The sequence below is a fragment of the Pleurodeles waltl genome, chromosome 8, assembly GCF_031143425.1.
Source record: "Pleurodeles waltl isolate 20211129_DDA chromosome 8, aPleWal1.hap1.20221129, whole genome shotgun sequence".
NCBI classification, from domain to species: domain Eukaryota; kingdom Metazoa; phylum Chordata; class Amphibia; order Caudata; family Salamandridae; genus Pleurodeles; species Pleurodeles waltl.
Genome location: NC_090447.1, coordinates 596,307,612 through 596,451,790, shown reverse-complemented (window position 1 = coordinate 596,451,790; position 144,179 = coordinate 596,307,612).

Below are 144,179 nucleotides of genomic sequence, written 5' to 3'. Positions count from 1 at the left end.
GAAGCAGCAACTGCAGGATAGCCCAACAAAGCACAGTCACAGGCCAGGGCAACACTTCTCCAGGTAGAGGCTCCTCTTGGTTCCGGATGTGATCTTGAAGAAATCTTAAGTCTGAGGTTTTGGGTCCAATACTTATACCCCTTTCTGCCTTTGAAGTAGGCAAACTTCAAAGGAAAGTCTCTGTTGTTCACAAGATCCTGCCTTGCCTAGGCCAGGCCCCAGACACACACCAGGGGGTTGGAGGCTGAATTGTGTGAGGGCAGGCATGGCCCATTCAGTTGTAAGTGACCACTCCTCCCTCCACTCGAGCTCAGATGGCTCATCAGGATATGGAGGGTACACCCCAGCTCCCTTTGTGTCACTGTCTAGAGGGGATTCACAAACAGCCCAACTGCCAGTCTGACCCAGACAGCGAGTCCACAAACAGGCAGAGTCATAGAATGCTCAAAGCAAGAAAATGCCTACTTTCTAAAAGTGGCATTTTCAAACTAACAATCTAAAAAACAGTTTCACTAACAGATGTAATTTTAAATTGTGAGTTCAGAGACCCCGAACACCATATTTCTATCTGCTCTCAAAGAGAATCTGAAGTTTAAGAATACTTAAAGGCAGCCCCATGTTAACCTATGAGAGAGATAGGCCTTTCAACAGTGAAAGCCGAATTTGGAAGCATTTCACTATTAGGACATGTAAACCACACCAGTACATGTCCCACCTTTAACATACACTTCACCCTGCCCATTGGGTTACCTATGGCCTACCTTAGGGGTGCGTTACATGTATAAAAAGGGAAGGTTTAGGCCTGGCAAGTGGGCACACTTGCCAAGTCGAATTGGCAGTTTAAAGCTGACACACAGACACTGCAGTGGCAGGTTTGAGCCATGTTTACAGGGCTACTAATGTGGGTGTCACAATCAGTGCTGCAGGCCCACTAAAAGCATTTGATTTACAGGCCCTGGAACCTCTAGTGCACTCTACTGGGGACTTACTAGCAAATCAAATATGCCAATCATGGAAAAGCCAATTACACATATAACTTACACAGGAACACTTGCACTTTAGCACTGGTCAGCAGTGGTAAAGTGCCCAGAGTAACAAAAACAGCAAAAACAGAGTCCAGCACACAGAAACAACCTGGGAAGTAGAGGCAAAAAGTTAGGGGAGACCACACTTAGGATGCCAGGTCTAACAATGAGGATGGCACATATTAAAGCTATCTCTAGGCCAGACTTATAAATCGATGTTTGCAAGCCTTAAGGTACCTGTTTCAAGCTACAAATATGAGAAAAGAAGTTCAAGTACCTGATAAAATAACATGGCTGGGAAAGGTGGGTAAGGGGCAAAGCTATGGCCTGTAATGAAGTGCGCATAAGGAGGTTTGTAAGGATTGGAGCCTTTAATATACTTTTAAAGATGTTATGGTAATGCTAAGTAGGAATTTATAATTGTCTTTACATGTACGTTTTAAGCACAGTCCCAGAGTCTGTTGTGCCCTGGTTTACAGGCCCTCGTTACCTCAAACGGTCCCCTGTCCAGCATTCCCAATCCCAGGGCCTGCCACCCATCGGTAATACGAAAGTAGCCGAGTCCTGTTGAATTGTCTCATTTCAGGATTTAACACTTCAGATACAGCTCATTTTTTTGTTATTCTCTTGTATCTAATTTTTCAGCAACCAAAAAGGCAAGTACCAGATTTCATAGTCGAATGCAAGATTGGATAATGCAGTTGTGTCCAACATGGAGCACCTTGTACAGTGACATTTCTTCGAGGATCCACCGTCTCTCTTGACATTGCTACCCACACGAGAACCAAGGCTCACCTGCCGATATATATTTTTTCCCATGACAAGAATGATGAATTACTGGCACAGGCATGAGTAACTCAAAACTAAGAGTATCAGAATGCAAAAGAGAATCCACGACCACACTGACTCTCCCTCCCCATCCACCAGTACTAAGACTGCTACAGAGTCCCCAGAGCACCTGCAGGGCCTCCAAGTGATGAGAAATTTAAAGTTCTTACAAAGTACTTCAGTCTGTGTCCTTTCCCACAGTAGGAGTCCACACAAGAGTGCTGATAAATTTGCACTACTCTAAAAGGGCATCACTTTCTCTGTTTGCAGTGCACCCTGATTTATCAGACCCGAAGCATGAGCTGCGCTCTTACAATGCACCTGTATTCAGACTTGCAACCTACACCAATATATCAGCAATAGCGAACCTGCAGTTCGTCAGATAATTCATGCGATGCCAAATAGGGTTTGTCATATACGCACCAAAAGCACTCATATAAAGCACTGTCTAGAATGGTATAAATATTAGGTTATTTGAAGCCTTGTAAACATAAACATACTTAGATCCTGCTTTCTGTGTTGTGTAAAATAGATTAATATAAACTGGCAGTAAATAAATGAGTTGAACACATGCCACACAAACTGTGTAACGTAGAGGTTACAGGTTCCAACCACAAACATCTGGAGGTTGAGCCTCCACTGTTAAGATCTGTGTGTAACCTGCAGGTCACAAACTCCAAATCAATAGGACCGTTCTGTGATTTACCTTGCTGAAAGGATCGGTTTATAAGCCGAAGAACATAGATCTGAATCACTGAAAAACCTAAAAGAGTTTCTTGTAATAGGGGAACGTAAACTTAGCCTCAGAGGCAGTAATTGTTCTCCTTAGATAATTACAACCTCCTTTTAATTATGCTGTTCGGACACAAGCTAATCTTTTTCTGGGGCATCAATGTCTGATAAAGTAAGAAGTGCTGGACAGTTGTCATTTTCCTAAATCATACGAATACGGATATTTGACATTTTATTACGTTCTCATCTATTCTTTTAGATACATTTTAGATCGACAAAGGCGTGGCTCCTCTGCTAGGGTGGAAGAGCATCGCCCCCCCCCCCCCTCCCGGAAGCAGCAGCAGCTGCAAACCTTTTACTATAAAACGATAATAAACTATGCTTATTATCGTTTTAAAGTAAAAGGGATGGGGCCACAGGCTATGACGGGGACGGAGAGGGAGTGCACAGCACTCCCCCTCAGTGCGCATGTATGTTTGCCCAACCGTCTTGTGCCGGTTAAACATACATGTGCACTGGGCTCTCTCCAACCCAACTTTATGTTGCCGGGTTGGAGAGAGCAGGCAGAGACTTTCACTCTGCCTCGGAGTGTCCTGGTTGGGAGCTCCGGCCAATCCGAATGCTGCTGTTATGCTGCCAGCAGGATGACAGCAGCTTTTGGATTGGACACAGGGCAGGCTGGGAGCCTGTGCCTGCAGCAGAGGAGCTGTGCGGTGGTGGAGGCGGTGGGGAGAAAGGTAATTGTTTTTTATTTTTAATTACCCCCCCCCAACGCGCCATTCTGCCTCTTCAAAGCACCGCGAGCCGCTCCTGGATTGACAGTCAACACGTTTCATGGTTTGTTGCATACTACTTTCTCAGGGCATATTTCACCTATTTATAGGCTCCAATACTTAGAATTCTTATCAGTTAGGATCAAACAAACCTTATTTGACTGAAAACCCTTGATACTGTCTATTGTTATATGGACTGATGATGTTTCAAAAGTTTGGCACAATGATTTAACTCCAGTTTAACATGCAGCTCCCATGATAGACTTAAACGTGAATGTCTGTCTTGTGCAAAATGTAACGCATAACAGGTCCTCAACTTCCTTTAATTGCAACTATTAAGTAGGAGTATTTCAATCCTTTTGGAAAAGATGGTGCATTGCAATTTTAGGAATGAACACAAGATAAAAGTGATGTCTTATAGAGGGAATGATTTGTTGAATTTTCTGATATATCACAGGCATAAGTGCCACAATTAGAAGTGTGACAGACCCCTGTGCTTCCTACTGTTGGGTCCATTGGTGACAGTGATCAATAGGACCCACATTTTGTTTAATGAACAAGAGGGTGTCCATAGAGAATGTGTGGGAAAGGCTAGACTTCCGGTGGCCCCTGGGGAATCTGTGACTTACTAGGTGGGAGGAGACGTTGCCTGATGGTTGCCTGGTTTGTGAATGTATTGTCTTTGTACACAGTGACATAAAGGTTGAAAAATGATGGACTCGATTGTGCACACAAGCAAACCTAGGTGACTGAGATTTATTCCATCCCCTTTTATTTGTTCCAGTAGACTCACTAGGTGCAACAGGTATGACCAGATATAGGTCATGTGCTCAACACTCCACAGGAATCTAGCTACACCACAATGATGATGCCTAAATAGGCTAACACCCTTCCAGGGATGCTAGTGTTCCAATGTTGGGTGACTTGGTCTGGTATTTTGGGCTGGAATATTCCTATTGGAACAGGACCCAAACTGATGTGCATATAGTTAGTCTCTGTCTGAGTGGCAAAGTGGGCAAAAAAGACGAGAGACTGGAAAGTAATTACTAGTGACTGAGATTAATTCAAACTATCCACCTATCACCTCTTGCTTGGCAAATCTATCTAAATGTGCCTTTATTGGAGGACAAGAGTAACCATGAGGGGCACTTTCAGTAAATGGTGTGGTAGTTGGAAGGCTTGGTTGTAGGGTGTTTAAAATGAGAAACCACAAAGGAGAATGTCACAGTGTTAGGCCTGCAGTCTTCCCCCAAACCTTTTGCCCACTAACCTCCAATTGTCGCTATGTTTTTGCTTTTTGTTGGGCTTAGGACTCTGTGCACTTTACCACTGCTAACCAGTGCTAAAGTGCTTGTGCTCAATCCCCTGCACATGGTTTGATTGGCATATATCCAACTGGCATATTTAATTTACACATAAGTCCCTTGTATAGTGGTATACCATATATTTAGGTCCTATAAATTAAATGCTACCAGGGGCCTGCAACATACATTGTGCCACCCATTTAAGCAGCACCTTTGGGGCATGGCCTGAGTCGGCGACCAAGATGGCCATGCGGCGTTAAAGCCCCGCCCAGCAATACCCACCGTATCAGCACCATCGGGCATTTAACAGCCCAAACATGCCATCCGCACACTTGTCTGGATGACGTGGATACCCTGAGTGTGTTATTTTATGCCAGTTCAATGCCAGATGTAATGTGGACCGAGTCCTGCGGCCTGACACATGTGGCCCTCAGAGGCCCTGCAGTGATAGGGCCTGTGGTGAGCCTGAAAGGGGGTCACGATGCAGACCACTGATAGGAGTGCTCGTCATACTTGTTTTCCTCCCCATGCCTGGGGCTCATCTGTTTGTGTGCAGCCTGTGGCCTCCAGATACAATCAGAAGTAACTCAATCTTGCTGCCAGCCACTAAATCGACAACTGCAGAACTGAAGCTGCACTCCTGAGTTGGAATATCGAGTTGACCGCCCATGCCTCTGCCACCATCTGGGGTGAGTCACTGGTGATACCGCCCGTTACTACTGGGGCTGCTGGCACCAGGGACCACAGGAGAGACGAGCTTGTACCAACCCAGGCCACTACTGTGCATGTTGATGAGGCGACCAGGTGGGTTAAATGCACACTACAGGACTATACTACATGGACGCTTAAGGCTCTTTAGGCAGTGCGCACCACTATTCTACACAAGCACACGAGCAACGCTGCCCTTCCAGCGAGATGGAACTACACAACACAACAAATACAACTTGCTGTGGCCTAAGACACACAACTAAAACACACATACTTGAACACTGCTTATCTGCACAGTTACGCATCACTAAACTCCATCCATCTTTTTAGACTTGACTCCTCCCTTATTTCAGGGGACTCGAGTTCTGGTCACCTTTTATTATTCCCCTAGACGTGGGATCACTGCAACTACTGATCCGGTGACCTTATTTACACCGCCAAGATGGGCCATGGTGATCCCAAGCAGAAACAACTTACCTTCAAGGCCACAATGACTTTACGTCATCAACACTCATCTCCTAGCTTGAGACACTTGCAGGAAATAGCACCGCTGACCCCCCCATTCAATGGTGCTGCCACCATTATGACCGAGATCAGTGCCAGTTTCAAGGCGATCTTCTCTAGATTTGATGCCCTGTCCCAGCGCCTGGACTGTATATCTGATTGCCTTGACTAACATGCTGTCAGGCTTGACGGCGTTGAACGTAGGATATCTGAGGCCGAGGATGGGAGCACAGACATCCTGAAATGTCTTGAACGTGTTGAGTGCATTCTGAAGACTACAGCTGCCAAGAATGAAGACTTAGAGGTGCGGTCTCGCCGCAACAATATTTACATAGATGGGATAGCAGAGACCAGACACTGGACGTATGGATACCTTCGTAGAGAATCTCCTAACTGAACTACTTGGCAGAACCTCCTTCACTGATACCTTTGTAGTTGAGAAGGCGCACAGGTTGCTTGGTCTGTGGCCCACTCCAGGGGCACCTCAGCACCCGACTATCGCTAGGCTATTAAACTTTAGAGACTGTGACACAGCCTTGTGCCTAGCCTGAGAAAGGGGTCCCTTACAATATCAGGTCAATGTGGTGTCCCTTTTTCCAGACTTCACCCCACTGGTACAGGAGGCTGGCACACATTTGCAGATGTTAAGTGCACTCCACAAAAACGAGGTCTCAAGTATGGGATGCTTTACCCAGCGCGACTGTGGGTAGAAATGGACGGTCGGAGCTCTGTATTCACACTCCTGCGGATGCTGTGCAGTTCTGCAAATAGCATGAAATAGATGGCACCTCCCCAAGGGAGTCTGTGTTGTCCAGCTCCACTGATGCTGCCATGCCCACTTCCCTGCCTTCTCACACTCTTTGAATGCCCTATGACATCCAAATATGACATCTTATGACGTCATGAGAAAAGCTATGGCACTTCGATGCACCCAGCTTGCAGAGGCCTTCAGCAACCCAGCTACACCTGAGCTCTCCCCTTTCAGACAAATTTAGGCTGATGGATTTATATTGTACTGACTCTTTACTGTTCATGAGGGCCATGCTCCCTGGTGCATTGTCACCCCCCAAGATGTACACCACTACAGTCATGTTGTTAATTACTTTCTGTTATTTGGGATTTCCTTGGCCTTTGATACTGCCAGGATGGATGGGTGGATGTAATCTTTGCTCTATTGTTGGTTTGTTACTTGAAGCTACAACCTCACTGCATTCTTTGGTACACTGGGGCCCTGCTCTTCTGCGCACACTCCATTGTATCGCTATGATTATATCGCTGTTTGATTAGAGACTCTGGCGGTCACATGCGGTCACCGCCAAATGCCCGCTCCGCGGTCAGGAGACTGCGGATGCCATTCTGGCTTTCCCGCTGGGCCGGCGGGCGACCGCCAAAAGGGCGCCCGCCGGCCCAGCGGGAAAGCCCCTGCAACATAGAAGCCGGCTCCGAATGGAGCCGGCGGTGTTGCAGGGGTGCGACGGGTGCAGTAGCACCCGTCGCGATTTTCACTGTCTGCAAAGCAGACAGTGAAAATCTTCATACGGCCCTGTTAGGGGGCCCCTCCACTGCCCATGCCAGTGGCATGGGCAGTGCAGGGGCCCCCAGGGGCCCCACAACACCCGTTCCTGCCATCCTGTTCCTGGCGGTAAGAACCGCCAGAAACAGGGTGGCGGGAAGGGGGTCGGAATCCCCATGGCGGTGCTGCAAGCAGCGCCGCCATGGAGGATTCCCTGGGCCAGGGGAAAACCGGCGGGAAACCGCCGGTTCCCCTTTTCTGACCGCGGCTTTACCGCCGCGGTCAGAATGGCCCTGGAAGCACCGCCAGCCTGTTGGCGGTGCTTCCGTGGTCCCCGGGGAATGACCCCCTCTGTATTGACACTCTCCTTCATAATGTAGAATATCAGCGGTCTCAACAATTCGAGGAAAGGAAAGGAGATCCTTGCATATCTTAATCGCCGTGTGTCAAAGTGACATTCCTCCAAGATACCCTCCCGTCTCTATGCACTGAGTGTAGGTATGCAGTCACATGAGGCTCCCAGTGCTACTTTCCCTATTACAGCTCTTATTCTCAAGGAGTCTGTATCTTAATACCTAAGAGTGTCCTCTTCATGCTCATTGAGAGTTTCACAGACCCAGAGGGGAGATATTTGCTGGTGTCGGGTAAACGAGCAAGCCAGACTATATTGCTTATAAATGTCTATGCACCAAACACTGTGTTCCCTGAGTTTTATACTGACCTCTCAGAGCAGACTGACCACCACCAAGTGGACTGCATTGCAATTGGTAGTGATCTTAATATTACATGACAACCTACTCTCAATTCAACAGGCTCAACTGTAGTTGCCAAACTACGCTCCCTGCAAGCCCTTAGGAACCTCCTGGACAATTTCCACCTTACTGACGCCTGGTGATATAAGCACCCACACAAAAAGGACTATATTTTTTATTCGGCCTCACACAATAACTGGTCCCCACATTGACGACTGGTACCTATCTCAGAGCACACTGTTGTGGTTAACTGTCAATTCCGACCTGCCATGCACACTCTCTGATCACGCTACTGTCCTGGTAACAATACCCAAACCTAGTTCAAACCCCTTACTTAGGCACCGGCGTTTGCCAGTGAATACACTCCATGATATGGCTCTTAGAACAGAAATTGGAAATTCCATAATTGAATATTTTACCATTAACGAAGGGATCTTACAGATGCATTAAACTTTATGGGAGGCTCTTAAGGCCTACATACGTTGTGTATGCATCGCCGCACATACCAGGGTTCTTCAGAGCATTCAAAACGACATTGTCAAGAACAAGGAGAAGCTCCGTGAAGTAGATAGGATCAATGCATTAATCTTGGACTCTATGCCTTTACATGTTGGATGGACGCTTTTAAAGGAGTTTCGGGACCTAGCTGCCCGGGAAGTCTTTTATTTGGGGAAATATACCAGAGCATGCACATATGGCAAGGGCGAGAGACAGGGCTGCGCTCTGGCAAACCTTCTGCAGCCTCCATACCATGCTTACTCTGTGACTAGTCTACAGCGTTCAGATGGCACAGTCTCTACAGATGGTGCTAGCATCATGGCAGATTTTACAGTGTACTACTGGTTACTCTACACTTCTTGTCCCAGAGCCAACGAGGCTGCACTTGCTGACTACTTATCTGAGATACCCATGCTGTGGTTTGAGCCTGGGCATCAGCACTTCCGTGCTGCACCCATTATTTGTGAAGACATTTTGCAAGCCTTTGATGCATTGAGTGGCTCTAAGACTCCCAGACTGGATGGGTTTACAGGAGACTTTAATAAAGCACATAAGATTATTTTTTACCCCCAATTTACTGGAAGTTTTATGCTGAGTCCCTTGAGCTTGGCACGCTCCCGCCCACGTTTTGCAAAGCAATGATTACTCTACTGTTCATGCCCAACACCACCCCCTAACTATGCAACTACTACAGAATTCTGCCCCTATTAAACCACAACAATAACATTTTGGCTAAAGTATTGGCCACTCACCTTTCTTTATTAATGAATTGAATAGTTAGTCTCATGCAGTCTGGCTTTATCCCTCACCCCTCTACTTCTATTCACCCTAGAACACTTTTTGCAGTTCTTAATCGCATTTCACCTACCACTCCTGCAGTGTTGGCCCTATTTGATGCAGAAAAGGCATTCGATTTACTTGAATGGTCCTTCCTCCAAGCAACATCCTGAAGCTGGGTATCCCCAAAGGCTTCCGGCACCTCATTATGCTGTTATACAAAGAGCCTGTGTCTCGTTTGCCGTTAAGTAACCATTTAATTTAACTCCAGGCACTCAGCAGGCCTGTCGACTTTCCCCCTGCTATTCATCATAGCCATGGAACCCCTAGTCTGACACCTGCAGGAGTGGCACCTTCCATGGGGCCTCCACATTACCCATGGAACATCACTGGCATCCCTCTATCAGGATGACATCTTGTTGTTTGTATGCAACCCTGCCATTAACCTTCCCCCTCTCATATGTGAGATGCAGCACTTTTGGGTATTTTCCAGCCTGCAAATAAACTGGAGCAAATCCGACTTATTCCCACTTATAGACGCCACTACACCCTGTGATTTAGAGTTTCACTTGCAGTGGTGTCCATTAAATACCTGGGCATTTAGATCCACAGGGACTGCTTGGAGGTGATCCAACGTACCTATGGTCCCGCTGTGGTCAAACTCAAGTTACAGATTAACCAATGGATCAATATGCCATTAGGTATGGTGGAGCATATAACTATTATTGAAATGGTGATACTACCACGTTTTCTGTACTTGTTTCTCAATATTCCTATTGCACAAACCGCCAATTTCTTTACCCCGCTCTAGGGATTAATCATACATTTAGTGTGGTCCGGCTGTCATCCTCGTGTTCGCTGGGATGTACTCAGACTCCCATTTGAGCATGGGGGCATTGGAGTTCCTGATCTTCAACTATATTTTCTAGTAGCCCAAGCCAACTATGCCTATCACTGGTTTCCGATGCCAGGCTTCCGTTCCTTAAACCTTAAAGAGCACAAGTAGCACTCATCTTCCTTTCCACCATCCTACTGCAAGGTCTGCCTCGTAACCCCTTGGAAATACAAACCCTGGATACCACCAACTGGGCCTGGATCAAGCTGCTACAGTACTTAGGTACACACATATTCCTCTCCAAAATAATCCATAGCTTCTGCTTACTCAAGAGCGACTGGTGCAGTGCCCCCTTCGCGCCCATGACCTGCAGACCACTGGTGATTTATTTGTTAACAGTATACTTAAACCAAGCTCCGTCATGATCAAAGGGGGAGGTTCAACACCCATGGATAGCTTTATTTCATTGTCTACAGTTTATGCTCTGTGAGATTCTGCCAACCAATCCAGAGGAACCCCAGGGCTTCCTGTCTTTTACACTGGTGATTTCCTCTTCAGATCCTTGTCACATTATTTCCAGACTATACCACACATCATTGCAAAAGAGACACACTATCATGAGGCGAGCTAAAGCCACCTGGGAACGCACCCTGGACATCTCCATCCCCAATAAGACCTGGTATTATTGCTGTACACAAACCAAGCTTATTTCTGGCAACCACCACCACAAATTGCTACATTACAAATATCTCCGCCAATCATATAAGACCCCTAATGCCTTAGCTAAACTTGAACCCAGTAGGTCCCATTGCCTCCATAAATACCAGGTGGAACAGGCTGATTTCCTCCATCTCTCTTGGGCTTGTGTGGTGGTTGGCTCCTACTGGGAGCAAATCCATGTTATATTGTCTTTTATGCTTTACCAGCCACTTACTCCAGAACCCTTCATGGCCCCATTGGGGTATGTTAAACCACTGCATCGAGGTTTACGATGCTACGCTTATATTTCACTGCTTCTGACCAGGCGGCAAATCTCAATACATTGGGGCAGTGGTAATCCCCCTATGGTGTCAGCTTGGCTGAAAGACTTGACATACTGCGATACCACCTCCGAACGACATGCTTCTCTGCAACTAACTAGTTCGAGACCTAAAGATATTTGGCATCTACTGCAAGACTCTTTATTGAAACTCGATCATACTGCAGAATGAGGGGGGGTGGAATGATTACTGGAATACTCAGATTACCTCAGAATGACTGCCCTTGGGCTCATAGTGTATAGCTCCTTCATGATGTACTGTCTTATTGTTGTTGTATACCCTTATTGAACTGATTTCTGTAATGCTGCTCTCTTTCATGCTCTCTACCCCTCCTTGTTTATTTGCTTCTCTCATCCCCCCTTTTTTCATGTTACCCCTAGCAGGGCGCCCCTCCTCTCCTATTTCAATGTTTTCGTAGCTTTATGTTCTTGTACTTTGTTAAAAACTGATAATGTTTTTAAAAACTTAAAACATGTACCAGGCCTGCCGTTGCCTCTTTAATGCAGTGCCACACTGTCATGTCAACTTGCCATTTAAACCCCATTGCCAAGCCTTAAACTCCCCCTTTCATTACATATAGGTCACCCCTAAGATAGACCCTAGGTACCCCATAGGGCTGGGTGCTGTGTAATTGAAAGGTTGGAGATGTACTTTTAAGTTTTACATCTCCTGGTAGTGAAAAACTCCCAAATTTGTTTTTCAATACTGCAACGTCTACCCCTCCCATAGAGTAACATTGGGAATTCCATATTGCAATTAATATGTTGTAATTCCTAATTGAGAGGTGGTGTTTAAATCTTGTTTGGTATCTATGAAATTGTAATGATACATTCTCTTTAATGGTAAAGTTGGATTTTTCATTACCATTTAAAAAATGCCTCTTTTAGAAAATGGGCGTTTCCTGCCTTTTTGTGCATGCATCCTGTCTTGGGTCACAAAACTGGGTATAGCTGACAGGCTTTGTGAAATCCTCCCAGACAGTCACACAATTTACTTACAAATTAGGTGTGTCTCAATGGGTCATCTGCTGGCAGGATGGGTGGCTGTGCTCAGCACAGCCTCATTTACATCTGAATGTAACACAAAAAGCCTTCCAAGCCTGTATTGTCACTCCAGCCAGCTTGGAGCCAGGGGAGTCAGGAAATTCCATGCACAAAGAACCTTTCCAGAAGCTTCTCCCAGCTTCCAGAAGAATGGCACCAGGGTATAAAAATAGGACCTTCAGACCCACTCTTCACTACTGGACCTGTGTAAGGACCCTCAGAGGACTGCCTGTTACTGTGACCTACTGTGCACTCTGCTAGACTGCTGCTGTACCTGGAAGGTCTGTTGTGCTGCCTGGAGACTACCTTGAACTCTCAGTAGCCAGCCCTGCTGCTGAGTCCTGCATATACACATGCACCCAGGACTACCAAAAGTGTCTCCAAGAGCTAGTTTGCTGGCCTCCTGTTAAAAGCCACAAAGACATAACTGACTCCCACCATCTTAAACCCACAACTGGACCCAGCCTCAGTGAGTCTTGAACCCCCAAGAGGTGTCCCACCAGTCCTAGACCTTTGGTTGTGGTGCTAAAGGTGCCCAGATAGCCATTCTCCAAAACTGAGGACAAAATTTGGCCAAAAAGTGTTCTGAGAACCAGGAGTGTACCGGGACCAAACTGCTTGCCTGTTCGCCTGAGGTACATGGCCAGTCGGATTGGCTTTGCGGCTTCTCCTACTATGTTCTGCTCCACAGTAGCAAACCAGGTTCAGCAGTCCTTCTCCAAAGGGGTATCTGACGTCATGGAATTGTCTTAGGCTACAGCCCTATGCCTTGCCCCACTGGAGAGTTTCGACTTCCAATTCAGTGGCTAAGTCAGAACATAGAAATCTTCACTGTGGCTTTGACCCACGGCAATCTGATGACGATGCTTCATCCTTGAACACCTCCTGCAGCCTTGCCCCGCTGAATTTTACCTTCTTAGACATTTTTCTTCAATATTTTTTTCTAAGCCTGTAGGTAAGCGCTGACCAGGCCCAATCCAGTTCCTGTATCTAAACCACACTCCATTGCTTTCGGCCTTAACTTTAGACTTTGACCCAGTCTCATGTGATTAGTGTCCACAGTTGGCACTTTGATCTTTTAGGCTCTATGTTGAACCTTGAACTTTAAAAATTCATGACCCTGGTTCTACCAATTGGGCTTTTGTCATTTTGGTGTCAAATAATTTATTAGAATGTACTGTATATTTCTAAATTGGTTTGGGATTTGTCTTGGGTTATGTTTTCACTTTATTACTGTTTGTGTACTGCATAAATACATGACACATTACTTGTAAGTTAGGCCTGACTGCCTTTTGTGCCAAGCTATCCAGGGTTGTTACAGGTTAATTTAGTGACTCTCTGTGGCTCACCGTGTAAGGGATTGTGCCTGTTGCTTGACCAGGACTCACACTCCAGTCAACCAACAGCCCAATTACCCACATTGATGTTCAGTGTTGTGGATCAGGACCTGTGTTTGTGCAGTACCATACATTGTTTTGTGTAACACAAAATCCCAGGTAAATAATTTGATACCAGCTCAAGCCTTTTTAAATTCTCCCTAGTCTTTATTGGCTATTTTTATTTTTCTAAATGTAAGTAATCCACCATTCTTCTACTACTATGGAACTAGAGCTGATGGATATTGACAACCTCACTAGGGATGAACTATAAAGGCTCTGCAAGCAGAGGAGGCTGAATGTGGGCAGGAAAGCTTACAAAGTGGATCCACAGATATTCCTCTGAGCCTACGAGGAAGCCAAGAGACTGTAAGCAATAACAGTGGGGGATGATGCTGAGGGAAACCTGAGTCTGAATGAGGATGAGTACCAGGACCCAGAGGAGAACCCTGAGCTGCTTGAAGAACCCCCAGCCCCAGGAGGAGAATCAGAATGCCCAATATGGGGCAGGGAGCAGTGTGTCTTCCAAGGGCCTGTCACAAGTGGAGTTGGAGGACAGGAGGAAGGAGAGGAAGCTCCAAGTGGAGCTAGCCAAACTAAAATTGTGATCTGATGAGCAGATGGCAAGAGAGAGACTGGCCTTGGAGGAGAAGAGGATGGCCCATGAGCTCAGTCTCAAGGACCTGGACTTAAGAACAAAGCCAATGGAATCGAGCAGTAATAGTGGTAGCATATCAGAAGTGTCCAATAGAGAGGTGAGGGTCTGCATACCCAAGGACCTGGTGCCCTGTTATGTGGTGGAAGATGATGTAGATAAACGGTTCTCACCTTTTGAGGTAGCTCTGAGGGTACACAAGGTCTCGGAGAAGTATGGGGGGGCTAGCTTGTAAAGGTACATGCCCGCTGCGGGGAGGGAAACACTCCTGACACTAGACGTAGAGGACCAGACCAAGTATTCCCCCACGAAGGCTATTCTACTTACCAAATTAGGGCTGACTCCTGAGAAACACAGAAAGAGGTTCAGGGACAGCCACAGACTCCCAAACCAGTCCTAGCTGGACTTTGTAGACTATTCCAGCATGGCACTGAAGGGCTGTGTGAGGGCCAGCAAGGTAGGTGATTTCAGTGGGTTGTACAACATGATTTTAAGGGAGCACATGCTTAAAACCTGTTTTACAGACCTGCTTCAACACCCGGTAGACAGCAAGCTGACTGATCCCAGGAAGCTTGTGGGGAGGGGGGTAGGCCTTTGGGTCAGCACTAGCATGACTAAGAAGGCATCGGAGGGGACACCCAAAAGGATGGCCAGGGTTTCCACCAGAGGAAGGATGGGTAGATAAAAAGGGAGTTCTCTCAAGGGCCCCAAAATAGTTCTCCAGAGAAATGATCCCAATCTGGCCACCAGAAGAAAGGCTTCTCTGACAAGAATCATAACAAGTCTGCCCCCAAGTGCTATGAGTGTTACTAGTATGGGCATTACAAAGGTTGATTCCAAGTACCCAAAGAGGGCACAGCCTCCCACTGGAGAAAAATCCCTGGGGGTATCTAGTGTAGTGCTTGGGGAGGAGATGACCCCAGTTAGTGGGGGACAGTCAATGAGGTTACCCTAGTCTCCCTGGGTAATGGGGCGATGGTGCCCAAAGCCCACATGCTTTCCAATACTGCAAAGAATAGGCAGTGTGTCACCATCAATGGGCAAGGGTGGAGGCTCTTAGAGATACAGGAGCCAGTACGACTACTGTAAGGTGCCATCTGGTGACCTCAGAGAAAGTGATTCCCAAAACATTCTACGAGGTTGCAGTAGCAGACAACCAGGAGAGTCACTACCCTGTGGCTCTAGTACTCTTTGAGCAGGGGGGCTCAGGTCTTCTGAATGTTGCTGTGAGACCTGCCATGTCTGTGGACTGTCTGCTAGTGTCTGATCTTGAGTCCAATGCCTGGAAGGAAGTGGAGCTCAAATCACACTTGGAAATGATGGGGTTGCCCAAGTGTTTTTTGTGACCGCCAGGCCCATGGCCTCTTTAAAAGGAGTCAAGGAGGTATGGATGCTGGAAAAATGGCCCAGACAGCTGCCAAGAGAAGGAAGGGCAGGGGCCATGGGAAACAAACCCCTGAATGTCTCACAGAGGAGGTAGATGTGGCACAGGGGTAGGCAGCCCCAGAGCCTGCTGGGAAGGACATTGGCTCCCTTGGTGATCTGCATGAGCTTGCCGGATGGAAGGCAGAAGGGGGACCCACCAGGAAGGAGCTCTGTAAAGCATAGAGAGAGTGCCCAACCCTGGAAAGCATGAGGCAGCAGCCAGAAGCCTAGAGATCTGGTGATACCTCTGCATCTCACCACATCTAATGAGAGAATAACCTCCTGTATAGTGAGCCTAAGACACCTGTAGACGGGGCACCACATGCTTCAGTAGTTCTCCAGTGCGACATGACCTTCTTACTGGGGCTGGCTCATGAGATACACTTAGCAGGACATCAGGGACAGAGAAAGCCCTTTGCCAGGCTTGTCCCCAACCTTTACTGGCCCTGGATGAAGATTTCCTCAGATAAATTCTGTAGGACTTGCTTACCCTGCCAGGCCAGTGGGAAGGCATGGAAAAAGCTGAAAGCTCCCCTGAATCGCTTACCTGTCATTGGCACCCCCTTTGAACGGATGGGCATTAACATTGTAGGGTACTTGGACCCCAAAACTGCCTCAGGAAACTGGTTTATGCTGGCCTTGGTGGACCACACCACTAGGTACCCAGAAGACATACCTCTGAGGACTGCTACTGCACCTGCAGTGGCTAGAGCCCTGATGGGGATTTTCACCGGAGTGGATTTCCCGAAGGAAGTGATGTCTGACAGGGGCACCAACTTTATTTCTGCATACATGCATTCAATGTGGAAGGATTGTGGGTTAACTTGCAAGTTATTCACACCCTACCATCCACAAACAAATTGACTTATTGAGAGATTCAATAAGATCATGAAGGGCATTATTATGGGCCCACCCCAGCCCATGAGACAGAGGTGGGATGTCCTCTTACCGTGCCTGCTCTTTGCCCAGAGGGAGGTACCACAGAAGGGGTTTGGATTTAGCCCCTTTGAGCTTCTGAATGGTCACCCTGTTAGGGGACATCTCAGCCAGGTTATTGAGGGGTGGGAGCAAGCTCCCAAGAAACCTCCCCGGGATGTGGTTAGCTACATGCTAGCCCTCTGGAACCAAATGGCCAAGTTCTGGAAGAAGACTTCTGAGAACTAGACATGTCTAGCGTCAAAATTTAAATCTGGAGTTAAATTTGTGCCAGATTTGCAAATCTGTCGCAAACAGAGTATAAATATGTCCCTAAGTGCCAGATAGGACAGAGGTTTGTGGTGTACTTGGGATATCTTGTTTGCAGGGATGAAGTGCTGTCCCTCCAAGCCATCATTGAGAACATTCTGGCCTGGAAGCTAAAAAAACTCAAACTGAGGCGACGGCCTTCCTCTGTCTCACAGGATATTACAAGAGGTTATTCAAGGGGTATGGAACCATTGTTGCCTCCTTGACTGTGATAGCTTCCAAGAAGTAGCCAAGAAAGGTGATCTGGACAAAGGCTTGCCAGAAACCCTTTGATGCCCTCAAGAGGCCATGTCCACAGCCAGTGTGCTCCAGGCCCCTGACTTTTCCAAGGAATATATAGTACAAATAAAAGTCTCAGAGCATGGCATGCAGCAGTCCTTTCACAGCTCAATGAAGAGGGCCTAGACCGACCTGTAGTTTTCAACTCTAGGCGGTTAGTTCCCAGAGAACAGAGATAGAGTGCCATTGAGAGAGAAGCCTTTGCTGTGGTCTGGGCGCTGAAGAAGCTGAGACCATACCTGTTTGGGACTCACTTCCAAGTTCAGACAGTCCACAGGACATCAGGTGGCTAATGCAAATGAAAGGTGAGAATCCAAAATTGTTGAGGTGGTCCATCTCCCTACAGGGAATGAACTTTACGGTGGAACACATACCTCGGTCAGACCACTCCTGTGCTGATGGTCTCTCTAGGTTCTTCCACCTTAGTAATGAGAACTCCAGGAAGTTGGGTAGTTCGCCCCACTTTCAGCTGCAGCTGAAGGGGACATGTGTTAGACCTGTCAGCCATAGGGTAGTCTTCCCACAACCTTTTTGCCTACTTGCCTCCAATTTTTACTAGGTTTTTGCTTTTGTTGGCCTTAGGACTTTGTGTACGTTACCACTGCTAACCAGTGCTAAAGTGCTTGTGCTCACTCCCCAAAACATGGTTTGATTGGCATATACCGAATTGGTGTATTTAATTTACTTATAAGACCATTGTAGAGTGGTATTCCATATTCCCAGGCCCTGTAAATTAAATGCTACTACTGGGCCTACAGCACTTATTGTACCACCCACTTAGGTAGCACCTTAAAACATGTCCCAGGCCTGCCATTGCAGCCTGAATGCAGTGTCACACTGACATGTTGACTTGACATTTAAACCCCTTTGTGAAACTTAAACTCCCATTTTATTACATAGAAGTTATTCGTAAGGTAGGCCGTTGGTGGCCCATAGGGCAGGGTGCTGTGTAACTGAAAGGTCGGACATGCACTTTTAAGTTTTACATATACTGGTTGTGAAAAACTTCAAAATGCATTTTTCACTACTGTTAGACCTATCTCTACCATAGGGTAACATTGGGGATTCCTTATTACATTTAGTAAGCTGGAATTCCTAATTGAGAGGAGGTAATTTTTTCATGTTTTAGAAAGTTGCTATTTTTCTGCCCTTAGTTATTTTGTACTTGCAATCTTTCTTTTTGTAACATAAGTTGGTGTAGCTGACAGTTAGGCTTTGTGAATTCCTCTCAGACAGTCACACAATAGAGGGATTAGGTGTGCCTCAATGGATCATCTGCTAGTGGAGGGACCTAAGTTTAGCATAGCTCCACTTACATCTGAGTGGCCTGTGTTCTTGCTTCACACAAAGGGCCTACCGGCCCTGTACTGTCGGTGCAGCCAGCTTAGAGCAAGGACAGGGGAACCAGGAAATTCCATGCACTTCAAAGAACCTTTCCAGAAGCTTCTCCCACCTTCCAGAAGAAGGGCACTATGGTATAAAAATAGGACCTTCAGAATCACTCTTCAGTTCATTACTGGACCTGCAGAAGGACTCTCCGAGGACTGCCTGCTGCTGTGAACTTCTGTGCACTTTGTAATACTGCGGCTTTATCTGGAATGAATGCTGTGCTACCTGGAGCCTGTCTTGAACCCATTGTGTACAAAAAGAATTCCTGAGGCCTCAAGCAACATCCCTAGATTGATGCAGCAGCAGAAACATTGACACAGCTCTGTGCACATGATGACTCCAGTCACATATACAACAAAGTCCTCGGTCTGTCTGAATCCTACTCAACAAGGCCTCCAAATGGTCAAAGCCATATCTTGCCTTTCCACTGTGTTGGCTCTACTTTTGGTAAAATGTCATTTTCAGGCCATCCTCCAAAGTTTAACTGATCTGCATATCTCATTAGCTGCTTGAGTCAAATTGGTTTGGCATGCTTCACACATGTCATGTCAAATCACCCAATACCATGGTTACTTGGCACAATCAACTTACCTACAACGTAACTTTGTCCAAGGTCTCTCTTTACTGTAACTCTAAACCTTTGGAGGTAGATGTCATAATTCAACTAGTAACAATGTACATTTGACATCAACTGGTGGATCTGACACTGGGCACATGGAGGCCACGGAACAGACTACCACCCCCCCGGAAGAAGCCCTCAGTAACGACAACACTCCTGGACATCTAGATGTGGAGGACGGTTCTGGCCCATCTGGCAACCTGGTCAGATGGCAACATTGAGTCTCACTGTTGCCACCATGTCACCTCCCAGCCCTGTTCCTTGGACATCACAGGAAACTATTCACCACCCCCAGCCTGTCCCTAACACAGTGTCGACCATCTTGTACCCCCCCAGTCCTGGATCATGGGTTGCAGCACAGCAGTTCGGACAGTGAGGGTACAGGAACAAGTTTGGAGAGGGCACCCTGTGGCAATGGCACAGGCCCATGGGTGTATGGTGCATGGAAGGGATGCCGTGAGCCAGCGGGGTAAGGCCACTGAGGGTGACCTCGGCCAGGACACCATCAGTCACATCTTGGGGTTCTATCAGGAGTCCGGGGGTGATTGGCCAGGTTTTGATCGAACTCAGGGAAATCAAGCAGCTACAGAGGGACATGCATAGGGCCATGTGTGAACAGATGGAGGCCAACAATTCAAACATAGCCTCCCTGACAAAGGTTTTGAGGGGCATACACACCACCCTACACTGTTTTAAAAAAAAAACAGTTTACCTCTTCCTTTGGGTTATCAACAGCAGGCCCGTCAACATCGGCGGCACCCACAGGAAGGGAGGTCCTGCCAGAGGAACGGCCAGCCACAGACACCCCTGCCTCTGCAGCAGCTGATCTCCCCCCGCAAGTGGACACGTCCAGCAAAGAAACCATGAGGTGGAGAATGCAAGACACCCACCACAGCCCTCTTCCTTAAGGACCTCCTTTGTGTGTTAGACATTCAATTTGTGGACTGATCCTGAACCACCTCTGCCAAGGAGAAGCGCTGAAGAGCTGGAGTAGGAGTACTTCTTCTTTGCCTGTGACTGTGCCCAGGAAAAAGAAATGCTGGGAGCTCATGAACTGAGCTGTGAAGAGCTGAAGCTGGAAGTCATGATGGCTGTGTACAGTTCAGATGGTGGCAGCAAAAGTCTTATGTCCAGTACTGAAGAAGTGCACATACCCAGAGACTTAGACCCATATTCATACTTATTTAACGCCTCATTTGCGCAGCTTTTTGATGCAAAAGCGGCGCAAACTTGTAAAATACAATAGCATTTTGCAAATTTGCACCGCTTTTGCATCAAAAAATGACGCAAATGTAGTGCTAAAAAAGTATAAATGTGGGCCTTAGTGCCCAACTTGAAGGAAGGGGATGACATACACCAGGAGGTTGAGGGGGAATGAGGTAGCTCCGGTGGTGCACAGTGTCCCTGAGGTAGATTGAGGGACTGGTATAGGGAGTCATATTCCTAGTGGTGGGAGAGATACTCTACTGGCTCTAGGTGAGAGTGACAGGGAGAGGGGTTTCCCCAGGTAGAAAATCTGGTTGTGACGTATGGAGACTCCACAGAAGAATGTGGGTTGAAAGTCAGGGACAGTCAGATACTGTCTCACCAGTCTCAGGAGGATGATGTGGGGTACTTTGTCAAGGCACTGGATGGTGAGGTGGAGGGTAGTTTAGTTAACATATACTGTGTGATGTGATTGCTGGAGAGCATATGTTCAGTCCTTGTTTTCCAGAGCTATGCCAACACCAGGTGGAGTGTGAGTTCTCTGACCCCAGAGAACTTGCACTGGGGGCAGACCTCTGGGTGAGTACCAGAGGGTCTGAAGAGGCATTTGGGAGTGCTCCTGAAGGGGGTGGCTTAGGTATTTCCCAACCAGGAGAGGTCGGGAAGCCTTGTAGTGTCCCAGGTAGGTCCCAGTGTAGTGGGATGGGTGAGTGATCCCATGTCCAGTCTCAGAGGAGAGGGAATGGTGGTGGGCTGAGTCCCAGGATGCCCGAGATCCAGACCGAGAGCATGGAAGGTTCCGTGAGGGAACACCAGGAGGGGAGACTAGCCTGTACCATAGGGCCATCTGCTGAGGGGGACCCCATAGTGTCAGGAGAACTTGGGAGGCAGCTGTCGCCAACGTCCCACCAGTTCTGGTGTCTGGCAATACCACTCCTAGTGGGGAGCTGCAAAAGTCCAGAGAAAGGGGTGAGCGGGAGAGGTAGTCCCCAGTGGAGAACCTGGAGGGTCAGTGGTCAGCTCTGGGGTCAGAACTGCTTCCCATGAATGTCCCCGGTGATACCACTTCTGGTCTGGGGGCTCCTTGCCCTAACAGGTGAGAAGGGGTTGAGAGACCAGCGCCAGAAAGACCCTTCTGTATTCCCTGAAGAAGGTTTTCCCCTGGTGGGGGGTAGGAATCCTCCCCATTGAAGTCCAGGGTTGTCAGGCAGTGGTCCAGTCTGAGGGTACAGACCCTAGGCTGAATGGTCAGGTGCAGGGGATAAATTCTGACCTGATGGGGGTGGCAGTTTTCCCAATCGACCCCCGGTGTGATTTCTAGGGGTACTTTCCATGGTGGGGGGGTGCAGAACCCTGTGAGTAGGGGCAGGGGAGGAAGAGACTCACCTCTGACCCCGGTTCAAACCAAGGGTACGGACCCTGGATTGAAGGGCAAGGTTCAGGGTGTTAACAGTACCCCTACCATGTTGTCTTTTGGGGCTACTGCTCCGGGCAGAAGGGTGCAGAGCCACAGGAGGAGGGGCAGGGGGAGGGCTGCCTTGCCCCTGACCCCTGCCCAGCCTAAGAGCTCAGACCCTGGGCAGGGAGACCAGTGCGAGGGAGCCATCCCTGAACTGCCCGGAGAATTATACAGGACTGCTTCCTCAAGTACCCTGACAATTCTAGATTCAGGGGGCACTCCTAGTGGGGTGAACAGGACCCCAGAAGGAGGGATAGGGGGGAGGGAAGCCTCCCCCCTAACCCCGATCCAACCTGAGGATACAGACCCTAGGTTGGAAGACCAGTTGCAGGTTAACATAAGTGCACTGGTGGGTGAATTGTGCAGGTCTGCTTCTCCAAGTGCCCTGACAATTCTGGACTATAGGGGTACCGCTCCTAAAAGGAGGGTATAGAGCCCTGTAGGGGAGGATCAGTGTCAGACGGCCATCCTTGACCTGGTGTAAGGGAGAGTGGACAAAGACTACCAGGCACCTGGGGCTACTGCACCCCACTCTCCCAAGTCACAGTGCTTGGAAAGCCCTGGAAGGCCTGGCTCTCATCCCTGACAGCTGTCAGTGGCCACTGTGGCTTACTGTCATGGTGGATAGAGTTGTCCCGTGGGGAACAGGAGTCACACCCCGGGTGGAGTGGGCCTCACCACTGTGATGGCCATGGTGGTACTGTCTACCCACTGGGATACATCTGTGAGCAATGTAAGGTTAGGTGCTACACAGATGGTATCGGCAGGTGAGGGGAGGGGTCCCCCATGAGTTAGCTTAGTGGGCCCTGAGAGTATGGACAGAGGAATCCAACTGGAATCAAGAAGGCATAGACCTGGGACATGCCCCTGCTGTTGTGGGCCAGGGTCCATGTTCTACCACCCCAATCAGGGAAGTCCATCAAGGTATTGACTGGTCTCCCCAGGCTTTAGGCTGGTGGGAGGATGTGTTGGACCTAAACCTTTTTGCGGGGTCATCCTAAACTTTGTGCCTTCTTCCTTTTATTTTATCTGACCTGTTTGTGTTGGCTTTAGGACTCTGGACACTTTACCACTGCTAACCTGTGCTAAAGTGTATATGCTCTCTGTATAAAGTATATTGGTGATGGGATTATCCATGACTGGAATATTTGATTTACTAGTAAGTCCCTAGTAACGTGCACTGGAGGTGCCCAGGGCCTGTAAATCAAATGCTACTAGTGGGCCTGCAGCAGTGATTGTGCTACCCACATGAGTAGCCCTGCAAACATGGCTCAGACCTGCCACTGCAGTGTCTTTGTGTGTCCAATTCGACCTGGTAAGGGTACCCACTTGCCAGGCCCAAACCTTCCCTTTTTGTACATGTAAGGCACCCCTAAGGTAGGCCCTCGGTAGCCCCAAGGGCAGGGTCCAGTGTATGCTAAAGGTAAGACATGTACTGATGTGTTTTACATGTCCTGACAGTGAAATACTGCCAAAATTCATTTTTCACTGTTGCAAGGCCTATCTCTCTCATAGGTCAACATGGGGGCTGCTTTTACATACCTTTTAAGTGCAGGTTCCCTTTGGAAGCAGATGGAGATCTGGAGTTTGGGGTCTTTAAACTCGCCAATTTAAAAATACATCTTTTGGTAAAGTTATTTTTTAGATTATCAGTTTGAAAATGCCACTTTTAGAAAGTAGACACTTTTTTGTTTAAACCATTCTGTAACTCTGCCTGCTTGTGTATTCCCGGTCTGGGTCAGAATGACAGTAGAACTGTTTATGAATCTCCACTAGACAGTGACGCAAATGGAGCTGGGGTGTAGCTTGCATATACCAATGAGCCATCTGGGCTAGAGTGGCGGGAGGAGCTGACACTTACACATGAATGTCTGCCCTCACACAATGCAGTCTCCAACCCCTTGGTGTTTGTCTGGAGCCAGTCTTGGGCCAGACAGGATCTCATGAACAACTGAGACTTTCCTTTGAAGTTTGCCAACTTCAAATGCAGAAAGGGGTATAAGTAATGGACCCAAACCCCCTGATTTTCAGATTACTTCTGTAACAAAGAGGAACGTCTGCCAAGGGGAAGAGCTGAAGAGCTGGAGGAGGAGTACTGCCCCTTTGCCTGTGACTGTGATTTGCTGGGTTGGCCTGCAATTGCTGCTTCCATCTAAAAGAGGACAAAGACTAGGCTTTGTGGTATATTTCTGCTTGTGAAGTGTCTCCAAGGGCTTAAACTGAGCTTGCCTCCTGTTTTGAAGTCTCAGGGCCATCAAAGACTTCCTCTGCCAGCACCTGGACTCTCTGCTGAGACTCCTACCCTGCCAAGTAGTGCCCTATCCAGTCACTGGGTCCTTGAAAGGTGAAGCTGGTGAAACCAAGGTGGAAATCCACGCACAGCACCTGTGTGTGGAAAATTTCGACACACCACCTGCAACGCAGCAGTAAAAGCAACGCACCACCTGCATCGAGGCGGAAAGTGTTGCACCTTCTGCACTGCGGCTGAGAGATCGACACATCACCCGAGGTGCGGCTGGGTAAACGACGCTACACCCGCTTGCGGCTGCTGAAATCGAAGCAAACCCCACACAGCACAGTTTTTCATCCTCATGTGGCCACATTTCGCACACAACTTCGCTGGGCATCAAAATCAACGTGAACCTGCCTTGACCTGAGATGCCCTGTCCGGAAACCAATGCATCGCTCTCTTGGGGGAGAGAAAAATTACGCATTGCCTACCTGACTGTAGAAGAAACAACGCACGGCCTCATTTGCGAGTAAGGAATCGACGCATCGCTGACTTTTCCAACGCACGCTAGCCCATGCACCTTTATTTTTAACGCAAACCAGGTACTTTGTGTAACATCAACACATCCATTGTTTTCTATGGAGTAAGACTCTTTTTAACTTAAAAATTAATAACTTTAATTGTGTATGTTGGAATTTTGTTGTTTTGATCTTGTTTGATTTAGATAAATATTGGCTATTTTTCTAAGCAGGTGTGGTGTCCATTTTCACTGTCTTACTGTATGTGTTGGTACAAATACTTCACACGTTGCTTTTGAGATAAGCCTGACTGCTTGTGCCAAGCTACCAAGGGGGTGAGCAGGGGTTGTCTTAGGAGTGTAACTCCCTTACCCTGACTAGAGTGAGGGACCCTGCTTGAACAGAATGCAAACTGACTGCCAACCAGAGACCCCATTTCTAACAACCTCCTATTTCCAATGGGAGGCGTACTCTGGACTGTGGACTTCCAATGGTGTGGCACCAACTCCAATAATTTGATCCCTCCTCACATATTTTTTGGTTGATTCATGTCACGTATATTTTCTGTTAGTCGTCACTTCACAATAAAATCACTCATCACTGATTCATAGTCTGCTGATTTTTCTTTCATATTTCGCCATGTAGATATCTCAGACCATGTGAACCATATAATAATGATCCAAGGTACTTGTTCAAGATGGGATTTGTCCAATGTACACAGTTTCCAGCTCAGGAGTACAACCATCTCACACAAACATGTGCATACAAGTGTGTGGTCAAAGTAAAAAATGTATTACAGTGTTCTGCACATTGCTGTCAATATGTTGGAACTATTGGAAATCGTAAATGATTGGCTCATACTGAGTAAATTAACATACTTACAGGAACAGACCTCCTGATCACAGAAGGAAGGGATTTGTCAGACATTGGCCCTCATTCTGACCTTGGCGGGCGGCGGAGGCCGCCCGCCAAAGTCCCGCCGTCAGGTTACCGTTCCGCGGTCGAAAGACCGCGGCGGTAATTCTGACTTTCCCGCTGGGCTGGCGGGCGGTCTCCTTCAGACCGCCAGCCAGCCCAGCGGGAAAGAGGCTTCCACGATGAAGCCGGCTCGGAATCGAGCCGGCGGAGTGGAAGCTGTGCGACGGGTGCAGTTGCACCCGTCGCGTATTTCACTGTCTGCACAGCAGACAGTGAAATACATTTAGGGGCCCTCTTACGGGGGCCCCTGCAATGCCCATGCCAGTGGCATGGGCACTGCAGGGGCCCCCAGGGGCCCCGCGACCCCCCCCTACCGCCATCCGGATCTCGGCGGTCCGACCGCCGGGATCTGGATGGCGGTAGGGGGGGTCAGAATCCCCGCGGCGGTGCAGCAAGCTGCGCCGCCGCGGAGGATTCAATGGGGCCGCGGTACACTGGCGGGACCCCGCCAGTGGTGCCGGTCCGACCGCGGCTTTACCGCCGCGGTCGGAATCCCCATTGGAGCACCGCCGGCTTGTCGGCGGTGCTCCCGCGGTCCTCCGCCCTGGCGGTCAAAGACCGCCAGGGTCAGAATGAGGGCCATTGTCTTGTAGAATATGCAAACATTGAAGTGGTTGATGTCATCCACTTGATCCTTATCACATACCACACCAAAGTAATTCAACATCACATTATCCAAGATTCAGACAGATGGCAGTACAACAATCCCTGATCAAAGGGCCATTATAATCCAATGCTCATGCATCATGGTATGACACAAACACATGTCAGTGTTGTGGCACAGGCACTGTGGCCTACAATGATAAAACACATATACAGCTACATAAAGGTCCAACAAAAATGGTGTTTAGCTAATGTGAAGGGAAAATGACTCAGACGTAAGTCAGGACTACATATTTTACGACCTCATAATGTCACACATGATGCAACTGGCCCACCACAGGACATAAAACAAATCCAATGGGCACGTCTGACCTTACATCCAAACACTGTGTGGACAGCTGTACAATCTGTCTTGGCACATGTCTCATACACCTAAACTATGTGACCTAAATTACTTGGACCAATCCATATCAACTTCGTATGTCAGAACAGCATCACAAACCAGCCAATGTCACAATTCTGAAATGCCCACATTAAGATGTCATGGAGAAGGTACCTGTACAAAGAACAGAACAAGGAGTATAGGCTTGGAACCATACATATGACACGTCACATAGCAAGCATCTGGAAAACAAAGTACATTGGAAGGAATCTGACACAAACAAAGCAATCTCAGGAACGTGGGGTGTGTCAAAATCTATCTTATCAATCAGACTATGGCTGATTTTTGCAGCGTATCAGCTCCCTAGCTGTTTCAAAAACACTAAACTCCACACATTCTCACAACTACTGTTCATTGTACAGTCACTGTCATAACATCACATGACATACACTCATGAGAAGTAGCTGTGGATGAGATCTTCTTGCAAGTCTGCTCCTTCCTCTTCACCGCTGTCATCTCAGTTGACATTCCAGGATTCTCACCCAGTGGCACATCAGGCTTCCCCTCCTCTGTGATGTGAGGGATATTCCTCCGCAGGGCGCTGTTGTGGAGCATGTTACAGTGATCTGACACGCTTTCCTTGGCGAGTAGGGGAGGGCTCCACCAGTCCTGTCCAGACAGCAAAATCTGGGCTTCAGGAGCCCAAAAGCTTGCGCCACTGCCCGCCATGCTCTTCCATTGGCCTCATTGAAGCGGACTTCCCCTGGCGCAGTTTGATTCCTCAACGGCGTCAATAACCATGGACGGTTTGGATGTGCTGAGTCTCCTGTTAAGAAATGAGACATAAGTGTAAGAATGAGTCACTCACTTCATGATTGTAGCACCAGACATTGCCCACACAGAATCAGGACAAACATGACTTACCAACCAGCCAGGCCCTCTCTGGTTGCAAATGTAACATCAGCTAGGGTATGGTGCTCTTCCGCATTATAAAGGAATAATGGGCTGAGCTAGGAAAACGGGTACACCCATTTGCACGTTGATGGAATAGAAGTTTTTTTCTGTTGCGATAGACTTGTTCGGTGGCCCAGGGTGGCACCAAGCCAACATGTGTGCCACCAATGACCCCCACGACATGTGGGAGGCAGGCAAAACCATAGAAGTCAGCCTTCACATTGGCTACATCTTTACTTTGGGGGAACTTGATATAGTTGTCAATGTGTTTCAACATTGCTGATAGGAAATCTTTCAACAGCAAACTGAACATAGATTGGTACATACCAGCAGCTAGTGCTACTGTATGTTGGAAGGACCATATGGCCAGGAAGTGCAATACTGACATGACTTGTACAACAGGTTGTATGCAGTATGGATTACTGTTAGCTGACATCAGTAATGGTTCCAACTGATGGCATGAATCCACTACTGTTTGCCTATTCAGATGGTATAGCTGGATGACGTGGTGTTCCTCCATGGTGTGAAAGTCTAGCATTGGACGGTAAATAGGAGGTTGTTGCATCCTCCCTCTCCCAGGGTATCTATGTGTGAAAAGACATGATTTGGAACATTAATCACTGTGTCCACAGCAACATACATGATTGTTGATGTATGTCAACAATATCATGTGACAAAGCATTTCTGACTGGCTTGACATGATGCACAGTACACATCACAGCTGGAAACTACAGAAGAGTCAAATGTGACCCTGTGGTTGTCCACACGTGTCCACAACATGGATTCGGCACTCAGCTATCTGATACACAATTGCTCCTCAAAATGTGACTGTATTTTCCAACCGCCAACAGTACCATCAGAGGTGATGGCCTGTGCCAGAATTTCAAGCCGCCAAAATGGCAGATGCCTGACTTACTCTACTGAACATCAGGAACTGCCCCTGGCCACTGGCGGAAGTCGTACACATAATAGGTAGTTCCAATTGCAGCTGACACAGCCATAGGCTAACGCTGTTGCCTGTGGTGATCACGGCCCTATGGCTGTGTCTGTCGGCAGTGATGATCGCGTATGTAGCGTACATGTACGCTGCATTGTTCAAAAGCATTCACTTGACTCCTAACACTGCTGCTGGCAACACCACCACCACTTCACCTGCTGTGTGCGGCCTCTGGGAGCAATCACGCCACATCCAGCAAGTGAAAGGGCCCCTGCCTTCTCTCAAGAGGAGCTGGAGAGGCTTGTATGTGAGGTCCTTCCCCTATATGGACAGCTCTATAGCTCCTCAGAAGAGCAGGAAAGTACCTCATAAGCACCACTGACTCTGTTCAACGTCCCCTTTCCCTCCTCATGGGCTACAATGTGCCCCTGAGTGCCAGTTATTCTTGCGTGCCTGTTACAGTCTGTGTGGTATCAATGGGATGTAAATGGTACAGGTATTGGTGAGCAGTGCTATATGATGTGTTCGTTCACATTGCGTTGTGTGATTTCTTTTGGGGGGTCCTACATTCTCCTTGTGTTGGATGCACATAACTAGGCAAGGAGACTTTAGTATCATCCAGTAACATTTCTTTGTTTATGGTGGTTGTAAATGTTAGACAGCTTGAGCTATGTGTGCATGTTGTCTGAGTCATTTGGGGATCTTTTAAGCAATTTGTATGGTACCACAGACTTTCACCCCACATTGACCTTGCCAAACTGTTGTCTGGAAGGCATATCATGACTCACTGTGCCCTTCAGGTTGCCAACCAACACCACAAGCCACATTGCTGATGGCCACCTGATGTACTGTTGTGCATGGAAGTGATGGAAGCGTGAGTGTCATATATTTTATGTACTCAAATGTACCTCCCAGTATGGCACATAGTCCAGGGTGTGGCTATGAAACAGTGGCACAGTTCCCACTCCATATAGACATGCAGATCCTGGCAAGTGGTCAATATGTGGCTATAGTGGCATGCCTTGGCCTGTATGCCTTAGTCCATTTACTAGATTAGGAATAGGTACTGAGGTAAATCCCAGAACTAGTTCATGGGTGCATTTTGCATCATTGTCAATGTGTGTTTTTGACTCATGACAGGTCCCTTACTCCCACAGCTCTGTTATTACCTTCACATAAGTCATATTTGTCCTGTACAGGCTTATTGCACTGACAGACCCACAATGCAGACAGTGTATAGATTCCTGGGAGGCCATTTCATGACTCAGTAGCTTGGTTACATATTAGAAATTGTACAACACACCTTTGTATGTTGGATGCCATCTCTGTGGGTTAGAAACATATGTTCAAAGGAGTGTTCTGTAGTACAGGTACATACCACAGAAACCCATCCTGAAGTGACATGAGTCTGCATTTTGTAGGGCACATGTCTACACATGCACAGGAAGGACACTTTCCTTACCCACCATGCCGGCCCTTTCATTGCCACTCAAGTGTAAGGGTGAAGTCTGGTGAAATGTACTATGGTAGTTGCCTGTAGGGACTGTATGCAGTGAGTCAATCTTTCAGAGTGTAAATGTGTTGGTCCAGTCAGGCCAAAGGAGTTTACTTTTTAGAAGCCACGTTGGTGTGTAGTTTTACATTGTGGCTCACATCACGGTACATGTTGCTGGATCCTGGCCTACCTGATGTCAGTAGGCTTGCTTAATCATTGTAGGTCATGATCAGGGTAGTGGGTTAGTGTGTAGTCATGTCCCTGTACTTACTGGCATGTGTGCTTTACACTTGTGGTATGTTGGCAAATTGCCAATTGTGTGCTTGGTGTTGCTGACGTGTGTGACACAACCGTTTGGGCAAAAACATGTGTTTGTAATTGCTTGATTTGTCTCTTGCATCCATACAGGTAAACACCCATCCAGAAGAAGGAGATTTGGAGAGCCATCACCCAAAAGGTGCGGACCCTAGGGGTCCAAGGCCGGCGGAGCACCCACTGTCAGAAGGGGTGGAAGGACCTGAGATGTTGTGCCTGGAAGATTGCCACGAGGGGCTGTCCTCCCAAGATGGGCAGGATGCACGTTGGACCATGACCCCCACTAATGTCCCGCATTCTGGCAGTACCAAACCCGGATCTTGATGGGCATTTGAGGGGAACACAGGAGCCACAATAGGGTCACTACAGAGCATGCTCCTGCCTGCCACATAGTCAAGTTGATGTGTTAGGTTCTGACATCTCCCCCTGACGATTGGGGATGGGCCCTGTGTGACACACTAGATGAGTAATTGTTTGTGTAGATATGTAATGTGGCGCATAAAGATGTGCCTTGCCTATTAGCCCAGGGACCTAGGACACAACTGGGTACAATTCACAAATAATCTGTTATCCAGGGATAACACATGGCTGTGTACATTGAACAATCAAGTATTGTTTGTTGTAGTGGGTGTAAATTATACACTACAGACCACTATTCGTCAGTGTTACAGGGCAAAGAAAAATAAGTGATGAATCACTGCCCTCAGCCATGTACATGTATGGCTTACAGAGATCTTTTCAGGCTCTGGCCTCCTCACTGACGGCAGCCAGCCACACCCCACATTTCTCCCCACTGCCACCTCCCTCTTCCCTATCCAAATTCCCTTTTTCCCTACCTACCCAAGCATACAGACACATTTGCATGCACCCACCTCAACACATGCAAGCAGCACACCTCAACACAAATACCACAAGACACACCTGCATGCAGGCACTCAACATTCACCCGCAGACACCACATCAGCCTCCACTTCTACAGACACCCCCACCACCCCCACTGAGCCACACACCACATTCAGCATAGCCACAGACTCCACCACAACACCCAGTGACACATCCACCACACCCACCATACACCCAGACATCAGCTCACAACCGATGGACCGATATACCTCAGACATCATACCCCCCAGACACCAGCAAAACACTCACAGAAACATCCACCACATCTGCCATACCCACATACACCACCACAACACACAAAAGATAAATTCAAAACAGAAAAAGAACCCCCTCCTAAACCCAAACCCACTCGTCCCAATTCCAAAACCACCACACCCAAGGAGGATCCCGGAGGTGACAGCCTGCCCACTTGATGCCCCTTCTTCTAGAGATTCCCTGGCAGTGATTGTAGCCAAGTTTGGACACAGTAATGTTCATGAACTCATGTGGACTGGCAATGGCCTTTGATCTCAAGCATTTGACTTCCATAAACCCAAGCTGTTGTTTTGTTGGGTACACATTTGTCCTGCAATTACTTTTCTACCTTTCTGTTGTTCCTGAGTAACTTGGGTTGTATGCCTATGGTCGTGTGTATCACCCTGATTGCTGATCCATTTGCTGTTGCTTGCAATATCTGACTTTGTGGGCAGTGCTGGTGTCACCCAAGACAAAGGAAGATGTACACCATATGGATATTTGGTTGTTAACCCAATTGAGATGTCATTGCATTGTGTTGTGTTTGCTATGGTATTTCATCTGGTGTTAGTCAATGTCAGCATGTATAGTGTTAGACTTGTCCTCCTGATATGGATTGTACATTTGTCTCATGTGTGGAAGCCTAAGTTTTGTTTGTACACACATATAGGGTGTTCAGTTGTGCTAGCTTCCTTTGCAGGTGTGCCCATGTGTCCATTTTGATGTGTGTACCTTGCAGCTACTTCATCTAGATGGATGGCCATGCCGTTGATGTTGTATGTGCTTCCTTGACTTGCCCGTAAACATTATGCAGATAGAAATGTCACATGGCTCTACTATTGTTTGTCAATAAGATACATGAAGGACTAGTTCCTGTGCATATGCTGTTTAGAGGCATGTACAAAGTGTAATGTGTCCCAGGGAAGCATCTTTCCATGAGTGTTCCTCATACCACCCTCCCTATTGTGCAGGTATTGTTTGCATTGTGAGCGTTGGATATTTGTCTCTCAAAATATTGTACATCCCATTGACCTTTCATTCCATTGCAATGTGGTTGATGTGTGGGTCCATTGCAGGGCTGTTTCATGGGAGGGGTATTTGTGTTCTAAGACACAAACATACATACATATGTGTCTTCAATTTTACGACAGTCCATGGCATGTGTGCAATGTGAGGGTGTCAGTTGAATTATGTGTGATGTTGCTGTAGTGTTGTGTGACACCGTGTTCTGTATACTTTACTGTCCTGCGCCTAAGATGAGGAGCCATGTGTTTTTGTGGAGTGTAGCGGTGCAGTGTCAGTGACCTGCCCAAAGGGGGTGTTTAATGGCTGTGAATGTGTCATTCTCCGTGAATGACTCTGACCTGGGACACAATGTCAAGTGTACTTGGTGCCCATAGCGTGAGCCCCATATCTTGTGGGTGACCTTGCAATGATTTGTTGTTGAGCTTAGTGATACAGATAGGTGTATATTCTTACCATCAGTTGTGTCCACGGCGGTGTGGATTTTGGGCTCCATTGATGAACTGAAGCAGTGGCAGGACGTGTGTGATAGGCTCCATGGTGGCACATTGCGTGTAACGCTGCCTGCAGGTGAGTTGCTTCCTTTATACTCTCTGCTTCTGCCTGCTGGGATGTGGTGGTTGGACCGCCACAGTCACGTTGGCAGTGTGTACCATCATAATGTGCCCCGGGGAATTGCTGGCTCCATTGGCCTGTTTGGCCTGCCTCACCACCACGACGGTCATTGTTGCCTGGTGGTGCCGGCAGGACCATGGCCGACTTTCCTATTTGGGCCCGCTAGGATCATAATATGGACCGCTGCCCACATGGCGGTGCACGGACAGCAAAATCGTGATCAGGCCCATATTGGTTATACATCTATCAATGAAAAAATTCAAAGATTAAAACTTAGTTACAGCTAGGAAAGTTTTATTAATTCTTTCTATAGAAACAAAACTTAAACTACCAAAATTTACAAATTTTAAAGTTATAGTTGTACTTTAAATTTATAATGTCTGCACCGATAAAATTTAATATAACTTTATTTATTTTTTCTATACAAGCCATACTTACACTACACAAACATTAGAAATTATAAAGTTATAGTTATACGTTCCATTTATAAGTTACACACCATCTTCAAATTAATACAACTCGCACACCTCCATGCACAGTATACTGAACTCGGTTGCCACACTAAAAATAACTTTTAAATTTGTAATGTTTGGGTAGTTTAAGTTTATCTTGTTTAGAAAGAATAAGTAACGTTTTCCTGACTTTAACTAAGTTTTAACCTTTGATTTGTTCATTGAATTTCAATGTTTTTTATTTTTTAATTAAAAAGTGTTTGAAATTGTAGAGTGTATTGTCGTCAAGTGGTGTGCTGTGAAGTGGATTGTTATAGAGTACAGTAGAGTACAGTGTCGTACAAAGTAGTGTTGCATAATAAAGCATTATAGAATGGAGTAGGGTGGAGTGGCATAGAGTGGAGTGGCTTAGAATGGAGTGGTGTACAGTGCACTGTTGTAAAGCTGAGTGGCGTACAGTGGAAGAGCATAAAGTGGAGTGGTGTAGACTGGAGTGGCGTTAAATTGAGTGTCCTGACAGTGTAGTGGCGTACAGTGGGGTGGCATGCAGTGGAGTGTCGTACATGGAAATATCATAGAGTGGAGTGGTGTAGAGTCAAGAGGAGTAGAATGGAATAACGCAGAGTGGTGTTATCTAAATTGCAGTTGCATAGAGTTGACTGGCATACAATAGAGTGGTGTAAAGTGGAGTGATTTAGAAAAAAATAGCGTAGAGTGGAGTGGCATAGAGTTGAATAGCCTTCCATTCTATGCCACTGGACTCTAAATCACTCTATGCCGCTCCACATTATGCTATTCCACTTTATGCCACTTGACTCTATGACCCTCCACTGTATTTGACTCTATGCCACTCCACTCGACACTACTCCAATTTGAACCACTCGCTTGTCTGCCATTCTACCCCACTCCACTGTATGCTATTTTGCTCTATGCCACTCCACTCTCCGTTATCCAACTCTACACCACTCCACTGTGTGCCACTCCACCTGATGCCAGTTCACTCCACACTATTCCACTCTATGCCACTCCACTCTACGCTGATCCACTTAATGCCACTCTAGTCTAAGCTATTCCACTCTAAGCCATTTTTACTCCACGCCACTCCACTCTGCACCACTCTACTCTATGCTTTTCCACCATACACCACTCAACTCTATGCCACTGTACACCAGTCCACTGTACATGTTCCACTCTCTGCCACTCCACTGTATGCCATTCACTCTACCCCACTCCATTCTGTGTCACTCCACTGTATGCCATCAATTTTACGGTACTCCACTGTTCGATACTCCCCTTAACACTATTCTACCGTATGCCACCCAACTTTATATCCCCAACTATATATGACCCCACTGTATGCCACTTCCTCTATACTATGTAAGTCTATGCAACTCCACTCTACACTACTCCACTGTACATCACTCCACTGTATGCCACTCCACTGAATGACACTTCACTCTATGCTATTCCACTTGACTGTATGCCACATTAATTTTAACTCGAACTGCTGATACCCTTTTATATTACATCAGTTATACATTGTAAAATAATATTATTTACAATATTAGTTCTGTCATCTCTAATCATATCTTTTGTGAGAACAGAGTGCATGGCAGAGTGGCAACTTATAGTTAATGTATTGTGTCTATCACATAGAGTATAATGACATACAATGGAGTAGCATTGATTATAGTGGAGTAGCGTAAAGAGCAGTGGCACAAAGTAGAGCGGCATACAGGTGAGTTAGGTACAGTGTAGTTGCATAGTGTACAATAGTGTAGATTGGAGTGTCATAGAGTTGAGTGGGATAGAGTGGAGTGGCGTACAGTGTATTAGCATAGAGTGGAGTGGCATGTAATGTAGTGATGTAGAGTGGAGTGGCATAGAGTGTAATAGCATAGAGTGGAGTGGCAAAGAGTTAAGTGCCGTAGAGTGGAGTGTGATAATTGAAACAGACGTAGAAGTAATGCGGCATAAAAATGTATTATTTGGTGGAAATTGAAAGTTTTGGTAGTATGTGTGAATGATGTAAGTTGTACTTTTTAAATGTTTAGTTGTATATTGTGTTGCAGCATACTGCAATAGGTTTGTGGCATACTGAGGAACATGCAGGTGATAAGGCAGTGTATGATTGCTTAATGGCTGTGCTTATCAAAGGTAAAAGGCAACTATGTTGTTTCCAGCACATTTTGTCTGTGTCTGCGTTTCATTGCATTCTAAGGTCTTAGATCTAGTTAAGTAGTAAGGACCTCATTATGAGTGTGGCGGTCCGAGGGTGGATAGACTGACGGTCGGACTGCACACTCCAGGAGGTCCAACCACCCAATTATAGCCCTGGCAGGCAGACCCACCAGGGGACTGCCGTTCCCACCAGAAACATGGTTTGCAATGGTAAGACGGTGGTCAGAGCGGTACTCAGCCTGGATGGCACTGAACTCAGCGCCACCTGGAGATTACAACTCCCCTCACCGCCAGCCCTTTCATGGCCTCCTTTAAGGGAACCAAGTGCTATCTCGTAGCAATGTTCCTGCCGAGCTCACTGACGGGAATGCTCTATTGCAATGTTCCAGTCACTCGCCCAGTGGGAACATTGTAATAAGGCAGGGAGGACGCCACCACGATGGTGTTGGTCCCACCTATTACCACTTTATTAAAGTGTTAACAGGTTAGAAAATGTAGTTATAATTTTTTTAATATTTTTACTGCATTTTAGGGAGAACTCCACATTTTTTTAAAATATATTTTTAAGTAGTGCTGATATTTGTGGGTATTACATTGGTTCTCTGTAGACTACTGAAGATTTAAAAATGTCAAAAATGTAAAATATACTGTAGTACACTTTATTTGTAAATATAGGGTACTACGGTGTATTTCTAATATTTTAATATATTTTTTTTATTTATGTTTGGTACCACGGAACTCCCAAGGTAGTACCACTGAACTGAGCATATTTTGTTTAAAATATATAGAAATGTATAAATATATTTCCCTACTCATTACTGCATCAGCCACTCTGAAGTTATAGTTAGGGTTACCAAGGATAAGAATTTCTCCTATTTTTCACCATTAATAACTTTGGGCCTCATTACAACAATGGCGGTCTGAGGACTGCCACTGCAGCGGTTGGACCACCGCACTCCAGGTGGTCTGACTGCCCAATTACATCCCTGGCAGTCGGACCGCCAGGGGACTGCTGTACCCACAAGGAACATGGTTTCCAGTGGGTTGATGGCGGTCAAATAATTGTCAGCCACAGTGTCGTTGAGTTCAGCTCCACCGTGCTGATCACAAGTCCAGTTTCTGCCAGCCTTTTCATGGCGGGGACCCCACCATGAAAAGGCTGGCAGAAACCCAGTGCTGGGAGCAACAGGGGGGGCCCTGAAGGGGTTCCCCTGACCAGCAACCTCAGAATGTGCACTTTCTGGTACGGCAGACAGTGCACATTCAGAGGGTACTGGGGGCACCCTCTGTGGCATGACATTGCCAGTATCGCCGCACAGATTCCACTGGGCTGACCGTCGGAACCCTCTGATTTATGAGGTTTCCGCCAGTCAGCCTAGTGGAAACCTTGCAATGGGCCTGATGTAGAGACTGGAGCTCCACAGCAGTCTCCTCTCCACAGGGCTGGGGGGGCCGACGGTCAGCCTGCATGAGGCCCTTTCCTGTTTGACGATTCTCCAAACGTTGCTGACCTATTCTTCCTTCTACATTCACGGAAGATGGAATGCTTAACAGTAATTGGTCAAGGGGGTGCAAAGGTGTTGCTTAAATGATAAATTAAAGGTATAAATATAAGTTTAGAAATTTAGGGCCTGATTTATGAAAACTTAGCGCTGTCTTTGCATCATTTTTTGATGCAAAAGCGGCGTAAACTTACAAAATATAATTATATTTTGTAAGCTTGCGCCGCTTTTGCATAAAAAAATGACTCAAAGGCGGCACTAACTTTTCATAAATCAGGCCCTTAATTTTATGTGCACCTTAACTTTTGTTTGCAGGTAAACAACAAACAAAGTGATATAAATTCAAAGGTGAATGGTAAATTATAATTTAAGGTGTAAATATAAGAATTTCTAATGTTTGTGTAGTTTAAGTTGGTTTTCTACAGAAATAATAATAAGTTAAATTTTCCTAACTGTAGCTAATCTTACACCTTTGTTTTTTCATTGAATATATGATGTAATAGGAATTAGAATAGGCAGTGCATCTGGGGGTGCAGGCCATAGTTAGATTAGTCAAGTTGACAACACTGTGTACATAGGTGTGTGAGTTATATTACATTTTGGGTAGGGTGCAAATTGTAACTTTAGGATATAAATAGGACTTTTCAATTACTAAGGTTTGTGTAGTTTAAGTAGTGATTTTGTATAGAAAAAATACATTAAGTTTTCCTAACTATAACCAATCTTAAACCTTTGACTTATACCTATATATATAAATATATTAATAATATATTATATATATATATATATATATATATATCCAAAACGAAGGAAAACATGCACTCTCGGTATATCCAAGTTTTATTACAAAAACTTTGCAGCCCCTGAAAAGCGTTTCGGCATTACTGCCTTACTCACGCACGGGGTGGCTTTGCTCCACAATCATCCAATTACGAGTCGTGAACAATAAAAGATCAAAAGGATTGATACATCCAAGCACATTGTTTTCATCCCATGGAATCCGCTGTTTTGAAGTATGCACTTTGTTATAGAAAGAATACCATTACCTCTTTTCTCATCAATTTAAATATCCTTAATCTTTATTAATACATCTATATCTGTATAAAAAACTGTGTTCAGGAACCAAGTGTAAACACTTTAATAGAATTAGCGATCAGTCTCCTAATGATACTTCATAATTCATCAGTCAAACTTATGAAATGCATTTGTATTTTCAACCCCTGGTATCATGCTCATATATAAAATGTAATCCATTGCTACTAAGAATTATTAATATCCTACAGCATATAAGTCATACATTCCTGTCCCACAGATATAAAGATGATATTCAAAATCCCTCTTATGCACCCGTTCCTGAATCTTGAAGTGTGTTATCATTCATTACTAGTATAAGTTCACCTCACCAGGCACAGCAGCCTTATGACTCAGACTGGATGTGTCCAGGTGATTCAGACTGGGTGTGGCCAGGTGCAGCAGGTATTTAAAGCCACACCAGTCTTGAGGTGATTGCTTGCTGTCAGAGGACTTTAGATGCAGAGTGGCTCTGCTCCTCCGTGCTTGTTCCTGGATCATCTATTCCACAGCCCAGCATTGCGGATGCCAATCCTAGAAGAGAAATGATCAAGAATATTAGCAACATAAAAGGCGGTAATGCGCTGCACGTTCTTGAAAGGCTTCTTATTGGTTACCTTTGATAGTTGATTGCCAGCTGTTCAGATGGGCAGCGCGCACTAGAAGGGCATGTTATCAGTGACCTTGGTTACTTGAATATTTTCTGTCTGCTGAATAATAATGCTCATTGTTGTTAGCTTGCAATGACAGTACAGATTTGAGCGCGTGTTGCTCAATTGTTATTTTAACGATGTACTATGAACATGTTTGTAATAGTTGAGTTTTATGTAGCATTTTTGTGATACCAGTCATGGCCTACAATAAAGAACACTCAGTGATTGGCACATGCTAGTTTCAAAACGTGAATTAAAGGTCTGTTACTTCCATGTTCAATTGTCACTGTGATGTAACAGTGTTGACACCAATTACATATGAAAGTGAGCTTTAGCATATTAACCCTCTGCTCTCAGTGTGGTTAAAACACTGAACTGTGTTCTTTCCGATACTAACACGCTGTTCTGATTAATCCTTGAATATTTGAGAAATCTGAATACTTAAGAATTGATTTTCATTCTTTATCACCTGTTTTATGTCTATGATTGTGAGTGTGACTGTGTTTTAGAAAGTCTCATCAAAACCCAACAAACAAGACGTACACTGAATTTTTGGAACACTTTAGGTAGGTCTTCTAGTGGGGCCACATTGACTTAGGAACAAGGTGGGAATACATGTAGATAGTATAGAAGGCTAAACATTGAATTTGGTTGCAGGTTCCATACTGTTTCTTGAAGATCCATAAAAAGAGAGGAGAGCCATCGAAAGCAGGAAAGGGAACCCTGAGAGGTACACCTAGTTTGTGGGAATTTGTGAAGAGTAGTTTTAGTATATTGGTTTAATGAAAAGTGTTATTTGACTAAATGTTTAATTCATCATAGGAGATATCTGCTCTTCATAGACCACCTTTAGCCATCCTGATCCTGCCAGACAATGTCTGTGTTTCTCTCTCTCATCCATCCCCTGGAGTGATCCCATGCCGATCACGTACAAGTAAGTGGGAGGCATGCAACGTCTAGGTGGAGTTGGAAACAAGGAACTTGGGTCAGTATTGTGTCTCCGTGGGATGAACAGGTTAGTGCTTGACAGAGAATGTGTTTGTGGATGGAGAATAGGACAACCGGCAGGATTTGCTGGAGGATAACCAGGATCTGCCTAGGAGAGAGGCCTCTTCAAGGGCAAGCAGCAGTGTTTCCTCAGGAGGTCTAACCCCAGAGGAGCTGGAGGACAAGCGGGAGGCCAGTAGGTTTCAAATGGAGCTGGAGAAGCTCAAGCTGGAGCATGAAGGGAAGCTCAAATTGGAACTGGGTAGGCTAATAAGGCAGGCAGAAAAGGAAAAACTTGACATGGAGGAGAAGAAAGTGCTTTTTGCTCAAGAGCTGAGCTTGAAGGAACTGGATCTAATGAGCAGGCCCAGTACAGATGATGGCAGCAGTACTACAGTGCGGTTTGAGAGGAAGGTGCATATACCCAAAGATGTGATTAAATATTTTGTTGCTGGGGATGGGATAGAGCAGTGGGTCAAGGATTATGAGGTGGCACTGAGGATGAACAGGATCCCTTAGAGCGATTGGTGGGCAGGCCTGTGGAAGAATTTCTCAGTGGTGGGGCGGGACACCTTCTTGGCATTAGATCCAGAGGATCAGATGAGATATGCTGCCATGAAGGAATCCCCGACCAGGAGGCATGGTATCACTCCAGAGAATTGCAGGGTCAAGTTTAGGGGGGTGCCTCTCTTGGGTCACAAACTTGGGAGGAGTATGTGGATTCTTTCTGCAGACCACCGGATGGTTGGGTAAAGGGAAGCAAAGTAACAGACTATTAGGGGCTGTACAATTTGATTGCATGGGAGCACTTGTCTAGTCATTGTTTTCCAGAGTTGCACCAGCACTTCATTGACAGCAAGCTTATTGACCCCAGGAAACATGCCAAGGAGGCAGACCGCCGGCTCAACACCAGGGTCCAAAAGACGTTGTATGTGGGACACTCAGCCAAGAGTGGGCAGGGTCCCCAACAGAAGAATGAGGGAAACACGGATAAAAGTAAGGAGTTCTCTAAAGGGCCCCAAACTAGTTCCCAGGGTAAGGATTCCCAGCCCCCAGTTGAGAAGAAGAGTTGGTTCCCTTTGGGAAAGCCTGCAGGGAAGGGATCTCTCAAGTGCTTTACACTTTGCCTGTAACCAGGAAGGACGTTTCAGAGGGAGTCCCAAGTGTCCTAAGTGGACACAGCCCACCATCAGGGGACATTCACTCAGGGTGGCCTGTGTAGCACTTGGGGAGGAGCTTGCCCCAGCTAGTGGTGGGGAGCCAGCTGAGTTGACCCTAGTCTCCCTGGGTAAGGGTGAGGTGGTCCAGAGAACTTTCATGCCTGATGACACTAAGAAGTACAGGCAGTGGGTGACCATCAATAGGAGGAGGGTGGAGGCTCTGAGAGACCTGAGAGCCAGTATGACAACAGCTCGCTGTCATCTGTTGTCTCAAGAGCAGGTAAGCCCTTTTGTGGTCCACCAAGTTGTAGCAGTAGACAACAGTAAGTGCCAATGCTTGGTAGCTCAGGTTCTCTTTGAATGGAGGGGTCTCAGGTTCCTTGAGGGTAGCTGTGAGTCTATCTATGCCTGTTGACTGTCTTCTAGTTAATAACCTAGAGCTTACCACCCGGAAGGAGCAAGAGATCAGGTCCCACTTGGAGATGTTCGGATTGCCAGAGTTGGTGTGCATGACCACAAAGTCCATGGCTGCCAGAGAGCGTGAGCAGAAGGACCTGGAGCCTGAAATAGTGACCCAGGTGCCTGCCAGGAGGAGGAGGGGCAAGGGGCATGAGAAACCCACTCCTGAGATTTCCCCGTCAGGGAGGAGGCTGAATCTGAGGGGAAAGTCCCAGAACCTACAGGGGAAGAAGTGGCTGAACTGGGGGACCTACTTGAGCTGACCCAATGACAGCAGGAAGGAGGCCACACAGGGAGGAATTCTGCACAGCGCAGAAAGCATGCCTCACTCTTGAGGGTCTTCGGACATAGGTCAAAGCCCAGGTAGCTGGTGACACCACTGGATCTCACCTGACTTACTGGGAAAATGATCTCCTGTACAGTGAGCCTAAGGTTGCTGAGCCTGGGGCAGCCCATGTGCTGGTGGTACCCCAGTGTTTTGGAGCCTTCCTATTGGGTCTGGCTTATGATGTGCCACTGGCAGGTCATTTGGGGCAGGACAAGACCTCTGATAGGGTTGTTACCCACTTCTATTGGCCCCAAATGAGGAAGACCTCAGAAGCATTCTGTAGGAATTGTGAGACCTGGCAGGTGAGTGGCAAATCTGAGAAGAGGTGCAAGGCTGCTCTCTAACCGCTTCCTGTCGTGAGCACCCCTTTTCAGTGGGTGGGCATTGACTTTGTGGGTCCTCTGGGCAACAGGGACAATATGATCTTGGTGGACCATACCACCCGGGTACCCGGAAACTATCTGTCTGAAGATGGTGACTGCACCCACTGTGGCCAGGGCACTGATGAGGATCTTTACCCGTGTGGGGTTCCCCAAGGAGGTGGTATCTGAAAGGGGTACCAATTTCATGTCACTGTCCATGAAGGCCACATGAAAGGCATGTGGTGTTACCTACAAGTTCACCACACCTTACCACCTTCAAAGTAATGGGTTGGTTGAGAAGTTCAACCATACCCTGAAAGGCATGATTATGGGTCTCTCAGAACCCGTGCGGTGTAAGTGGGACACCCTGTTGCCATGCATGTTGTTAGCCTACAGGGAGGTACTGAACAAGGGTGTTGGCTTCAGCCCTTTTTAAATTCTGCAAGAGTAACCTGTGAGTGGGCCTCTCAGTTTGGTGTACGAGGGCTTGGAGCATGCTCTCGAGTAGCTGCCCTAGGATGTATTCAGTTACATGCTGACCTTTAGGAACCCGACAGCTTGCTTCCGGAAACTCACTTAGGAGATTCTGGAAGCTAGCCAAGAGCACATAAAACGATGGTACTACCTGAATACCACTCTGAGTTTCAGTCTGGTCGGAGGGTGTGGGCGATGACCCTGGTAGATCCCCATGGTCTCCAAGACCATTGTTCTGGGCCATTTGAGGTGAAGGACTGTAAGAGTAATGTCACCTACCCGGGGGTCATGCAGACTCCAAAGAACCCTTTGAGGGTCTTGCATGTGAACCGCCTTGTTAGAAATGGGGTCTTTGGTTGGCAGTCAGGTTACCCCCTGTCTAAGCAAGGACCCTCACTGTAGTCAGGGAAAGTCACGCACAATTCAAATTACCCTGTACCTACCCTCTGGCAGCTTGGCACTGAGCAGTCAGGCTTAACTTAGAAGGCAATTAATGAAATATTTGTGCAATAAATCATGCAATAACACAGTATAAACACCACAAAAATACACCACACAGGTTTAGAAAAATGTAAAATATTTATCTGGTGAAAATAAGGTCAAAATGATCAAGATTTGATAAGTACACATTACCATATTACTTTAGAAAATGATTTTTAAAAAAAGAGTCTTAAGTTCTGAAAAGCAATAAGTGTCTCTTGCAAGCACAAAGTACATGGGCTGCGTCTAAATTGTCCGCAAGGGACCGCAGAGGAGAAGATGTTTGGAAAACGGGGAGGTGTGCGTCCATTTCTCTGGGCACACACAGACGATGCGTTGATGCTTTTTCACGCAACAAGGGCTGTGTTTCGATTACCAGCGCACAGACTTGGATCCTCTTTGGGTCGTGGGGTATTTGGACGCCCCAGGGATGATGCTGCGAAATCCTGGGAGTGCGGAACAAAGTCACAGGAGCTGCGCAGATCCAGTGGGTGATGCGGGGAAATTTCTGTTGCACGGCAGGTGCTGTGTCGATTTTTCTCGCAGGAAGTCAGGCTGTGTTGTTCCGGCTATGCGTCGATCCTTTGGGCCGTGAGTCAAAGTTTCGGTTGCAACGCTGGTGCTGTGTCGATCTCCACTCAAGTAACCAGGCTGCATCGTTCCAGTTCGGCTACAGTGATTTTTCTCATTGCAATGCATGCTGTGCGTTGATTCCGGCAGGTTGTGCATCGATTTTTCGCCGCACAAGAAGTTCTTTGCAGAGATTAAGTATTTTGGCCCTGAAACTTCAGAAAACAGGAGGAACTCAATCCAAGCCCTTGGAGAGCACTTCTCAGCAGAGTGCAGCAAGGCAGCAGGGAAACAGCAAGGCAGCAGTCCTTTTCAGCAAAGCAGTCAGGTGAGTCCTTTGGGCAGCCAGACAGCTTCTCTTGGCAGGTTGCAGGTTCTGGTTCAGAGTTTCTTCCCCAGTAGGTATCTTGTCCAGAAGTATCTGAGTTGGTAGGGTCAGAGGCCCTGTTTAAATACTCAAATGTGCCTTTGAAGTGGGGGAGACTTCAAGAAGTGCACAAGGTCTCCTTTCAGTTCCATCTTGTCTGCCAGGGTTCCAGTAGGGGGTTTGGCAGCCCAGTGTGTGAGGGCAGGCTACTGTCCTCTGACATGTAAGTGCCAGGCCCTCCACCCTCCCAGGCCAGGAAGACCCATTCAGTATGCAGATGTGTGCAGGTGTGACTGAGCATCCTGTGTTTGGCGTTGTCTGTGTGAAATGCACAATGGAGATGTCAACTAACCCAGCCAGACGTGGATTGTAAGGCACAGAAGGATTTAGGTTCAGAGAAATGCTCACTTTCTAAAAGTGGCATTTCTAAAATAGTAATATTAAATCCAACTTCACCAGTCAGCAGGGTTTTGCATTACCATTGTGACCAGACTAAATATGCCCCAGTTACTCCTTTAAGATCAGAATCTCCCACTCAAACAGTATATGAGGGTAGCCCTAATGTCGGCCTATGAAAAGAGCAGGCCTCACAGCAGTGTAAAACAAATTTAGGAGTTTTACACTACCAGGATATATAAACTACACAGGTATATGTCCTGCCTTCTCCCTACATACCACCCTGCCTTATGGGTTACCTAGGGCCTATCTTAGGGGTGATTCGTATGTAGAAAAAGGGGAGTTTAAGGCTTGGCAAGTACCTTTAAATGCCAAGTCTAATTGGCAGTGAAGCTGCACACGCAGGCCTTGCAATGGCAGGCCTGAGACATGGTTAAAGGGCTACTTATGTGGGTGGCACAATCAGTGCTGCAGGCCCACTAGTAACATTAATCTACAGGCCCTGGGCACATGTAGTGCACTTTACTAGGGACTTATAAGTAAACGAAATAAGCCAATTCGGTATAAGCCAAGGTCACCATGTTTTAAGGGAGAGAGTCCCAAAGCCAGAAAAAATGAGGTCAGAAAAAGAGAAGGAGGAAGGCAAAAAACGTTTGGTGGTGACCCTGCAGAGAGGTCATTTCCAACATGCCTCAAGCCACATTTTGAGAAGTCTGAGTTGATCATACTCTTGGTCACGGATGATGGAGTGGAAGAGGAGAGTGAGCAACTCCCTGACCTCCGGTCTGCCAAAGAGCAGAATTGGTCAGTAGAGGGCATGAACTTCTCCCCTATCTTGACCCTAGAACAGCAGAGGGACTGTTGCCAATTGCTGGGACAGGTCGCCTCTATGTTCTCACTCACCCCAGGAGTCCCCCAATGGTGTACTCATGACATTGATACTGGGACAGTCTACCTGTCAAGCACAAGTCTTACAGAGTAACTGATAGACAGAGAAACATAATTAAGGAGGAAGTCTTCAAGAAGCTGGAGTTAGGGGTGATTGAGCACTCCAACAGTCCTTGGTCAAGCCCAGTGGTTCTGGTCCCTAAGGCTGCTCCACCAGGTGTCAGGCCTGAACTGATGTTTTGTGTTGGCTACCGGGGGCTCAATGCCATCACTAAGACTGACATGCACCCCATCTCCCAAACTGATGAACTCATTGATGGGTTGGGAGCAGCTAAAGTTCCTCAGCATGTTGATCTAATGTCTGTGTACTGGCAGATTACCTTAACCGAGGGGGTCAACGAGTGGTCAGCATTCTCAACACAAGAGGGGCATTACCAGTTCTGTCTTATACCCTTATGGTTGAAAAAATGCCCCTGCCACCTTCCAGAGGCTGGTCAACCAGGTCCTGACTGGGTTGGAGTACTTTAGTGCTACCTACTTGGACGACATTGCTGTCTTCAGCTCTAGCTGGGAGGACCACTTGTACCACCTCCAGGAAGTGTTGAGGGCTCTGCAGAGTTTAGGCCTCACTATCAAGGCCAGTAATTGCCAGACAGGGCAGGGGTCTGTGCTGTATTTGGAGCACCAGGCAGGGAGCAGCCAGGTGGTGCGCCTACACGCCAAGATTGATACTATCCTGGCTTGGGCACCCCCCAAGACGGAGGTGAGAGCCTTTTTAGGTCTAACCAGGTACTACAGGAGATTTGTCAAGAGGCATGGCACCTTTCTTGCCCCCTTGAAAGAGCTGACTTCCAAGAAGCAGCCCCATGAGGTGATCTGGACAAAGGCATGCCAGACTGCTTTTGACACCCTGAAGGAGTCCATGTGCACTGCTCCCGTGTTCAAGGCTCCTGACTTCTCTAAGAAATTTGTGGTGCAGACAGATGCTTCAGAGCATGGTGGCAGAGCCGTGCTCTTACAACTAAATGAAGAGGGCCAATTTCAGCCTGTATCCTTCATAAGTAGGAGATTACTTCTCTGGGAATAGAGGTGGAGCACAGTTGAAAGGGAAGCTTTTGCTGTGGCTGGGCACTAAAGAAACTAAGACCCTCCCTGTTTGAGACTCACTTCTGGGTTCAGACATTCTACAGGCCCCTCAGATGGTTAATGTAGATGAGGGTTGTGAATCCTAAACTGTTAAGGTGGTCCATTTCCCTACAGGGAATGGACTTTACGATGGAACACTACCCTGGCACAGAATATGCCAATGCTGATGGTCTGTCCAGGTATTTCTGCCTTAGTGATGAGAACTCCCATGAGGTTGGGTAGTTCTCCCCACTTTCAGCCGTGGGGGACACATGTTAGACCTGTCAGCCCTTGGTGTGGTTTCCTCTATCTTTTTGGCTTCTGACCTCCTGTTTTGAACCTGTGCTTAACTTCATTTTTGTTGGCTTTAGGACTCTGGGCAGTTTACCACTGCTGGCCAGTGCTATAGTGCTTCCTGTCTAAATAGCTTTGGTCATTGGTTTATCCATGATTGGCATATTTGATTTATCAGTAAGTCCCTGGTAAAAGGCACTATGGTGGTCATTCCGACCTCGGCGGTCTTTTTTCCAGACCGCCGAGGACGGGGGAGACAGAATACCGCCATTGCCGGCGGTATTCATGCCTCCCTATTCCGACATTTCCACTGGCCCAGTGGAAATGGCACATCAACATTGCCGCCGGCTCGTAATAGAGCCGGCGGCAATGTTGATGTGCAGTGGGTGCAGTAGCACCCGTCGCGCATTTCACTGCCCGAAATTCGGGCAGTGAAATGCGCGACGGGGCTACGTCTGGGGGCCCCTGCACTGCCCATGCCAAGTGCATGGGCAGTGCAGGGGCCCCCAGGGGCCCCGTGCGTCCCCTTACCGCCAGCCTTTCCATGGCGGTGTCTATCGCTACGGACAGGCTGGCGGTCGGGGACTCATAATCCCCAGGGCAGCGGTGCTTGCACCGCTGCCCTGGGTATTATGACCGCCAGGCGGAAACCTGGCGGTTAAGTGGAGGGGCCGGCGGTATGGCCGTGGCTTTTACGCCACGGTCATAATAGCTGGCGGGACACCGCCAGCCTGTTGGCGGTGTTCCCGCCAGCAAACCGCCGGCCGCCAGGGTGGGAATGACCCCCTATGTGTTGTCAGATCCTGTAAATCAAATGCTAATAGTGGGCTTGCAGCAATGATTGTGCCACCCACATGAGTAGACCTGTAAACATGTCTCAGACCTGCCATTGCAGTGTCTGTGTGTGCAGTTTTGACCTGCGAGTTCGACCTGGCAAGTACACCCACTTGCCACGCCCAAACTGTAGTGTGGTCAGTTTTACGTATCCTTTGCGCATTAGCTTCAGGCTTTAGGCCTTTGTGCATTTTTGCCCTGGATGTATTTTATTCCTTTGCTCGCAGTTTAGAGCCTCTGTGCACTTTGCTCTAGATGCTTTTATTCGGCTTCGTACTGTTATTTTTCAAATAGCCAGTTCTACGGTCTTGTTTTATTTTTTATATCACACTGTTTAGCCTACTTCAGCACTGGAGTTCTCCATAACACATTCCTGTTCACTCTGTGCTTCAGTCAAGGATACAGTCTGGTACATTGCAGATAGACGTGGTAGGAGTTTAGTCTTTGGCATTCCTGCGTAGGGACATTTTGTGATCACGCTGACATGTTAGTTATAAAAACACTTCCTTGTCCCAATACACGCAAGAGGGAGATTCCGACCAGGGAACCACAACTAGACGCTGACGGCCTCGTTGCAGATGCTGAACCAGATCACAGGCCTTTGCTCAGGTATGAGGGCTGATGTCTCCCCAGGGATTCAAAAAGGCAAGTTAGAAGCTTAACATGCTGTGCTCGAAATAGAACTAGCTGAGAGAGAGTAGAAATTGTTAAACACCATGATAGCATTGTTCTTATGTTTCACTCTCCTCATGACTATTTCAATCCTACTGTGTTGTATGGTTCTGGTTATTGCGGCTCATGCCTTAATATCTAAAATGTAGTCGTTTTATTAAAACAATATATATAAAACTTATACTGCCTTTGTCATTTGTATATGGGATCATACTGTAAATGAGAGAGTTGGTTTGGATCTGAGTGACCACAACTTTCCTGAGAAGTTCCAAAGATGTCATTCGCTCGGCTGCCCAATCATCTCTCCCCTATTGGAGAAATGAGGCACTGCTAGTTAGCCGGAGCAAAACTGGGTTTAGGGTGACAGAGGTCCTTCCAAGTGGGTCCGACTCAGTCCCCCACACTGTGAACGACCCTGCTGCTTAGAAATCCAGTAGTCTCATTCAGGATAATGAGAGCCCACGCGACATGGTGCCGCCAACGATTGGTCTGGCTCTAATTTTCAGGTCCGGCTGACTCTCTCGGTCTCATATATATATTGACTCCTCGGTTCCGTAAGCGGAGACGTCCGTGGGGCTGGGGATTTCCGCCGCCACGGGATAGGAGCATCCTGTTACTTAGTGGTCGGTTGTTCAAGCTTGAACTTTGAAAGGAAAACCCCGATATTGGTGTGCCTCCTCTGTCCTAGTGCTATTTGTATAAATGGCGAATCCCCAGGTAGTGAATATAGCACTTAAAATGCGCCAACCGCTCACGGGACATCTGATAGCACATGGTCTGACAATCCAGGGGGGTCCGGTCACTTTTGTGGTGGATGCCCATGCAACCTATAGAACAGAACCTTTTTATTCTTGGGTCGTCTTTCCAGCAGCTGATGGGGGCACAAATACTTTTCACGATTACACTGTTGCGAATGTCCCTGGACAATACAGGGCTTATGCATACTTAGAGATACCTTTATCTTATCAAGAACACCATAATTGGCTTGATGGCGCCCTCCCACACACAGTAGCACAGGTTAGGTTAGGTCCACTGAGTAATGATGGTCCGTCCTGGCCTTTATTGGCTACATACACACCATATCCTGCGGTTGCTAATTTGGCAGTGGCTGATGTCCGTCGTTTATATGTAGACCTAGCTACCACATACAGAAGACTGGTTCAGTTTGTAATGCAGACTTTAAATACTAATGCAGCGCGTGCTGCTCCGGCACACCCACAGGCAGTGGTTCCGGGTATCAATCCGGCCACTGTACACTCAGTTATGGGTAGGGCTCCGGCTAAACGTGAGGAAACTCCATTTTGGCTGGCACAAAAAATGTATACGCTGGAAGCAGTATTTCCCCATACAGGACCTCAGGATAAACATAGAATATTGACAATGTGTTTGTCGTATGGCATGGTTCCCACTGTGGACCATTGTAATACCTGGGGCACGGTGTTTGCCGCGCTCTACACAACAGCACACGGTACTCCGACATTGGCTAATCTACCGGAAGTGCTTAAACAGATTCAAGATGAATATGGGGCTGCCCCGGCCTTAGATTTGGGTATGCAGCTCATGGGCAATTTTGCCGCAGTTTCGTCTATTATTTTGAGTAATCTCAAAGGAGAGGCAGTGGCGCTGGCAGTGCGTATGCGTCTTCGAGACGTTCCGCAACCTAATCAGGAGCGGGAACTGCCGAGAATAATAGCAGAAACATATTCAAGTATCGGTCATGATAGCCTAGGGGCTAGACCGCAAAAACCCCAATTACATGGGAAAAATAATAAAGATAATGCTAAACAACAGCAGCCTGAGGGTACTAAGAAGCGCTGGGAAAAAAAACAACAGACACCTAAAAAAGATGAGGGGCAGTCTCCGCAACCGGAGACCCCGCAGAATAGGTATAATCTCAGGAATAGGGATAATTTGAAAACGCCTGATAGATATCAATATACTGATACACGCCAATCTCGTTCCTTTCAGGACTCCTCGGACAAGAGAAGTGAGAGAGGTGGGTGGTCAGAGCGGAGAACTGAGTACGTGAAACCAAGACAGGAATCACAACGCTCAACAGAGGTTTCTATTAAACAGGAAGAGAAACCGCTCGAACAAAAGCAACAATTTAAAAAGAAGAAAGTGGCAGTAGACTCAATTAGACATGCCGCTCAAGAAGAGAGTTCTCTTGAAGAACAAGACATGAGCGTTAGCACTGTTAGACAGCGCGGCAGAGGTCACAATAGTTCGCAGGAGTCTTCTAGAGCATCTGGAGGTGAAAGCAACTGATGACTTCATACAAGTCGAAACGGCAGATATGCGTGTCTCTGATCCCGATAGAGTATATAAAGTAACTTTGCAATTAGAAGGGGACATTGACCGCATTGTACAAGCTGTCTTTTGGGACCATATGGTGAAATTGTATGACGTTTTGTTGGCCGAACAAGATTGGCCGCCTGACTTTGTTCGCGACTGTCCAGTTGGGGAGGAGGTTATTACACCTTCATTCTCACCACTTGTTCCGGGAGAACTAGCAGAGTCCTATAGTAAATCATGGGCTCTAGCACAGGCCCCGCCCTACATAGAAATAATGTGGGGTGGGATAGACAATCACATTATCATGTAATTCCAATAATAGGCGAACCTCAGCCGCAGCCGCAATATCCTATAAAATTTGAGGCAAGGGCATCGGTAAGGAAAATTCTTACACAGTTGGAGTACCAGGGAGTAATTGAACCCTGTGTCTCGCCGATGAATAATCCCTTATTTCCAGTTTCTAAACCGGATCATTCATATAGGATAGTGGTGGATTACAGACATTTAAATGGAGATACACGCACATATGCAATACAGAATTCCCACAGCGCAGCGCTCATGAATAATATAGTGCGTAAGAAATACAAAACAACATTAGACATCTCGAATGGATTCTTCTGCCAAAATATAGCACCCGAAAGTCGGGACTATACCAGTTTCAGTGCGTTTGGCTCACAAAAAAAGTTTTGTCGTCTGCCTCAGGGGTATAAGAATAGCCCAGGACTATTTTCGGCTTGTGTAACTGAAATTCTGCACGAGTTGGACCCTGAAGCTTTATCATATGTAGATTATATATATCTGACGGATGATGAATTACTGCAACATCTAAGACGGGTAGCACGCATTGTTGTGGGGTTTGCTGAAATTGGCTACAAGTTTAATTTAAAAAAATCGAAGATTGCCTTCCTCAGCGTCATTTTCCTGGGATATGAGTTGTCGAATGAGGGCAAAAGCCTAGCGCCACACTTTTTGGAGAAATGTGCTCAGTTGCAACCTCCTAATACGGTTCGGAAGCTCCAGTCATTGTTGGGGTTTCTGAATTTTGGCAGAACTTACATTCCTGATTATGCTACAAGTATCAAACCCTTATACGAGTTGATTCGCCCGAATTTTTCGAGTAGATTTTGGACGATTGAGCATACACATATTCTTCGGGATTTGCAAACTGATCTCTTAGCAGTAAAACATTTACACACTAATAAAACGCATCTGGTCATCAGGGTTATACCTGGTGCCGTTGGATTTACATATGCCACCTTTAATGAGGGTGAGACAGTCCCGATAGCATACAAATCTCACTTGTATTCGGCTGCAGAACAACGTTTTGCACAAACAGAGAAAATTCTCACTGCTGTAAAGATGGCTGTAATTAAAGAAAGACCTCTTGCCCAGGGCCAACGCATCATTGTCGTTTCCCCGATTCCAGCCTTAGAGGCTGTTACAAAAGCGAGTGTTCCTAATTCGAAAGCTTTACACCCGCGATGGATACAATGGGCAACGTCTTTGACAGCCACTGATGAAGATTACATATTTGACCCTAAACTGCAGACTCAAGAATTTCTTCAATATGAAATGGAATACCCAGTTCCGGCTGGCACGTTGCCTATTGACCAATATCAGGTGGTCATGTATACAGATGGCTCTGCGCAGCCAGCGGTTGGGACTAAACAACAGTATTCTGCTGCATGTGCGGTGGTGAGCGGCACTATGGAGGGGGAAGTGTTCTGCCCCCGACATACTTATACACAGTCCTTGGGAGATTGTACGGCACAGTTGGCTGAGCTGAAAGCTCTATTGTTAGCCTTGGAGCACGCGGATCCGGCGATACTTACCTTGCTGGTCTGTGACTCCTACTATTGTGTTCAGTCTTTCAATGAATATTTGCACTACTGGAGGTTGAATGGGTTCAGAGATGCCAAAGGCAACACCATTAAACACAAATTGCTGTGGGGGAAGGTTGCGAATCTGAAAGAAACGCTTCCTAAGGTCCATGTTGTACATACACTTGGACACCAGCGCGTTGGAATACACGTTGCTGGAAATACTTTGGCTGATGAAGCCGCAAAATCGGCAGTGGCAGTTGCCACTGTGGCCGCAGTGACTCGTTCGAGTTCCAAACCAGACACAGAGATTTCGGCTGCCATAAAAGCTACGGCTGATGGCACGCCATTTCCTAAAGGATTCCCTTCTAAATATAGTTACTGCATGGGTAGTATGCTAAACGCTGCAGTTAAAATTCCAGGCGTTGGTGTACGTGAAATGCCCAATAAAGTCGAGAGACCTCGATTAATATCTGCAGCGCATGATGGGGCGGCATCAGCACATGCTGGTGTGGCTGCCACAATTTCACTCTTACAGGCTCGTTACTGGTGGCCTGGTCTCTATAAAGAGACGAAGCAGTATGTCCTTTGTTGTGATATCTGTCAACAAATTAAAGTTTCCACGGCTAGACGCCCGCAGCAGACGCCCCTTCTGATATCAAATAAGCCTTTACAGTGTGTGTACTTGGACCATTGTGGTCCGCTGTCACCAGATAGTGCATACAAACATATATTGGTTGCTGTAGATTCGTGCTCCAGATTTGTGTGGGTCTGGCCACAGCGCTCGGCTGACGCTCAGACTGTTATTAAAGATTTGAGCATCTTTGTCGATACATTTGCAGTTGCGGCTTTTCATTCGGACCAGGGCCCTGCTTTTGCCTCTAAGGCATTCAGGGACACCATGGCTTCGTTGGGGGTCCAACTCCAATTCTAGTCTCCATTTCATCCCGAGGGAAATTCTGTCGTGGAGCATTTAAATCGTGATTTAAAGCAATCCTTAACGGCCAGAGTTATAGGTACGGGACGTAGTTGGCTAGCCCACCTGTATGGAGTACAGAGAGCACTTAATAACTTGCCTAGAAGGTCCCTGGGGGGTCGTACTTCATATGAGTGCCTGTTTGGAACACAAATGTATGTTCCTGATCTAGATGGTCCTGGTGTGGAGACGGCAGATACGCCCTTTGACATAAATGATTGTGTCACTGTTTTGCAGGATTTACAACAATTCCTTGAAGATAACTCTTCTGCAAGTGCTGCCTCCACAGGAATTAAGGATGAGCCAGTAACGCCTACTGGTTGGATACCCAGGATTGGGGATCTTGTGCGTGAAAAGGTCGCAGTAAAGAAATAATTTGGTCCTTCTTATCGGGTGCCTGTCCCTGTGTTAGGGATTAGCGGCATGAGAACTGTAATTTTACCGCCGCTGCACGGGGCCAAAGGAAATCACTTTGTTTCCATTGATAATGTCAAGTTACAACATGTGGCCGATTCTGCACTGCAGACCAAGAGGGACACCCAGTAGTTCCGGAATCCCTCTCACTACTGGGGAAGAAGTCCCGCTGCAGGTGATTTGTACCGATGCTGTTTCCTCTCCGAGCTTGGGGAGGGTGGAAGCTGATCTTGCGATTGTTCCACAGACAACTATTAATTTGGAATCTTTTGATCAAGTTGCTGTACGTTCTAGTGATATTTCTGAACATGTGGTTTATAGCGTGCCAAGGTGAGAGCCACCATCTGCTTCTTTGTTCACGGTTGCACCTTTTGCACGAACTGCCTCTGGCTGCTTTAACGACACTGATGATACCGTGTCAGACTCCACGTCCTCTCTATCTTCAGCCCGGGGTCCACGTAAGCTGCTGTGTTGGCTTAAACACACATATTTTGTTTTTCCTTGGAACTATTTGTGGCTTTTTATGACTGTACTGACTCTTTTCTTGTGGTTGGGATTTGTGGTTACTTTTTTTTTGGTAATACATGGTCATTTTCTTCCTGAACAATCTGACATTGAGCACGTGGAGACGGTGTTGAAACCACATTTTTCGTCTCATATGGTTCGAACAGGCTTGTCCTATGTGAACATTATCCGATACCGATTCCGGATGGGATTGTGTGCGATAAAGTTATGTTTGATATATATGGTCCCACTGAATTGATTCAAATACCGTATGTTCTCAAGTTATCAATGAATTATATCGTTATACCAGGCATTGTTTCTGATGATTGGGATGTGAAGACAGTAGATTCTATGCTAACAGAATTACTATATTATACTGTCTATGACGATGAAGATGCTTACCTATTTAGAGATAATCATGGTGACATGTTTTGCTACAATTATTATGGACACCACTTTATTCATAAAGCAAGTAGCCCTAAATCGATATTTGAATATGTGCAATGGGAACATTGCCCGACTCCTCCACAGGGGAGTTCTAAAACGTATTATGATAAATTTGCATATTTTTCTGGGCATGATCAACAGAATGCTAAGTCTTACTATTTTAAAGTTACTCCGTATGCTAATAAGCAAATGTTATTGACCGATACTAAATTACTGTATTCAAATTTGTTTGTATCTAAACTTTCGGTTGAGGGGTATGAACATTGGTCCAAGACTGTTGACTTGAAAAGTGTCTGGGGAACGAAAAATTGGCAAATGCGAGGCAGGGACACTTTATTTAGGGCATGTATTATTCCTGTCCAAATGATTTTCCTCAATGACACTGTGCAACAGACTAGCTGTTTGGGCTTAGCAACGATTGGGAATTTGAATTTGTGTGGTATACCTGTCCCTTCCAAATTGAACAATTGGCAGCGATATGTTAATGCTACTTTTAGTGAGTTTACACACTGGGTCCAGAATGGTACGCTTAACACTTCATTGATACATCCGGGCGGGTGGTTATTATGGCCCATAGACACTAATGGGTGTCATCAGCGTTTTGTCACCTCTTCAGGGGGGTTCAGGACTAGTAGGGCAGACCCTCGCTACATATCACCAGAACATGCTGATACCATTACTACATACAGCGTGCGGAAGCTTTGTCAGCAATGGTTGAAGGCATCCACGCTGGATGCAGTTAAGTCACATCTCACGTTACTGTCTAATGATACTGACTTACAAGATTTTTTGTCAGGACCCCGAATGCCGCGGAAGAAGTGTTTTCTATATGAAGTATATAATGAGGTTTGGAAGCTTTCACAACAAGAGGCAGCGGCCCGGTTGAGACAAATTGATCAGGAAAATTTGATACAGGCTTTGTCTGTTGTGGATAATAGGATACATACCCTTTCGGACAGTGTTTATACAATTGACAACATAGTTTCCTCTGCTATAGACATTATTAAATCGGATATGTCTCCTTTATATCATGGGCAGAGTCAGACACGGTCCATCATGCAGCTGGGTTGGACTCTACAGACCTTGAAGGCAGGTCGCGTTCCATGGCAGCACATTCGTGCCAGGGAGATATTTATTTCCTTTAATTTGACTCGTCAACAACAGCTGATGGCTAAAAAGGAAGCGACATATGTTATGTTAAACATTGAGAGATTGGAGAAACTGCCTTTTACGGTTGCTGAGATTCCGTCAGCTGAGTGGTTGATTCATGGGGTGATTAATCTGCCTATCTCCACTCTGCAATTTACTTCTTGTTTAAAGCACATTCCGGTGGGTAGGTATGAACGGTTGGGAGACAGTTACATACACTAGGTGTGGGAGCTTCCCTTTCTATACAGATGTATTAATGGTTTGAGGGAGGTTTTTCTTAGCGGTAGCGAATGCAAAACTTCTGTCGGACATTCCATGGTTTGTAAACAGCTGTCCTTGCACGGGCATGTAATGCCTCGATTGCTAACTTAGCTTGTTATCTGAAGGGAGTTCCAGTCCCAGTAATTAAAAACACTTTCCAGGTGCTTTCTAACGGCAGTTACGTTATTCTTAACAGTGAGCCCTGTTGTGGCATGCGTGCCGGAATAGTTTACGTAGTCGTGGTCACCATGGCCGTTACGTGCTGCGGGAATGTGTTGTTTCCCCCCACTCAAATTAGGGAGGTAGCGGACATCTGGCCTTATATTGCTACTTCCAAGGTAAATTTCGACAAGTTTAGTCGACTTAAGGCTCTATTGTTTCAAAAGCATGTGGCCCTTACATCTGCTAGCGAGACCTACGCACTTCAGGTGGCAAGGTCATCGGCGGAAATACAGTCCCTTTTGAATACTAACTTTCCGAGTCACTTTGGTGAACTCGTGGGACGTATATTTAATGCGTCCAGCACTGCTGGAATTACACATTTTTTCAAAGCCGTTGGTGTTGGTTTTACTCACACCTTCTCTTCTATATTCGGTTTAATACCTTCGGCTATTCACTCTATTTTCGGAAGCATTTTTGGGGGTTTCCCGATTACTTTGGCTTTATTGGCTGGGGTTTTGCTGTTGCTGCTGTTCTTCCGCAATGGCTGTCCCGCCGCGACGAGATCACATATTGGCGCTCCCGTCAGCGCAGCTGTGTCGTGAACGCATGATGCAGCATTTTGGAGCGACACTCCTGGGACAATTGGAGTGTGACTGGTCTCTGACATTCCGGCCAGTTTTGGATTGTGTGCAACCCGTGTTTCGGTGCCTTTGGTGCTCGTTTGAACATGCACTGGCTCTCTGTCTCTCCCTTCAGCACCCCTCAGTGGTCAATACTGATCTGTTGATGTTCCCGATTAGGGCTCATTCCCAGACTTTTGCACTACGGTTGCATTTGCTTCGTGAGGCAGTTTATGAGATTCCCTTCCTGGAGGAAGATGGTGTTGTCTCATTCATAGGCCCTGCACGGAGTGCTGCCCTGGATGGTTTTGGGGCTTTGGAACACACCGGCTCCATGATACTTTTTGACGTGGATCTTCCGATATTGACATATCGAAGTGGAGGAACTCCTGCTTTCTATTGCTTCTGTCTGACAATTGGATTTTTTTGATGGCATACAAATTGGCATTATGTTGAATTTGGTTTTATCGTCACATGCTTCCCAAATTTATGACTTTGTTGTCCTCTGATCTTGTCGAAATATATGTAATATTTTAATCTGGGGCATACTTTTATATTATTGGAACCACTTGCTACCGACAAGGGGAGGGTGTAGTGTGGTCAGTTTTACGTATCCTTTGCGCATTAGCTTCAGGCTTTAGGCCTTTGTGCATTTTTGCCCTGGATGTATTTTATTCCTTTGCTCGCAGTTTAGAGCCTCTGTGCACTTTGCTCTAGATGCTTTTATTCGGCTTCGTACTGTTATTTTTCAAATAGCCAGTTCTACGGTATTGTTTTATTTTTTATATCACACTGTTTAGCCTACTTCAGCACTGGAGTTCTCCATAACACATTCCTGTTCACTCTGTGCTTCAGTCAAGGATACAGTATGGTACATTGCCGATAGACGTGGTAGGAGTTTAGTCTTTGGCATTCCTGCCTAGGGACATTTTGTGATCACGCTGACATGTTAGTTATAAAAACACTTCCTTGTCCCAATACACGCAAGAGGGAGATTCCGACCAGGGAACCACAACTCATTAACATTTAACATTTATAAAGCGCGCTACTCACCCGTGCGGGTCTCAAGGCGCTAGGGGAAAAAAAGGGGGGGTTAACGCTGCTCGAACAGCCAGGTCTTTAGGAGTCTCCGGAAAGCGGAGTGGTCCTGGGTGGTCCTGAGGCTGGTGGGGAGGGAGTTCCAGGTCTTGGCCGCCAGGAAGGAGAAAGATCTCCCACCCGCCGTGGAGCGGCGGATGCGAGGGACAGCAGCAAGTGCGAGGCCAGAGGAGCGCAGGTGGCGGGTGGGGACGTAGAAGCTGAGGCGTCTGTTGAGGTATTCCGGTCCCTTGTCGTGGAGGGCTTTGTGTGCGTGGGTGAGAAGTCGGAAGGTGATCCTTTTGCTGACTGGGAGCCAATGCAAGTGTCTCAGGTGTGCGGAGATGTGACTGCTGCGGGGTATGTCTAGGATGAGGCGGGCCGAGGCATTTTGAATGCGTTGCAGGCGATTTTGGAGTTTGGCTGTGGTCCCGGCGTAGAGGGTGTTGCCGTAGTCAAGGCGGCTCGTGACGAGGGCGTGGGTCACGGTTTTTCTGGTGTCGGCGGGGATCCAGCGGAAGATCTTACGGAGCATGCGGAGGGTGAGGAAGCAGGCGGAGGACACGGCGTTGACTTGCTTAGTCATGGTGAGAAGAGGGTCCAAGATGAAGCCAAGGTTGTGGGCGTGGTCTGTGGGGGTCGGTGCGGTGCCGAGGGCCGTGGGCCACCAGGAGTCGTCCCAGGCGGACGGGATGTTGCCAAGGATGAGGACTTCAGTTTTTTCAGAGTTCAGCTTTAGGCGGCTGAGCCTCATCCAATCTGCGACGTCCTTCATACCCTCTTGTAGGTTGGTCTTGGCGCTGGCGGGGTCCTTGGTGAGGGAGAGTATAAGTTGGGTGTCGTCGGCGTAGGAGGTGATGATGATGTCGTGCTTGCAACTAGACGCTGACTGCCTCGTTGCAGATGCTGAACCAGATCACAGGCCTTTGCTCAGGTATGAGGGCTGATGTCTCCCCAGGGATTCAGAAAGGCAAGTTAGAAGCTTAACATGCTGTGCTCGAAATAGAACTAGCTGAGAGAGAGTAGAAATTGTTAAACACCATAATAGCATTGTTCTTATGTTTCACTCTCCTCGTGACTATTTCAATCCTATTGTGTTGTATGGTTCTGGTTATTGCGGCTCACGCCTTAATATCTAAAATGCAGTCGTTTTATTAAAACAATATATATAAAACTTATACTGCCTTTGTCATTTGTATATGGGATCATACTGTAAATGAGAAAGTTGGTTTGGATCTGAGTGACCACGACTTCCCTGAGAAGTTCCAAAGATGTCATTCGCTCGGCTGCCCAATCATCTCTCCCCTTTTGGAGAAATGAGGCACTGCTAGTTAGCCGGAGCAAAACCGGGTTTAGGGTGACAGAGGTCCTTCCAAGTGGGTCCGACTCAGTCCCCCACACTGTGAACGACCCTGCTGCCTAGAAATCCAGTAGTCTCATTTAGGATAATGAGAGCCCACGCGACAAAACCTTCCCTTTTACTACATGTAAATGACCCCTAAGGTAGGCCCAGTGCAGCCCCATGGGAAGGGTGCAGTTTATTTAAAAGGTAGGACATGTACTGGTGTGTTTTACATGTCCTGACAGTGAAATACTGCTTAATTTGCTTTTCACTATTGTAAGGCCTATCTTTTCTATAGGTTAACATAGGGATCACCTTTAAATATCTTTTATGTATAATTCCCATTGGGAGAAGATAGAGGTATGGTGTTTGGGGTCTTGTTATAGCCCCAGCTGGAGCTATTGTGTTTCTAAATACTATACTGAAGTGTAATCTTTGAAAATTTGTATCTTTGCTTGTGTATGTTGGATTTTTGTTGTTTCAGGCTTGTTTTTTTCAGATAAATATTCACTTTTTTTCCCTAAACTGTTGTGGTGTACGTTTGTGGTGCTTTCACTGTGTTATTGTGTGTGGATACAAATGCTTTACACATTGTCTCTGAGATAAACCTGACTGCTCCTGTCACGCTACCAAGGCGGTGGGTTGGGGTTAGCTCAGTTGTGTGACTCCCTTACCCTCACTAGAGTGAGGGTCCCTACTTGGACAGGGTGCAAACCACTGCAAACTAGAGGCTCCATTTCTAACAGGAGACCTTGGTGCAGGTCAAATTAAGTGATAAAAGAGGTTTGACTCCACGGATTAAAACAGAAAATGGGTTAAAACAAGGATACATTTTAGCCCCTCTTTTATTTTCTCTATATCTTGCTGATTTATTCACAATGATATATAAAAAAGGGGGAAGGACTGTCCAAAACTGGGGCAGCTCAGTATATAGTATCTAGCCTATGCTGATGATCTTTTGTTATTGCCTAAAACTCAGGTAGATCTTCAGCATCAGTTAATGTGCTTACAAGATTACAATCAAATTAACATTTGAAACATTAATTATAAGAAGATCACGATTATGTGATTTGGAAAATCTTAACTCTGTTTTAAGTAGATAATAGATCAACAAAAATTGAGGTGTTAAAAGTTATGCTCATTGGGACATAATTATACAGGACAGATTATTATTAGGACTCTCAGTTTTCAGTTCTTCCTGATTTTTATTGATAAATAACGACAGAAACAATGTGCTTCATGGATGCATTTATTTTTAAAAATAGAAAAATACAGAAAAATGGGCTATTATGAATGCCTTTCCACACTGTCTTTCATCAATTCCAGGCTAACAACTGAGCAGATAGATGGCGTGGGAAATTAAACAGGGTGAGATTTCCTTAAACAATGACATATGTCAACATTCATTTTGTAGTACAATGCTAAAACTTACTCATGGGTGTACTGTTAAGTTATATCTGGTTGCTTAATTTGCTCAAACATGACAGGCATCAAAGTATGATTGCAGGTTTATTAGTCAAATAAATGTGTAAATATACCATTTCATTTATTCACAGGCCACACAATAAATATGTATAAATACTGGTAATTAAATATGCATAAATTCAGACAGAAATGTATCATTTGTTGACGCTAATGTGGCGTTAGAAGGCCAAAAAAGCTGCGGCATATTTACAAAGTAGCACAATGCCACTTTGTAGCTCTTTGTACTACATTATGCCTGTACGAGGCATAATGTATGCAAAGGGGGCCTTCCCCCGCTAGGGGGGAGCTGAAAAATGGCGCAAGGAAATCTAACAGATTTCATTGCATCATTTTTGTCAGCACCTTTAACGCATGTTCAGAGCAGGCAGTGAAAAGGGGCATGCCATTGAATACAATGGGACCCTTTGTACTCTGCAGAAGTTTGCAATCTCTCTAATTACTGTTGGTGGAAGCACTGTGATTACAGTGGCAGATCCTCAACTGGACCCACCAGTGTAATCGTCTGACCTGGCAGCCTGTCTTTTGGGACCATAGAAAGTGAGAATGATAGAATAGCTGGATTCTGATGAACATCTCTCAGTCTCCCTCAAAGGATTTTTCCAGAGTCATGTGTTTCCAACTATATGGGAAAGTGTTCCTCGGGGAAAAAAAGGTGTCAGTGATAGGAATATAATAACATGCGATTGCTGCATTTATGTCAGGTGTTATATGCCTCTGGAACGTATTGGCAACGATTTCTTATAAGAATGTGCTTGGTGTCGCTAACTTCCTACTACAGAATGAATTTAAAAATTGATTATTAGGACGTTCGTTCATAATAGCCAAGGAAATAACATAAGGTGATCAAATGAGCATAGACCTTACCGACTCCTTCAATGATAATGTGATGAACAACCTATGAGGCCACCAGGATGCTACGGAGACCCTGATGGAACCATTTCAGCAAATACAGCAGCTCAAATTCAGCATAAACTCTGTGTCCAAACTTTCACAGTTGCTGAGAAGAGAATTAATACAAAGAATAAAAATACAGAGGAGAGTAGGTAAAACAATAACAATATGGACACATGGACGTGGATTCACTAAAATGCCAGGGGTAGCAGAAGTGACATTACATTCCATTTGACCCTACACAACATCACACGAAGTGACACGACTTGACCTTAGACCACTGATGACAGTTCAGGAAGTGACATTGCATAACCTTTGACCCTCATGTTACCCCAAAAGTGACATTATGACATCACTCTAAACCACAGGAGATCACTATGAATTACATCACTTGTTTAGGTAGATAAACAAGTATTTGATTAATTTCACAGTAGCACTTTAAAAGTACACTATAATAAATACCATTAACCCAATCCTACTCAAATTGTACCCTTTGTACTCATGTAATACCAGGATCAGTGTTCGAGGAATCATCATTAGGATAAAAATGAAACACTAAACCTGGTAAAATCATGGCTGAAACAAGAGAAGAGGCAACAGGCAAAGGCACAATGTGGCCTCCTGCCCTTGTTACAAGCTGGATACAAAAATGCTGCCATCAATACGCACATAACTGTCAAGGACCAGCACACTATGTGTTATGCCTCAAGTGAGTCATAATAAACAACATGCAAGGTGGGATTGTTAAACCTAAACTTATAAAAGTAACAAGAGAAGGGAAGCAGCCTAAACCACGACAGCAGAACAAAGAGGGTCCTTGTCCATGAAAGCGGAACAATGCTTTCCTGAACAACCACCCTGTTTTCCATGTCTGGAACAACAAGCATGCGTGGTTAAGGCAGAAGAAAACAGATTCCAGATCAGAGAGGATGCGGTCAGGTAAGTGGGGCTGGGGTAAGGTTGGGGGTAGTTTTAGGGGTAGGGTGGGGGGGTTGGGGTTGTTTAGGTTTTAGGGGTGGGGTTAGGGGGTTGGGGTGGTTTTAGGTTTTGGGGTTGGGGTTCGCAGTTATTTTAGGGGCGGGGTTGGGGTGATTTTAGGTTTTAGGGGCAGGGCGGGGGTTGCAGTAATTTTAGGGGTCGGGTGGAGGTTTGGGGTAGTTTTAGGTTTTCAGGGGCGGGGTGGGGGTTGGGGTAGTTTAGGTTTTTTGGGAGTTGGGTGGTTTTAGGGGTGGGGTGGGAGGTCACTGTAATTTAAGGGGCGGGATTGGGGGGTTGGGGTGGTTTTAGGTTTTTAGGGGCAGGGTAGGGGGTCGTGGTAATTTTAGGGGCAGGTGGGGTGTTGGGGTAATTTTAGGTTTTAGGGGCGCGGTGGGTGTTGCAGTAGTTTTAGGGGCGGGGATGGGGGTTGGGGTAGTTTAGGTTATAGTGGCGGGGTTGAGGTGGATTTAGGTTTTAGGGGTGGGGTGGGGAGCCAGGGGGTTGCATGCTGGAACCATGCATGCCATTCCACCCATGCCTTTACCAGGAACGCCTTTACAACGAAAAATCGTTGTTTAGTCATTCGTGGTAAAGGAATTAGTGGTAACAACGCCTTTACAGGCATGGGTGGTTCCAGCATGCGTTGTTCCGACATACATTCAACAAAAGAAACTACAATGCCAGGACTTGCAGACACTGTAACCTGAAATGACACCCCTTGCAAACCATGTATGGGAGAAATAGACCAGGCCTGGGAAAAAGGGGAAAAACATTACCTGCCTGAAAAAAACATTGTTTCAGTCAAAGAAAGAAGTGAGAGAGAGTAACCACTTCTAAATCTGATTCTATATATATACTGGCGAGAGAGTGGGCAGCCGTGAAGAGGGACTGGAAACCAGTGGCTGAGCAATTCGAAATCACTCCTCATGGTTACTGTTGCATTCAAAGGAGTGAACAGTGTGCTCTGTGCAAAAACACAAAATGTGTTTTTGAGCCCACTAAGGGAGTTTTCCAAGGCCAATATTACCAAATGACCCAGTGTCATCATAGACATTATGGCCCTCATTACAACATTGGCGGTAAAAGCCGCTTCCTGCTGTGCAGAAGACCGCCAACACACCGCCGCAGAATTCCGCCACAGCCATTATGACCCACAGTTCGGAATCTGCCAAAATTCAGACACCCACACAAGTCCGCCACACCAAAGGTCAGTGATAAACTGGCGATAACAAAACCTCCACCGTCAAGCCAACAGAAATACGCCCACACTATCACGACCCACGAATCTTCGCGGTGGTCTTTCAACCGCGGTATTCCATTGGTGGTACACACCGCCGCGCTCAAAATACACACACATTTACAAAACACAGCCATTGGACAATTCCAAATACAAACACCTGATACACATACACATACCACTCCCACACACCCAATACTATATAAAACACACACCCACAAACCCCTACTACAAAAAAATTCCAAAAGAAGGCCAGAGAGAGACAGCACCAGCAAGAACAACAGCATCCACAGGCACACAACACCATCACCCACAGAACTTCCACGCACCTCACACAACACACCACTACATATCAGCACACTTATCACCCCACACATCCCCTCCACCACCCCATGGCACGGCAAAGACACCCCAGGTTCTCGGAGGAGGAGCTCAGGGTCATGGTAGAGGAAATCGTCTGGGTAGAGCCACAGCTATTCGGATCACAGGTGCAGCACACCTCCATTGCAAGGAAGATGGAGCTATGGCAAAGAATCGTGGACAGGGTAAACGTAGTGGGACAGCACCCAAGAAATCGGGAGGACATCAGGAAGAGGTGGAACGACCCACGGGGGAAGGTGCGTTACGTGGTCTCAAGACACCACCTGGCGGTTCAGCGGACTGGCGGCGGAACCCCACCTCGTCCCCCACAACTAACAACATGGGAGTAGCAGGTCTAGGCGATTCTGCATCCTGAGGGCCTCGCAGGAGTAGGTGGAGGAATGGACTCTGGTAAGTCAAATCTTAACTATTACATCCCCCACCCTACCTGCATGGCAGCACATACCCCCACCCTCACCCCCATCACTCTAACTCCTCACAAATGTCCCTACATCACACACCACACATCCTAACACCAAGCCCTGCATGCAACAACAAAGCATGGACACCCATCACCAAAGCATGCCCACTGCACATACCCATACAACCCCCTAAACCATCATCACACAAGGTCCCACACAGGAATGCAAGCACTGGGGTACACGGTCACCCACCCATTGCACACCATGGCACACACAGATGTAATAACCATCCTTTTATACCCCTGCAGGATCCCTACCCAGCGTCACCGGACAGGAGGGTCCACACATGTCCACACCACCAACAGGAGAGGCCCACAGTGATGACAGCACCTCTGTCCAACTGGATCTAGATGACCAGCCCGGACCATCGGGGACCTCTGGACAGTCGGTTCCCCTGACACAGTCACAGGCCACTACAGACCTTCCCCCCTCTGGAAACACCAGCACAGCACCCACCCAGCGGGCCCATACCTCCGTCTCCAGGACACGTCAATCAGCAGTGTGTCCACCACTACAGGGAACCTAGGCTAACCCACCACCCCAACAACAACAGGGACCTGGGGCAGTGGCAGTGGGCACACGGTCCAGGGGACGGAGGCCCAGGAACACAGGGGAACTGGGAGGGCTGCTGTGCGACAGGAGGCGGACAGGCCAAGGGAACCCACTCTCCACGAGGCCCTCTCCCCCTTCATGGGAGCCTACCACCACTCCCAGGAGACAATGGCAACGGTACTGGCCAAGTTTCAGGAGACCCAGCACCTGCAGGAGGAACAGTATATGGGCTTCAGGGAGGAACTCAGAACCATCAGCTCCACCCTGGGCACCATCATAGGGGTGCTGAAGGAACTCGTGAACACCAGGAGGGACACTGTGGCACTACAAGGGGCCCCTGACACTAGCATGGACGATGAACTGCCCACCACCTCCGCCAGCGCTAGTGGACAGGATGCCCCGCCACAGGACCACCACACCAGCACCCCACCCCCTGCAGAGGGAGAACCACCCCGCAAACGGTCTCTGAGATCCAAGACAAAGACAGAGCACAATGCCAAGACCCCCGCCAAGAAATGAGACCACCCTGATTATCATCCTACTGTCCCACTTTGTCACCCTGTCCATACTTAAACTGCCCCAGTTCCACTTCCTATGCCCATATGGGCAATGCACCTGTGAGACTAATAGACTGGACTCTGCCATGGACATTCCTCCGCCATCACCCCTCACCATTTTACTACCCCCTCCAATATTGAGCACTTAAATAAACACACTTAAAGCACAAAACAATCTGGAGTCTGTCTGTTATTTCGAAATAGTGTATTAGCAATTACAGTGACAAAATGTTCTTACAATTGTAATGCCAACATACCTATGTCACACAGCTCTAGTCCATGAGGAATCTAAGCAGATGTCACACAGTGGGACCCACATCTGTGAAATCGTAAGGGAAAGTGACAACTCAGTGCCAACACACTGGGTGAAAAGGACAGACAGTAGAGAGGTAGTAGTGTTAAAGTACATGTAGTAGGCAGGTCTGTACTCTTACCTGTGTCTCACTGGAATTATTGCTGGATCACTGAGTCCCTGATGTTCATGTCTTCTTCCTCTGCTTCCTCGTCTTCACTGTCCACAGGCTCCACAGCTGCCACAACACCGCCATCTGGACCATCCTCCTGCAGAAAAGGCACCTGTCGTCGCAAAGCCAAGTTGTGAAGCATACAGCAGGCCACGATGATCTGGCACACCTTCTTTGGTGAGTAGAATAGGGACTCACCTGTCAAATGGAGGCACCGGAACCTGGCCTTCAGGAGGCCGAAGGTCCGCTCGATCACCCTCCTAGTTCGCCCATGGGCCTCATTGTAGAGTTCCTCTGCCCTTGTCCTGGGATTCCTCACTGGGGTCAGTAGCCATGACAGGTTGGGGTAACCAGAGTCACCTGCAAATGGCGAGGGACAACTGTTAGACATGCACTAACCTGTAGGGATATCTCCAGACCCAGACAACCATTCCCACTGTCTTGCTCCCAGGTGCTCACCTAATAGCCACACACGGTGCCTCTGGAGTTGCCCCATCACATAAGGGATGCTGCTATTCCACAGGATGTAGGCGTCATGCACTGAGCCAGGGAACATGGCATTCACACAGGAGATGTACTGGTCGGACAAAAATACCATCTGTACATTCATTGAATGATAACTCTTCCTGTTTCTGTACACCTGTTCACTCCTGTGGGGGGGGGACCAAAGCCACGTGGGTCCCATCAATGGCACCTATGATGTTGGGGATATGTCCCAGGGCATAGAAATCCCCTTTCACTGTAGGCAAATCCTCCACCTGAGGGAAAACGATGTAGCTCCGCATGTGTTTCAGAAGGGCAGACAACACTCTGGACAACACGTTGGAAAACATAGGCTGGGACATCCCTGATGCTATGGCCACTGTTGTTTGAATTGACCCACTTGCAAGGAAATGGAGCACTGACAGCACCTGCACTTGAGGGGGGATTCCTGTGGGATGGCGGATTGCTGACATCAGGTCTGGCTCCAACTGGGTACACAGTTCCAGGATTGTGGCACAGTCAAGCCTGTATGTGATAATCACATGTCGCTCCTCCATTGTCGACAGGTCCACCAACGTTCGGTACACCGGAGGATGCCGCCATCTCCTCACATGTCCCAGCGGACGGTGCCTATGAAGGACAACAGCGAGCACAGAGTCAAACAACTCAGAGGTTCGTACCCACAGTTTACACAGAACACCATTCATACACAAAAGGTGGCTTGTATGTGTGTTGAGTCTAGGCCTAGGTATGTGTGACGCAGTTGAAAATTAATCCATGTGGGCCCCTAAAATGGCGGCTGCCTAACCTCTAAAGTGGGACAATGGGATGTGAGGTAACTGCACTGGCGTTGTACACCGTCGCGGTAGGCGGTCAAGACCGCGGCGCAATGCTGCAATGGTTAGCATTGGACCCTATGGGTCCCAGGAGCCAATGACGATGTACGCCGGCGGTGACGGTACGCACCGCCGCGGACGTGACCGCCATTTTCAATCTGTTCAATCAGTCGATACCTGATCTTCAACAGGAGAGGACCTACACTGCAAGTGCTGCTGTGACCTCGGTCTGGAAGAGACAATGGCTCTAGTGTCTGGGGAAAGAGCCCCTGCCTTCACATCGGAAGAGATGGAGAAACTCATGGATGGGGTCCTCCCCCAGTACACGCTACTCTGCGGTCCTCCAGACAAACAGGTAAGTACACTGGGAGCATGCTGTATGGGCTATGCCTGTGTGGAGAGGGCTGGATGTAAGAAGGAAGGGGGGAGAGTGCGGCGTGCATGAAATGACAGTGAATGCATGTGCCACATGGCAAGGGTAGGGATGGGGGCAAATCACTTTGACGGTGCAGTTGGTAATAACTTACTCTTCCCCCTGTACATTTCATGTAGGTCAGCGCCCACCAGAAAAAACATATTTGGCGTGCAATCGCCAAGGATGTCCGGACCCTGGGGGTCTACCACAGACGGAGCACCCACTGCCGGAAAAGATGGGAGGACATTCGCTGCTGGAGCAAGAAGACGGCAGAGGCTCAGCTGGGGATGGCCTCCCAACGTGGGAGGGGTGCCTGTCGCACCATGACCCCCTTGATGTTCAGGATCCTGGCAGTGGCCTACCCGGAGATGGATGGGCGCTTGAGGGCATCACAGCAGACACAAAGGGGTGAGTACACTCTCATTCTGCTGACTTTGCGCGCAGTGGAGGGGTCTGGGTGGGGGAGGTGGGCTGTGGGTTTCCCTAGGCCAGGGCGAGTTCCGTAGGCAAGGTCCCTCCGTAAGGCAGGCCATGTGGCACCCCACCCCACCACTGTAGAGTGCCAAGTACACCTAGTCATGCCCCTGTGTCATCTATGTATGCAGATGTCGGCCATAGCCTTGTAGGGCATTTCCCAGGAATTGAACAGTGGAGCCCAAGAGCGTGGCGTAGTGCAGGGGGCTTCTGTGTCTGTCGTGTCCACCAACGGTAGCGGTAATGCATGCACTCAACATGTCTTTCTTCTGTCGTCCCCCCTTTTTGTGGTCTCCCTGTTCTTGTGTGCATTAGCATCATCAGGCGGAGGAGCAGTGGCACCGGAGCACCAGGGGTCTGCATCCCACATGGCCATGGAGGGCCACACTACGGACTCGGACTTCACCAGTGGGACGGAGGGCGAGGGGAGCTCCTTGCCGGGGACAGGAGCTGAGACCAGTGACACGGACTCGTCCTCTGATGGGAGCTCCCTTCTGGTGGTGGCAAAATCTGTGCCCCCCCCCCATCTACAGGTACAGCCGCCACCCCCCCTTCCAGCACAGCCCTCCCAGCAGCCCCTCATCCTTCGCCCCATGCCCGCTCACCTGGGAGGGTGGGCAAAACCTTCGCCCCAGGCACCTCAGGCCCTGCCCCAGTCACCCCTGCTGCCCTCAGTGAGGAGGCCATTGACTTCCTCAGGTCCCTCACTGTTGGGCAGTCTACCATTTTGAATGCCAGCCAGGGTGTAGAAAGGCAGTTGTAACAAACAAATGCATTCCCGGAGGGCATTAATTCTGGTCAGGCGGCCCTTCAACAAGCTTTTCAGACTCTGGCCTCAGCACTGATGGCAGCCATTGTCCCTGTGTCTAGCTTCCTCCCTCCAACTTCCTCCACCCCGACCCAATCCCCTGTACCTCAGCCTATCCCAAGCACACCTACAGACCAGCATACACACACCTCAACACACAAGGGAAGCTCAGGCAAACATAAGCACCACACATCCCACAGGCACTCACGCAAGCATCACACAGATGCAGACACACCAACATCCACTGCCTCCACTGTGTCTCCCTCCTCCCTCCCAGTCTCGTCTACACTCACACCTGCTTGCACTACCTCTACAGCCACTACATCCCTCTCCAGCACACCCACCAACACACCCCGCTCACGTGCAGTCACCACCCCCACTACCATTCACACGTCCCCTGTGTCCTCTCCCAGTGTGTCTGTGGCGCCCCCTCCCAAGATACACAAACGCAGGCACACACCCACCCAACAGCCATCCACCTCACGACAGCCTCCAGCGCATACACCTTCACCCAAAGTCAGCAAACTAACACCTCCTACAACCACCACCTCTTCCTCCACTCCCAAACCCCCTCCAGCTACCCGTCCCAGTGTGTCAAAAAAACTTTTCCTGTTCAACCTTGACCTCTTTCCCACACCTCCCCCACCCTGTCCATCTCCTAGGTCCCGAACTAGCACCTCAGCCACAACATCTCCAGGAATCTGGAGTGCACCGGCCACCAGGGCAGCCAGTGTGGCACGGAGCCACAGCACAGACAGTCCCCCACCTGTGAAGCATCAGAAGTTGGCCAGTGCCCGGCGGGAGAGGTAGAAGACTCCAGCCACCAAAGCCGCTCCCAGGGGTCCCGGTGGGAGTGTGGACTCAGCTGTGACACCCTCCAAGGTGGGGAAGGGCCACAAGAAACCAGGAAAGTCTGGGAAGAGCAGCACGGCGGAGAAGACTGCCATCATCCCCGGTGCCCAGGAGGCCACCTCCAGCACCAGCCCAGCTGCCCAGGACAGGACCGCCAACACAAGCCCAGCTGCCCAGGAAAGGACCGCCAGCACAAGCACAGCTGCTCATGACAGGACCGCCAGCACCAGCCCAGCTGCCCAGGACAGGACCACCATCTCAAGCACCGCTGAACAGGGCACCGCCGTCTGAAGCACCGCTGAACAGGGCACCGCCGTCTCAAGCACCGCTGAACAGCGCACCGCCATCTCAAGCACCGCTGAACAGGGCACCGCCGTCTCAAGTACCGCTGCACAGGGCACCGCCATCTCAAGCACCGCTGGCCCATGAGCGGCAAGGGCACTGACGCAACTGAGTCCGTCATGGGGTGAATGATGCACTCTGGGCACCATGCCCCCTCCAGAACCAGTGGAGACTGTCATCCACTACCTCTTTCCTTAGCAGGATGAAGTACTCTGGGCACAAAGCCCCCTCCAGAACCAGTGGAGACTGTCATCCACTACCTCTGTCCTTAGCAGGATGAAGCACTCTGGGCACAAAGCCCCCTCCAGAACCAGTGGAGTATCACATTCACTACCTCTGTCCTTGGCAGGATGAAGCACTCTGGGCACAATGCCCCCTCCAGAACCAGTGGAGTATCACATCCACTACCTCTGTCCTTAGCAGGATGAAGCACTCTGGGCACAAAGCCCCCTCCAGAACCAGTGGAGACTGTCATCCACTACCTCTGTCCTTAGCAGGATGAAGCACTCTGGGCACAAAATCCCCTCCAGAACCAGTGGAGACTGTCATCCACTTGAGAGACTGTGGCTTTGCACTCCCCAGGATTGAACAGTGGGTAACCCACCCACTGTAGAGACTTGTGAGACTGTGGCTTTGCACTCCCCAGGATTGAGCAGTGGGCATGTGGCCCCCTCGTGGATTTGGCGTTGTGCACCCAAGCGGCTGAGGTGCCCCCCCTTTCCCTCCCCTGAGATGCCTGTTTAGTTGCTCTCTGATGCCCCTGCAGTGTTCTCTCCGTCATGGTCGGGGATCTTGTGTGGACCTCGCCCATACCGTGTTGTCCCAGTGTTCCACGGACTTTATTAGAGCACTACCTGGACTACTATGCTTGGTATAAATTTTGTACATGGTGTAGATATATGTTTCTGCCTACTTGCTTTTAATATATTACAATGGTTACACTCATTTCTATTGTCTTTGCATTCTTCCGGGGGGTTTGGGGGGTGTAACTGTGATGTATTGATATGCATTAATGTGTGTGTTGTGATGGGTGAGGGCGGAGGTGTTGCGTGTTGCATGTCCCTGTTTTTTCCCTCCCCCCTCCCCTGTGTCGCAGGTGCAGTACTCACCGTGGTCTTCGCCGCCGGCGTTCGTGCTCCTGGTAGAGGAGCAGGAAGACTATTGCAGGTAGAATTTGGAGTTCCGGATCCATGGCGTCCTCGTTCCTCGTGGGGTGTGTAGAGGTGAGCGTTTTTCCTTCGGGATTCCTGTTTCCGGCGTGTTTTTATCCACGGTGAATCCGCCCCGGAAAAGGTGGCGTATTGGCCTGTCATAATAGTGTGGGTGGTACATTGTCTCCCGCCTGTCGGCGGTGACCGCCGCGCTGTTTGTTTGTACCGCCGTGGCGGTCGGAGTGTTAAAATGGCTGTCTTTGTTGGCGGTTTTTCTGCTTTAACACCGACCGCCAGGGTTGTAATGACCACCTATATTCTAGGCAGGGCTTTCCTTGAACAACCTACTGCAGACTGGGACTTGTCGTTCTTGTTCATGGCAACTAGATCAATTAGACTCACGCACCTAAAACAATTATTGTGTAATGTTAAGACCAGAGCTGAAATATGGTGTCCCTGAAGGGAGGCTACTGGGGAACTTTGTACCCATACCAGTTGGAGCTTGTAGCAAAGATACGTGTGTGGCGCAGGATACAAAATGTGTGATTTTACTCCCTGCAATCCCAACAGGCTTGTAGTAGTGGATTTCCACACAAGCTGACAGTTTGTGGTCACTGCCATTTTAGCAACCTAACAGAGCCCCTGTAGACGTTGTGCTTCTAGTCCAGTCCAAATCAGTAGCAATACCAAGAGACTGCAGCCCACTCTTGGTCATAAGTGATGGGGCACGTGAGGATATAACGTATGTTGCTTGACAATCATTTTTCCTGATCAGGTCAAACTGCAGCAATTTTTGGGGTGCACAGCCCACTTCATCTGCATGTCATCCATGAGCAGCTGCTGTTTTTGAAAGTTTAAAAGGAAAATAAAACAGCCTGCGAGCACTGCGGAGATTAAAATCTCCTGGCTACCCTTTTCGTGGTGCTGCCTTTGTGATCACTGTGGCCAGGAGTCTCAAAGCAGTGCCAGGGGTCGCAGGGTCAAGCCGGGGGTTACGGCTGTGACTCCAAATGACATCCATACCCCATACATGTATGGAAGGTGACAAGCCAGTGACGAGCTGGAGATGACCGGAAACCATACAACAAACAGAAGTTGCCTGGCAACTACTAACAGCTTCTGTCTTTTCTTACCCGAAAGCAGTGAAAATGCCCCCATGTTTGCCTGCCCCAACCCATAATTACTTGAACCTGGCTCACCCTATTTGTGTGCCCCAGCTACCAAGAGCAGCCAGTCCTCCATACTCCTAATGCAGTACGATATATATATATATATATATATATATATATATATATATATACACACAAATATACATACACATCTATATAAATAAATAAAAAATAATATAAATTTTACTCTCTGGTAAGCTTTACTCTGTCGCCCCATCACTCTATGTCTCTATCAATCTATCCTCCATCCCCACTCTGACTCATCCCAAACCCATTCTACTACTTTCATCTCCAAAATACCCCTGCCTAAGCTCTTCCCTCCTCTACCGCATCCAGCTCACCACAAACCTCAGTTTACTACCATGATCTCCTTAACAACCCTACTAAATTCTCCCTCATTTATCTCACCTTTGAGTCATCCAAAACCACTCCTGCTACTATGATCTCCCTAACCCTTTCCACAGGCTCTTCCCTCCTCCATTTCTCCTTTACTCATCCCAAGCCTCATCCTTTTACTATAAACTCCCAATAACACTTCTGGATTCTTCCCTCCTCTATCCCTACATTACTCTAGTCAATCCAACTAACAAACTCACATATCCTCTGCTCAAATTAACGCATAATAATACTAATATTGTACTCATATTTCCCTGTACTAATCCACCACTAATTCCTCTTGGGTTCCGGAGTAGCATGCTACTTGCCGGAAAGCACTTTGATGCCTCATCAGGGATAGTAAGCGCTATATAAATATGTATGCTGCTGTGTATTTATTTGCCTCCTTGTTTGTTTGTGGACCTGATCTTGACACCGTTCTCCATGGGGCCACCTGGTCAGAACAGCATTGAGCTACAACATTTTTGTTGGTTCCAGTGGGCTACATAAAAGTTGACATTATGAACATCTATTGAGGGTCATTAAAATGTTGTTTTCAATATGCTTAGTCATAATGGGAGAAGCTCAGGAACTAACAGGTAAAGAAACAGCAGTGGGTATGAGGATGTAAGTAAATTAGTATGCAAATAGAAGAAGAAATATCAGGATTGATGGCGGACAGATTAGGGAAGTCTACATGGTGCATAGAGAGTAATTCAACACTGTGATATACAAAGGCTGATTATTTTGCAATAGAACAAACTGCTTATAGCATAGGTTAAGGGTGGTGGCCAGGGTCCTGGCATTAGGGAGGTACTCATCAGAAGACACAAAGACAGAAGTACCTTAGTTGTACTGTGGTTCTAGGGGTTTTGAATCCTTTGCAGGCAATACAGGGGTAGGCTGAGAGCTAGTTTGGTGATCGGTTAATGTGGCTGTAAGTAGCTACTCAGTTATAGGGTGGAGTTGAGGCTTAGTGATTTTTTGTAGGGGTGCTCATATACAAGGTCATATTTGTTGTGGTAGCTAACAGGGTGGCAGTAGGGCAAGCAGCAATTGATTACTCTGCCTAAGAGGCTGAAGCTTTAATACTTGATGGGGTGAAGAAGAATGCTGTGCTGCCACATGATAGAGCACCAAGGTCAAAATGTGGGGTTTCTTAATTTTGAAAGTTGAGATATGTTGACATGCATGCCCATGTAAGGAGAAAGAGCAGAGTGACTTATCTGATAAGTCAGATGGTGTGCTCATGCACCTAATTAGCGAATGTGTTCATTGTGTTGCTTGGGTATGACAAGAAGTAAATAATTCCCACATAAACTGAGCCTAGATCAAAGTCGGAACACCGGTGCATGGATGATGGAGGATGCAGGTGCATTTCAACATTTACAGGGATAATTTAGGAATTATGATAGCATAAACCTGAAAGGATATGGTATGTGTATGAATGCAAGAAGAGTTATAGAAATATATGCCCTGGGAAATCAAGGAGCGGTTCCTTGGAAATTAAATAGGTTGCTTGTGTCCTTCCAGTGGTAGGAGGAGAAAGTAACACATTAATGTAGTATAGATTCTTGAGATGCTGGTTTCAACTGTACCTGCGTGCAAGCACAAATAAATGTGAATACCTAAGACTAGGACTCTAGGACTGTATTCATGACATTTAAGGTACGTCAGGAAGATGGACCATACCTGTCCTGATCATAGCGTATCCCGGCATGAAAATTAGGTTGGTGCTTAGAGGAGGCAAAGGGAACAACTAGTGTTTCTCTATTGGTCTTGCTCAAGGCCTTCTAATGGTAAAATAACTTTTTGATTGAGCTTTGCACTCAAAGCAAACAGAACAATTTAATATTAGAGATGTGGTCAGAGAAGTGTGCTAGACCAGGTGATCACATGAGGGTTAGTTTTTCATATTACAAAAGTAGTTAGAGGCCAAAGATGGCAGACATGGTCTAACCCCTCCCCCCTATATATGAGTACCCCTATAAAATCACTAAGCCTCAACTACACCCTATAGCTGAGTAGCTACTTACAGCCACAACAAACTATCACCAAACTAACCCTCACTCTCCCCCTGTATTGCCTGAGCTATACACAGTAGACATGTGAATAGCCACTTATCCTGCATGCCACAGCAACATCAGCTGCTCTCCTACTCTCTATACTGAGCAAGGCATAGAGGGGATGGGGTAAGACATGCGATCTGGCCGCAGCAGCTCAATGTGAGGACAGGCGGACATGACAAGTCCCCTCCCCAACCTGCATCAGCACCACCGTTGTGGCATATGCTGCAAGGCTGCCCGCAACTCAGCAAATCTCGGGCCCGACACCAGGGAGAGAGTCGCCCCAACAAGTCAGCATAAAGGGGAAGATTCTTAAAGTTACCTGGGAGCCACCCACCGCAGCCAAAGACCTCCGCACTGGAGTGACTTACTAGCGGAGCACCACAGTCTGGCTCCCATTCTGCCCGCGGGACTCTGGCTCAAGTGCCGTAGGCTGCCCTAATGCCCTCTGGGCAGCATGTGGCATGGGGGAGATGAGACGCTGTGCCAACCAGCCGAAACAACATACCCAGAAGGCACACTGGAGCGACTGGATCCCCTCCTCCATTGATGTTGGCACCATCGCTGCGGCTTGGCTGCCTCCAACACAACATCTCTTGGGGCCCAACACCAGTAGGAGAGAGGCCCAAGTATTGACAGCTATGGAGAGGGTACTCCTGGGACCCAGGGCCCCCACCTTGCCGTGGCTGAATGCAACCTACACCAGAATGACCTACATGCTACTTGCCATGCTCCGACTCCTGCTAAGCCCACAACATCCTAGACAGCAGAATCCGGGCACGGGCTGGTTGACACTTCCCCTGGAGTCTCCACTGCATGTGAGTGGGGACCAGGGAGCATATTCGGAAGATGGATGCTGCCTTGCTTTCCACTTAGACACCTGGGAAGCAAAACCTTCCCCCTCCTCCTCATCTCTCTGCTGCTATCAGCTGTGTCTGCATTCTAGGGGACAGCGATCGTAGGGGTGAGTACCTCTGAGGGCCCAGCTTTCATCTCATGGACACAACTGCGAGGCCCATCCCCCCTTGGCAGCGGAGCATTGTACCTGCTCTCTTTTGAGGCCTAACTGGCATCTGAGGCCCTGTGCGATTCGGCCTGACACAAGGCTCTTACTTTATCCTCTCCATCAGTAGGCCTCATCCTGAGGAGTATTGGTGGCCCTAACTGCATGTATCAACAGGACGTTAGGGGCACAGACAGATGAAATTACAGTGAGGCTACTCTTATAATCCTGACTACTTGACCAGACGGAGTTTCTTCCTTCGCCCAGAGGGGGGAAACCACCTCATGTTCCTGGTGCTACCTACGCCAACAGGGGGATCCCTTAATTCATCCCACAATCCGGAGCGCTACACAAGTCACATCACAGGCAAGACAAGTACTCCACATTTAAGTGGAATGGGTACCCCTGGGAGGTTTAGACTAGGCCATTAATATCACAAGTCGACACAGCACCCTAAGAACACTCACAGATAGTTCATTGCCTGCTTGACCCCATCAGCCTCAGCAGGCTCCACTCCCAAGGACTGTTGTTACTTCGTTGAATTATACAAGTGCCTGGCCTATGAACTCCAATTATGCCACCTTCATCTACACTCAGCCACAACTCATCTGCAGCACCATGAATCACTTGGTCAGTCTTAGCCGCTGTTCCCAAGGGGTGCCACATGACACTGGCTCTAATTCAGTAATGAATTTCTTGGAGGAGTGGATCAAAACATTTACTCTGACTCAAGCCCTCTCATCCCATTTCTCTAGCGCACCGAGTACCAGCTTGCCGACCCCCACCGGGTTCATCTCCCTGTTCGGTTAGTGCAAAACTCCTTCACTATAAAGATCAGGATACAATCTTATTGGCAGACAGAAGACAGCTCCTCTTAACTTCGACAACAGACAGGTATTGATTTTCCCAGACTACACATTACAGACACAATGTCAATGCTCCTCCTTTCTAGCTGTGAAGTGCCACCTTAGGGACCTCAACATCCAGTTCTCCCTATTGTTTCCCGCACGACTGAAAATAATCCATAACAATAAGTCACACTTCTTCACGGAGCACAATGCAGCAGGGGACTGGGTGGAAACTTGAGATACATCGTCATCCACATAGGGTGACCACCCGTCCGTAAATTTCACGGACTGTCCGTAATTTCGCCCTGCTGTCCGTTGTCCGTGATGAAAGCTTTAACGGACGGCATTTGTCCGTAATTTTAGCTTTCACTTAAAGGGCAACGGAGGCAGGGCAAAATTACGGGCAGAGGAGTTTCCCCAGCTGGGCTGGAAGGCAGGGGGTCTCCTGTGCTCTGAGGGAGGGAGGGGCAGACAGATAAGAATAGGCCTTCTTGCCAGGGGGTCTCCTTCCCTAAACACATGCAAATGTGGGCAAATCTGCAAATACAAAGGGGCTTGAAAACCTGCATTGACTTTACTAAAAGGAGTCACTTGAAGTTTTCTGGTGGCAAAGATATTTTTTTCAGAGAGGTATTGTAATGGTGTTCCAAGGTGAGCTGTGGAGTGTGTGGTTTTAATGGAGTGTTATAATTTTTTTTATCACTAGGTATAAACTGTATATTATTCAAATCTGTATTTGAGAAGCACTTTTTATTTATTTAACCGAAATGTATTTGCGCATTTTGTAGCAGCTTTTATTATGATGTAATTGTATTTTTCACAGTTCTTTCAGGTACCACGGTACCTCATAGTACCAACAAACATTGGCAAAGCCAATAGGTCTCATCTACGAAAGAGTTAGTGGCTTTGCTAATGTGTTTTAGCCATTAGCCATGTTATACACCAGAGTAGCTGCTGTTCAGCACGGCCTAAAGCTAGTGGCATAGTGGTGTGGAGTGGAGTGGAGTGGAGTAGAGTAGCTTAGGAGCAGTGGCGTAAAGCCCAGTGGTGCAAAGTACAGTGCAGTGGGGTACAGTGCAGTTGTTTAGAGTGCATTATCGTAGAGTGCAGTGGTTTAGAGTGCAGTGGCATGGAGTGGCATGGGACAGAGTAGAGTGGCATAGAGTGCAGTGGAGTAGAGTGGCATACAATAGAGTAGCAGAGAGAGCGGTAGTGTAGAGTGGTGCAGTGGCATAGATTGCAGAGTAGACTCACATTGCAGGGAGTGCAGTGGTGTAGTGTAGAGTGGTGCAGAGTAGGGCAAAGTGCTGTAGAGTGGAGTGATGCAGAGTAGAGTGGCATAGAGTGCAGTGGCATAGAATGCAGTAGTACATAGTACATTGGTGTATAGTATGGTGGTGGAGAGTGCAACACTGCAGGGTAGAGTGTCAGTGCAGTGATGTAGAGTGGAGTAGAGTGGCACAGAGAGCAGTGGCGTAGAGTACAGTGGTACAGAGTAGAGGGCAGTGGCGTACAGTGCAGTGGCATAGAGTGGCATGGGGTAGAGTTACATAGAGTGCAGTGGAGTAGAGTGGCATACAATAGAGTAGCAGAGAGCGCAGTAATGCAGAGTGGTGTCATAGAGTGCAGAGTAGACTCATGTGGCATAGAGTGTAGTGGTGTAGAGTGGTGCAGAGTAGAGTGGTGTAGAGTATAGTGCCTAGAGTGCAGTGGCATAGAGTAGAGTGGTGTAGAGTGCAGAGTTGCAGAGTAGAGTGTCAGTGCAGTGGTGTAGAGTGGTACAGAGAACAGTGGCATAGAGTACAGTGGTGCAGATTAAAGGGCAGTGCAGTTGTTTAGAGTGCACTGGTGTAGAGTGCAGTAGCATAGAGTGGCATTGTGCAGAGTAGAGTGGCATAGAATGCAGTGGAATAGAGTATATTGGTGCAAAATGCAGTAGTACAGGGCAGAGTGGTGTAGAGTATAGTGGTGGCCAGTGCAGTGTTGCAGAGTGTCAGCTTGCAGTGGTGTAGAGTGCATTGAACTAGAGTGCAGTGGTCAGAGTGGTATAGAGTACAGAGGTGCAGGGTAGAGTGCAGTGGCATAGAATGCAGTGGCACAGAGTGCAGTGGCATAAAGTAGATTATTTCACAGTAGAGTGAGGTGGCTTAGAGTGGAGAAGTGCAGGTTAGAGTGGAGTTGCATAAAGTGGCATAGAGTGTGATGGCATAGAGTAAAGTAGTGTAGAGTGCCGTGGCATAGAGTGCAGAGGTGCAGAGTAGATTAGAATGATGTACAGTGTATTGATGTAGAGTGCAGGTGCATAGAGTTGAGTGTTACAGAGTAAAGTGCATTAGCATAGAGTGTATTAGCTTAGAGTGCAGTGGCGTACAGTGCAGTGTTGCAGAGTGGCAGAGAGTGGAGTTGTGCGGATTAGATTGGTGTTGCCTAGACTGGAGTGGTATGGCGTGCAGACGAGCAGAGCGCAGTGGTGTAGAGAGGTGCAAAGTGCGGTGGCTTAGAGTAGAGTAGTACAGAGTAGAGTACAGAGGCATAGAGTGAAGTAGCATAGAGAGCAGTGACATAATGTAGAGTGGTTCCGAATGGAGAAGAGAACAGTGGCATGGAGTGGCATAAAGTGGAGTGATACAGAGTAGGGTGCAATTCTGATATATTCTGAAGTCTATTTAAATGTTGTCATGTGATAGAAAAAACTCTTTCCTAACCCCAGTATCCAGCAAGATTGTTGCATAAATCCTCTCACTTTGAAGTCAGAGAAAGGAAAGTAAACACTAAGTTCCCACCGAAGACAGAGCCTGACATTTGACTTTTTTCTTTGAATGCACAGCAAATATGATGAGATAAGAACAAGATTTACAGGCCTGTTTACAGAAAGGGAACACTCGGCAGGATACTGTAAATAAGGTTTTGGCAAGGGAAGGGACAAATTCAAGCTGCATGGCCTAAAACAAATAAAGCCAGCAAATTGAAAGCAACAAATTGTGAGTTACAAACAACAAGGCCAATGGCAAGCAACGGGCAGAATGCATTCACAAGGAAGCACTATGAATTTACTTAAAGTGACAGCTGTGGGATACTTTGTGGGGAAAGTCCAGTATTTTAGACCATATCTTGCAGAGGTTTGGCTACATCAATCACCCAGGTAGTATGACAAGAAGACCTGCAGTGGTTTCCATGTTGCAGGATAGGTCTGTACACCCATTCTATCAGTTTGCCACCATTTCCTATGGTACAGAGCTTCTGGCACACCTCTTGTAGGGTTATTGCTAGGTAGCAGACATGAAATAGGGCATTTAATGATTATTTAAGGTGGTTGTAAGTAAATAGTTGACCGGGGTGAAGATGGTAGTCTGCCACAAGGGTTTGGAAATTTAGTAGCTCACTGTTCAGAAACAAAGTCCCCAATTTTAAGACACCTGCAACATGACACTGATAGAGTTGCTCTGAGCACAGCCATCCTGTGCGAGTGGGAAGGCTTAGCAAAGGTAGTGCAGGAGCACAGGGTTTCTTTGTGTCAGTGAGTTTACAGGTTCTGGCAAGGCAAGAGAAAGCCATGCATGATAACCCCGGATGGTGATCCATAGAATGGTCAGTAGGAAACGATGAGCAGTGCATTAAGCCTTCCTTAAAAGTCTTTACTGGTAAACCCCATCTCATGCAGGGAGGTGGGCAGAAAGCCAGTGAGCCACCCATTGGACATCTGCAGCTGAATAAAAGCATTCTAAGTCCAGAAGACCTAATCCACCCGCAGTCACAGTTAGCTTTAGAGTGGAAAGAGCTCCTGATGGCGCCGCAGTGACCAAATCAGACGTGTGGCCTATCTGAAGAAGGAATGAAGGACGAGCAGGGGAAGGTTTGCAAAATAATACTATCATTGGGGTAGCACACCATCTTCACTAGTGCCACATGGCCTCTACAGAAAGCAGAAGAGAAGACCAAAAAGCAAACTGGGCTTGGAGGGACCGTTTGCTCTGCCGAGATTTTCATCCTGGAAATCAGTATAAGAATGGTAGATATTAATCACTAGGTATCAAAAGGTAACTTGTTCCCAGTTCAATCTGAGATCTAATTGTGTATGAAGGCGAAAACAGTGCCATATGTTCATGAAACACTAATTCAATTTTAAAATTTGTAAATTTTGTTTGTGCAATTTACATCCCAAATATTTTGAAGATTGTATGTGTACTTGACACTTAGGGATAACCCAGATCTCTAGTTTGGCTTTTGCTCAATTTCAAAACCATATAAAGACATGGACTAAGCGGGCAATTGCCTTGCACAACCTTGCAAGGGGTCTGGCCCCTGCTCACCCTTCACAAGCACTAACAGCGAACCATTGCACCAGAAGAGTTTGCCAAGGTGGATGGGTGTTGATTATTCAACCACTTGATAGTGCCCCTTCTGTTTCGCTCCTGTGTGCAGACAACTCCCCAGGTACCCAATACCTTCAAATAGTCTTGGTGGACCCATCTTGTCTGATTTTAGGAATTGTCCCACCTTGTTCTTCTCTTCTTTATTTATCCAGTTGTTAGCAACAACCCTTTGAATTACTTGCCGTGGATCTCCCATTTGATCTCGATTTCACCCTACTCTTTTATTATCTTTGATTGGTAGTCCGGGCTCCCATTTCTGAGATAAATGTAGAGTCCCAAACATACACTCTAGTGCAGTGAGACTACAGACAAGTTATGGGTACATCACATCCTGTCATTAGGTGTGAGACTGTCACCCACACCATCTGCCCTGCCTCTTTAAAAAAAAATAGGTTGAAAGTCCATGGGCAGTTGGGGTAAGCCAGATGTTTTTGTTCAATTTGTTTAAACTAGCATAAGGTTAATTACCTTAATGTTTCCCAAACTGTTTGCCAGGGGTTTTGAAATGTTCAGAAACATAATCAAAATGTTGCTGTTACTTTCTCTTCAGGAAAGATCGGGTAGATTTGGGTAGGGGTGATGGCCTTGCCGTGAAGGGCATTAATTTACTACTGAACAAGGACGTAATGTGACACCTATCTGTAGCACACCAGGAGGCAATCACAAAAGGTCCACAGTGAATAAATAGTGCTATGTTGAAAAAGAGTACATAACTGCACTGACAACATAGTGAGGCATGGCCTCTCTTGCGTTTGTCTGTAAAACTGACATTTGTTCTTGAATTTTTGTCCTGAATTTTGACCCTTTGTCCTGAATTTTTGTCCTGAATTTTGACCATTTGTCCTGAATTTTTTACAGTCCTGTCCAGAATTTGCCTCAATGCCAGGTGGTCACCCTACATCCACAGTCATCCCAAGCTCCCTATTCCGGCAGGGGTAAACAACACAGAATCCATAGAAAGTCCAAAGCTAAGGGTGCCCTGGGGTCTCCCTCCCCACAAGAACTGAGACGGAATCAATAAATGGCCCTGGAGGCGCAATTTGTGCTCACAAAACCATCACTCCCCCTGTGGACAGACTTCAGCGAGGCCGCCAGTGGTGAGGATACGGCCTCGGAAGACTCCGGCTCCACTGACTTACTGGCCCGACCGATGTGACCCCACAGACTGCGGAGGATCTCCTCTAAATCCATTTCCTGGGTCATCTATACTGTTTCCCTGATGGACCTGATTCCACTCAGCAGCCGATGGACATTTCCTCATCCCCTCATTCTCCTTGACTCACCTGCTCCTACAAGTCAGATGGTGTATTGGGCACACTACTGAGTGTTGTTTGCCTTACAAGTTACCACAAAAGAACCCCTTTCTTGTTTTGGGTTGCTGAGCAAATGTTTGGGTGTGTGGCTTCTAATCACAGGCTCTGGTTTTCGTTATATTGTTTTAGCCTGTTGTTTACCCCTTCCCTCCTCATAGCTCCGATGACCAATGGCGACCCCTCTCATATTCGGGGACAAAGAGGCAAAGCGACTGCCCTCCCTCCTTCCCCCCTTTCCCTCCCCCTGGCTCTTTCATACCCTCCCATGTTAAACAAGGATTCTTGATGTTAAACATCACTGAACTACACAAACCGAGAAGCAGGTATACCATGTATGCATACATCAAGACGCAACAAACACATTAAATTCTTACAGGAAACACACCTCACAAACACTGAGCTACAATGGCTCAGTAAATGCTGGAGCGCACGATTTACAGAATGTCCTACTGAGCATATGACTGAGGACTATTACTCTGGATCCGGCCAGGCATCCCATTCCAGGTCCTAGACACTGTAGTCGATAGAGAAGGGCGATACATGTTTACGGAGGGCCGACTAGACGACAACCATGTTCTTTTGGGCTGCATTTATGCTCCCAACTCAGAGCAAGCACAGTTTTGGACTGTGCTCTCGAGGGAGTTAACTGAACCCCGTGCCTCACACACACAGACTTTTTAGGGCGAGCCTTGTTGGACCACGCTGCCCCCATACTAAATATTAAATGGGGTGCACCGCATTCCCCAGTTCCTGCCTGGCTCCTGTCAAAAGACGTGTCAGTTTTTTTGCGGCATACAACTGACGCACATATTGCAATATTTCAAAGCTGATCAAGTCGTGGTTAGCTCCCGAGCAGTGGAATGGGACACCTTCAAAGTGGTCACACGAGGTGTCCGCCTTCATCAGATCACTGGGGTCCGCAGGGAACTGAACGGTGCTCTTCAAGATGCAGAGGCCAAGGCGTGGCACTTGATAACCGTCCCTGCTAGATGCAACAACATGACAGGCCCTCATAGATGCCAAAGCCCACTATGCTACCCTTTTGGAGCGTTCATGTTTTAATTATACTGCATATACATCTAGGCTTCACCCATCAGGAGATAAGCCCAGACGATTGCTAGCGTGGTGAGTAATATCTAAACTCCCACACAACTCGCCTCCTGCAGATCGGTGGTCATATTAGCAGCAGATTATAAAATATAAGGCAACATTTTTGCAGACTCTTATTAATATGTATTCCCCGCATTAGTACACCCTGACCAAAATGACTGTGTCCTGTAGCGTAATACCTCTAATAACCGAAGACATTTTTTCCATGTTATAGACCAAGCATCACTGCGCTATCCAGGAGCTGTGACCCTTATCTTCTATTTGAAAAAATCTTTCAGTTCCCTCTCTGGGAACAAACTCTTTGAGGTCCTATGGCTGATGGGGATAGGTCCCAAATTATTGGCATATACAAAACTCTTATATACAGGCCCCACTTCCAGTGTATGCATAAGGCGCCTTATTTCAGCCCCATTTCAGTTGCAGCACACAACAGGGTTGCCTCTATCCCCAAAACTGTTTGCGATGCCAATGGAAAGCTCACCACCTTCGTCAGAAAGGAATGTAATAGGACATCCCCTCAGATGAGACCATGCAGGCGACCTCACTTTACGCAGATAATGTCCTTCTCTATGTCTGTGATGCATCACTGGAATTAACCTCCATTTCAGAGACATTTCGCATCTTCAAGTAGGTTGCTGACCTTTTGTGAGCTGGGGGAAGTCCTGCGTCTTGCCCCTTTGTCGGGATATGCCATGACAGGACATCCAACTGAGTGGCCATTTACTACCCTGGAAGGCCACTGAGGTTCACTACCTGGGGATCTACCTATATCATACACAACACAGTCTCTGTGAAGGTAACCTGCAAAGGACATTTTCATCACTTAAGGCCCAAATGGTCTTACGGCAATGGCTACCACTCGCCCTTACAGAACGGGTAGCCCTCTCCAAAATGATAGTACTCCCCAGACTCCTTTATTATTTTGCCAACATCCCTCTTTTTTCCAGGACATTGATTTTTACGAGATCTAGATCACTCACTGGGCGACCTGCTGTGGGGTGGTCGCAGGAGACGAATAACTCTCACCAAACTGCGGGGCTCAGTGCACCTTCCTATGAAGCCTATTACCTGGTGGCATAATTACAATCGGTTTCCCGATGGTTGGCAGGGTGGAATATCTATTAAACCAGCACTGGAGATGGCCCTCTTCCTTACCACATGTTGGACCAACTTCTACATCCTACGCTTAAACACTCACGCGCCTGGTCACTTCATGTTTGGGTAGCCAGTAAATGCTTGTCCGGAATCATCCACCTGACAAAACATGTACCCTCTTACTCTTCCAGGATTCCCATTCAGGGCCTTCCCAGAAATGTGGGCCCCTTCACAGCTGTTCAATTATCGACCTGGCAAGACCATTCCTTTGACACACTATTGAACCTCTTCCAAAATGCGCATCTCGTCACAATTTACCAACTGCAACATGCCTACAAAATCCCCCTGGACAATTCTTGCTGTATGGTCAACTTATCGCAACATTGCGATCACTCTGGAGACCACTAGATAATGGACTGTCTACCTATGAAGTGGTCCACATGCTATATGTGATGGAGAAGCGATGACAGTTAATAACGTGGCTTTACAAAGCCATAAACGAACACAATGGACCCACATTGTCACAGCTCTGGCAGCTCTGAGACAACTTGGGGAGACCACTACATGATAAGGAATGGTCTAAGGCTCTTGAATCCCCCAAATAATTTCCCATAATGTGCACTTTAAAAATATTCAATATATGGTGCTGCATAGAGCACACCTTAAGCCCTCCGGTGTAACTCGTGTTTCCAACGACCGCCTCCTTATGCCCCAGATGCTAAACCCACGCAGATGCTTTGGACAGGCCCTGCCATAACCACTTAATGGCGAACATTGCTCACTACCCTCACAACAATCAACAAACTGACTATGTTAGTCTCATGAGAGGCGGTGACTTTGGGCCTCTTTCAATGGGGTAAGAATCAAAAGATTTGAGCAACCTTTGCTAATTTGGGACTCCGCCTTGTAAAAACTCTGCTCACCCTCCATTGAAGAGCACAACATTCTCTGACCACAAATCAAGGGTACCAAATGTTGCTGCATTGTCTGGAGGCAGAGGGCTCCATACTCCACTGGGAAGAGGCTCGACAGCTCCGCAGGTGCCCCACTGTGACATACTGGGACACAATGCTTCTGAAACTCAAGGCTCCCATTAATGCTGATCCTATGTCTCCTACCTAACCCACTCCCATCTCCTCCCCTTTCGAGGGTCTTCTGTTCATTGGAGACTGCTCCAGCCATGCCGGACACACACTCCATACCTATGTATACACCCCTCAAAGATGCATATCTATGAGCACTAGCCTTGCTGCTCCTGCGCCCCCCACATGATCCTACTTGCATAACATTGCGACTGCCCAGGCTACTATATCCCGCACTAATCATGGTCACACTCCGAGTTACTGTACTCCCCAGTTAGATTAACTCACCCTGCACCTCTCCCCAGTTTATAGTTAGTCCTTTCAATTCTCCCCATATCGAAGAGGATCTTGCTTTTATCGTTCACTTTAACCTAGTTCAATGCCTACACCAGGCTCCTCATCCTGCCCACAACGGGAATGGAGGTTGGTTTATGGACATGCTTCAGAATTACTCTACATCAGACTCGTATTGAATTAACTACGATACTACTTATATGATGCTGTACAATTTGTAATGTTACGACATGGACTGTCTTATTGAAATGCTTTTGTTTTTTCTCAGTACTCGTCGGTTTCATCTGACTTGTGACTAACACGAAAGCCACCATATAATTACTGGATACCATTCCTTTTCTTCTGTTGGCTGAGGCTGGTTTTCTTGTAAGAAATGTTGTGAAAAAAACCTCAAGTAAATGAGTTGAAAAAAAACAAAAACAAAGGTAGTTACAGGAAAGACTCGGGGTTTGGGAAATGAGTTAGACGTTTCCACAAAATATCTAATATGAGAATGGGGGCAGGGATCATTGGGGTTCCCTCCATTTACAGGCAATGATGGCCAAAAGGAAAGTGAAAATGCAATGCATTCAAAACTTGGGTTACTGGAGGTTAAAAAGTGTGGTGGTAAAATAATGGGCTAGAAAGTGATAGGCTATACGCTGATCCTGTAAGGCTGCAGAGTTTAAAAGGGCATGCTGCCCAATGAACTGGGAAACCATGATCCAGTTTTTCTCTTAAAGGCTGGCTAGGAACATTATTTATTTGGATGGAGAAATGGGTATGAGGTCGTTTTATCATGGAAATGCACAAGTGTGGGGACCTTCCAAAGTAAACCGAAGAATCCCACAGCTTAGCAGTAGGCAACTCTTAGAAAAAGGCCACTTTGGTCGAAGTTCTAGAAGGTGGTTTGCGAACAGGGGTTTAGAATGAACGTTTCTATGATAATAAAGATGTGGGAAAAAAATTGGAAAGAACGTGATGGATAAGTATAAAATTCAGAGGGTGAATAAAAATATGCAGACTGACCTGTGTGTGTAGGTTTGGTCTGTCGTTAATGAGTTGGCGTGAAGGATAGATGACTAAGCAGGAGACCTGGAAGTCGCAGAAGGTTTAGTGAAGTGGGCTGACGAGGTAGTGCAAAAAAGAAGGGGTTGTGGTACCAGAAGGTATTAGACTGAATATCGTCCTTAATAAATATTCTTTCCTAAATCCTTACACAAATATCGCCATTAGAGTTAATAGTAGAAAATCTACACTCAGTGGGACATTATTTTGTAAATTATATTTTGGCCATGATATTTTTGTTACATAGTATTTCTGTCTATGGTATTTAGACATAGAATCAAAAGGGAAATCATTTTGAGCAGATGGTCAAAAAGCAAAAGAAAGATAGAAGTGAGAATGGCATAGGAAAACCAGCAAGTAGTTGTGGTTATGTGTGGAGAAACATTGCTAAATGAGTTGTTAAATTGTGGTTGCTTTGAATATGGAGGAGGTAGTAGCAGTTGGCCTAATTCCCATTGGAGGCAAGCTTTTCCAGATAGGCATATGATTCAGTAGACTCAAGGGGGCCTGTAGGTCCAGAATGACATTCATTGATTTGTCATGCAGATTGACTATCAGTGGAGTGCATGCTACTGAGTTTGTTGTATAAGGAGGACCAAGTGCTTCAGATAACAGAAGAGGAATATCTCATTCCAAGATGGTGAAACCTTGATGTCTACTTGGAAAAGGTAGCTGATGAACTGTGAAACAGCTGAGGATTAGGATATAGAGGCCTGGTAGAGAAAATAACAAAGGACTGATAACTCCAGTAATGTGAAAGTTGACAGTTAAGTCCACAATGGTGAAGGGGCTGGTAGTCCATGAAAGAAAAAGCGAATTGGATTGCTGAGGATGTAGCCGGATGATCAATAAGTGTAGGAAATGAAAAGAGGACAGGTATGTCCAAGATCTTTGTAGGTAGCTAAAAGAAGGGTTGGAGGAGTATCAAGTCCTAAGAGGGTCAGATGGTGTGAGCCTATTAAATCAGAAGGCTGCTATATGTAATATGTCATGTCAGTCACCAACGTTATGCATCATCACTCGACCTTGACCTGTTTGGGTTAATACATAGATGAGTTGCTAGGCATAGGTGGCAATCTTAAAAAGCTCCTGACTGCCTGTGGTGATTTAATGATGGTGTGATTTAGTTTGAGTGTCTCCTCTATGGGCCATACTGAAGACAAGCTTCCAGAAGACGGAACATGACACTGGTGATGAGTTAGTCGTTTTGAGACTGCCAGCTGACATTGAATGCTCGGGTCCAAATCATGGGAGATGATGCATCAGCAAAGAAGATAGATAATGAACTGATTTCTCTGTATTGTTGATGTCTAGATTAAAAGTGTAGATCAGTAAACTAAATAATGACTTCAAGGCCACCAGAGACACTGATAACAGGAGAAGAGGTCACTATTATGCCATTATATAGAGAAGAAATAAACAGGCTGTTCCTCACATTTCCAAATATAGGTGAGTAAGATGACGATGACAATGGTCTAGCAGCATGAGAGGCACAATTTAAACTCTGAATAAATCATGAATATGAATGCTTTGTTCTGTGCCAGGCTCAGCAGCATGAAGGAAAATAGTTTGACAAATGTTATGCTCACTGTAGGGAACTGCTTAGACAATGCATGAAGAATAATCAGTAGAAAGAGGTAAAGAATGAAAACTTCTAGGGCCGGGGTCCCAACCTGTTGTCCAGGGACCCCTGAAGGTCCGCAAAGCCTCCTCAGGGGGCTCGCAACTGTTTAGAAAACTAAATAACATTCACAGATTAGGTCCCCAGCTTTTAGTAATGACTCAGTGGGGGGTCCACTGGTTCCAATAATGATTTAGTGGGGGTCTCTTGGTTCCAGTAATGATAAAGTGGGGGTCCACAGAAGTCAAAAGGTTGAGAACCACTGATCTAGGGCAGTAGGTCATCTATTACATAAGCTGATCCTCTATGAGCTGCCCATCAGCATGATGCCATTCTCTCATTATGCAGGTCGCACAAACTGTCAACATCCATGCAACTTTGAGGAAGTTGGTCCAAATGACGCTCCAGACAAAACCACCTTCAGACGCTCCCATCACACATATGAAGTGCACTGACAGATCCAGAGGACAGGGTACGTAACAAAATGGTCCAAGTAGAAATGAATGATACACAGTGCCTAGAAGAATTTGCAGCCAGTGTGGTAACTAGGCCCACATACACAATGAATGCATGCATCACCAAAGTTACAATGTATTCTATCTGTAGATGACCAAATCGTTTAGCGAAAGCTTGTAGCCAATCTGATGTGAACACTCAGGACCTAGATGTTTTGCGACATGACAAAAGGTGTTCTTTTATATATAACCATCCCTTAAAAGCACGCACCCCACGACTCAGCTGGTAACTCCCTTGCACTACCAAAAAATATTAAATCTTTGTCATCTCAAAGCTTCAAGTGATTCAATCAGTTAAAGCCACTACTGGCTAACCAGCACCCTTTACGTTCACAAATTAACCAGCTGCATACATATGCATTCCTTTCAGGCAAGCAGGCACCCTGCCAAAAGGGATTCTATAGCGTTTGGATGTATGCTCGTCTTTGGTTTCACAGCACCAGAGAGCCCTTGAATAATACTTCATCTGTCAGGGACGTAGAGAAATGGTTTTAAATACATTTTAAAAGTATGGGCACGTTGTGTCCCTCTCATCCCACACACTTTGCCCTCTGCAAGCAATGCATATTTTCTACTGCTTTGCACCAAACCAGCAATTGGGGAGGACATAGATTTTTAATCTTCAGCAGATATCGTACCACCCAAAAAAGATGATTAGCTCTATTGTCATATTTAGCTGTAAGGGCCTCATTTATGAGGACGTGGAGCAGGGCGGTGCAGCAAGTGCCTTACTGAGCCACCCTGCGCCACCGGGAAAGGGCAGGAATGCACTGTATCTACAAGATATGGCACATATCCGTCCTCTCCCCCAGCCCTGGAGCACAAATTGCTGCCTAGTGCCAACGCTAGCACCCTTGCACCGTGGTGCAAGGCTTCCTGCATTGCAGGGATGATTATTTTTGTGCAGGAAGGAACACCTTCCTGCACAAAACCAATCACAAGAGGTGTTTTTCCTCTTTCTATGTGTGCTCCAGAATGCAGCACACATAGAAAGAGAAAAAAACAGGGCGAAATATGAATATTTCTCCCCATTGCGTCATTCTCACGCCACCTCTAAGGTGGCATAGGAATTTGACGCATTCCCAGATTTGTAAATCTGGGAACGTATCAGATTCCTTTCGGTTCCATGGATGTTGCGTGGGAACACACCAAGAACACCCATGGAATGCCCCTCTCACCCAGTGTGTATATGAAAGGTGTCCATACTTATGTGGCCAAGAAAAGCAATGCAAGGTGGCTTTGCCTTACCTTTTAAATATGGGCAGGCACACTGCACCACCGGAGCCTCGGTGGTGCAGAGTGCCGCTAGGGCCTCATAAATGAGGCCCTCAGCGGCAAATTTAAGAGCCCCTAGAGCCATCTAACGCCACATTAGCGTCATTTTTTTATGCAAATGTGGCATTAGAAGGCCAAAAACGCGGTGCCATATTTACCAAACAGCGCAATGCATGCATTGCACCACTTTGTAACCCTTTGTGATATATTATGCCTGAGCCGGGGGGGGGGGTGAAAAAATGGTGCAAGGAAATCTAACAGATTTGCAGCATTTTTGTCTGTACCTTTATCGCCTTCTCAGAGCAGGTGTTAAAAGAGGGCATGCCATTGAATACAATGGGCCCCTATGTACTCTGCAGGAGTAGCGCCAAAATGTTGGCGCTACTGCTGCACAGTACATCAATAGCGTAAACAAAATGCGCTATTACCACCTACCCTGCACCATTATGAACCGTATTTTAAATATGGCGCACACATGGTGGTGGTAGGGAGGGTGCTAAAGGGTGCAAGAAAAATGGAGCTGCACACAGTGCAGCCCCACTTTTTTTAAATATGCCCCTTGGTGTTTCATGCCCCAGTGGATGCAGATCCGGCAGATCACGTGACACAGCAGGCATATTTTTGAACGACTGGGGCTACTCACAGCATTTGGCATCCAAAGCTTTTCAATTTGATGCAGTGCTTTAAAAGGGCTGGTACTGTCTGGTACTGAGTACTGGCACTTTTAGGGTCAAGAGCAAAGCGCTCCGAGCCTGGTTTAATCTCTCTGTGGGCTTGTAACCATGCCTATGTCAAGCCCATCAGTTTGGTTGGTTCGTGGGCTTTCCTTTTAAAATTAGCTTGATTTAATTAGTGAAAGGCATGCCTACGTCATGCCTTTTCTGGTGTTTAGCCCGCCTCGAGCACACCTGTAAACTACTAAAAACATACGAGGCTCTGTGTTTTCAGTATAGTTTCTGCACTACTTTTTCTCTTTATTTTGTAGGTAGCATGATCTCGCTGGGCATTAGTAGAGCGCTTTGCATGACATTGACCCTGTTACATGGATAATTGCACTTTTGCCAGTAACATGGATAATTGCACTTTTGCCGCTACCTTTCACTACGAGCGAAGTTCTGTTTCCTTTTGTGTGTTTGCTTTGTCCCCATGGTGGACATCGGCTCACTTATGTGAAACTGTTTTACTTTTCAGTTTATGTGGTAAGAAAAGTCCGGTTAAGAGTTTAAAAAGCTAATAGCTTTAACTCGAGTAAACGCAAGACCCATTGCATTGCAAATGCTTGTTTATTTTGAGAAGGAGAGTACCTGCACTTCTCAGGAAAAAAATAATACTTTTAATTGGAAAATACCGGCATTTCTCAAAAACAAGCACTTCTATTTTTCCATTTCAAGCACTGATTTGATGAAACATTAAAATAAAGCACTGAACGCCCCAAGCTTTGGAGTTCTATGGCTCAGCAATGTAACATAGTTGGTTCAAGGCATAAATGGACTGGCATAGTTGGGGAGAGTTAAAAGCTCACCCTTACCTATAATACAACAGTTTGAGTTTGAACATTAACAGAAAGCAAAGGTAATGCTAGTTTTGATTCGCCCCTCCCCCTTGCTCACGCGAACATCAATCTTGCAAAGAATAAATAAAAATACTGAGACTATCTAAGTCTGCATGATTATGCCCCTGCCCGACTCCTCCGTGTTTTCCCATTAAACCTATTAAAACTAACACTTTGCTCAGCTCGCGGTACCTCCTGGATGCCCTCGCGCATGAATTATCTGAAAGAATGTGTTGGCCTTTTCTCCTTATCTCGACAGTGCCAGCCCATTCCTGAAAGAACAGCAACAGCCTCAGCTCTCCGAATGCTCACGCTTTTGCAGATATTTCTGCTGGAATGTCATGTTTTCTTTTTTAAAGCTGTAAAATGTTTATGTTGGAGATAAACGCCGAATTGTGCTGCTGCGGCCGCGAGCCACGTGATGACAAAACGCTGGCATTTTGCTCTTCAGCTGTGAGTGCACATTACAAATAAATAGTTTCTGTATGGGTTTTGGTGCCACTGTCTTGGGACTCTTTCCCCCGCCACGAGAAGTGCTCTTACTAATTCTTTAAAAATGTACACGTAGTGGTTTTTGGCTCCACACACAGAGGAGTATTTTTCCCACAGCTCGTGCTATTAGCAATTTTCTCTACAGTGGCATACCACAAAATGATGGACCCCCTGCAGAATGTGATGTGAGGCCTTCGAGTCTCCCATATCCAAGCGATATTTATAGGTCTTTGGCTGAATATGGGCTCCCCCTTGGAGGGTTGTCAGCAGGGGCCCGTGTTACTCCCCTGTGCCTGTACCTTTTCGCTTTCAAGGAAATATTTGCAATGGAATGCACCAGGGACTATTTAAAAATCTGAAAAGTTAACTCAGTCTTTGCGATGTTTGTCACATTCAAGCCCAGATTTATTAACACTTTGTCCTGGGTTTGCGTCACAAAAAATTGACGTAAACCCATCGTGAAGTAGCATTGTCCAGTGGCGGCCATCAGTTTTAGGAGGGAGGGGGGCATTCTGGAGGTCAGCCAATGATGGAAGGCAGCAGTCCCAACTTCGTCACAGAGTGGGATGGGGTTAGTGAAACTGCTGACCCCACCCCACTCTGTGACGAGGTGTCACTGATTGACACTCGCCCTGGACACTTCAGGGCTTAAACCTGAAGTGCCCAGGTCGAAGTCAATAGGTGACGCTTCCCTCGTCACCCGGGGGAGGGCTTCGAGGCACCTTTGCTGAGCCGCGGAGGTTACGTCCATAGGAGCTGTGACCTCTTCAGCCCAGCAAAGATCAGCTCAGGCAGCCAGGAGTCTGCGCAAATCGCGCATGTCTGCTCCTGGCTGCCTGACCTGAACATGAAAAGTGTCTGTCAGGCTGACCTTTGTTCAGCCTGACCGGCACTCTTCATGAGGGGCAAAAGGTGGGGGGGCGTGGCCCCTCCGCCCTAAAGGACGGGCCGCACCTGGCATTGTCAGCTATTTTGCGTCAAGGCGGTGTACCCTGGGTGGTGCATGGGCTTTCTCACATAACTACCCACTGATTTTTAAGCAATTCTCTATCTACTATCATTGGTAGACAAAGATTTTCACCACAAAATTACACCTCCTCAAATGCAGACGTAACATTGGAGCAGGTTTTAAAATTCTTCACATTTTTCCAGCTTTGTGCGTGTGTGCTGCACTGTAGTGTGAAACGTATTAAAGCATAGTTTGTGTCTATGCTTATTAGAACCCACACATCCTTACACAATATATATGGTGCAAGTGTGTGTGCATTCGCTCGTGGCAGCCTAAAGTGCTCCAGCGCAGGGAGACAGGGAAACATCACCATATTTTATTAGCTATCCCTTTCTCATAATGTAGCCCTGATGTGCTATTTTGTGTGAAAACTTAGTAAATCTTCCTCACAACTCTTTATCTTTTATATCCACTCTATAGCAAGCAACTTTTAAGGTTGAGAACGCAAGCGCTCTGGCCCCTGTTGTAATCTCTCTGTGGGCTTTTAAGCATGCTCATGTCAGGCCCATCAGTTTGGTTGGTAGGTGGCCTAGCCTTTTAAAATTCTATTGATTTCATTAGTGAAAGGAATGCTTATGTCATGCCTTTTCTGGTGTTTAACCCTACTAGAGAGCACCGTTAAACTACTGAAAACATACAAGGCTCTGTGTTTTTGAAATGGCTGCTGGACTACCTTTTCTTTTCTACGCAGAACGATCTCATTGGGCAGTAGTTGAGCGCTTTGCATGACATCGACCCTGTGTCATGGATAATTGCAGTTTTGCCGGTTACATGGATAATTGCACTTTTGCTGATTTGTTTGACGGTGAGCAAACTTCTATTTCCTTTTGTGTGTCTCCTTCACGCTCATGGCGGCTGTCCACTCGCTTATGTAAAACTGTTTATTCAAAATTTTTGGTTTATGTGGCAAGAAAAGTCCGGTACGGTGTTTACAACGCTAATAGCTCTAACTCGAGCAAATGCGAGACTCATTGCATTCCAAATGCTTGTTTTTTGTTATTTTCACCAGCACTGGTAAAACCAATAGGGCAGGCTATGAAGTGGTAAACAGCCTGCTTGCATGCAACACAAACATGCTGTTTATCACAGGTATTTGCAAAGGCTACATGCAACAAACGCACACAGCAATTGTGAATGCCTGCGTTTACACACCTTGGTGCTCTAAAGCCAGGCCCAATGGCTTTGCCAAAGGCTGCTGCTGCACAAGGGACTTGGGAGGACTGGAGCTTTCTTGGTTGGTCCCTGTAAGGTACATTGTTACAAATGTTCTTTAGGTTAAAACATCTGCTCTGAAGACATCTTTGTGAAATCTGGTAGTTACAAGTCAGAATCCCGCCAAATATTCATTACATACAATAGGGAGTTTGTAAAATAAGTTACATTCTTGTGGAAATTGCAGGTGACAGTTTACAAATGGTTTCTCAGTGATCCATTTGGTGCATAGAGGTGGGCTCCTTTTACCCAGCGGAAATAGCAAGGTAAGCTTTATTGGTTAAATAAAAAAATTAAACAGACAGTCAACATTTGATTGGGATTATAAGATTGACTGGTGCTCATGATCCCTGTACATGTGGCAGGTGTCGAAGGTACACGCAGCAGTGAAATTATAGGATGCACTGATGCGACAAACTCGTTGCTGGGATAAATTGGATGGTACCAGGTGAATAAACACGAAAGAATCAGCCGTGACCCTAGCATCCAAACATGGAGCCGCTCCAGTCAACCTCCCACACCTGCTTCGCCTGGACCTTGGCTGAGTGAATGCTCCTCCACAGTTTTTGTCTATCTGCATCGAGCATCACACAGCGATTTCCCAAAGCAAGCGAGTTCCTCTCTTCAGAGTAAAACTGAGCGCTGATAAACATGTTTTGCAACCAGACGGTATCGCTGGTGCATATATTCCAGTTACACCGTGTTTTCGAAGTAGCGTTCCAGGAAATAGTTTTTGCTTGATGTGTTCATCGGAATGCTCTAAATCTTTTCATGAACAAAGTTCTCTCCCTCTATCCGTTTTGTACCCCGAGTCATCAACATTCATTTGAGGTAAGGGAGAATAAAAGTGTTTCTAAGGACAAGAATACATTTTGTGAACATTTCATTTGTGCACATTAATTCGTGCTACAGTAGTGTTCATTATGCTAGGGTAGTATATATAGAACAGTGCAAGCATTTAAACGGAATAGAAAGGCTCTTGATGTCTTTATATCAAATGTGCTGACTCCTGCTTAGCTTAAATTTAGCAGAGGCTTTGGCCTAGTTGCCTGGTCTCAATTTTAACTGCGTAGTTTTCACTTGTATTAACAAAGACATGTTTTGAATCTTTAAAAGCTGTATTTTTCCAGTAGAATGACTAATACACTTATCTCAAAGTTGAGTGCTAGGCAACTTTCATCCCCTTTGAAGCTCAAGGTCAGTTTCTGCAGGTGCAGACAATGAAGACACTGATGCAGAATTAATTGGCAACTTTGTTGCTACTTATGTTCCAAAACTCCAAGGACACCTTATGCGTAGATGAGTATTAAGAGAAAAGACACTATTCATTGGTCAAAGAGAAATCACTCCAATGGAAGAACCTGGAGAATTTGGAACTTTTCTTACTTAATCCCATTGGATAAAGAGAAGACAGCCATTTTTTTATGCCATTTTGAAGCCAGATTTGAGAAGCCATTTTGATGACACTCTGATGCTTTTTCTCTATCCCAGAGAGAGACACTTTAAACAATTCTCACCCTAGAGACTTTAACTTTCCTTTCCTTGCCCATACAATAACTTTTGCCCCCCCCTTATTTTCCTTGCTGCTGCAAGGAAAACTTGACTTAAACTTTGCCCCTTTGAAGTCTGCCCCATGCTGATCGAACCGGTACCTGAAGGACGAAGACTTACCTTGAATGCTGATTGTATTTGGTAATTATGAAATTATAAATGTACTATTCACTGTGTTTTCCTTCTTAGGTACCAACTGCTTATTTTGACAGAGCCTAAGCTAGAAGTTTTCTAAATTTATGTTGATTAAATTAATTTTGCATGAAGCCCCACATGCCAATGCTAATTAGAAGTTAGTTGAGGTATTCATTTGATGCACCGTGCTGAATTGAAATCTTGTTATGCTGACCAATGTATGCAATTAGTCAATTTCAGTTACTTTTATTAGTGATTTGCATAGCTATATCAGAGTGTATAATTATTCTAGTTTTATGTTGGTTGCGTTTCTTCCGTCGCTATGTTCGTACATGTGTATCATTTGATTTTAAGACTTACTTACATTGTGCTAGCTTTGTTAATATAGGGAAATAAACTCATTAACTTTTAATAAACAGATGTGGTTATTCATGACTGAAAGGTCATGGTGTGTCTAATTACTGATTTCTGTTTAACTAATTTGTTGATCGATTACTAATTGTGTATTGGTTATTGATTATAAATGAATATTGATCACTGATTTGAGGGATCCGACGATTTCTTTGGATGAGGAGAACTCAACCAGGTCAAAAGGTTCACCGACCTCCGGCGTGTCCAAGTATAAGTAATTTACAAGGACTGGACGCGCTATCATGGATACCAATGATACTTACACCTTATGCCAGGTCCAGTTATCCCTTATTAGTAGAGTGTAGTAGTGTTCTAGCAGCTTAGGTTGATAGAGGTAGCTATAGCAGAACAGCCAGGGCTGAACTAGGAGACATGCAAAGCTCATGCAATACCACTTATATCATACAGGTACTATATCATAAGAAAGACAATACTCATAGTTACTAAAAATAAAGGTACTTTATTTTAGTGACAATGTGCCGAAAATATTACAGAGGATATACTCCCTTAGGAGGTAAGTAACATACACAAAATATACACAACTAACACCATCAGGTAAGTAAAACAGTCAGAAAGTAATGCAAGCACTGTAGAATACAATAGGAAGCAATAGGCCTAGGGGCAAGACAGACCATATACTAAGAAAGTGGAATGCAAACCACAAATGAACCCCTAGGCTAGTGTAGTGTGTAGAGGTTCACTGGGAGTGTAGGAAAACGCCAAGGGTGTAAAGGACACCCCACCCCAAGACCCTGGAAAGTAGGAGTAAAGTACTACTATTTCCCCAGAAACACACTAAAGTTGTGATAAAGGATTTTGCAAAGACCACAACAGACTGCAAAGCATTGAAGATGGATTCCTGGACCTGAAGACCTGCAAAGGAAGGGGACCAAGTCCAAGAGTCACTAAAGTGTACAGGGGGAGCAGGAGCCCACTAAACCCTGGATGAAGGTGCAAAATGGCAGCCTCTGGTTTGAAGAAGCTGCAGGTTTTGCAACAACGAAGGGAGGTAGAAAGTTCTTCTTAATGCAGAAAATGTCCCACGGTGCGCTGGAGGAAGCAGAGTTGTTTCCTTGGCAAAATATCACAAACAAGCCTTGTTAGCTGCAAGAGTCACGATTTGGAAAGAGGGTGCTGCCCAGGCCCAGGAAGGAACAGGTTGTCGCCACTTGGGAGAGGAGACAGAGGGGGCCCTAAGCAATGTAGAGAGCCCATGCACAGGAAGGAAGCACCCGCAGAAGTCCTTGATCACGGGTTCAAGAAGTCTGAACATGGCAGTCACCTCAACGCTGCAAAGAGAGGACCCGCAACACCGGAGTTCAACTCAAGGAGCTGAGCATCGCAGGACTGAGTGGGACCTAGGCACGGCTGTGCATGCAGGATTTCTTGGAAATATGCACAGAATCCCTTGCAGCTGCAGTTCACGTGGTGCACAGGTTTAGGGTCTGGGGAGGGGAGGCAAGGACTTATCTCCTCCAAATTTGGAAAGTTGGACCACTGGACACTCTGGGTCACTTGGGTCCACCACCTGTGTTCCAGGGGCCACGCTCCTCAGGATGAGAGGGAACCCAGAGTACCGGTTAATCTGAGGTTTGGTGCCTGCTGGAGCAGGGGGAAGATTCCGTCGACCTACAGAAGATTTCTTCATGGCTTACAGTGCAGGTTGAAGGCAGGCAGCCCCCAGAGCATGCACCACCAGGAAACAGTTGAGAAAGCCGGCAGGATTTGGCGCTAGAATGTCACTGGTAGTCTTCTGGCTACTTTGTTGCAGTTTTGCAGGCGTCCTGGAACAGTCAGTGGTTGATCCTTGGCATAAGCTGAAGGGGGAGGTGCAGAGGAACCCTGATGAATTCTTGCAAGGTGTAATATGAGGAAAAGACCACTGGAGAGACCCTAAATAGCCCTCAGAGGAGGATTGGCTACCTAGTCAGGAGGGGTCTCTGACGTCACCTGCTGGCACGGGCCACTCAGAGGCCTCCAGAGTGCCCTCACATCTCTGGAAACAAGGTGGCAGAGGTCTGGGACACACTGGAGGAGCTCTGGGCACCACCCCTGGGGTGGTGATGGACAGGGGAGTGGCCACTCCCCTTTCCTTTGTCCAGTTTCGTGCCAGAGCAGGGACTGGGGGTTCCCTAAACTGGTGTAGACTGGCTTATGCAAGGAGGGCACCATCTGTGCCCTTCAAAGCATTTCCAGAGGCTGGGAGAGGCTACCCCTCCCAGCCTTTAACACCTATTTACAAAGAGAAGGGGTGTAACACCCTACTCTCAGAGGAAATGCTTTGTTCTGCCTTCCTGTGACTGGGCTGCCCAGGCCCCAGGAGGGCAGAACCCTGTCTGTGGGTTGGCAGCAGCTGTAGCTGCAGAGAAAACCCCAGAGAGCTGGTTTGGCAGTACTGGTGGTCCATAGTGGGGCCCCCAGGATGCATGGAATTGGTTTCCCAATACCAGATTTGGAATGGGGGTACAATTCCATGATCTTAGACATGTTACATGGCCATATTCGGAGTTACCATTGTGAAGCTACATATAGGTATTGACCTATATGTAGTGCACGCGTGTAATGGTGTCCCCGCACTCACAAAGTCCGGGGAAATGGCCCTGAACCATGTGTGGGCACCTTTTCTAGTGCAAGGGTGCCCTCACACTTAGTAACTTTGTACCTAGCCTTCAGCAAGTGAAGGTTAGACATATAGGTGACTTATAAGTTACTTAACTGCAGTGAAAATGGCTGTAAAATAACTTGTGCGTTATTTCACCCAGGCTGCAATGGCAGTCCTGTGTAAAGGTTTGTCTGAGCTCCCTATGGGTGGCAAAAGAAATTCTGCAGCCCATATGGATCTCCTGGAACCCCAATACCCTGGGTACCTAGGTACCAAATACTAGGGAATTATAGGGGTGTTCCAGTGTGCCAATTGAAATTGGTAAAAGTGGTCACTAGCCTATAGTGACAAATTTAAAGGCAGAGAGAGCATGAGCACTGAGGTTTTGATTAGCAGAGCCTCAGTGACACAGTTAGGCACTACACAGGCATACACATTTAAGCCTTTAGAAAACGTATTTAATAATTATTTTGCTGACTGTCATCTTAGATCGGAAAATTAAAATCATTACAATGTAGCCTGCTTGTATGGATGTATGTGGACACCTCAACAGACATCTTAAAGTGGCTTTTTTCGAACTATATTAAAGGATTCCGTGAGGAGTGACTCGCAATTGCGCGCAGCAGTGCAGGTGCACGGTGGCTGACTTGACATTTTTTCTCAGTCTTTATACAAAGGTATTCCAAGATGGCAATATTAGCCATAGTTCGTAAAAATAGGCTTTGGCAAAGACAATAACTTTGCACCTGCAATCAAAAGGCAAGATCCGTTTGCTTTGCCAATGCTTGCTTCACAGGGTTGCAGACACAGCACACTTTATCAGACAAAACAATTACAATGAAAACATCTTACACCCTTCCTCAAACAAGACAGAATTACAGAAGCCCATGGTCTGTGTTGGAGTTGTCATGGTGCAGTGTTGGGTTAGTTCCTTTGTTATGCAGTGCAATCGGGTGGGTTAGTCCTACTTTGAGGATCCAGTGAAATGTTAGGGGCTTGGATCCCTATGATTGAGGGGGACAAGTGACGATCTCATTTCAGATGACAAAGAGTTCATTTGTCCCTCTTGATAAGGGCGGCATGCATCACAATGTATTAACCATTCACAACCCGGTTTCCTCACTTCTTACTCGTTAACTTTATGCTTGTCTTTGTATTTATTGTGCACATACATAAACACTTTTTGGTAAAACTGGTACAGAAAAGAGATAAAAAAAAGGAAATATTGTATGTATTGAATAGATGAGATTTTAAGAGTTTACAAGATGTTAGTAAATCTGGAATTATATGTAAGGGTTCAGAAAGATGAATCTATTCTTTTACTTCCATCACTGGAAATGCCCGGTCTGCAAAAGTATGGGTTTTAGTTTTATGGACAAGAAGCACATTTGTATCCCACAATATATCCCATATCGAAGGTGCACAAAATCCACGCCATTGTGGGTGCCACTATCCGTAAGTGCACACACCTACCTGTATAATAAACCTTAAAAACAGATTGTTTCGCCGTTGTCAACATCATATGCGGGTCATACTATGGTCACCAAGTACACGTCTCATCCTGTACACAGTTCAAATCATACATGAAGACAGACATATTCACAGTCACAATACGCCCCCTTGTGCAGCTTACTCACTCACACTGCACAGCAACACTGCACAAACAAAACGGACACACATCTCAGGCACAGGGAAAGCGAAGGCTGCACAACATTGTCTCACACATCACCAATTACACACAAACATCACATATACAAATACAAGTCACACACTTACATTCCTCACAAGCCATGGACTTTTGTTACATACTACACACACATGTATAGATGAGGCATGGAACACAAACAACACTCCCAGTAAACAGCCCTGAAATGGACACACACATCACAGTGCATTGGAAAGTCAATGGCATACATAATAGACAGAGAGACAAATAGACAAAGAGTACCATGCAAACAATAACTGCACAATTGGATGGGGGCATCAGTAACACTCAGGGAAGGAGGCTGCACTGGAGCACATATCACTTTGCTCAGGCCACTCAAACAACACTTGCTCAGGAAAGGGCCCTACATTTCTCTGAGGGACAAACACTATTATACGCAAATGTCATTCCCATCTGCACAATGCAGAGGTGCAAGTCAACAAGCACATACAACTCCATCTGCATGATACATACCTCTACAGAAACCAGCTGCAAGGAACACAAAGATAAATTGACACATGCAGAGACAAATGCAAACAGAGGTAGCACAACTGAACACACTCCATGTCTGCACAAACAGAACTCAAGCTGACACACATCAGATGAATACATATGCCATGTCATGGGGACAGGTCTAACAGCATACATATTCACACTGGACAACACAAGATGAAATATACACCATAACAAACACCACACAATGTCATGACACCACCATTGCATATATACCCCATATCAACACACTTAACCATATGCCTTTTTCTTGAGGGACATTAGCACTGCCCACAAAGTCAGACAAGGCAAGCAATAGCAAATGGAGCACAAGCAGGCTGAAACACACCCAACTGTAGGCACACAATACAACTTACTCAGGAACAACATTAAGGTTGTATACCCAAAAAAGTAAACTGTTAGGGATTTATTACATTGAAAAAATATTATAGTCCAAAGGCCATTGGCCAGTCCGTAGATAGTCCCAAAGTCGCACAGTGCTGTGCCTAAACTTGACTCCCAACTGCCATAAAACTTACACAGGAAGGGGCATCAATAGGGTAGGCAGGCACCTCAGGGATCATCTGGGGAGTGGTGTGGGGAGGGGGTTAGATTTCGGTGGGGGTTTGGGCTTGGGAGGGGTGGTCTTATTGGGAGGAGTGTGTCTCTTCTTTGGGGGAGAGGTATGGGTGCTTGCAGGGGGGCAGGGAAGAACTTGTAGGTGGAAGGGAGGGGCTTTAATGTGGGTGGGGGCCTCTTGGGTTTGGGACAGGGTGGAGGAAACAGGGGTTAGGTCAAAGTCTAACAAGAAAAGATTTTTAGGGCCACAAGGTTTATCAGAAGGGGATCGGGAATTGGAGGTTGAGGGAATAGCTGTATGCTATATCGGTGTGGATGTCATGGGCACATGCTTATGAGAGGTATGTCTGTGTGTGATGGGTGTCTGTTGGGTGGGTGAGTGAGTGCATTTGTGTCTCTTAGGGGTATGGAGGTGCTGTAGGATGGAGTGGTGGATGTGTGTGTGGCTGTTGGGGTGGTGTTACCAAACGGGTCTTTGGTTGGCAGTCAGGTTACCCCCCTGTCCAAGCAAGGACCCTCACTCTAGTCAGGGAAAGAAAAAACACACCTGGTTAACCCCCGCTCACCCCCATGGTAGCTTGGCACGAGCAGAAAGCCTTATCCCAGAAGCATTGTGTAAAGTATTTGTACCAACACACACAGTAACACAGTGAAACACTACAAAATGGACTCCACACAGCTTTAGAAAAATAGTAAATATTTATCTAAGAAAGCAAGACAAAATACGATAAAAATCCACAATACAAAATTAAAAATAGGACTTTAGCAATTAAAAACACAAAAATAGTGCCTAAAAGCACCAGTGCTGCAATTTGATGTTAAGCAGTGTCGTGACAAAGTCGTTTCCCACAAAGCGACACCACTGGCACCGTTTACGGAGTCACACAGACCTCCAGGTACAGTACCTTAGTAAAAGTGTGGAAAACAGGCTGGTAAACAGAGTCAGGAAGCGAGGCGCCACTGGATCCAAGGCAGCGTTGTTTCCGGTGCTGCGAGGCGAAGGAGTGGAAGCCTCACAAAGAGGTGTTGGGTCCTTTCTGCAGAGCAGTGGAGGTGAGGTGGTGTCGGTTGCGAGGAGTCAGTCCCTAGGCACCACCGGCAAAGTCGAAGTCCAGTGAAGTCACAATGCTGCGGGGTGACCTCATGGGGTCGCGATCATGTCACAGACGCTGCAACGGAATTGGGTGTCACGAACATCGGTGCTATGACACCCCAATGTTCTGAGTTCTTGGGACGTCAGCGGGGTCAGTGATGTGGGGCCTATGATGTTGGTGGGGTCATCCTGCTTCTGTAAGGTCCACAGCTTCAGGTGCAGACAGCATCATGGGTTCTGTGCAGCGGCATCTTTGCGAAGTCACACAACTTCATCTGGCATCGTTTCACAGGATTTTACCAGAAATTCACTCTCAGAGGCCCAGGACCAGGAATCACACAACTGCAATATGCCAATCATGGAAAAGCCAATTACACATACAATTTCACATAGGGAGCACTTGCACTTCAGCACTGGTCAGCAGTAACAAGTAACAAAAACAGCAAAAACAGAGCCCAGCACATGCAACAACCTGAGAAGTAGAGGCAAAAAGTTAGGGACGACCACGGCAAGGTTGCCAGTTCTAACAGGTGGTGACTGCGGTTTGACTGGATGTGGTGGATGCAAGTGTGTCTGTAGTTGTGGTGTGTATGGTTGTGGTGCTTGTGGTGGATGTCTGGGGGTCTGCTGGAGTGGTGTCTGCAGGTATGATGGGTGCAGTGTGTGTGTCAGTGACTTGGTGTGGTGCCAGTGGGTATTCTGGTTGTTGTGTGTGTGATGCTGGGGTTGGTGGGGTTGTCATGGGAAGTTGTAACTGCTGCTGTGTCTGTAAGAGGCTGTTGTTTGTGTGTGTGCCAGTGTGTTATGTGGTGCCTGTGTTTGTGTGTGCTGCTCTTGGGTGTGGAGGTGGATGCATGCGGATCTGTCTGTGTGCTTTGGGTAGGTAGGTGGGATTTGGAGTGATAAGATGGAGTTGAAGGTGGGACGGAACGCAAGGGGTTAAAGGCTGCCATCAGTGTTGAGGCCAGAACCTGGAAAGATCTCTGTAGGCTAGACACTGCACAATGAATGCCTTCCAGGAATGCATTGGTCTTTTGCAGTTGGGTCACCAATCCCTGGATGGCATTCACAATGGCTGACTGACCCACAGAGATTGTTTGCAGGAGGTCACTAGCCTCTTCACTGAGGGCAGCAGAGGTAACAGGGGCTGGCGAGGAGGTGCCTGCGGTGAAAGAGATGCCCAATCTCTTGCGTTAGCAGGCACGGCCAACTAAGTGGGGAGCAACAGGGAGGGCGGCGTTAGAATGGAGTGGTGGACAAGGATGGTACTGGGGGATGCCCTGATGGGTCCGCCACCACTAGGGATGTCCACTGGAGGAGGAATACGGTGATGGCGAGCATGATGATCCAGTCTCCTCCATAGCACTCCCCTCACCGTCTGTGTCAGTTGTGTCTTGACCCGAGGTCCCGTGGCTAGATGCTTCCCCACTCAGCTGTGCCCCATCACCTGCACTTGCCAGTGCAGATGCTGCAAAGACAAAGAGGAATAGGGTCATCACATGCCCATGAACACATTTGAACAACAGCTCTGAATAGCAAACATTACCATGATGTCAAGTAGGCCACAGCAACAAACTCCCCCTAAGTGACCCATTCATGTGCCATACAATATGCACGCATGCCATTTGAAGTGTCAACAGTTGACCACTGGAAAATCAGGATCTCAGACAACTACAATTTCATGGCTGAAGCTGTGCAATCACAACAAACAATTTACAAGTAGGAGACCTCATCATCCACAAAGCTTTGCCCCATGGAGCAGAGCTCAGTTACCTGTTGTCATACAATAGTAGGCCAATGCCAACTGCATTCTCACATATCCCACACAAGGTCATGCACACGTCTATTTGTTACATACATAATGAACCTACAATAAGAAATGATGCTCCAGAATCCTGCCATGTTGGCATGTTGATGACAAAAGTACAATACCCTGGAGAAGGTGACATGGAAATACCCATGTCACACTAGAAACATATCAACAATGTACACTTCACCAAGTAACATTTGTCCCAACAGAGTCAAGAAGGTAGTATTGATGTTGCTCAGACAGGTCACACTTGTGGCATGGAAATGAACACTGTAGACATCACATGCAAGATGTCAGGGAGAGATGTTCCCAAAATACACTACTCAATGAATCAGCAAGCCCCTGGGTGATCGCCACTATTGTATGGCATCCCTTACAATGACATACTCTGAGTGCTTCAGTAGAAGCCATTAGTCCTTTGCATGTATGAGAGACACAGAAATTGCAAGGGCTTGTGAAAGGCTCTCAACAGGTTGCCCAATGGGAAGCTACATCATTGTCCCCATTACTCATGCAAACCCAGATGTCTGTCTGTGGATGAATGCCTGTACCCAAACACACAAGTCTTAAACATAACTGCAAGTCACTCCATGATGCATGCCAACAGCCAGGACACACACCTTAACCATTACACAGTGCACTTTACTACCTGATGTCACATAAAGAGTAAATATATTCGCATTGTGGCTCAAACCTCTAGGCCTGCCTGTCATGTCCCTTGTTGCTACTGCAGTTGTACATGCCAAATGACATGCTATGATGCATGATGGAATGTGTCAGACAATAAACAATGGTGACACACTCCTCTATGTGGCACAACATGAAATAAACCCTGTTGTAAATGTACCATTCCACAAACAGTTTGCCATGCACATATATGTGAGAGAAAACAGACCTCATCCAATCAACATTGATAGACCATGCATGAAACTTCAGTTACAAATGTGTACTATATAGAAATGGACATATGCTGACATGTAGGCACAATGAATGCTGGCAACAGTGATGGTACATAAATCATGTAAAAGGACATTGCCCACTTACCAAGGGAAAGTAGTAATCTATAGCTGCATCCAAGAACAATGTAGGCCCTGTCACATGTATGTTGGGCACCTTCACATTACAGACTGTGGTGAGGTATTAGCACCCAACATACGCTGAAGACAAGTGGACTCTGGGTGGCAGATGCCAACATACACACCTACCCAGGAATATGGCAGAGGACAGAGATTCATCACTTACTTACCTATGGCCTGGAACACTGAGGGGTAGTGGTCTGCTGTATAGCAATTAAACACAACAACAAACAGTATATGAATAATCAATGCATCCAGCCATCTGTGGTCCCTGCAGAGCAAGTGGTTTGATGATTCCACCCAGTTTTGTCCTAGGTCCCTGGTTCAATAGGCAAGTCACATAAGTACACAAGACATGACATGTCAACACAAACAAACTCTCATCTACTGTGTTACACATGGCTCATCCCTAATTGTCAGGGGGAGCAGCCAGAACCTAACACATTCACTTTGCAATGGGACAGACAGGAGTATGCCCTGTACTCAACTCCTTGTGGCTGTTGTGCTGCCCTCAAAGGCCCATCAAGGTCTGGATAGGCCACCTCCAGAATGCGGGCTATTAGGGGAGTCATGGTCTGGAGAGCACCCCACCCACGTTGGGAGGACAGATCCAGCTGGGCCTTTGCGATCTTCCAGGTCCAGCATCTCAGGTCCTCCCACCTCTTTCTGCAATGGGCGATCTGCCGGCTATAGATCCCCAGGGTCCACACCTTCTTGGCGATGGCTCTCTATAACCCCTTCTCTTGATGGGCATTGACCTGCATGGATGCAAAAGACAAATCAAGAGATCATGTTCACAAGTTTCATCACAAAGGGTTGAGTCGCATACATGTCAGTAACATCAAGCTAGAACTTTCCTATTTGTCAATACTCCCCAAGTGTGACATATACAAGCCAATGAGTACAGGGCCATGGGTACATACATATATTTCAATCCTGCAAAACAACCCACAACCCTGCTCAGGCCCTACAAGTACTAAGCAAGCTTACTGACATCATGTGGGACATTCTCTAGCAACCTGACTGATATGTGAGCCACTATGAGTCACATCACACCTCTGTAGCTTCTGAAAAGTGAACTCTTTGCGCATGAATGTACCAACATATTCACACTCTGTGATAATGACTCTCTACATACAAACCCTACAGGCTACTGCCAGACTACAAACTTCAACATTACACATGGGTAACATTGAAGGGACTGGCATGGTGGGTATAGAAGGTGTCTAGCCTGTGAATGTGTGGGCATCTACAGTGACAAATGCATACTCATGACACTTCGGGGGGGGTTCCGTGTTATGTATCTGTACCACAGAATACACATGTATCCATCCTAACAGAGATGGCATTCAACAAAAAAAGGCATGCATTGCCCATTTGCTGCTATGCGACCAAGCTACAGAGTCACATGTCATGATCGCCCAGGAATCAACACACTCTCTGCACTGTGGAAATGTGAGTTATGCAGTAAACCTGCACAGGATAAATATGACCTGTGTGAAGGTGACAACAGGGCTGTGGGAGTAAGGGAACCTGTCATGAGTCAAAGACACACATTGACAATGATGCTAAGTGCACATGTGTAATGATTCACTAACTCACCCTTGTACTCATTCTTAATCTGTTCAAAGGAAAAGCAGCATATAACACCAGAGAATCACATTGGCCACATGACAGGCTCTGCTGGAGTACAGAGAGTAGGCACAGTGCCACTTTTGGATTGCCACAGGGACTCTACCACAGCCTCGACTAGGCCCCATAGTGGGAGATACATGTGACAATCCATGGTTTCTGCAGGATGAGGAGACAGAACCTACATGGCACTACATTCCCATCACTTCAAGACAATGCATGCCAGTACATCATGTAGCCAACTGCTAATTGACATCAGGTGTGATGCAACCTGAAGGTAGAGACAGTGATGACATGGCTTTCAAACCACAGTCTAGCAGGTGCAGATGTGTGAAGAAATCTCTGTGGCAGCATACAAATAGCTCACTGTTAGACTTGGCATTCTTGGCATGGTGTCCCCTAACTTTTTGCCTCTGCTTTCCATGTTTATGCTGTGTGCTGGACTTGCTGTTTTTGTTACTATGGGCACTTTACCACTGCTGACCAGTGCAAAGTGCAAGTGCTCCCTGTGTGAAATTGGTTGTGTAATTAGCTTTTCCATGATTGGCATATTTGATTTACTAGTAAGTGCCTAGTAAAGTGCACTAGAGGAGCCTAGGGCCTGTAAATAGAATGCTACTAGTGGGCCTGCAGCACTGATTGTGCCACCCACCTGAGAGCCCCTGTAAACATGGCTCAGACCTGCCACTGCAGTGTCTGTGTGCAGTTTTAAACTGCCAATTTGACTTGGCAAGTGTACCCACTTCCCAGGCCCAAACCTTCTCTTTTTATATATGTAAGCCACCCCTAAGGTAGTCCCTAGGTAGCACCATGGGCAGGGTGCAGTGTATGTTAAAGGTGGGGCATGTACTGATGTGTTTTACATGCCCTAACAGTGAAATACTGCCAAATTCGGGTTTCACTGCTGCAAGGCCTATCTCTCTCAAAGGTTAACATGGGAGCTCCCTTTAAATATCCTTAAAGTGCAGTTTCCGTTTGAGAGTAGATAAAAATGTGGAGTTTGGGGTCTCTGAACTCACAATTTAAAAATACGTCTGTTAGTAAAGTTGGTTTTTAGATTGTTAGTTTGAAAATGCCACTTTTAGAAAGTAGACATATTCTTGCTTAAACCGTTTTGTGACTCTGCCTGTTTGTGGATTCCCTATCTGGGTCAGACTGACATTTAGGCTGTGTGTGAATCTCCTCTAGACACTGACACAAAGGAAGCTCGGGTGTAGCCTGCATATCCTGATGAGCCATCTCGGCTAGAGTGGAGGGAGGAGTGGTCACTTACACCTGAATGGACTGTGCCTGCCCTCACACAATGGAATATGGGGCCAGGCCTGGGCAAGACAGGATCCTGTAAACAACAGAGACTTTCCTTTGAAGTTTGCCTACTTCAAAGGCAGAAAGGAGAATAAGTAGTGGACCCAAACCAACACCATGCGACCGGATTTCACATGCATCATAGCTGGCCATCACAGTCATTGTGAACCTGCGCAAATACAAGGTGCCTGTCTGGAAATCAACGCATCACTGTCTTGCGAGGGAGAAAAACTACGCATCGCCTACCCAGCCAGAGAAGAAAGGACGCACAGCCTCATTTGCAAGTAAGGAATCGACGCATCGCTAACTTTTCCGATGCACACTCGCCCGTGTGGCTTTATTTTTGATGCAAACCAGGTACTTTGTGTAACAGCAACATTTCCAATGTTTTCTATGGAGTAAGAATCTTATTCTTTTGAAAATTCACATCTTGACTTGTGTATGTTGGGTTTACAGTCATTTTGGTCTTGTTTGATTTAAAGAAATATTACCTATTTTTCTAAACTGGTGTGGTGTCCATTTAGTAGTGTTTTCACTGTATTACTGTGTTTGTTGATTCAAATACTTTACACATTGCCTTTGAGATAAGCCTGACTGCTTATGCCAAGCTAGCAAGGGGATGATCAGGGGTTGTCTTAGGAGTGTAACTCCCTTACCCTGACTAGAGTGAGGGTCCCTGCTTGACAGAGTACAAACTGACTGCCAACCAGAGACCCCATTTCTAACACTCAAGTTACTCATAACTGACACATACAACATGTATACTCAGCTCATGCTGCCATGCACATATACCACAATCATCAGGAAAGAGATGTCAGTGGATGGCTGTAACGTCACCTCACCTAGTTATGTGCATCCAAAACAAGGTGGATCTAGTCAAACAATAAAACACACACACCACATTGTGCATTAACTCAGCTTATGGCACTGGCCACCAATACCTGCACATTGAGCCTCTCATTGAAGCCACACAGAATGCACCTATAGGCACATGAGTAGTCAATCTGGCACACATGAGCACAATCTAGCCTGTGAGGAGGGAAAGGATGGTGAAGTACGGAGAAAACTGTGCACATGAAGTGCTTACCTGCTTCTCTGGTGCACCATACAGCTGTTCATCCAGGGGTAGGACCTCATTAACTAGCTCTACTGGAGAGAAGGCTGGGGCCCTATCACCTGCTGGATGTGGCATGATCACTCCCAGAAGTGTTCCACAGCACCTCAGTAGTGCTTGCTGGCAGCAGTATCAAGAGTCAAGTTAGGGAATCTGCAGAACATGGCAGTCATATCCGCCACATATGCGGTTGTCACCGTTGGCGGACACAGCCATTGGTGTGCGACCGCCACTGGCAACAAAATTAGCCTATGGCTGTGGCCCTCGCAGTTGCAACCGCCTACCACCTGACGAATTCCGCTGGCAGTTGAGGGCGGCTCCTAATGTGCATTGGAGTAGGACAGGCTGCTGCCATTTTAGAGGACTGAAATGTGGTATTGGACTCCAAAAACTGCGACACACCTCAGAAAATGTTATTTGAGCACACAAACATGCTTATCCTCTCTTGTCATGTAAGTCCTACAAATCAGACACCATTGTAGTATGTTGTAAATACGGTGCAGTGCATAGTGCCACCGGAGCGTCACTAAATGTGACGCTCCGGGGGTGCTAGGGGCTCTTAATTATGCCCCAAAATGTTTAGGTTGACCAGACACTTTTAGTAACATGTTGGTGTGTTTTGCTAGTAATCCTTAGCAGGACACTGTACCTGTAACATATCCCTCCTTGCATTAGTAGCTGGTGTTTTCCTCATTTACTTCACATGGTCTTACATCTCTACATAGCAAAGTGTGGAACAAGAGCAAGCAGACAATGACTTTGTGATAGGTGGATTTATTTTAAAATTGTGCTGTAAAAGTGATTTGGTGCATGGTTGGAAAAAACAGTGAAGGGTTCAGTCACAGTGGATAAAATAATTGGATCCAATTCCACTGGACTGGACAATTGTTAATCCAAAGTCCAGTGTACTCCTCCCATAAGAAATTAGGGTGTTTGAAGAAGAGTCAACAGAGTGAGTCTGTGGCACACAAAGGAGTTCATTAAGGAAGAGGTCACTTTCTGGCAGTGGTGGGTTCTTGCCATCTGCACCTCTTGGGTTCTTTGCTGGATGTCCCGACTAGTGTGGGGGGGGGTGATCTGCTGCTACAGAGGCAGGGATGTCTGTGGCCAGTTCTACTCCTGATAGGGCTTCCCTTCCAGTGGCTGGCACCGATGCAGGGCCAGGTGTTGCTGTGCCAAAGGAAGGGGTAGATTGCTGTTGATCCCTGACCAGGGTACTGTTAATGTCCCTCAAGAGCCCTTTTAGGGAGGCCAGGTTGGTATTGGTGGCTGTAGGAGGCTGGCCTGGCTTGTAGTGAGTACCAAGGGGTACTTACACTCTGTACCAGGTCCAGTTATCCCTTATTAGTGTAGAAGAGGTGTTTCTAGCAGCTTAGGCTGATAGAAGGTAGCTATAGCAGAGCAGCTTAGGCTGAACTAGGAGACATGCAAAGCTCCTACTATACCACTGATGTCATATGCACAATATCATAAGAAAACACAATACACAGATATACTAAAAATAAAGGTATTTTATTTTTATGACAATATGCCAAAAGTATCTCAGTGAGTACCCTCAGTATGAGGATGCCAAATATACACAAGATATATGTACACAATACCAAAAATATGCAGTAATAGCAAAAGGAAGTAATGCAAGCAATGTAAAGTTACAGTATATTGCAATAGGAGCACATAGGTATAGGGGCAACACAAACCATATACTCCAAAAGTGGAATGCGAACCACGAATGGACCCCAAACCTATGTGAGCTTGTAGAGGGTCGCTGGGACTGTAAGAAAACAGTGAGCGTTAGAAAAATAGCCCACCCCAAGACGCTGAAAAGTAGGTGTAAAGTGCACCTATATCCCCCAGAGAGCACAGAAGTCGTGATAGGGGAATTCTGCAAGGAAGACCAACACCAGCAATGCAACCAAAGTGGATTTCCGGATGAGAGTCACGACAAAGTCGAGATTGGGCAGATGCCCAGGAAATGCCAGCTCAGGGTGCAAAGAAGCTGCCACCGGATGGTAGAAGCTGTGGATTCTGCAAGAACGAAGAGGGCTAGAAACTTCCCCTTTGGAGGATGGATGTCCCACGTCGTGAAGAAGCTTGCCATGCAGAAAGACCGCAAACAAGCCTTGCTAGCTGCAAGGGTCACGGTTAGAGTTTTTGGATGCTGCTGTGGCCCACGAGGGACCAGGATGTCGCCACTTGGATGAGGAGACAGAGGGGGCGCCCAGCATGTCAGGGAGCCCTCACAGAAGCAGGCAGCACCCGCAGAAGTACCAGAACAGGCACTTAGAAGAGGAGTGAACCGGAGCTCACCCGAAGACACAAAAGGGAGTCCCACGACGCCGGAGGACAACTCAGGAGGTTGTGCACTGTAGGTTAGAGTGTCGGGGACCCAGGCTTGGCTGTGCACGAAGGGAATCCTGGAAGAGTGCACAGGAGCCGGAGCAGCTGCAAATCACATGGTACCCAGCAATGCAGTCTAGCGTGGGGAGGCAAGGACTTACCTCCACCAAACTTGGACTGAAGAGTCACTGGACTGTGGGAGTCACTTAGACAGAGTTGCTGAGTTCCAGGGACCACGCTCATCGTGCTGAGAGGGGACCCAGAGGACCGGTGATGCAGCCTTTTGTTGCCTGCGGTTGCAGGGGGAAGATTCCGTCGACCCACGGGAGATTTCTTCAGAGCTCCTAGTGCAGCAAGGAGGCAGGCTACCCCCAGAGCATGCACCACCAGGAAAACAGTCGAGAAGGCGGCAGGATCAGCGATACAAGGTTGCAGTAGTCGTCTTTGCTACTTTGTTGCGGTTTTGCAGGCGTCCTGAGCAGTCAGCGGTCGATCCTTTGGCAGAAGGTGAAGAGAGAGATGCAGAGGAACTCTGATGAGCTCTTGCATTCGTTAGCTAAAGAATTCCCCAATGCAGAAACCCTAAATAGCCAGAAAAGCAGGTTTGGCTACCTAGGAAGGAGGATAGGCTAGCAACACATGTAAGAGCCTATCAGAAGGAGTCTCTGACGTCACCTGCTGGCACTTGCCACTCAGAGCAGTCCAGTGTGCCAGCAGCACCTCTGTTTCCAAGATGGCAGAGGTCTGGAGCACACTGGAGGAGCTCTGGGCACCTCCCCTGGGAGGTGCAGGTCAGGGGAGTGGTCACTCCCCTTTCCTTTGTCCAGTTTCGCGCCAGAGCAGGGCTGGGGGATCCCTGAACCGGTGTAGACTGGCTTATGCAGAGATGGGCACATTTTTCCAAATGGAGAGGGTGTAACACCCTCTCTCTGAGGAAGTCCTTTGTTCTGCCTTCCTGGGCTAAGCATGGCTGGACCCCAGGAGGGCAGAAACCTGTCTGAGGGGTTGGCAGCAGCAGCAGCTGCAGTGAAACCCCGGGAAAGGCAGTTTGGCAGTACCCGGGTCTGTGCTAGAGACTCGGGGGATCATGGAATTGTCTCCCCAATGCCAGGATGGCATTGGGGTGGCAATTCCATGATCTTAGACATGTTACATGGCCATGTTCGGAGTTACCATTGTGAAGCTATACATAGGTAGTGACCTATGTATAGTGCACGCGTGTAATGGTGTCCCCGCACTCACAAAGTCCGGGGAATTTGCCCTGAACAATGTGGGGGCACCTTGGCTAGTGCCAGGGTGCCCACACACTAAGTAACTTAGCACCCAACCTTTACCAGTTAAAGGTTAGACATATAGGTGACATATAAGTTACTTAAGTGCAGTGGTAAATGGCTGTGAAATAACGTGGACGTTATTTCACTCAGGCTGCAGTGGCAGGCCTGTGTAAGAATTGTCAGAGATCCCTATGGGTGGCAAAAGAAATGCTGCAGCCCATAGGGATCTCCTGGAACCCCAATACCCTGGGTACCTCAGTACCATATACTAGGGAATTATAAGGGTGTTCCAGTATGCCAATGTGAATTGGTGAAATTGGTCATTAGCCTGTTAGTGACAATTTGGAAAGCAGAGAGAGCATAACCACTGAGGTTCTGGTTAGCAGAGCCTCAGTGACACAGTTAGTCATCACACAGGGAACACATATAGGGCACACTTATGAGCAGTGGGGCCCTGGCTAGCAGGGTCCCAGTGACACATACATTAAAACAACATATATACAGTGAATTATGGGGGTAACATGCCAGGCAAGATGGTACTTTCCTACAGTGGCCTCCCACTGTTGAGGCATATCCCTCTGGATGTCCCTCTGCAGCTGCTTGATCTAGCGGAGTTCTGCAAGTGCCAGGCCCATCACACCCTGGGACTCCTGGTGACTCAAGACATGGCTGATGCTGTCCTGGCCAGGAGCATCTCCAGTGGCCTCACCCCGCTGGCCCATAACATCCCTCCCACGCACCCTACCCCCATCGGCCTGTGCCCTTGCCACTGGCTGCCCCTACCACTGGTTGCAGGACCATCATTGTCCAAAGTGTTGTGCTGAGACTCAGGGTCCTGGAATGGGGGGTACAAGATTGTTGCCACTGTCCTAGGAACACAAGTTGGTGGGTGAATGGCTGCCTGTGATGTTGAGGCAACCGAGCTGGGAGGTGTTGATGTGGCCGCAGTGAGTCTCACTGTTGGGGTCTGACCAGGTTGTCCAGAAGGGCCTGAACCATCCTCCACTTCCAGATGTCTAGGAGTGTCTTCTTCACTGAGGGCCTCAGCATGAGGGTAGTGGTAGTCTCGTCTGTGGCCTCTGTATGACCAGTGGCAGCTCTACCTGTTGATGTGAAAGACACAACGTTACAGGTTAGATTGTGACATATATCTCCAAAGGTTAACAGTGACATTTTGCAAAGCCTATGTACGCAGTTGATTTGCAGGTTATCCTATTGTGTAAGTACCCATGGTATTGATTGTATTGACCTGACATTTGTGAAGCATGCCAATACCATGGAGGGAAATTAGCTGCTGAATTTAGCATGTCATTACCACTTGGGAGGATGGGCTGAGAATGACATCTTGCCACCAGTACAGGGAAAACAGTGGCTGGGCAGGATGTGGCTTTGACCATTTGAGACCTAGTTGATTGTGATTTAGGCAGACCCATGAGTTTGTTGTATATGTGATTGGAGTCACCATGGGTTCAGTGCTTTGTGAATGTGTCAGCTGCCAATACCAATCTGCTGATGCATCTTGAGGCCTTGGTGAAAATTCTTGTTTCTGGGTGAACTGTCCTTCCTGTCCTCAATGTTTTCATCTTGGATTAGCTGATCGAGATGGAGCTAGGTGGCCAGACACATCTTTGAGTTGAGCATGATCTGTATCTTGGTCCCTCCCAGGTGAGTAAGCATTATTTTAGAGTGGGCAGGCAAGGGTTTTTGAACAAGTGACCATTGTTCTGCTCTCTGGAGTCACTTGAACAGTGCCTCCTGGGAGTTGCACTCAGGCCACTTCCTCTAATTCCCAAAACATAAGAAATGTTATCCTCTCAGGTGAGTAGACTTCAATTGAGAGTTTGATGGCTTTTGGCAATTGAACATTGTTTTTGTGGTTGACGTTAGTGACATAGGGCTTTGCATTCAAGTCACTCCCACTACTTCCCAACACCAGATAAATGTTATCCTCCCAGAGGAGCACACTTTGGCCCATATTTATACTTTTTGACGCACAACTGCGCCAACGCAGTTGTGCGTCAAAAATATTACCGCCGGCTAACGCCATTCCAAAGCGCCATGCGGGCGCCTTATTTATTGAATGATGTTAGCCGGCGCTGCGGACTGGTGTGCGTAAAAAAAAATGACTCACACCAGGCAGCGCCGGCGTAGGGGAAAATTGAGGTTGGGCATCAAAAAATGGGGCAAGTCAGGTCTGAGGCAAAATTCAGGCCTCAACCCGATAGCAAAGACAGGAGTCATGCCCCCTTGCCCAATGGCCATGCCCAGGGGACTTATGTCCCCTGGGCATGGTCATTGGGCATAGTGGCATGTAGGGGGGCCCAAATCATGCCACAAAAAAAATACGAAAAAAAATACTTACCCCAACTTACCTCTACTTCCCTGGGATGGGTCCCTCCATCCTTGGGTGTCCTCCTGGGGTGGGCAAGGGTGGCAGGGGGTGTCCCTGGGAGCATGGGAGGGCACCTCTGGGCTCCTTCTGAGCCCACAGGTCCCTTAACGCCTGCCCTGACCCAGGCGTTAAAAAACGGCGCCCATCAGGCTGGGCGCCGTTTTTTAAGGCCTGCCCCCTCCTGTGCGTCAAAATGACGTCACAGTATAAATATGGGGCACAGGCCTTAAAGTCATTTTTTGGAAGGGAACGCCTACCTTGCATATAATTAACGCAAGGCTGGTTCCCCCTTCCAAAAAATGACGCACATGGTGGAACTTTGACGCCCGCGGGGTCGGACGTCAAAGTATAAATATGGGGCAGGGTTTGCGCCGATTGTGTGTCAAAAATTTTGACGCACATTCGGCGCAAACAGAGTATAAATATGCCCCTTTATTTAAGAGTTCACTAACTGATGTGTTAGGGCAAGTGCACAATGGACTCGTGATTGGAGTCACATGGACAGGTTATCTTGGGTGTTGCAGTCATGTAACTCCCTGTACTACACACAGTACACAAGAGTTATCCTGCCAGATGAGTTCACTTCCATTGCTAGTTAACAAACAAGGGTATTTGGACAAGAGAACACTGGGCTTGTGTTTGAAGTTGAAGAGACAGAGCCTCCTGGTCTTGACAGTTATGTCACTCCCTCTACTTCATGCACTTGCTAAATGTCATCTTCCCAGGTGATTACACTTCATGTGTGATTTCCCAAACATGACTCTTTGGAGAAGAGGACACTGGACTGGTGGTTGGAGTGACAGTAAGAGAGCCTCCTGGGAGTTGCAGTCATGTAACTCCCTGTACTACATACACTATACAAATGGTTTTCTCCCAGGTGGGTACACTTCAATAGAGAGTTAAGACACAAGAGTCTTTTGAAAACGGAACACTGGTCTGGTGTTTGGAGTTACTGAAACAGGGCCTGCTGAGAGTTGCAGTCCTGTTACTCTCACTACTCTCCGATACTTAACAAATGTAATTCCCCCAGGTGAGTAAACGTCATTTGGGAGATGACAAACATAGGTATGTGTACACTGTGCTGGTGTTTAGAGTTACAGAAACAGGGCCTGCTGGGAGTCGCAGTCATGTCACTCACTTTAATACACACATTATACATATATTATCCTCCCAGGTGAGCACACTTGGGGGCATATTTATACTCTGCACCGAATTAGCGTAATGTTTTTTTACTCTAATTCGGTGCAAAACGAACTCCATATTTATACTTTGGCGCTAGACCCGCATAGCACCAAATTTATGGAGTTTAAGTAAATTTTGGGACTTGGAAACCTATCTTGCCTTAATGAGATGCAAGGTAGGCGTTCCCGTGCAAAACATGACTCTATATGACTCTATGGCCTTAATGCCATATTTATACTCCCATGCAAAAATGGTTCACGGGAGGGTGGAGGGGGTCAAAAAATGGAGCAAAGCTTGCTTTTCCGCAATTTTTAACACCTGGGTCAGGGAGGCGTTAGGGGACCAATGGGCCTATTTCCATGGTGGAACACCATGGAACAAGCCCACAGATGCCCTCCCCAGGCACACCCCCACCCACACCAGAGGGACAGCAGAGGATGGGAGACCCCATCCTAAGTAAGTACAGGTAAGTATTTTATTTTTTAAAGTGCCATAGGGGGTCCTGAAAAGGGCCTCCATACATGGCACAGGGTGCAATGGCCATGCCTCCTGTCTTTTCTAAGACAGAAGTCATGTGGTATGGATGGTTTTGCATCAGAAAATGACTCTAGGCAGGTTAGAGTCCTTTTTTTCTTTTACTCTAACCTTCCTAACACATTTGTTGGTGCAAACCCCCTTCTTTCATACCACCAGCCCCACCCGACTAATGTCATTTTTCTTTTTTACACTAGCCTACCCTTTGCACCGGCTTGCCCCATTCCATAAATATGGTGCCCGGCTGCTGCACAGAAATGGTGCAAGCTGGTGCTAAACGTTTTGGTGCAAAACTGCGTTATTGCAGTTTTGCCCCAAAAAGTATAAATCGGGGCCTTCATCTGTGAGCTCACAAACAAGGGTCTTTAGAGCAGAGGACACTGGGCTGGCTGAGTGGAGTAACAGTAACAGTGTTTCCTGGCCTTGGCAGTCATGTCAGTCCCTGTACTACACACACTTGACAAATGTTATCCTCCCAAGTGAGTACTCTTCATGTGTGAGTTAACAAAAAAGTGTATTTGGAGGAGGAAACACTGTGCAGGTGTTTGGAGTTACAGAAACAGGGCCTTATGGGAGTCGCAGTCATGTTACTCACTTTAATACACACATTATACATATGTTATCCTCCCAGGTGAGCACACTTGGGGGCATATTTATACTCTGCACCGAATTAGCGTAATGTTTTTTTACTCTAATTCGGTGCAAAACTAACTCCATATTTATACTTTGGTGCTAGACCCGCATAGCACCAAATTTATGGAGTTTAAGTAATTTTTGGGACTTGGAAACCTATCTTGCCTTAATGAGATGCAAGGTAGGCGTTCCCGTGCAAAACATGACTCTATATGACTCTATGGCCTTAATGCCATATTTATTCTCCCATGCAAAAATGGTTCACTGGAGGGTGGAGGGGGTCAAAAAATGGAGCAAAGCTTGCTTTGCCGCAATTTTTAACACCTGGGTCAGGGCAGGCGTTAGGGGACCAATGGGCCTATTTCCATGGTGGAACACCATGGAATAAGCCCACAGATGCCCTCCCCAGGCACACCCCCACCCACACCAGAGGGACAGCAGAGGATGGGAGACCCCATCCTAAGTAAGTACAGGTAAGTATTTTATTTTTTAAAGTGCCATAGGGGGTCCTGAAAAGGGCCTCCATACATGGCACAGGGTGCAATGGCCATGCCTCCTGTCTTTTCTAAGACAGGAGTCATGTGGTATGGATGGTTTTGCATCAGAAAATGACTCTAGGCAGGTTAGAGTCCTTTTTTTCTTTTACTCTAACCTTCCTAACACATTTGTTGGTGCAAACCCCTCTTCTTTCATACCACCAGCCCCACCCGACTAATGTCATTTTTCTTTTTTACACTAGCCTACCCTTTGCACCGGCTTGCACCATTCCATAAATATGGTGCCCGGCTGCTGCACAGAAATGGTGCAAGCTGGTGCTAAACGTTTTGGTGCAAAACTGCGTTATTGCAGTTTTGCCCCAAAAAGTATAAATCAGGGCCTTCATCTGTGAGCTCACAAACAAGGTTCTTTGGAGCAGAGGACACTGGGCTGTCTGAGTGGAGTAGCAGTAATTGTGCCTCCTGGGCTTGGCACTCATGCCAGTCCATCTACTACACATGCTTGACAAATGGTACCCCCCCCAGGTGAGTACACTTCATGTGTGAGTTAAGAAACAACAGTATTTGGAGGAGGAAACACTGCACTGGTGGTTTGAGTAACAGTAACAGTGCCTGCTGGGATCTGTAGTCATGCTAGTCCCTGTACTATGCAAATGTCATCCGCCCCGGTGAGTATACTTCAATTGAGAGTTAACAAACAAGGGTATTTGGAGAAGGTGACATTGTGCTGGTGGTTTAAGTAAAAGTAACAGTGCTTGCTAGCAGTTGTGGTCATGTCACCCCTGTACTAAACACACAGGTTTTATCCTTCCAGGTGGGTAGGGTACAATTGGGAGTTTTACAAACAAGGGTATTTGGAGGAGGATACACTGTGCTGGTGGTTTAAGTCACGGTAACAGTGCCTCCTGAGAGTTGCTTTCATGTCACTCTCATTACTCCCCAAAACTTAACAAATGTTATCCCCCTAGGTGAGTAAACTTTATTTGGGAATGGACAAACACTGATATTTGGAGAAAAGAACACTGGGCTGGTGTGTGGAGTTACTGAAACAGGGCCTCCTGGGAAGTGCAGTTATGTCAGTCCCTGTACTACACACACTTTACAAATGGTATGTGCCCAGCTGAGTCCGCTTCAATTGTGACCTCACAAACAATGGTATTTGGACACGAGAACAATGGGCTGATGGATGGTTTTACTGACATGGGGCCTTCCTGGCTTTAGTAGTCATGTCACTCCCCCTACTTGCCACATTTGACAAATGGTAGCCTCCCAGCTGAGAAAACTTAAATTGTGATTTGGCAGACACTGGACTTTAGACAAATGACTACTATTATGATGTTTGGAGTTGCTGAAACAGTACCTGCTGAGAGTTGTAATCATATAAGTCTGTGGACTACACACACTACCTAAATGGTATCCTCCCAGGTAAGTATACTTCAGTTGTGATTTAACAGACAAGGGTATTTAGTGAGGGAAACACTGGGCTGGTGGTTTGGGCAACAGTAACATTGCCTCCTGGGAGTTGTAGTCATGTAACTCCCTGTACTACACATTCTATACAAATGCTACCCCCCCAGATGAGTACACTTCAATTGTGAGTTGCCAACCAGGGGTCTTTGGACAGATTAATACTGGGCTGGTGAGTGGAGTGACAGTAAAAGTGGCAAAGGTGAGCTCTGGGCAAGCATAAAATGACATTTTGGTGAAATTTTTAGTGCTGTGACTTACCAGACAGCATTGACTCTGTTGACTATCCTGTCCCATGTTTACATTTTCAATTGAGAGGAGTGTGCTGGACGTGTGCTCCAAACAATTGTGGCTCTACTCTTATAATTTCATCCACTATGACTCTCAACACATCCTCAGAAAAACTTGTTTTTTTGGAACGTAACGTGGTAGAACAAAAATAAAATGGGTGACAGTGACTTAATATATAGGGGAAGTGCAATAGGGTGTGAATAGGCAAGAGTGTGTGCAGGGTGTTGTATGGGATGGTGAAAAAAGTGGTGCCTAGTATCTGTGCTGTGTGGAAAAAAGTGACTCTGGCTTGTGTTTGTTGCAGTGGAAATGCAAAAGATTATGGTCTGTGAAGGGGTGTGTTTTATAGTGTCCTTTTTAGGTGTGTCCAGTGTGGAAATGTGTGTCAGCTCTGTTGTTTTCAAATCCATTCAATCTGCTGGTGTGCATTACTTTGGTGACCTCAAGCCACCGTGGTTCGGACTGCCATTTTCTGACCGTGATGGGTGTCCGCCATTGTGACTTTGGACTTGTAATACGGTCAATAGTTGGTCACTGTGCTTTAGGTGCTGGAGTTCGAACAGCCTACCTCCAGGCCTTTGCACGCTGCAGGTTTGCCTTTTTTGGCTGGCGATTGGTGGTTCTGCCTGTATAAATCGTAAAAGGGCAGTCTGCGAGACCACCAACATGGTGGTCTTTTTAAGACCTCCAACATGGTGGTCTGACTGCCAAACCCGTAATGAGGCCCTTAGTTGAGCCAGGTTTTGGTGAGGAATAGCAGGTCTGAGGAGTGGTCATGCAGGAGGTTCCAGAATTGGGGAGCAGGCAGTTGACTGTGGGGTGTGTGCTGTACAGGGTAGTCAAGGGGACTGTGGGTCTAAGAGTACAGTGAGTGGTGTTGGTGATGGTGTTGGGGTTTGGGTATGAGAAGTGGCAAGTGGTACAGGAGAACATGTCTTCCCTCTGGGTTAGGGAGACCCGGGTGCAGTGTGGGGATGAACTCCAGGGTGAGGGTGCATAGAGACACAGTGGAGTGGAGCCTAAGTCTGAAGTGGATGACCAAGGCACCCAGAGTCATGGCTCTTGGTGTGTTCATGGCACGGTTGGACACAGGGGGACTTGCTTAATTTTGACTCCACACTGCAGCTATCATTATGAAGGCCTCTGGGAGGGTGGAGGAGATTCAAAGGGAACGATGGGTGGGCCAAGCCATGGTTGAGAGGAGCTCAAAGGGAGAGGAAAGACCAGGAAACAGCAGAGCAGGGCAAAAAGGGAGAAATTAGTATAAAGAATACAAATAACAAAAAGAACAGCGCAGAAGAGCAAACTAGCAAACAGACTAAAGAGACACAAAAGGCACAAAAAGAGAGACAGTAAAAACCCAAAAAGTAAAGATAGACCAGAGAAAGGTGGGGTCGTCTCAGGAGGCAAGGGTAGCTGAAAATCTGTGCAGGTCTTCAAGGGATGGATCATCGTGGTTGAAGGACTGATACAGGTCGGTGGGGGTGCCAAAACACCACCAGGCAGAAGTGTCAGGCAGTCAAGCAGGGGCCAGGCAACCTCCTTCCATGACTGGTCTATGCTGTGATTGGCATAAAGGCCTCTGTGAGGAGGGTGGGGATTCAGAGGATTGTGGGTGGGGATAACTGGACTCAAGAAGAAGGTGAAGGGGTTTGAAACAGCAGGAAAGAACTGAGCTGGGCAAAGAGAAAGAAAAGGGAAAGAAGAATGAGAAAGAAGGTTAAAAGCACAGATGAAAATGAGCAAATGATCAAAGAGAGCAAATAAAAAAGAAAAAGAGAACAAAATAGACACAGACACAAATAATTTGCAAAAAAAATACAATTAATTGCAAAAAAATAATTTGCAAATTGTTCTTAATATTTTCATAATATTTTTAGGTTTTCATGGAATGCTTCTTTTTTCGAACTGATATGGGTTCCCTGAATTGGATATGGCATTTTGATGGGCAATTCATTTTGAAGCATAGTTGCATTTTTGCATTTTTGGGTATTTATACTAATGGAATATTAACTGTGGATTTAAGTTCCTACTCTATATTCGCATTAAGATAAAAAACTCAGAACCTATTTATATTATTATTTTTTCACATTGGTATTATTGGGTGGGTTACTGCTTTATATTTTGATTGGGTATGTTAACAATGTTATATCTTTTAATTATGTTTATGTATACTCTCGGTTTTCAAAGATGTTTTTTAATTAATATTATTTACTTGATATTAATTTTGACGTATATTCCGAAGTATGTAGCGAGGATTTTATTTATTTTAGTGTAATAAGTTAATGGTTACAATTGTGTTTTGTTGTAGGTAAATTTGTATTTGAGAATTTACAGTAAGGTTTTTTTTTAAATAAATTAAATATCAAATTATTTTTGCTTTTGCTCGATATGTTTGCTTTGTAAGTTTTTGTAGTCTAGTCAATATTGATGTTTGCATAATATTTTTATTGCAATATTTTATTGACAATATTATTGTTGTTTACATGGCTTATTACAAAAGTTGATATTTTTTTAATGGCTTTTTCCATTTCAATAAAAGTATTTCTTTCTGGTAAAGCCTATTTGAAGTGGGAATTATTTTTTGATGCAAAACCCTGTGTACTTTTTTAGTAGCTAGGTTATTGTGTTATAAAACATGGGTGGTTGCATGGGAACGCCCATTCACCACCAGTGGAACGCTCCTTTAGCGCTAAGTAATCCAAAGCAGCTTTTTGCTCTGCTTTGAGTAACTTTCAAGTGAATTTTCAGTGCAAAAACGTTTTGTGCTGGAAAGTATATTGGGAAAAAAAGACACAAACACAGTGCAAAAACTTAGTAAATATACCTATTACTTGGGTATAAAAAGATCATGCAAACTGACAGTATACCCATAGTTATTACATATAATATAGCAGTAGCCAAAATAAAACCATTGATATGCAACTGTGTTGATAGAGGATGAGAAGCTAAGTTCAAAGATTCCCATAGTACAAACAGACTGCAAACAAACACCTGTTTAACCTCTCAGACCCACCTACTCATAAAATATTACCTAGAGCCCCAATGCAGACACTCATAGATCAGCCAGTGAGAGTGTTAGAAATGCTGAACCTGTCTACATGTTGTGGCAAGACCGGTATCATCAGTGGTGGCTGCCACTTAACAGAGGTGGCGGCGAGGGCAGTGGGGGAATCGGTGTGAAAAAAAAAAAAAAAAAATTACTTACTTGGGGGAGATGCATTTTCTCCCCTCCGTCCTCTTCCTCTTCCCAGCTGCACAAAGGCTTCCAGCCAATCACGACGCTGCTGTCACCAGTATGACAGTAGCGTCATGTTTAGTCTGAGCGGCCTGCCTCACCGTTCAGACTCGGAGTGGGAGCCTGGGCATGTTCTCCACTCAGCTGTGCAATACAGCCGGGTAGAGAACATGCAAAGTGTGCATGTCTGTTTGGCCGGTCCAACACGAACGGCCAAACAGACATGCGCACTTTGTGGTGCACATAGCCCTCCTCCGGCCCCCTCCCTCCAGCCCAGCCCCACCCCACCCTACCCCACCCCTTCTCCCAGGAAAAAAAAAATGATAATAACGTACGGTTATTATCATTTTATTTTTCCTTTCCCCACAATCCAGTGGAGCGACGTTCCTCTGCCTTAGCGGCCACACCGGGGTATCAAATCAACTAACAATGTAACTAACAGGATTAAAGTTGTTTTTACTTGTCTTTCCCACCCAATTATCTATGTAGGTGAGACTAAACTATCTATACAAACATAGGAACACTATTTTCACACTGCTTTGCGTGGTATCTACTGTTTAGACTAATGTTATCTACTTGTTCCATCCGTTATTCTTTACTGCCAGCCCCTGCCCATTACTGACACATCATTCTCTTTTTTTGCATCCTTAATGTATCAGATCATCCTGAGGTGTAATGCTTGGCAGTCTGTCAGCTTCTCTCTTAACCCATTTGCTTTTCATCTCCACAGAACTCCAATTTCTTTCAAGCCTTTCTAATTTTGTCACCAATATATCTCTCACCTGCTCCTCCCTAAACTTTCTTTGATTCTATTCTTCTTTCAACTCCTCTTCTCTCATCCTCTCCTCTCTTTCTTTGTTTTCCTTTGAATTGCTTTGTCCTTCCTTGTCTGCTGTACTCCAAAGTTTCAATTATATCCCCACACATCACTTTTACAGCTTTGTTATGTATGTTCCATGTCTTTATCCCATTTGTTTTGTTTTGTCTACGTGACATCCCCCAGCGGATTTCCATCCACTAAGAGATTCTTTACTTCATACCTTCAGTTTAACCTCTCCTGTTTTCAGTTCATCACATTCCCCCTTCCCTCTTTTATATTCTTGTATTACTCCTCAGTTTTACATGGCTTCTGCATTCATGCACTTCTAATTGTCTAATTTAATTGTACTTCCTCTCCTGCCCCGTTCCCTCCTACCACTGACCCTTTCCTTAAAGTTCCATTTGGTCTCCTTCCCTCAACCTCTTTCCTTGTCCTTTCTCCTATCCCTGTCTTTCATCTTCTCCACTTTCCTTCTTCACCCCATCTCTCATTGTAGCACTCTACCTCTGCTACTTGCTGGTTTTCACTCCTCTCCAATTTAGTATGCAGCACCCTTGTAACCATTTCCTCAGACCTTCTGTAGGATCCCTGCCTTTTTCTACATGGTACAGTCTATCTTATGCATTCTGAAAAACATTCCCAGTCCTCGTTTATGCTAGTCCCCTGAACTCATTTCCATACCTCACCTTAATGTCAGATCTACAAAATCATATGGACATTTCATGCACTTCTTTCTCAATTTTGCTTCTCTGCCCTTCATCAAACTCTTCACTTCTTACCATTAGTTTTCATTAGATTTCATCAGACTTCTGAAAGCTCCCTCAGTCTGCCCTACATTTTATATGACTGCAACCACTACAGGTCTATTCACATTATTAACATAAAAGGATGCTGGACGGAGTGCTGAACAATGCAAACACTCACTCCCAGTCACAGATCTGGGTTTAATCCATCATTCTTTTGCTCACCAGGCCACCCCACTTTGGACACAGCCATATGCAAATCAGTCTTGACCCTGTTCCTCATGGGAAAGGTCCAGCCTGAACTGTCAGGCCAGGTCCTCCGTGGACTGGTAAGAAGCATCCTGGGACCAGTTTCAGGGTATCACCCTTCTCCAGCCAGACTAGCTTGAATTCAGTGGTACAGTGAGCCTGGGACCCACGTCTGGACATATCCTTCCCACTTAGGGCAACTTTAGCAACTCAAAAGGATGATGGACGGAGTGCTGGACAATGCAAACACTCACCCCCTGTCACAGATCTGGGTTTAATCCATTGTTGTTTTGCTCACCAGGGCACCCCTGTTTGGACCCAGTCATATGCAAACCAGTCTTGACCCTGTTCCTCATGAGAAAGGTCCAGCCCAAACTGCCAGGCCAGGTCTTCCCTGGACCTGGAAACAAGCATTCTGGGACCGGTTTCAGGGTATCACCCTTCATCAGCCAGGCTAACTTAAATCCAGAGGCACAGTGAGCACAGGTCCCACGCCTGGGTATACCTTTCCCACTTAGGGCAACTTTAGCAACACAAAAAGATGATGGACAGAGTGCTAAACAATGAAACACTCACCCCCATTCATAGATATGGGTTTAATTTTTCAGTCTTTTGCTCACCATGCCACCCCAGTTTGGACCCAGCCATATGCAAATCAGTCTTGACCCTGTTCCTCATGGGAACAGTCCAACCTAAACTGCCAGGACAGGTCCTTTCTGGACCGGAAACAAGCATCCTGGTACCAGTTTCAGGGTATCACCCTTCATCTGACAGGCTAGCTTGAATCCAGTGGCACAGGGAGCATGGGACCCACATCTGGGCATACCATTCCCCCTTAAGGCAACTTTAGCAAGACAAAAAGATGATGGACGGAGTGCTGAACAATGCAAATGCTCACCCCCAGTCACAGATCAGGGCTTAATCCATCATCCTTTTGCTCACAATACCACCCCAGTTTTGACCCAGCCATATGCAAATCAGTCTTGACCCTATTCCTCATGACTGGGGGTGAGTGTTTGAAAAGTTTCATCACTCCGTCCATCATTTAAAAAAAAAATTGATATTGCCCTATTCACATTAATACCTGAGCAGATCTCCTCAAGTTAGATCGCATAGACCTAGTGTAAATCTCGTCCTGGATGGAATTCACCATTTGTATGTGGAGAGTTACGCCTAGAGGTAGATTTGTAAGTCACAGAGACTTCTGCAACTATATATTAAAATAAATTGAATGAATTACAAAACGTTTCCTTTCCCAATTCCATAGAGTTTCATCGGTGTTGAATGTGTCACAGTGTTCAATGCAAGTTACACGTTTTTTGTGATTTAAAAAAAAAAAGAAATAATAATTTTCAATATATTGTATTGACATGTTATTATGTATTTTGAAGAGTTAACATTTGAAAATAGTTTATTTTAAAGCTATGTAATAACAAAAGTAAAATTAATTTAAATTCAGTTTAAGTTAAAATGTTTTTTAATTTAATTTAACTTAATTAATTTAATTTAATTACAGTAGGACAGTAGTAGATATATTGTGTAATCTATTGCAATTTTGTTACACGTAGGTGGATGTGGATTTTGTATTGGCAGGCTCCTTCGTAAATCCCTCAATCAATTTTCACTAACCCCATCCATTTAGAAGTAGATAGCCCCCATTTTCCAACCATTCCTCCTTACCCCTCCCACATTTATTAATAATGGTATACCTACATGGGTAGAGATCTCCGCCATCATGGCTGATCTCTCCGTACAGAAAAGATGAGCAAGAAAGAGGTAGAGATCTTTGCCCACCGGTTTGTGATTTGCATGTTCAAGTATGTTAAGTGGCTCTACTTTACGTACTCTAAAATGGCTTTTGTGAATAGACCCATATGTAAGGAAATACTATAATCCAAGATGTCCCACTGCCTGTAGTGCCAAAATGTTCTAAAATTCGGATTTAAATTGGTATTTCGGTACTTCCAAAATAGAGCAAGCTACAAAGGTATTGCAATATGATATGCAAACTCTTACAGTTTAGGAATAGTTTAATGTAAAATCTTTCACATTACTGACAATAATTTTAATCTATTTGTTACATGACAGCAGAAGCATCCTTAGTCGGATAGCCACATTTTAGGCATAATAAGTGATTTACTGGTACTGTTAGTTAATTTATTCCTCAGATTTTCATTACTATGGAATATCACTTCTAATGTAGATAAAAGGTGATGTTTCAGGAGAGGGTCTGATACAAGACAATGCCAATGCTTTTTAATATTAGTTCTTAAATCCCCATTCTGAAAGCAGAATCAAATTAAAAGGCATTTCAAATCAGTGTCATATCTGAAAAGCTTTGATTTTTAATTTTTAGGACCTCAGTTCCATCCATGGCATCCATCTTTGGACTCGCATTTTGTAAGACACATATTACAGAGCCTTTATTCTTAAGCCGCAACAATATAGCAACAGCTTTTCTGATATATTTCTCATTATGGAAGCAATTACACTTTGCCTGTATTAGTTTACTATATGATATAGCTAAAGTAGCAGTAATTGTGTGACAACCCTGGGCTAATAATACAAAATTGGAAGATGTGACCTTTCTAAAAAATATCTAAAGCACATTTTGCCATAGAGAGACATAATAAATCTGCATTTGTATCAGAAAGTATGCAAATAAATTTGAAGCCTCAAAAGCTCCTTTCCAATATCTGCATAAATTCCAATAAGTTTTCTTTTATTGAACTCCATACCATAGGTCCTGAATATATGTGCCCCAACTCCTGGGACCAAGCATAATTGTAAAAAACATCATCAAATTAGCATTTGATGGGGGAAATGTCAGGCCCATAGCAGCACCCTGCTAGTGCATATACTAGGTGCGCTAAAAAAGAAAATAGTTTAAATTTAATTAAAAGTTTGCCTTCTCATTATGCTTTCGGCTGTGGCTTAAATAAGGGACCAAATGTTCAGGCAAAAAGAAGCAGAGAACCTTCAAATGTGCTGAGTACATCTCCTGTGCTCTCAATATACAAAGGAAGTGGTGCATCATATAGGAGTAAAACATTGTCTAAAAATACTTGCACAAGTTCTCAAACTGTCAATAATGAGCCGCCCAGGTGCTATATTTAAAGAATTATGTGTACTAGGAAGGAAATGTATCATGGTATCCAAAGATGTTCTGAGTATTAGACTTTCCCTTTTTTAGTGAGACTGTCATTGTTCCCCCAATTTGTAAGTTAGTGCTTTGAACAAATCTATAATAGGATTTTCCAACAATCAAATAGAGCATCTGTTGCAATTAAGTTGTCTTTACTGTTCATGAAGGTATTTATCACTAGACATGACATAATAACAATAGATCCCCTTCTTATAGGAGGGCTTCATCTCAACAGTTTAGTTACTTGAAAACAGGAAATTCGGATTCAGAAACATGTTTTTTACCTTTTACTTTTCCAAGCAAAACGTTTAACTACTTCCTATGATTTTTCTGCCACAGTTTGTTCAATACCACATTTATTTGGTATAGAGTTTGACTCAAAATAAACATTAACGGCAATCAGGGTTGTTTCACCTCGATTCAATTTAAACACCAAAGTGTGCATATCAAAGATAGACAAAATGGTTTTATAAAAATAGTTTGCAATAAAAGAATAAGATATACCAGCGAAAAAAAGTCAGCGTATGCCGTGCATTGTGTTCCCTCTTCCCTTTGTAATTGGCTCCTTGCTGAGTTATTGGGCTGAGGAGGTCTGTGATGCACATGCGCTCTGAAGGTGTTACTAATCCTGAGAAGAATGTGAGCAGAAATGATAAAGGCCAATGATCCTTAAACAGTGTCTAGAGATACACAGCACTGGCTGCGCCAACAGTGATGAATTCTAAAGTCTTTCAACTGAAGTGAGTTATCATGCACTGCATTTACCACAATGTATCTGGAGTATTTGTGTGCTGGTATGTCAGGCAGTGTGCTCCCCCTCCGTTCGGCGTGAAAAGAGGTTTGGTCAATCTCCATACTTGATTAATATGAGAAACCTTATCATAAACTTCCCTTGTTGCCTTTACATTTTCCTTTAATTTTCCTCTTCCTTTTTGCATGTCTGTTTCATAATTGGCCTGTTAGGCCAGTCTTGCTCTCATTCCATGTAATAGGAAAAACCAAATAGAAGGTTTTGTGTTGATAGAGAGGTCATCCTGTTAGACTTCAGAATTCCCATTTGATCAACTAGGAATGTCAGGAGTTAAGGAGGGGATGTGTTACACTAATTTATTGGTTTTATACAGGTGATTATATTTTCAAGGAAGATGTAATTCCTCCCACGCTCCCACTGTCAAATCTAGACTACTTCACAATACTGAGCTCATTCTTATATTTTTCGGGTTCGAATATTTTTATTAGAAAACACTTGTTTTTTTTGTATGCTTGGTAAGGCATTTAATTTAGATTGAAAAACACCAAGTTCCATAACTAGTTTCTCAGCACATATTATTTTATCCTAAATGAGTGTCCTCAGAAGGCGCATTGAAGATTATCGAAAATCAATTTCCTATTCATTAAAAAGATTACAAATAATATCTGAAGAGTTTGGAAACAGTAATATACGTAACCCTCTAGGTATATGAAGGCCACTGACTGGGACCCTGGGGTAGGTGGGTATCTGGGAGTAAAGTGTCAGGGAAAGCAAATCACGCTGACATACAGTCATCCCCCAAATAATGCTCAGAGTAAAACATTTGGCAGTTGACCTCTGGTGCTTCCTTCTGGAGTGGATGCCTGTTCCGTCCTGGGGAAAGGTTAAAAATGTTCTTCCTCTTGCCCTCCATGACAAAGAAGCAGTCCCTGGATGATCTGTAGCAGGACCCAGGCCAGGATTGTTGGACAGCAGGCATAGCAAAGCGCATTATGTGGGCAAACCGTAGGGCTCCACCATTCCCAGGATGTGCAGTGGCAGACCTCCATATGAGAAAATTCCTCTCACAACCATTGTAATCTATTTGTCTGTCTCTTACCTGACCTATTGTTCATCACAGTGGATTCAACAATCTGCAATCCACTGGGGCTGTTGTACATTTATAATGCACAACAAGCAGACTACAAGGCTCTGTTGTTCAGTGGGTGCACACAAGAGGCCAGATTTAAGAAGCCCCTTGCACCACCTTGTGCCACATTAGCATCATTTTTCTGATGGCTTGAATTATGCAATTTGACCATGACAGCCATGAGAAAAAGGGTTATTAGTTGGGGGGAAGGTTAAGTACCCACGAAAAGCAATAATCACAATCCTTGTCAGTGTGAATCAATAAAGTTATAACACAAAGCAGTCAGACTTAACTTAGAGGTAATGTGCAAAGTATTTATGAGGGTACTAAAACAGTATAAGGTCAAAATGCAAGACAACAAAAACCCCAAAACGAATTAAAAACACACTGTCAAATTTAATAAACAAATTGTCACCAAAATGCAAAAAATCCAATCGGGGAATTGGAGAGAAGAAAGGTTAAAATTTTAGGAAGAAACAGTTCCACGAATCACAAAGTGCCAATGATAGTCAGCGGTGGCTGTACAACAGAACCTAAGCTCAGTTTGACACAGACAGTGATGAAGCTCGGGTCAGATGGACTTACCAGGTTTATCCGAGTCGCAGATTTTCACTTTTGACTTTAGTGCCTTACTTAAGTCCCAATCCACCACAGGAGTGCACTTCTAAAGCCCCCTAGGACTTAGGGTGTTTCACTTAAAAACTCACAGGGTGGCTGGCAGAGGCCAAAAGGAAAGTCCACTAGTCAACTGGGCAGTTGCAGGAAAAGGCCTCTTGCAGCTTGCTGTGTCCCTGAAGCTTTAACAGGAGGTCACCCTTATGACCCCTGCGGTCTAATTCTGCCGTACAACAGGAACAGCATGTCCAGTCTTCTAGGCTCTTCTCAGGTCTCAGACAGCAGGTTAAGCCTTCTTGTGATCTTCAGCAGGTCCAGGCTTGTTCTGATGTGAAAGTCTGGAGAGGCCACATTTTTGCCTGTCACAAGATAGTGGGTGGGAACACCTTCAACAATTGGGTAAAGGTTCCCAGGGCCAACTGTACCCACTTTGGGTATTTTGGGCACACTAGTCTTGGGCTCAGAAGACTGGGTGCATGTGTGGCAAATGCACTATGGTAATCCTAAATCCTACAACATCTAATATCAAAATTCAGTTTTACGCAGTCCATGTGCCCCTCAACAAACCTAGAATATGAAGTCTGGTATAAGAAAGATACGCTTTCAGCAACCAGACAGTGGATATGTACTAATTGTTTTGGCATTCCTTTTCCATGTGTTACCACTTGCGCAATCTGTGCTCTCCGTCTCTCGGCATTACTCATCCATTTCCGTGTGACCCTCTAATTCCCCCGAACCACTCCATGTTTTCAATCAACACAATGCCTAATCTAGTAAAGGCTTCCATTCATCCCCATTTGACAGAATAGGTGTTATATCACAGTCCCCATGTCCTCCTCCTGGTCCTGCAGCCTTTCCAGGGCATGTGATCTATATGGACCGAATCCTCACTTGAGCTCATGAGATTTCAGCCAGGTCATGTGATCAGCAGCTATATTGGCTGGAGAGGGTATAAATACCACACCTCAGCCACAAGGCCGGTGATTGGCTTTATTTGGCGGTTAGAGGAGGAGCTGCTCATCGCTCTGCTGCCAACCCAGAAGATACTGCAAAAGAAACCTGCTCATCAAGCCACTGCCAACCCAGAGCTTACCTTCAGAATACATTTTTGGAGAGTTCCTCGGTACTGCGAATGGCCCCTTATTCCAAATACTAGAAAACAAAAAAGAGAAAAAAACAACAAATTAATCCTGAACATTGCTACGCCGCACAAAGAACTAGCATAACAGGTTAGTGCACAAAACGTTCTTTCCTTGTTTGAAAAATAAAGTTTTCTCACAGAAATCCTGAGCTACATTTATTTGAACTCTCGCCCAAATTTAAAGCTGATGAATGAGGAGTGATGAACTACTGTGACCAAAGGAATGTAAAGAGACTTTATTTATCTAAGAGACAAAGGAGTTTACTGACAGAACTACTGTAGAACTCAAACTCATTAGCGAAAGAGAGACTCAAAGTTTCCACTGATGCACACTTGGAAGAAGCCTCCCTTGGATTCTAAAACTGCTATTGTTTGGTGAGCTGCATTAACTCTACTAATGTCTTGTGTAATTTTGTAAAAGGTCATGTTATAGAGCCTTACCATTCTTTTTTACACTTTGGTAAACGGAAGCCTATGAAAATCAGCACAGAGGGTCATGAAATCTCAGGCTCAATCAAACCTTACATCATCTTTCTCTTTCTTTCTCTCTCCCCAACCCCTCGGAACCAGCTGCAGGCACTTGTTGACATAAGAATGATATGAGAGCTGTGCCCGAAGGCACTGGTTGGGAAGTCCTTGCTCCTGTGGTGGTCCTGTTATTTGCAGGTGAGTGGAATATCATAAAATCCTTCTTTGAAGTGTTCCCCAAGTGTTATAATGAAACTCAGCAGACTTGTCAAACAGGCTTTGATACTGTAATGTTAAAAAGAGGCCCACTGTGATTGGGGCCCATCTGGCTGGTGGAAGAAGAGAATGACCCTGCCCTTGTATCAGCTGGCATTTGCCTGTGATGGGGAGGACTCTTTGAAGTGTGTCCTAAGTGTCCAATGAAATACCCCAGCTGACTGTCAAGCAGGTCTTGACACTCACGCAGTATCTGGCAATGTGATATCAATAAGAGACCCACTGTGATGGAGGCCTGTAATTCACCAGTAAATTGGGCCTGTAATAATCCCCAAAATATGATCTGTAGATGTTTCCTGGGTGGATATGAAATGTATTAAATTTAATATTGTACTCCCAATGCATTCCTATGAGACAGAGAACCCTGCTACAGTGAAAATAGGATTTAGGGCTGTTTCGCTTCAAGGACGTGTTTAACATTAAACTTTTACATATCTTGGTTTTACACACCTTGCATGCATCTTGCCTATGGGTAATAAGGCTTACTTGGGGTGACTCAATATTTAAATAGGAAGGTTTGGGCCTTTCACAAGGTTGACAGGTTGAAGTGCAGTTTTAATATTGCACAGCCAGACTACAATGGTAGGCCTGGAGACCAGCACGATTTAAAATTCCACTACAGTGGATGGCATAATGAGTACTGCAGTACGCTGTTAACATTTATTGTACAGGCCCTGGGTATATTTGATACCAAATACTAAGGATTTATGAGTAAATGAAATGTGTAATCAGGAGTATACAAATTTTACAATGTTGAAAGGAGGCGCACAAGCACTTTACCTCTAGTTAGCAGGGGTAAAGTGCACAGAGGTCTATAGAAAGCAACAATAGAGTTCAGCAAAAAGGCAAAAAAACAGTGTGACCCTTAAGAAAGGACACATTTTTAAGAACATTTAATTGAATGTCACTTCCTGCCAGAGCCCTTCTGAAATGGAAAGGAACTGACACTTTGGGACCAATTCTTTGTATGGTGCTTCCTTACTCTCCCTCCCTCTAAATAATATTTCTAGAAAACCGCAGGAAGTAACAGCAGTACCACATCTTTTACCTCATTTTTATGTTAGGTTAGGTTACGTTAATCATATTTGTATAGAGTACCATCTGCCCTTAGTAAGCAACACTAAATCACCTAGCAAAACCATTATTTTCATTATGGGGGTTTGCTTCCCAATTTAGTACCTTGCTGTAAATTAATACCACAGAGCAGTGATCTTCAGAATGCTTTTAGACCATTAATGAGAGGTTTGAAGAGTTGTCCAGGGGGTTAAAGGTCATAGACAGAAATATTATTTAGCCTTTTGTGGCCTTTGAAAACAAACTGGACTTAGCCAATACAAAAATATTCTTTTCAAAGAGATAACTGGACATCGATGTGATGTATGAGATGTTAAATATGTTAATGTGATAGAATAACAGGTAACAACAGACATCATTTTGATTGAAATTCTCTGAACGACATACATACTCAGCCTAGTGCATGACTTCTTTCTAAAGATACCCCCTTTGGATTTCACTTACAGTGTTTGGCTTCCTTCTGATGTTTTCCACTGCATGGGTTTATTGTGATTAATTGAAACCCCTACATTTCTTCGAGAGGAACCATTTTAATGTTTTAGCTAATCCCAATATGCAACATTTGACATGAAAGCTGAGAGAACATATTGTGATATTTTAGGGGGTTGCCTATCAAATAATTTATATGGGATGGGGCCAAGCAAGGAAAATACAATTTCTATAGAGGGAATAAATAAGTTGTGGTAAGGCTAGTTTGGCAATTCTCTTTAGCCATGGAAGACCCCATTGTCCCCAAAATAGCAAATATTGTCTCACTGCCCTGCTAGACGTGAGAATAGACGTGACAGCATTTTGCTTAGGGCATCAAGGGCCAGATGTACCAAAGGATTTTACCCATTCTGTGTCTATGGGAAAAAGCTTTCGTACATATGGCCCTAGGTTCTGTGGTTGGAAGTACCAGTCTCTGGAGGATTGCACTGGATGATTGAAGGAGGTCGTTATTTATACAAACTGCTGATGCATCCAGAACTGACCTGTCAATTTGCTAATTGTTATGTCAAAGGTAAATGCTAGCCAGGTGTAGATCTGAAATTTTGAGTAAGGAATATTGTTATGCCTTAATATCGTAGCCAAAATATTGAGAACAAAAATACAAAGATTTTCCATCCTTAACTCCACATTCATGTACCTTGAAAATGTATATAACATCAAGGTACTTAGACATGGAATTAAGAAAAATAACTCTGTACTTCCCTATATGCACTTTTCTTTTGATGTTTTGGTCCTCATTTTTTTTCGCTATGATATTAAGTTATCATGAACTTCCCTAGTCAGTTTTCCAGTGCTGATGTCTACGATTGGGGTTTCCCGAAATATGGAGTAACTGGAAAAGTTCAGTGGCTAATTTTCTAGATCCAAACTTGCCATTGTGTTTTTTTCTATCTCGTGAAATTAAGAACTGATGTTTGGAATAAATCTACCGTGTTCTCAGATTTCCTATGGCATGCTTCAGGTCCACCGGCAGCTCTTTCCATCCAGTATATCTGCATATCTGCGTGGAAAGCCATTAGCCTATTTTTTTCTATTGAGCAAGAGCATGCATCGAAACTCACCTTCCACCCTTAGAAGAACACAAGACTCTTAAGTAATGTTTATCAACAAAAGGGATCAACTGATAGCACCAACTAAGAAGTGAGCAGCATCACCCTCATCTAGAGGATTTTTCACTCAGTAAATGGAGAAGTAGCAGCTGGCAGTATATATATAGGCAGTTTAGACGCTTGTAGGGACCTGTTTTCATAGCAATAAATACCATTGCTGCTTAATCTCCCTGTGCTAAAAACAAAATCAATAAATCAATAAACAAATAATGCGTAATTGTGTGATGTAACTGGTGCGCATATAAAGCGCTCCAGTACCTTCTGGTCGAGGTTGCGCTATTTAAAACTGCAAAAACAACACTTTTTCTATTATCATTTGAATAATTTAGTTGTTTTGTTTAATTTATTTGTTTAATTCATCCTAATATTATGATTATTAAATATGATTGCAGCCTTGATAATTCACAGGAGTTGAGTTTTTAAATATGTAAATGGAACAAGGCATTAGCTGTAATGTGAATAAGCAAGAGTCTCTTTTGGTTCTGGTGTTTGTCTGAGGGTACAAAGGCCTATTGGCTACATATTCGCCCCATCCCTGCACATTGCGCAAACACTCTTGGGTTGCAGGTTTTGGCTATTGAGAGTTTGGTTTGAGTTACTTTTGGTGAGTGCACTGATTTAAACTCGACAGAACTGACAAAAATTCGCAATAACCCAAGTAGAGCACATTTTTCGCGTTATGATCTTGACTGAGCGACAGGTGTTTGCTAGGATCATGGATTTTAATTTTCGCCATATGAACTTTGTGGGATACATATCTGGTGGTCTGTCAGAGGGGAAAAAGCACACACACACACACTCACAAACACACACACACACACGAGAGTCATTAATGTTTGTTAAACGTTGTGAAAGAAGGCCTTCCTGGAGTGCTGAAGCTAGTTTTCTGAGAAGTACCAGACCTCTCTCCCACAATCTATCTTATGTCTTAATATCACATTATGCTTGCTGTGAGCACATGGATATCGTCTCCTGTAGGAAAAGGAGCCAAGAAATGATACTTTTTGTATTTGTCCGTCTTTATTTCATAATGCTGAACATTGACATATATGGAAGCCTGGCCTGCACTACAAAGGACAGCCCGAAGAGATGTTTATCTTTAAGATGTCTGAACCATACATATTTATACTACAGTGGAAGGTGTTACAGGGAGTCTTTATTCTACTATATAAACATAACTCGTTTTCCTTGAAAATGTGAAGACGCTCACTCCTTTTTTTAGATTCCACAGATCAGCCGTAATTTATCGACTTTTTTCTCTTTATGAGAGGAGGCGGAAATATATGCATGACTGGAGAGCCACATAATTAAATATCTCTGGAAAGGCTCCGATGTGTTGCCTCGGTCTGTTTTCTATGCCACACACACTTTGTAATGTCTAAAAGGAAGGCTTCCTTTGGGAACTGATCCCCAGGAACTCAAAAGCAGCCTAAAAAACGACATCTACAAAACACAAAAGTGTGATGATTACTAATATCTAGCTGTATTGTTTTTTCCATATTTTGATATCGTAGTAACACGCAAGCGCGATGAAACGCTGTATGCTGGGGCTCTGCCCCCGACGGAAGAACACCCGCAACACGATTCACAGACCTCGGTCTGCGACTAGCCAACGACAAATAATGTGGCTTTGAACGTCGCTGGTCCCCACCTTCGCGTTGCAATGGAGGGCGGAGGTACACCCAGGGCCGGCTTTAGGGCGGTGCGAGCGGTGCGGCCGCACCGGGGACTCGGACCTCAGGGAGGCGCTCTGTGTAGCAATGACTTACGAAACATGCGAATTAAAGGCACCTTTTGAAAAGTTCCTCCAGCCTTCAGGAAACAATTAAAATGCCAAGATAATTCTTGTGATTAATGTACCTGCTAGGGAGAAATGGGAGTTTTGTCTAGTGACAGTTTAGACGGCCATAACGTAGGGCAGAGGGTTAATGTGCCGGCTGCAAAGAACAGAACTATATTTTATGTGGATAGCTGAGTGGATTAGTAAATCCAGCCTTTACAAGCACTTTAAAACAAATGAATGTATGTGATAGGGGGCTATGGAGAGATGAGGGGCACTTTTGCAGGGGGGTAGTGAGTGAATCTGAGGAGGTGGTCATGGGGTAGGGGGGTGCCAAAAAAGACGGTTGCACATGGTGCCACCAGCACTAAAGCGGACTCTGGGGGGGGGGGGCAGAAAGCAGAGCACTGTGCAGAGAATAATACAGGGCATTATGCGAAAGACCAATATCCATAACCTGGGGTATGATGCTAGAGCATTTTCGCCTGCAAACCTCACCTGCCAGTGTAGACCCTTCGTTGTGCTGTGTGGTGCACTCATTGAACAGTCTATAGCTCCCTCTCCTCTGACACCCATGAGTACGTTTTGAACATGTTACATGCCTGTCACCGGAAGGTTCCTTGTGGCATACACATGATGATGATGTAATTGGTGTTCGAACTTGGGGTGGGGTGGGAGGGGATTTTGTTATGTACAGGTGATAGCATGAGTACTTTACTGAGAGATAAGGGTGGTGACTGAGCTGAGAACAGAGACTGCATTATGGTTCACCAGATTCTTCAGTTATCGAGTTGTCCTGCCCTCTATGCAGATTATGATACAATGTTATATCTAACACTAACTATGTAAATGTATGGGGCTGATGTTCACCTTGTTTTTGACATGCTTATGATAAAACTAATAAAATATATTTCAAAAAAAGAAAAAAAGTTGTTTGAGCTTGCTCTGTCAGTGTGCCTCTAACCCAATGATCATATGGCGCTAGGCCAAGGAAAGGTAGTGAGGGGTGGTTTAGCCAGTGATAAATAACTTGTCCTGAAGTAAACCTGCTTGGCCACAGACTATGGAAGGTATGATTAATTTCAAGAAAGCACGGACATGCCGTGGCCTTGCATGGGCAAGTTATAGATAGATAGATCCAATTTATGAGACTGAAATTATATGGCCTAATGGTAGATTTATAAACAAATAGCGCACCACAGCACAGCACAGCAGCCTACGTTGTGCTGCATTGCACCAGAGAAGGGCAGAGTCTTGCTGCGCTCTCCCATGTACTGCCACGCAAACAAGCGGAGTAGCGCCACGCATGTGAGTGAGCGCTGCATACCATAGGTTTACTATAGGAAGGTCACCCTTCTAGTACAGAATCCTATACTTTACAAAAGCCTATGAGTATATCTTTTTTTCAACATTTCACACGTTGAATGCACTGTAACATGCTTCCACTACTTGAAATACTTGAAAACATTTAAACATTGCTCCTACTTAACGCCTATTTCAAGAAGGTGTTATTTTTTTGCCGCAAAACCATGCGGAGTAATCTTCGTAGATCTGGCTTTGCAGAGAAAAACATGGGTGGCACTTCAAGACAGGGTGAATAGAGTGGGGTAGATTTACTAACATTTTGTGCTGTGTTTATGTCATATGAGTGACGCAAACCAGCACAATTGTTTTTGTTATTTAGGGCCAGATGTATCAAAGGGTTTTACCCATTCTGTGTCTATGGGAAAATGTGTTCATACATATGGCCCTTAGTCACATATGTACGAAATTTCAATTTTGCAAATCCCAAATATAAAATCCGTAGACATTTTTGTTTGGGAATCACGAATTGGAATGCATGTAAATTGCCATTTCCTAATAGTGATTCCTACTGAGTCACAATTTTTATTAGGAAATCGCAGGTTAGGAAATCACTAAATTGCGATTTCTTAATAGAAAATCACACACTATACACCTTATGGGCCTATCTTACAAAAGACACATAATTATGTGCTGACAAGCAGTTGATAGCATTCAGATCAAAGGGATTAACAAGACCACGGTAAACAAGAGGCTATTATTTCATCTGGTATGGGGGACGGATTCCAAGACAGCGTTTGATAATGTCTTTTAATGACAAGAAGAAATAGGATTTAGAAGAATACCCAGATCAATACTCTAGAAATGCAATATTGATTCATTTACCTTCCTGCATTAACTTCTCTGTGGCAGACATACTTGCAGAACATGTTCTTGAGTTGTTTTGAAAGAGTGCAGTATTTGCCTGAGCGAGTCACCCCTGTCACCCCCATTAGTTTCATTTGCCCCTCAGGCTTAGGGAGAAGCCACGAGGATGCTGGACGACAATGTGAGAGCTTGTTTGCGAAGAACATGCTCTGAATAGGGGGAGGGTTCTCTGCATCCAGGGCTTGTAGAACTCACCCTGGGTATGTGTTCTGGCGAAAGTGTGAAAGATATAAGGAGTGTAGCCTGCGCACTGGAGTGCTATCTTTGGCTTTTTACTGGCACATAATTATAAGCACTGCTGAAAGTGGTCACGCGGGGCAGATCTATACATGTATGCAAAAATATGATGTTTTTGAACCTACAGATGCATCTGTACACATGCATCTATCGCTTGGTAATAGCTGGTTTAGCCAATACTCTATGGCCACAGACTACTCTGAATGGCCCATAACATGTGACATCATGAAGCTCAGACTAGGACGAAGAATTGGCTTGTGCACCCCCATAAAAATGGTACCCATTAGTGAACCACATTGCTAAACTAGTGGCCATATTTGTAAATTAGGCTAGTTTGGACTTGTAAGGACACACTGTAAAGGTATCATGCAAGGTATGGGAGACTGCACTCATTTGTGCATGGTGCAGGCAATGCTTGTGAAAATATGAAGGACCTCAACAGTAAAAACAAGCATTGCCAATGCCAATAGGTGTGGCTTTACAATAATGTTGTATGGGAGTGTAATGCATCACTAATAAATACCATTGTAACAGGTATATATAGCTGTGGAAGCAAGGAACTGTAAATAATATTAGTGTAGGTGAAAAGGTCAGGTGACGTGCCGAAGGCCCGCCAAAGGCAAGCCCGTCTGCACATGTCTGTGCCTGGACTGGGCCCAGCACTAGGAACCCAGTCCATCTTACTATCCACAGGTATGCCACAGCTGAACTCCGAGCCGTGGACCCCGAACGCTTCATCAATTGCTGCCTTGCTCCTCAACATCACCATCAGAATGCCCAGCAGCTACAAGATGGCACACTGAAACCGCACCAACAACAAGCAGAGGCGTTGCCATCATCCCCAAAGAAACCATCTAATGCACCACCATCGAGGATGACATCACCCTGACCATGAAACACCTCAATTCCCAAATCCACACCACCGATGGAACAGCCATCAGAGGTACCCCCATCTGCCCCCACAACCAACCAGGAACAAGCAGTCCAGAACTTCATCACCTGGATTACCAACGCTGCTGACCAAGCTCCCCCATCAAACAAGTCAGGACCTGTAGAGCCACCAAACAAGTCTGCTGGTAAACACAAGAACTCAGGACAATGAAACACAGCTCCAAACTGCTGGAGAGAAGATGACGCACCAGCGGAGACAGCACAGACTGAGCCATTTTCAAGTCCGCCCTAAACAAATATCACCAGCGACTCAAAGACGCCAAACCACATTGAAAGAAGCACCAAACACACCAAGGAACTCTTCAGCAATATTAGATTGGATGCAGGATACTGCGTTGATAGCCAAATGGTGTATTTTTAAATGGATAATGTTATATGATGGAACCACGCATGCCATTACCCCGCAAGTCTTTATCACAACTATGCCTTTTCCACTTATGCCTTTACAATGTAAATGTGAGTTTTAACTCATGCTTTTACAATGAAAATGTGACTTTTCTACAGGTATGTATAATCCCTTTATATTTATATATATATATATATATATATATATATATATATATATATATATATATATATATATATATATATACACTTTTGTTTGTCGGCGGTACCTTGATGCAGCCAAACCTCTGATAGTGCTCTTGCGACGCATTGCCACCCTGTCATTCAAATATCTACTCACTTCTTGACAGTATGCAGAGAGAGCAGCACTCGGGATGCTTGTTCAGCAGTCAATTTTAATCGATGAACATCGAAAAACGCATTTCGGCACCAAGTGCCTTTCTCAACCTGTTCACCGATTAAAATTCACTGCTGAACAAACATCCCAAGTGCTGTCCTCTTTGTATGCTGTCAATGAGTGAGTCGATATATATATATATATATATACATACATATATATATACATACATATATAAATATATATATATATATATATATATATGTATATATATATATATATATATATATATATATATATATATATATATATATATATATATATATATATATATATATATATATATATATAAAAACACCAGCATCAAACTTCTCCTCACAGTGATTAATGCAGCGCACAAAGAAAACTTACCATGGCTCCCATCTGCACAACATGATTTATTTTCTGCAGCAAAACAATCAGCCCAACGCGTTTCGGAGCCCAGGCTCCTTGATCACAAGCCTGGTTACACTTTTTTCTCTTTCAATTAAACAACATTTTTTAAACTTAATGTGCTCCATAAACGTAAAAGATGAACATTCAAACAGTGTTGTGCTCATCGGAAAACATGTAGGCCATTTTATAACATCACAACAGTATTCAAGTTTATAATATTTACAAATTCCATAATCTTGATGGCCTTGGAACTCATTCATATATGTTTTATACTTAAGTATGGTGACAAGACTAAAAGATGAATTCAAATATTATAAATAATATCGTCATGTTGGAAAGTAAATGATTCCTCACCAGCCAATTAATGTTTAGTGAGGGATAGTTACTATTAAAGTCCCGGCACCGTATGTTTTTTTATACTGATACATTCTTCAATACATTAAGGTAACCCTAAAATGATATGTTTTCAAATAGTATCCCATTTGTTATACACAAACCAATTCTGCCCAAGTGAGCTAATAATATGATCATTTCCCCCAAAAAATATTATGGAAAAGACTGATGCAAAATTATCCTAAATGTTTATACGTTAACGAAGCCCGGTAGGGCTGAATGTAATAGACTCTCTTGCGTTCTTTGCTTCTTTGTTTGGCATGTCTCCTTCCTATAAAAACACAGTAAAAAAACAAAGTGAAAAAACTTAAATCTCAAAATAATATAATACATTGCCCATCCCATATATAATTATTTTTTAAAAGCAAATTATTCATCTCTAAAAACTCTGAGGGGGTCTGGCTGACAAAGATATTATCGTAAATGCCTAAATACAGTTTGCCTCTCACCAATCATCCTAAATGTACTGAAAACTCCTATCCAAATTTAATCCTCCTGGGTGCAGTGTCCTATACTTAATGATGAGTTTCAACTCCAATCTTCTCAATTCCTGAACTCTATTGCCTCCTCTTATACGATTAGGGATGCTACCTAATACACAAAACCTTAACAAACTGATATTTTTCTGATGATATAGTCCAAAGTGCCTAGCAATAGGGTATTGTTTGTCCTCATTAATTATGGCTCTCATGTGCTCAACCACTCTTTTTTGGCTCCATGAATTGTGCTTCCAATATAATACTTCTCACAAAGACATCCTAGTGCATAGACACAACAATCAGAGTTGCAAGTGAGATG